Consider the following 144,179-nt stretch of genomic DNA (forward strand, 5'->3'; position numbering starts at 1 on the left):
ATAAATTTCTTGAAGTTTCCTTCATTTTTTATCCCTTCTTTTCTTTTTTTCTACACCTTTCTCTATATTAATGATTCTCTACCTTTTTGTCGTCTGTGAAATAAATAGCAACGTTTAATACTAACACAATATAATTAATTATTCACAACACCAAAGCAAAATACTTTATCTCAATAGATAGATAGACATACAGGGTGTGCAAGTTATCTGTGCTCCAAAAATGATATTTTTTTGAACGCAATTTTCTCTCCAACCAGTCATCAGATTAAAAAAAAGATATAACCCCATTCTGAAAGCTGAATAAATTCTAATTTATTTTATTTGAATAAAATCAACTCCTGCTAAAATGACTAGGGGCGTCCTTAGAATTATATTTTTGGGGAGGGCTTAATTTTGGAATAATTTTGAAAAAAAAATTAATCCAAAAATTAAAATTTTTTGCAAAAAAAAAATCAAAAATCCATAGTTATTCACAAAAAATTATAAACATGAAGTTTTTTGAAAAAGTAATTTAAAAATATATATTTCAAATATTAAATTATGTTATATTTAATAGAAAAAAATTTCAAAAATCTATAGCTATTAAGAGAAAATTAAATTTTTTCGAAAAAGTTTTTCAAGGATCCATAACTATTCACAAAAAAAAAAATCTACAATTAAATTTTTTTGGAAAAAAAATTCAAAAATTCAATTCCAAATATTTACTTTCTTGGAAAAAAAATATCAAAAATCCTTTCCAATCTCTACTGCATCATATGTCCGAATGAAGAGTTTTTGTAAGAAACTACATCTTTAAAAAAAAAAAATTCTCAATTTTTGTGTAAGAATTTTTTATCCACAGAAAAAAATAATCTAGTAAAACGCAAAAATTCTTAATTTGGAAAGAATACAGCTTCTACATCCCCCCGCCCCTGGATACTCCCCTGATAACAGTCTCTATGCGAGTCCAAAAGCACAGGTAGGCCTTCGCCCCATGGTCCCTAGACAAATCCTGGAAATTCCTGATCCAACTAATAAGTTCGGCTTTGATGTTTCTAGGGGTTTGATTGGCTGATCGCTCCAATCAGCTCCAAAATAAAATAAAATCGATCAAATTCAGATCTGGCGAGTTTGAAGACCAAAAGTTTGTTCGGATGAAGCCGTCAGAATTGTCTTGGAGCGATATGTTCGTATTTATAGCTTGTACACCCTGTACCTATAAAGAGAGTCACGCCCTCTCATCTCTTTCTTCTTCTTCTTGAAATAAGGGGGTTAAAGGGAGGGGGGAATGTGTAGCAATAAATAAATTTAAACCCACTACATTACTAGTAAGAAATAGTAATCATTAATCAATTCCCCCAATGGCTTGTGCGTCTACGTTCATCTTTGTCATTTGTCAACATTGCATCATTAGGTATATTATTATTATTGATTCTTTATTATTAACCATGTTGGTATGTACTCCCATTAGTTGTTGCTGTTGATAAAAGCATCATTATCATATTGATATGAGGGGGGGGGGATTGATTAACAATCAATTCCGTTGTTAAGAAAGAGACAAGCTGCATTGTTTGTTCCTTCACTAGCGAACAAAATATATAATATTATGTCGTGAGATGGTTGTACACCACAAAAATACTATAGTCCTGCACAAAAATCAAGAAAAAATTAAAAAATGTGGCAAGTCAACATAAAAACAATCTCGAACAAAAATTAAAAAAAAGAGAAAACCCCATATTATAATTTTTTTTTTTACTTCTTACAAGCTACAAGGAATTACTTTAGAGGCAATATTTTAAAATACAAGGTTGCGTTATTTAAAGAAAGGACTATTCCGATTAATCAACAATAAAATAACTTTGAAAAAATCAACTGTTGTAAGCATGGAGGCGAAAAAGGAAAATGTATCCCACCATCTCCAGGCCACAATAAGTGTCAAGGATATCATGAACGTTGCTCCTGGAGTGAATCTTATTTACAAAATTAAAAGACCGGGAGCTTTTTTTGAGTACCTTGAGAGGTCCCTTGAAAGTGGTCAATGCCTGAAAATTGGGATAATGAAGGACGTGGACACCTACGTCACTACAAGTCCGGCTAATTCGATGATGCTTTGCATGTAAAGTATGACATCAGTAACTGCTATCAACAATAACACAGTACAAACAGGTGAAGAGAGGCTTGAAATTGTTGACTTGGTTAAACCATCATGTGTCTGCCCCATCACTATGCCATTTGGAGTGTAGTCGAGAAGAGAGCTTGTGCTACCTCTAACCGAAATTTGGATGTTCACAAGGCATTTATTGAGAAGCAGTGGATGGTCAAGTATGAGGCCTTCATGGAGAAGTGCTGCGGCGCCTTTAGTCCATGGTAAAGGGTTTTTTCAATAGGAACACTCATATTTTGCGTTGATAGGTTTCGAAAACGACGTCATATTTGTTATTGTTTCTTTGACAGCTGTGCTCAGAAATAGTTGTAGTTTCATCATGGAGCAGTACACACTCGACAACGCTTGCAAATTATTAAAATTTATTACAAAAGTGGTGAGTCTTTGATCCAAACTTTAAGAGCGTTAACGCCAATTTATGGTCAACGTAATCGACCTGCAAAATCAACAATTCAACGTTTGGTGAAAAAATTTGAGTCCACATACACGCTACATAATGTTCCTGTGCCAGTGACACAAAGAAATGCACAAAATGTAAAAAAATATTGCTGCCGCAAGCGCATCAATTCAAGATTACCCAAATTTGTCTCTTACGCGCCATTCTCAATCGTTGGGCATCTCTGTGACATCGTTGTGGGGAATTTTGCAAAAAGATCTTGCCCTACACCCGTATCAATTTTACACAAGAACTGAAGCCACTTGACCACTTCAAACGTCAGGAATTTGTAAAATGGGCTGAAGGAAAATTCGAAGATGATCCTGATTTGAACGTCAAATTATCTTCAGCGATGAGGCACATTTTTGGCTCAATGGCTTTGTTAGCAAGCAAAATATGTGCTATTGGGGCGGGGAAAAAACCACGCGGCATTACATATCCAAAAAATTACTGGAAATCGTTAGTGCGCCATGATAACCGATTTTTTTTTTTTTTTGCCTGAATTGGAAGATATGGACTTGGACGATATGTGATTTCAACAAGATGGTGCCACTTCACACACAGCAAATGTTACAATCGATTTATGGAAGAGTAAGTTTGGTGAGCGTCTTATGTCCAGAAATGGACCAGTCAATTGGCCGCCTCGCTTGTGCGATTTAACACCTCTAGACTATTTTCTTTGGGGTCATGTGAAAGCCCTGGTCTACACCAATAGTCTGTTGATGTTAGAAGAGCTCAGAACAAAGATTCAACGCAAAATAGCTGCAGTTTCAGCCAATTTATGCGGAAAAGTAGTCGAAAATTGGGTTCAAAGATTGGACTTCGTAAAACGTGCACGTGGTAATCATTCAAACAACATCGAATTTGAAACATAAATTAACTTGAATGTATTTTAATGGCAAATAAAGAAATCGTCGATTTATCAAACCGTTTTCGTTTTATTTTAAAAAAATGTGAGGGCTGTTAATGAAAAATCCTTCACATGTGTGTGCATCTAAAACTGAACACTCTGATATTTTTTTTAAATAGTTAAATCCACTACCAACTCCAGCCTGGACCAGAACTTGCTGCATAACTTGGCGATGAAGCTCTGTTCAAGGTTGGATAAGGCATTGTTGAGGGCAGACTTTAGCTGGTCCTTGGACTTGTATTGGACTCCCGACAGCATCCCCTTTAAAACGCTCAAACACCGCGAAGTCAAGCGGCGAACAATCAAGCAAGTGAGGCCTTATTTCTTAAGCTTGTTGAGAAGAATCTTCGAACTTGCGAGGCGTTTTTCCTTGTCTACAGGCTTGAGAGCTTGACGAGGGATTCTCTTGTAGACCTTAAGGCCAAGATATTTCTTAGCTAGTCGGTCCATGGTCCTTCTGCTGACGTTGAACTCCCTGGAGAGGCCGCGGACGGTGACTTCTCTTGTCCTCGACAGACTTTTTCACGGCAGCAACCATTTCGTCCGACCTTTGAGGCCTTGACTAAGATCTTGTAGTCGCCTCAGGAGTCCCTTTGGCTACTACGCTGTAACTGACGGTGTGGCTGCAGTTCGGAACCTTGGCAATTTCAGTGGTAGTTTTTCCCCGCGCGGAAAGTTCCAAAATTGCAACTCGACGTATTTCCATATTATCGGCTGCTGTTTCACTGTCGCTGCTTAGATTTTGCTGGAATTTTGTTTATAACTAGTCAAGAAGTATAAACCTGTTTCAACTCAATAAAATTACAATATGTGCATGGCGTAAAATTTAAAGGAGTGTTCAGTTCTAGAGGCGCATACCTGTAGTGCCCAAAGTAAATCATTTGGGAAAATAGACAAATATATCAATAAAGAAGTCTGTGATAAAGCCTCCACACTTATTTTATTATTTACTTTTTTGGAGAAAAACACAATATATGTATTTATGTAATATTTTACAAAGTCGATTAGGTTTTGCCATTTGATGTTTAAACATGATAAATACACTTGCCCCTACATGAAATTGAGTGACTAAGCCTACTTCCATTTCAGATAATATTAATAGAACTCATTGACAGTGGTGTTCAAGTGTAGCTACAAAATTATAATGTTGTCGCTATTATTTTATATAATATGCAGAAACTTATCAAAACTGATGGGTACTCATTCGATTCCCAAAATTCACATACAATAATACAAACTTCATTTTTCTATAAAATCAAAAAATATATCTTGTTGAAACTACAAACTCAAGTTTTTAAGAATTTTTTGTCGATACATTATTAATGCAAATTTAAATGACGTATTTTTTAAAACCATTTAACTGTTTATTATGTAATTAAATCCATTTTATTTTTGGGCCTTCTTTTTAAGCAGTTCAGGAGCTGTGTTATAAAAAGGATTTTCAATAACAAAGGGCTAAGTGCGATTTGAAACGGCACCTTCAAATGATTAATGAAAATACTTGTTTGAAGAATACGAATGTACATAGATCATACAAATTCAATCTAGCTTGCTTTTGCACGCTACCCCTAATCCCCAAAGTTGACAGTACCATGTAGCAAACCATTCTCTCTTTTGGCTCAAAGAAGAAGGTATCATGACAATGCCGTTGCTCCAAATTACCCCAAGGGGCATGATGTTGACCAAAACTTGGTTTTAAAGATATGGAGGGCATGAGCTTTTTCTTGGGCTAACTATCTGTCGTTCTGGATGTTGTAGGATCAGTCGACAGTCCATTTTTTCTCATCCAAATAAAAGATTATTTGGTTACCATGGGACTTTAAATTGTTTCACAATTATCTTTCGTGAGCTGCCCGAGTGACCTTCATTTTGTATGTATCTTGCAGAGTATTATTACTTCATCCTCAGGTCAGCTTTTATGCCCCTGGAGATTCTTGCAAGGGCTTACTTTGTGCCTTTTGGCAAGAGCGTTAATAATGGTAGCAGAAGAGAACTTCTAGGATGGTTTTAGCTCTACGATGAATATGGAAGTATTACTCCGGGTCCTATGTACTTTTCTGTTATTTGCACCCTCCTCCTTCCAGAGGTTGTAGACGTCATAGACTGTGCTCTTAGGATATCTGAGCATCTTTTTGATGTACACTAGGCCGTGCCCCTTACAAACAAATTCGATGAGGGTGTTCCTCCGGGTCTCCAATATCGTAAATACTTGCTTTGAATTAAAAGTTGTGCAACAAACTTATAGATAAGTCTCAATCTCTCCCTTCACAATTAAAATACAGGAGTTAAATGCTTTTCTTTTTGCTCAGTATGTAGTCAAAGATGATACGGATTTATCGGAACGACCCTCTAAATAACAAATAAACTATGTGAAGAATTGTTCTAATTGTATGATTTCAATTCCTTTCCAAAACTGTGCATTCTTAATCCCTACATAAAAGAGGGCAATCTCTTACATGAGGGAGGGGGGAAAGCCTCTCTTTAAATAATTAATAGGTATAATTAAAGTTAATGAGAGGAGATACAAAGCTTCATCGATGCTCATTTTTGAAGGAATAAATAGAAGATCTCATGATTTCCCTTGAGAAATAACCCGAAATGGTTAAATGATAACAAAGAAGGACCAGAATGAGTCCTTTAATATTAACAAAAAATGTTAGTTGTTTAGTAGGATTTTTCATTTCCCAGGCTCGAACAAAAGGTCCTAGCATTTGTGAATATGAGACAACAAGATATCATCAAGATAATATCAGGACGCACACATCTTCGATGACGAACCAGAAGCTCTGGGTACTCGGATGGGAAATTTTTATGCATCCATCCAACAGTCCGGACCTGGCACCGTGTGACTACCATCTGTTCCTGTCTACTACGTGCTTGGGAGTAAAAATTTGGGCTCAATAGAGACCTGTGAAAATCGGTTGTCCTAATTTTTTTACCAATAGGGACAAGGGCTTCTACGAGAAGGGCATTATGAAGTTGGGTTCTCTTTGGTAACAAGTTATCAAACAGTTAACGGCATACTTGGCTTAAACCTGGTGGTTAGAACACTTTTTATAAAGCATTGAAATAAAGCGAAAAATACGAAATGACTTTTTCCCCAGCCTAATTTTTTTTTTTTATATATATTTTGTGTAAGTTTTATCCATTTTTATGTGTGATGTGGATCACAAACAGAATTTTGTAGCTTGAGTATTTTTGAGTTTCGAATAATAAAAAACCTAGAGAATTAACGAACTATACTCTTTCCTTTTCAAAACACCTTTTCCTCATTCACTAACTCGTCAGTTATAAAATTATATTTTTAAATTTCCCCTTAAATTTATGTTAAATAGATCTACTTCAAAATTTGCACAACTTATTTGACTCGTCAGTTATAAAATTATATTTTTAAATTTCCCCTTAAATTTATGTTAAATAGATCGATCTACTTCAAAATTTGCACAACTTATTTGACTCGTCAGTTATAAAATTATATTTTTAAATTCCCCCTTAAATTTATGTTAAATAGATCAACTTCAAAATTTGCACAACTTATTTGAATCGTGGTTATAAGCCTAATTCAACAGTGTATATGATCAACCCATTAATATTTAACTATAGTCGGGCTATAACCCATATATTTTATGAATGCGTGTTAATGAAGGAGACTGTTGAAAAATAATCGTTTTTAAATGGCAAACATTTAAAATTGTCGCTGATCCTATATAAGAAAAATCGAAAAGACGGTTGAAAACAACTGTAAACTGTAGAGTGGTTATAGCACAGCATTTTAAATATATCTTCTTTCGATTTTTACGCCATCAGGAGTCCGGAGTATAAGTGATTTTGCCCCATTAGAAGCACCGGTGCCCAAACCATGATTGACTCTTATTATTATACTTTGAAGGCAAATTTTTGTAATGAAACGGTATAACTGCTAAGCTGCTCTCCTCAAAATTTTTTTTGTAAGGATTACCATGTTGATTTTTGGTTTCTTTTAATTTCAATATGCCCAAAATACTACCCATTAACATCAATGGTTATAAGTAAAGGACACAAGGGAAAGGACTCACATCTAACTAAGGGGAATAAATCAACTAAGCATGTCCGCATTTAGAGAGCCTTTATATTCATAATATACATATACAGAGAGAGTAGACGATTTTCAGGAATATACAGTATGAAAGAACAATCAATTTTTTTTGACATAATAAATTATATTCATAATTATTATATAAAGTTTGTCATCATTTCAATTTTCATTTTCACTCTTAGGCTCAAAAATGGTACTATCCATTTCTAATCAAAAATTTGAAGAGCTGTTGGAATCCTCATTCTTACTTTCCTGATGCATTTACTCCTCCTAAATTATGAAATAGTATGATGCATCGTGTGAAAATTAAAAGCAACGTTGATATCATTCTCCCTAACCCTTCCTAATATTATAATACTCGAACAAGTGATTAAATAAATTTAAATCAACTAATTTGGAATTAGTCACAACTCAACGATTCTAAAATAAATAATTACAGAGTTCAAACTTAATCAAAAATATAGATAAATAGGTTTAAATCATTCAGACTAAACGGATTTTAATAAATAAAGGTAAATTTAAACCTTTATACCTGTATTTCATCATATATTTATTAAATATTCACATTCTAATATATAGTATTCAAATTGATTGGGTGATGATTCAAGAGTATCCAATTTAAAAGTAGTTTGGACTTTACAATAAATTACTAAAACATTGACATTTTACAAAGAGTCAAAGGTACCTGATAAACATAGTATTTAGATTTCTATCAACTCTATGAAGAGAAAGTATTAATAGATGTTTGTTTCTTATGGTTGCCTTTATTAAGGAGCTAGAATGTAGTCATTCCTAAATAAAAATTATCTCGACTTTCATGAGAAGAAATGTTGATTACTTTTTTCAAAGCAAGTTTTTTTCACAAACTCTAGATAAGTTAATCATACGTTACTACGTGTCAAGGAGTCATTATTCATTAACTATATTCAGTGATATTCACATGAGAGACTGATTCCGAGGACTCAACTTCTTTGGTATTACCATCTACATGAGGTTGTAGCCAATTAAAACTCATCTAGGATTAGTATACTTCTGAAGAAACAGGAATATTTAGGCAAGGAGACGAATAAGTGAATTCATCTTGGGAATTGCACGTTTAAATACATGAGATATATTCTAAATAAAAAATATTCAGTTCAACGAGAGCTTGGGTTTGTTTATACTTAATTATGCATTAATACTTAGATATAAGTGTATTAAGTACCAAACTCCACATTTCCATCTGGAGACTTCCTCAAAAGTACTAATTTAAGTACGGAAAATTAGATTATACGGCCGAGTGACATCCCTTAAAAACAACTCATTAATTTATTTTTTAATATCCCTGACATAGTAAAAAAATAGTAGATTATATTTCTTGACAAACTCTTGGGCCTTTAATTGAATTACAGTTAAAACTTTTAATCCAAAGGTTGCTTCTATAATCATTTTCAAGGACGAGAAACCAAGAGACTTTTGATTCATAGCTGATTTATTTTTATAATACAATGTTCTACACATTTGACATACCATTATGAAAAATATATCGCAATTATTGGCTGATTCATGTTGGGGTTCGGTCTGAAAATCCTAGACCAGTCTGAGAACGTTATAATTTTGATCGGAATGAATTAGTTCGGTCCAACAAAAAATCTCGGTCTGGCCGGTCTCATATAAAATTCGGTCAAGATCGGTCAAAAAGAAAAATTCAGTCTCCTTCGGTCCCAAAAAAAATCGTTATAGACCCATTTTACAGATAAATTGTTTATAACATGACATCATATGTTTTTTTGGTTTTTTTTTCAAAGAACAATGACGTTATACGAAGTTTCAACAAAGATAACTCGGATAAATTTGAATCCCGCCGTCTATTATATGTATTCAGTATTTGTTCTAGAACTTATTGTATACTTTTGAGATTTTTTGAAAAAAATGAATGACAGAAGATTTAGAAAAAAAAATAAAGGTTTCTCATAATATATAAGTATATGAAGTGAGATCGAAAAATAGGTTCAAGGTCGGAGACCGCGGTCTGGACCGAAAAATCGGTCTATAAAAAATCACCTAAGACCGAACCGGAAAAAAAAATTGGGTGCTGGACCGAGTCTCAACACTATTAATTATATTCTAAACTTGATTGAACATTTGTGTTTGCAGGTAAAAGACGTAGAGTCCCCTCGAGGATTTATTGCGGCGTTATGGGTATAAGTCTTTGTTGGAATCAGACAAGAATTACTTTGACGTCGATCCAAAATTCTACTTTATTTCCTTCTCTCCTTTTCCCTGATTCAGCTGATTTTAGATGATCTAACGAAACCTCATGATACCTAACCTAATATCCTACAAAACATTCTTCAAATTATTTGGTTTATCATGTTAATTTTCGGTTTATTTTTGTATTATCATGACCAAAATACTCTCAATTTGCATCACTGGTCATAAGCTTAATTCAACAATCACCAATTCCCATCAATTTTTTACTATAGTTGGATTATGACCCATGTATTTTTAGTGCCACAGTTACTTATCAATATGAATATTGATAGTAGAAAAATTAGTTTTTAAAAGGGCAACTTTTATTTATTAAATATTCATTCTCAAGGAGTAGACATGGATATGAAAACACTTTTATTCTATTAAATAATTTTAAAGATTCTCATTAGATACACCAACAATGATAACGGGCTTGGATGAAGTAGATTTCTTCCTCATGTGGACACGAAACTTTTTGAATCCGAATGAAAGAAATAAAAATCGTTTTGTAAACGTTGTTGCGTGGACGGGCCTTAGAGTTCACATTGATCAACAATCACCAAACTAGTGTTGCATTTGGAAAAATATAACTTATATTTTAGAGAGAAAGGAAGTCAGTTTTTGGAAATTTGTGCTATAATGTCCTCCAAAAGGATAAAAGGTAAGGTAATAGAAATATAAGGTTATACAATAAGGCTTGTACAACTGATGTTTGACGTCCAACACGCTTTTTTAATATTTACGTCATAAACTATGAGTGGTTGCATTTGTTGTCAAAATCTGTTTTTCTTGCCCAACAGTCGGTATGACACATTAAATTAAAAATTCTGGCAAAAGTGACGTCATAGACTATGAGTGGTTGCGTGTTTTGTCAAAATATCCCTCTCTTGTCTAGCAGTTGGTGCGACACATCAAATGAAAATTCTAGCAAGTTTGATCATCATTTCATCTAACCTTGTATTTCTATTAACCTTGATAAAAGGGAAATCCTAGGTTTGGACAAGTTACGAGTAAATACTCCCCTTTAAGTTGAAAGATCTCATAAAACACAAAAAGTAATTGCCTCGCAGTACATCATAAATTGATATTATTAAATTTATTGGGAACGGTTTTTTTATTGTTTTTTTTTAAACAAATTATGTTGCCCGATTGGAATGAACAACAAAATAGCTTCAATTATAAATGATTAACGTGTGAATTTTTGAGAGAGCTGGGGATCTTATAGTTGTGGAAGTACAAAAACCAACCCGTGGGCCAATAAAGGACAGAGAGTATTACTAAAGATCTTTTGTGTTCAGGTTTAAAAAAATTATATAAATGTTTATCATAAAGTTAGATACATTTTATTATTGATATTTACTAACGAAGAATTAAATACTACGTTTAGCTTGATTCTGTGCTCAATATGTCCTCCCTCGCATGCAATAACAGCCTCAAAATGTCGACTAACCGATTGGCAACTCTTGACGATGTATCCATAGCGTATCCCTCTGTCATTATGGCAGCATGGAGCGAATCTAAATTTGGATAAGACGTGCAGCAGATTCTCTTCTTCAAGTCACTCCAAACTGAAAAGTCCGGTAGGTTGATATTAGTGATGGAGGAAGGTCACATGGAGAAAGGTCAGAAGTCAGCCATATTGTTGGTAGTTTCGTTTCTTCTTGGATGTTTAGGCAGGGGCGTCTGCAGGATTATATATATTTCAGCAATCCCGATCATAAGAGAATTATTATAACCTTGTATTGCTATTAACCTTAATAACAGGAAATCCTAAGTTTGGAAAAGTTACGAGTAAATACTTCCCTTGCAAGAGCTCATAAAACTCTGGAACCAATTGACGAGCTTTGCTCGCAGTACATGATTAGAAATTAGTTTTTTGGATTTTAAAAAAAAAATCCAAAAATTACAATTAAATTATTTGAAAAATTTCAAAAATCCATTTTTTTAAATCTCAAATGTTAAAATTGATGCAAAAAATTTCAGAAATCCATCACTATACACAAAAAATTTCAAATGTTATAAAAAAAATTTCAAAAATTCAAAATTATTCACAATAAAAAAAAAAAAAAAAATTTAAATCCCAAAAATCCAAATCCTTTCTCCATCAATTTCAAATATTAATTATTTTTTTTAAATATTCCCAAAAATGTATATCTATTTCCAAAAAGTTTAAATATTTAAAAAAAAAATACAATTATTAAATTTTTTGGGGGAAAAAATCCAAAAATTAAATTTAAAAAAAAAAATTCAAAAATCTTCAGATTTCATAAAAATTTCATTTCTTGAAAAAAAAAATCAAATATTAAATTTTTTGATCGGCTGCATAATTTGCCAGAATGACGAAAAAAAATCTAATAATCAGCAAAAATTCCTTAATTTGGGGGAAAGGCTACAGCTCCTCCAGCCCACCCCCTTCTGACGCCCCTGATAGGGGCTTTACTGGACTTCTTTGTGTCGTAGGTAGTCCGGATGGAGATGCCAAAGATCTCTTGAACCTTCTTGGTACTGTTCCCATTTTTGAGGTTGCTCCGATATTTAGTAACTTAGAGACATGGAAAGAACTGGTACAAAATTGCTTCAGCTGTCGTTTGACTGCATAATAAAATCTCCTAATTAAAAACAACGGGGATTAAGACATAATTAAACGCTAATACAAGAATTTAGATACAAATTCAACACTCAAAATTCAAACAACTCAAACCTGTTTTTATGTTGAGACATCCCATATGTATTTAAATTCAAATAAGAGTTATGAAACTCTATAGCCCAATCTAAAGGAATTAACATAAATATTGCAGTAAGTTATTTTCTCTCATTAAATATATTTATGTTGTAAACATTTGATTATAGTATGTAGTGTGCTCTTGAAGCATTTACATACTTAATATGTAACATAAAACTCTTCTCATGAATTTTAATCAAATAAACATTAAAATATATCAAATTTTCTTTTCATTGCTTTTATTTTAATCATATTTTGAGTGCGTTGTTTCAATTTAAATATACTCCTTGTTAGATATATAAATCAACCCAAGAGAAGCTGGAGTGATTTTTCTCCAAATTGAGAGTGATTTACATTTGTAATTTTATACGAATAATATTCGTCAATTTCTATGCACAAATAATGTTTACTAATCATTTGGGCTATTGCCAATTCCTAATGATCTCCAAATAATGCATAAAAACGAAGAAAAAAGCCAAAAATGCAAATTAATCGAGTAAAAACGGATTGTTTTAAATATTTCTATCAAGTTATATTTTTTATTCCAGCAGCCTTTATTCATCTGAATAATCAACTGTTCTCTCAAATGGTTGATTAACTGACAAATTTAAGAGTGAAACAAAAATTAAACAATATTCAAAAATGTTACAAAAACAAGGCTTAATCAATATTCAAAAATGCTACAGAAAAAAAAAAACTTAAACCAATGAATCAACATGAAAGAAAATAAAGCAATCACAGGAAATTAATTGATAAAATATATATGTATAACAAATAATATTAAAATTTATAGAAAACAGCAGATTAAATAATATATAACACAGTCCAAACTTCCAATTTGTTTAATTTCCTATCCTTAGAAAAGATTTTTTTTTATCCAAAGTTAACGAACAAGTCCAATTTGGGAATGATATTGGGGATATACTTATTTTTCTTGGATGAAAGGAATGGGTATCATTATGGGGAACATATAATGATCCCCTCAGACCTCAGTCAACGGATAGAATCCGCGAGAACTCATCACAACTTCTTCCACACAATGAGATCTTCCATCTACTTTCGTGACCCTTTCAAGTGCTAATTAATCGAACAACTCAAAAAAGTCGAGATCCTTATCATCTTCCTCCTCAATTTATTCTTCACCTCACTTACCTTCCCTACGCTTGACGTAGCAAAGGTATTTCTTGAATATTGAAAGGTTAGTATAATTGAATACGAAGGATCCGTTTCGAGATCGAAAGAGAAAGTGTGAAGATCCTTGGAAATATTTTGGGCTCTTTCACAGCCAACGGATGTTATGGTGTCGAAATTGAAGCACGCTATGATGTTGGGATTTTCCTTTACGCCACATATATTCTCACCAGAGAGTACTAAACCAATATTACTCATATTCTCATCTACTGTTTTTTTCTTGATAATCTCATCTAGCTTAGAGGCAAACTTGGGGAGGGTCAGGTTTTCGCGCACCTTCTTAATGTGGGCAAGAAGCAATCTTTAGTCGAGCTGAGTGATGCTCTCCTTTAGGACCTTGAATTTTGACTTTATTAAGGCGAGGTATTTGACAAGAGAGGCCAAAGGATTATAAAAACCTCAATGGAATTGCATCCGCTGCGGACGTAGTACCCTCTCATGGTATCCCAGTAGTGGCTGCCAGTGTCTTTGTGGGTCATGTTGTTTGGATAGCGGACAGTGCAGGTGGTCCCCTCTACATACATCCAAAAGTGTAAGTCAACGGGGTCGAAATCAGGGCTGTAGGGCCGCATAAACTCTCAAAATTGAGTTCAAAATACTCATCAAAAAGAGTCTTGCAACGGAGATGATGGATTCATTTCATTGCTGATGTCAAAAGTGGCATCTCTACCCTCACAAGGCTCTTTCCACACACATTTTCTTAATAGCTCGCCTGACAATCTGGTGTCAGCCACCGAGATCTCTTGCATGGGCCCACATGGACTTGAGGAATTGTCCTGGACAGTTTTTTTTTAACTCAATTCCATTCCAGTGTGGCCTTTATGACAAAGAATTTCTTCTTCTCCGTTTGTTTTGTAACTAATTGGGTGTGCTTTAATATAGTGAAATATTAATTAATGGCAAACTACAACCTTCATTAATTATTGAATCAATAAGTCTTCAGATGTGAAATAACCACCCATTATATGCAGTAAAAAAAGCCTAAATTGTTATTTTCTCCCCTTCTTATTTTCTGTTCAAGATGTTTCTTTTTACGCTGACAAACCACACTTGCCATTTTAAATCCACTTCCTTACCATCTATTGTCACGGATTAACATTCAATTTCCATACGTCTCTTCAGTAGAAAAGTAAAAAAATAATGAGTAATAACATTTCACACGGCCAAAAAAGTCCCGGGCTTAACAAAAAAAACAAGGCTTTTTAGTTAAAATAGGTTGGATTTATTAGTATAATGACCATCAAGAGCAACAAAGCATTCCAAGGTCAATTTACCATTTCTATGGCACTTTTATCTTCATTGGAGCTAAATTTCTTAGCGGTAAGCATGTATTTTTTTAGATTTGCGAACAGCTTGTATTTGCTATAGGACAAATCTGGAAAGTAAGGTGGAATGGAAGCAATTGGAATGTAGATTCATGTAGCCTTGTGGCACGGTGCGTTATCTTGGTGAAACAACACTGTTTCATTCTTCAAATGGGCCCGTTTTTCCGTGATTTCACCATTCAAACACTCTAATAACGCGATAAAATATTCACTGTTGATGGTATTTTCCTTTTCAAGGTAGTCTTTGAATATTAAGCAGAGCATATCCCAAAATGCCAAGGTCATAAACCTTCTTAAATCCTGTCAGATTTGTGTTCCTCTTTACAATCCCAATAAATAATATAATTTACTTTTTTTTTTTTGTAAAATTAGTGCAAAATAGTGTTTCTTTAATTTTCTTCGCAAGTTTCCATTTGTCATTATTTTGACAAAATTATAGGATGGACTAATCATTTTAAAAATTTGGTCATGCATATGTGTGAGTATGCTATTGGAATTTTATAACACTTGATCATAATTCATAATAATACAAATCTTATATTATACAGGCATTATATTACAATACTTGTAAGAACATACTCAACTCGGCTGCAACGAACGGGTCTAAACATTGACTCATGTCAATTTTTGATTTCCTACTCCCTTCCTGGCCCAAGCAACGCCATTTAACCCCTTCTGAGGAGATATACAGGGTTGATCTTATCTAGTAGTACACTTTTGATATTTGTCAATCCGTAATGACATTGGTACAAAATGATAAACGAGGAAAGCAAGGCATCCTATCTATGAACAGAGCCAGGCAATTTGTCAACTTGAGTAAGATATGTCTTCAGAACAAAAATTTTGACCAGAACTATGATCTTGGGCCCATTTTTGTGGCGAGGAATGAGTGGCTCAATGCAGATGCATAAACTCCCAGATAAGGAAGTGCTACACTGGACCAGAGTAAAGTTTGGGTACATCATTGTTTTCACTCAATACGAAGCTCAGTTTCACACTAAGAACCAACTTTCCGTACTTTGGGACCTCAACATCTGGCCACTCTCCTATCCAGAAGTAAACCCCTTGGACTACTCCATCTAGGTGCATCTGGAGAAGAGGTTGTGTTCTACTCCTCACAGGAGTGTCCAGTCTTTAGATGCTTTCTTCAAGAAGGAGTGGATCAATCACGAGTTTGACTACGTGGTCAGGGTATGCAAGGGAATTAGGCTTGATATTGAGGTGATTATTAGAGATGAGAGCTCAAGCATTGAATAAAAGTTGTGCCAAGAAGTATTTTCTTATGGTTTTGTAAATAAATGTCCTCACAAAACCTCTCCTTTCAATTTAACTCTTGAACAATTGAAAATGATAAAATGTGTAGCACTATATAAAATCAATAAAGTTGCTATTTGTTGTAAAACTTCTGTTATGCTGACGCACTATATTAGCCATTTTAAAAGCACTTAACCACCATGTATTAAGGTGTAAAAACATTTTACTTTTCCGCATTTGATTAAGAAGAAACAGAGGAAGCAATGAAGTAAAACCATTATGAAAATATTATTATTACTAAAGGATTACCCATTTATAATCATATGCGATGTGAAGACGAAAAAGAAAGGAGGTGGATACCTAGATAATGTATCCTTACCTATGAATGATATCAATAATAAAACAAAAAAAAAAAGTGTATAAAAGAACGAGAGAGATCGAAAAAGGAAACGATGTAAATATTATTAATAACAAAGGTCCCTTGTGAATATCATTTCTGAATATATGGATCTATTTATGAAATATATAGATCCATGAACGTTGTAAAATACATATCTCTTAAAAAAATAAACCATATAAGAAATAGGAATAAGCAGAAAGAATGATAAAATCATATACATAGGGCTGGGAAGCCTAAGCATTTATTAGCGTGCGAGTACATTTTGTTTTTCTTTTCAAGACTGATAATTAATTTTAAGTTTTTAGTGTCCTTGTAGAACTTAGAGTATAACTAAGGATCCACAACGGAGATATTCTTGCAAATATTCTTGTTAATTTCCCTCTCATACTCCTTCTTCGTATCAGCTGACTTATGGCCTACCTCAATGTAGCCTCCCCCATCCCTGACCTCAAACGCTCGACTATGCAATTTGAGGTGTCTTGGTGAAGAATGTCTGCCTGAACTTTGAGCCAAATTTAAATTCGCTCGTGGCTGCCATCATGGCAGAGATGTACCTCATTATCAAACGCTGGCAATCTGTTCAGAGAGCATATTGAATAAAATTGGTATAGCTGAATATAATTTTATAAGTATTATTTTTATTTAAATATGATTTTGCAACGTAAAAGTAGGATGAAATTGTTTTTGGAAAATCAATCAGTGAGCTAAAATAAGTCTGTGGAAGTCACTGCAGATAATCACTGCTTTATAACGCGTGTTCATAATTTTAAGTATATCTAGAGGAGACCTGAAAAGTACAGTAGTATTTGATTGCGGTTTGATACTAGTTATTTTTAATTAAAAAGTTTCAATAGGCAACCAAACAATAGCTAAAAACCCTTATGAGCAAGTTTTGTTTATAGCCCATGTTGGAGCAAGGAAAAATATGCAACACGTGTGCAATCTTCTCCACGCCGATATCATTGCCAAAATCCATATACTGCACAATCTATGGTGAAGATGTCAAGAAAATTGTATACGAATTTAATCATAATGATGCCCTCGCTATTGAGAATTGAAGATCCAGGTCTTAGAAGCATTTTGTCTTTCATGAAAAATAGAGTTAATGCCAATTTATAATTCACTGAATATATTTTTTAAAGCGAAAAAAAAAGCCTGAGTTTTGAACTTGTTGACAGCGTAGACGGTTGTCTAGGAGACGTCCAACTGCTTACAGTGCGCGAAGATCTTTGTTGTCCTTAAAGTTAATTTCTAATTCCGTTCAATATCATTTCAGAAGAAAAAAACAGGAGCCGTAGATTTCTTACAATATATAGGAAAATCATTATAAACTATCCTTTTAACTTTTGAGGGTTTTTGTGCTTCGTTTAATTCCATTCTTCTAATCCTTTGACTGGCGTCATTTTCTGTTGTAATTTACCTTTGAGCTTCCTCCTTCAGTATATTAGAATTTCTAAATCAATTAACGTTGTTGGATGTGGAAGTTCGCCAAAATAAAGTTCAATTTTAATCAAATTCCCTCGTTCTTTTCTTGTAAGTCATCAGCAGTTTTTTTGTTGTTGTTTTTTAAATGTAACAAAGCCCTCGGAAGAATCAATGATTTTGAGTATCAGCTGCTCTCCGTGTAGTAAAGATAGAAGAGCCTAATAAATCCAGGAAAAGTGTTTTCTTCTTCTCCATCATATATAATCCCTTTGATTCAAAGTACCAATCGTGTCTTGTAAATCAAGTTCCAAAATCAATGTACGAAGAATAAACTAATTAGTATATTTTCCTTATGATTCAAGCTCCACATTCATATCTCCGATTAATAAAGGTGGAGTTAGCTCTTTTCTTTGAATATTGCCTGAAAGAACGGAAATGATTTTTCGTTAGGATCATGCGCATTTATTAAAGAAAAGTTTATGTCAGAAGTAGAAATTAAAGTCCTCACATTTTTTCTTAATTACGTCATTCTACTTCAAGTTTAAGGTCCCACCTTTATACCCCTTAGATGCATAAATATGTTTTGTATATAAGAAGATAACATTTCATGTTACGTATACTAATAATATCATGTAATATCTTACATATCATAAATATGTACCATATATGATATTGAATATTAGTATTGAAAAAATACAAATAAAATTATGTAAATTTGTATTTATTTATAAAATATATGGAGGTAAAATCCCTCAGGTCATATCGTTCTACAGCATTAGTACAGAAAAAGAAAAACATCCTAATATACAATGTTCATATATGGATGTATAAGGGTTTCTCATTACCGGGAATTTTTGTTATTGATCGGTATACCGGGAATACTTTTTTGTATATTTAGGACTACTAGGAAATATCCGGATCCCTATAGTTAATGGTAAATACTGTGAAATGGAAGTATATTTCAGGGGAAAAAATTTACTGCATTAATACCGGTGTTTCATTGAAATCTGAATAATTACTATGTGATTCAAATGTATTCATATTTCGATATATTAAAGCATAAGCAATTATTTATAAAACAAAACAACCGTGAGCTCTCTAACTTACGTACACGTCCAGAAAATGACACTTGAATGTGATTCACGAATTTCCTTTTCTGCACTCTTTGACAAAGAACAGGCATAATGACAGGTACTTGGAGTCATTGATGACTCAATGAGGACACTTAGAGGTACAAAGCACACTGTTTTCACCATGTCCTTGGACTTTGTTATCTCAGAAGGCAAGGCAGCCCCTCTTGTGTGGTTCCAGGTCAGGTACATGCTCACTAGGTCCGATTTTGTAACTGCCTTGTAGGACAACCTTTTGTTGTGGGTGCACCCTTTGGGTGCTAGTCGAGGGGAAGGCCTGCAGTATCCTTCATCCAAACACCAAGGCCCTTAAAGCCAGCACTTGGATGCCATGACAGAGGAATACATTCGCAGAGGGTGCCAGGCCCTCCACCGCCGGCCGAAAGCCATCATTGTTCTAAAGGTCAGCTTCATTAATCATTAAAGAAGCTAAGACTCATGTCTATTTATATTCATAGTTTTAAAAAGAGTATTCCATCAAACATACCCTTTTATGATTTTTAGTCCCTAAACCCTAATTCCCTGAGTTTTCCCAGTGTTTTTATAAAAACATTTTGAATAAAAGATACTCGATAAAAATAGCAAAAACTTGAGACAGAGTTAAAGGAAGATGAAGTGCTTACACCTTGTTATCAAAAAATCGAATTAAGTGGAGGAGTTTTGTTCGGAAATTTTGGTCATTTTAAGCAATTTTTGACTTGAATTTCATGAAAAAACTTCAAATTGCGATATTTCTTTGCTCAAACGCCTTTATACGTCCTGAAAGTGCTATATTTGATGATTAAAAGATGAATTTCTAATTAAATACACAAAATTTGGAGTTTATTCGGAAAATTTGGTCATTTTAAGCCAGTTTTGACTTGAATTTCATCAAAAAAGCTTTAAATTGCGATATTTCTTTGCTCAAACGCCTTTATACTTCCTCAAAATGCTATATTTGATGATTAAAAGATGAATTTCTGATTAAATACACGAAATTTGGATTTTTTTCGAAAAATTTGGTCATTTCTAAATGATTTATGAAAGTTATATTGTCCCTGATATAGGCTTTTTCAAATTAAATCCATCAATTTATCATTCTAGTATTGTGCCAATCAATTTTACCTACCGAGTAGACCACTAAAATCTGAACACTTTGAATCTTAAACTTCAACAAGATATAATTTATTAATTAACAATAGAATTTCAACAAAATTAATAGCATATATAGATGTGTGTCTGAGCTCTCTTAATCATTAATGTAGGCGCCCTTAGCGGTAATGATAGCTTCCAGCGGCCAGCAGAGGGTTGGCACCAGCTGCAGATGTTGTCTTATTTCATGGTGTTCTAGTGCTGGCGGAAAGTGGCCTATGGGCCTTAGTGTTTGGATGACAAACACTTCAGGCCTTAACATGCACTCAAAAGGGGTAGTCGAGAGGATCGGGATTAGAGCTTTTGAGTCTTCCAAAGGAGGAAATGGGGTTTGTTTAATGTTTGTGTCGAAAGTAGACTCTCCAAGCACACAGGGCTCTTTCCTAGTTCTGTGGACAGTCTGGTGGTGTCAAACCCCAATATCTCTTGATTAGCCCTCATTGAGTTGAGATAATTTGCATGGACTGTTTTATTCCATTCCTTCAGGTCCAGTCTAGCCCTTTTTTTAAATACCTTCTTCCAGTCCAATGTTTCGATCTTGCAGACGGCGTAAAAAATGGCCATTGAGACGCCCAATTGCTCGGAGTGCGCGAATGGAAATTCGTCACATTCAAGTGTCATTTTCTGGACGTGTACGTAAGTTAGAGAGCTCAAACTTGTTTTGTTTTGTAACTAATTGGTTATGCTTTAATAGTTCGAAATATGAATTAATTTAAATCAATCAACCTTTATTAGTTATTGAATTAGTAAGTGTTAAAATTTCAATGAACCACCCGAAATGGTTCGGATAATATATATGACCCTTATCGGTTTATAAGGAGAACAAGATGAAGAATCATTGAGAATACCTCTACGGCAGTTCCTGTCCACCCTTAAGAAGAAGATCAAGGAGGATCCAAACAAATCGAAGAATCCCCTACGAACCACTTCTCCGTGTCTGCTAGGACCATCAAGAGGGCTGTGAAGGCCGACTCATTCACTAGGACTCCACTCCACCTTCAGACAGAGGCTTGAGAGTCAACGTTCTGCTGCACAACCCTGCTTTATAAGAAGGGTTTTTAAGTCGTAAAACTTATTTGACATCTTTCACACGTTCCAGTGTATGAAGTAAAATCTTTACGAAAGATGACGAACCCCGGCAAATCCCGGGATCCTGAGGGAGAAATTATGTATGAATAGATAAAATTTCATCTCTCTTTAAGGAAGGAAAGAAAGATCTTAAATATGAACAAAAAGAAAATGGAGGAGAGTGAAAAAGAATAATAATGATTGATATCTTCTTCATATGTAAACCAATGGTTTGTTATGTTACATCCTCTAAGCCTAAATAATAAATATGTAATACTAATAATATTATTATCATAGGAGATATGTTTACTTCCAACATCTGTGATACAATGGACTTACGAGGGGGTATGTACATAAACACTTTATGAACGAAATAAACGGGGGAAATAATTAATATGATTACTATGATGTAATATAGAATGATAATTGTGCTTAGGGTGGAAGGGGGATTCACAAGCCACGTGACTCTTTTGAGGGAGGTGGAATCCATTCTAACGCCACGTAACCCATAAGTCTTAGTAGAGCAACTTTAAATTAATATATCTTATAGACGGGTATTTAATTATGTTCCTTGCATATTACTTTTGCAACTTCCATCTTTGTGAGTTGTACAACGTGTTCTTGAGCCTCTAACGACGACATCATGAGCCTGAAGCACGCCATCATTTTGCTTCATTTAGAAAGGAAGAGTGTTCATATTTGAATGGAACACTCGGTATCTTTAGGGAAGGTTGGATGTCAGAGTTTGATTTACTCGACATAACAATATTGCCTCTTTAAAGCAATCATCTCAGCAGGCAAGAATATTGATCCAGTGGAGGTGCTGTGTGGAAAAGTCATTGCGTAAAATGGAGGATATATCTAATAAAAGTACTTTGTCTACATATAGTAAATTTTATAAGTAACTCTTTTTTTTTAAATCATAAATTGATAAGTGTTATTCCCTGAGTAGAATTGATCTTAAATAAGTCTATAGCGGGCCGTGCAGAATTATTTACCGATTTTTGTTCAGAAAATATCGCGGACAATAATGACATTTGAATGACTTGAGAAACAATTTATTCATACATTTTTAGAATAATAAAATAGTTTGTGATCAAATTTAATCAATGTAGACACCATTTGACTCAATGACACTGGTCAGGCGACGTCTGAAGCTGCCAAAGACTTGCTGGATGTAATCGGCGTCCATGGAGGCCCAGGCCTTGTTGACAGCAGCCTTTAAAGCATTTATGTTCTTGTGTCATTTTTGCAGACCTTTGTCTCCACGTGCGCCTAGATAGATAAGTCTAGTGGGTTCAGATCTGGGCTCTGAGAGGGCCAGTAGTCCTTGGCCAAAAGTTCATGTTGTCCTTGAGCCACTCCTGAGCTTTCTTGGAAGCGTGGGCGGGTGCTCCATCTTGTTGAAAACCCCAAGGAGAGTTGCCGACTATGGATTTGATCCACGGAAGGACCTTGGACGCCAAAATCTTCACATAATCCTCCGCTGTTAATCTGAGCCAATGGGGAACCATACCGGCTTCATGGCCTTCCCGTTGGATCTCCAAACATCTCCAAAGCTCAAAACATGGTCATTTTACCTGTTGAAAACAGGATCGACCGTAAAAGTTTTCTCATCTGAACAAATGATGATGCGTCCAGATGAGCTCTTGATATCATTCAAGATTTTGTTGGCACGTTCAAGTCTACTTCTCGCTGACGTTCAGTTAGCAGAGGGCGTTCAGTACGCCTCAGGGACTTTCCTCCAGCCCTTTTCAATGCCCTTGAAACAGTTGATCTCGACGTTCCCATCTTTCTGGCCATGTCGGCAATGGACCTGTTGGGAGTCCTCTTGAACACTACCTTTACTTGCCTTGTTGAGACAGTGGGCTTCCTGCCGGCCCCAGGGGAATGCTTGAGATCACCCCCAGCCACCAAGCTCTTAGAAACGTTGTAAATTGTCTTCAACGAGGCCCCAAACTGTTCTTTAATGTTGTTATGAGGCACTCTTGCTCGGAGGAGGGCTGCAATTTCGATCCTCTTTGCTTCCTCATTGGACATTGTCTCACGTGTGGAAGTTGTTACGCTCTCATAGGAAGGATTTTTGTTTATTTTAACAGTAAAAATACGAAACAATCAGATTGGTTGCCACAAAACTACTTAAAAAGTATATTTACATCATCGGTAAATAATTTTGAACGGCCCAGTATATATCCCCTTTAGAAACCAGATAATTACTAGATTTTTTCAAAATATGACCTACTGGAAAGTAAAATAAAATAAACTGATAAAAAGATGGTCAGTCTCACTATATGAAGAATGTTTTGTAACGAGAGCAGCATCTCTGTTATGATTTTGAATGAAATTATCAGACAATAGTTGTGAGAAGAACGAAATAAGCACTCCATATCTATCAAGGACATACGCAGGAATTACTTCGATGTCAATCTCAATTTCTTTGTGATGTGTCCTGGCATTAGTTACTACTTTTTACATGGATTTTATTTTCACAACAGTTAAATAGTTGTAATAACAGCTTAGAAAAATAAATCATCTTGTTCAGGCTGAAACTACAAAGAGTAATTTGACTTTTTGGGACTCTTTTCCTTAAAAAATGAAGGCCTTATTTTTCAATAAGGCCTTCATACTTTTTTTTTTTTTTTTTTTTGAAAATTGCTACCTATATAATCAAACAATTCAAAGTGGCTTACTATCTTATTCGCCTCAGATACAGAATGCAACGAGGCTGTGATACTCAAGTCACAACAGCTCTCCAAGGTAGAGCTTCCACATAAATTGCGACATTAAAATATGAACAAATAAAATGGTTGATCTTATTTTATTGAATACTTTATTTAAATTTGAATGAATTGACAATTTCCTCGTTGATTGTCTTCAAACTCGCTGTAAGATACCTTTTGTGACTCAATTAAAAAAAAAAAAAAAAAACGAGAACGAGTAAAATGGATCAACAAAGGATTGAAACTTTGAGACGGGTCAGCTTCAGCAAGACATTTCTTCTGAACAAAAAAATCCAGCCATGAAGGAGCGGTTCAATGTAGATGTTTACATCGAACTTTGGTATAAGAAAGTGCTACTTTGGGGCCGAGAAAAGTTTAGGAACAACTTTGTTTTCAATCCAGACGGAGCTCCGCATTTCTAACTAATACCGAGGTCTTCCAGAAAGTCATCATTCCTGACTGGAGGGACCTCAACATATGGCCACACTCCTCTCCAGACGCTAACCCTTTAGACTATTCTATCTATTTAGACGCGTCAGGAGGAAAGGGTGTGTGCTACTCCTAACAGGAGTCTCTAGAGGCTTCCATCAAGAAGAAGTGGACTAAACTCGACGCAAACTAAATAGTCAAGGCCTTGCAATGTATTTAGGTCTCGTTTCGAGGCAATTATTAGAGCTCACATATATAATAAAGGTTGTGTGGAGCACAGATAATTTTCCCAAATAAATGTCCTCGCAATACCTGTCGTTGAAATTTTACTCTTGAAAAATTGAAAATAATCAATTGTTCACCAATAGATGAGATCAACCTGGATGTTACGAGTAATATGGTAAATCGGCATTTTGCAAATGGCACGGGCATTATCTAAAATACCCGAAAGAGCGGACATTTTGCAAATTTTCTGAACATTGTGCCAAATGACTGCTCTATTGGGCAATTTGAAAAATGCGGGGTAGCATAGTATGATATAAGAAACCACCGCCAAATGTATATATGCTGGGTCCTAACTATGCTAAATGAATATGTTGTAAAAAGAATCAGCAGGGCGCCTAAACATGATCAGATATTTGCTGCCATAAGCAGACCCGTTGAAGGACTATTATAAAAAATCATAAATGAACTACAGGCAAACGGGTTGTAATGGGCAGCGGTGGGGCACCTTAGCATGACATAAGAAACCGCCACTGAGTTTTAATATATTTACAGAACATTATAAATATCCTGTATAAAACCCAAGTCCGCAAGGTTGTAAAATATTTTTTTAAACATTTTACATAATCCCTGACCAATTTACAAAACCCCAATTTCCCACATTGCCCGTAATACATACGAGTATATCCTCAACTTTGTACAATCTGAATGTAAAAGTTAAGATGAAGAGGTAATGTATTTACGTGGAATATACTCATTTTCGCATCTTTACGCATGACATATAACGTTATTTCTTTCCTTAATGAATTCACCTAGTATTTTCAGTTAAAGAGTGAATTCGCAGAGATTGTTTAGTTAGTTATAAAGTAATACTCAAGTGTAGGATGGAGGCCCATAGGGGTGAAAAAATAGCCAACTATACTAGGATAAATATTGATCACTTAGTCTTCGTTTCGACATTTGGTTTTATAGCTTTCAGTGTCTCTACATAGGTATATTTTTCTTTAATCCTTGCGCGGTCTTTACTTTTTCAACACCCCATTGTCTGACGGGGCAAGACGTTTACTATATAACAACGTATTTGCTAATATTTACTCAAAATTGCCTTACTACTCTCTGCGTCTCCAAAAATAAGATTTGCTTCACCACAAGACCGATCTACACCTACTAAAATCAATACCCAATTTCAGTCTTATCAAGGGTTGTCCAATTCACACCACATATTGTAAAAACCTTCCAAATTAGTCATTCTCAATATGATTGATTCAATATTTGGAGTAATGTATTAGAAAAATGTTGAAAGGATGTTCTCCAAGTGTGCTCCAGTATATCTTGTTAGCCCAAGAATACTTTCTATCATGCTATGAGTATCATTCCTACGCAATTTTTTATTCTTATACTATTAACATATTATTTCATTTTTGATGAAAAATTATATCAATTATTTATTAAATATTATTTGATAATCAAAATAGTATTCATCAGTTTAATGAGGTCGTCTGTATAATATATACCGAGTGGCCATTCAAATCCAGTGCTGTCTGACAGTAGTTTTGAGGGCCTCTGTGTTTGAATGAAGAATACTGAAGGCCTTCCCCTCGACAAGCACCCAAAAGATGTAGTCAAGGGGATTGGAACCAGGGCTGTTGAGGGACCAAAAGTGTCAAAAAAAGAGTTCAAAAGAGTCTTGCAATGGAGGAGATGGGTTTTCTTTCATTGCTGGCGTGTCAAAAGGGGTCTCTCCACCCTCACAATGTTTTTTTCATCCACTTTTTGTTAAGTCTCTAGTTGTAAAGCCCTCAGATTTATTCCATGAACTTGAGGGGAATGACCTAGGCTGTTTTATTTCATTCCTCTGAGTCCAGTTTGACCTTTTTAACAGAGCCCTTCTTCCTCGCCAAAGTTTCTACTAACTGATTGCGCAGACAGTGATCCTAGAGACCCCCAACTTCTTGGAGAGTGCGAATGGAAATTTGTGGATCACGTTCAAGTATCATTTTCTCGACTTGTATGTACGCTAGAGAGCTTGGGTTTGTTTTATTTTGTAACTAATTGTTTTTGCGCTAATATATCAAAATATGAATTAATTGCAATTACTCAACCTTCATTAATTATTGAATTAGTAAGTGTTCCGATTTGAATGGTGCACCCGGTATATACAGATTAAAAGTATTGCTTTATTCTCAAACCTAAAGAATCCGTATTATCATTATTTTCCTCAATATCGTTTTATTTTATATATATCAGAACATGTAGTATTGTATGTAGAGACTAGCAAGAAAACTCTCTTTTCCCTCATTCCTTTTTTCTTTGATGCGGTCTCATTTATTATTTATTGATGTAATGCTGTTGTACAGGAGTAGATGATGAAAAAAAAGATGAAGTAATCTCCACAATTTACCACTTTACCTTCTTCTTCTTCTAATACATATTCTTCTCCTTCTCCGCCTCTTCAATCATAGGGTTGACGTTTTATGTTTAAGAAATAAGAAAAAAGAAGAGAAATCCAAAATGGCTGGAGACCAATGACCAATCATTTTATAAATTTAAAAAACAAATGAATTGGATGTCGCTAGTGTTCAATGAAGTAATCAAAGAGCGTCTTCATGTGACGTCAGTAAGGAGTAAATAACCGAGTTTAAAAAATAAACAACAGATAGTATGATTGAATTATTTGGCTAACTACCAGATGATTTTGGGTCTTTTTTCTGATTCTTTTGGGAGAAAAGGTTCCGTGATACAATAAAGGTAACAACGTGTTATATCAATGAAAACTAGGGGTGTACGAATGCATCGGAATTGTCTCAATAATACCGATTCCATCATACATTATTAAGGAAAAAAATAAAATTCTAATTTTATTATTTCAAATGGTCAACCAATAAAATAAAGCGAGGATCATACCATAAACTTACTTAGGTGTAAGACTAGAGGCCCCTACCTGTAGAGGGCCCGGATAAAATTATTTTTTCATTAATTTTAACATATAATAAGTACAATAATAATAAAAAATTATGTCCAATAAATGAAAATGACAGTCTATTCAGCAGTGCAGGCAATACATATAATTGAGCCAACCAGGAATGAAATAACTCTTGAGCTCAAAGAGAAACTAACTTTTTAAACAAATTTAATTTCAAATTATTTACAATTAATTATATTCATAATTATGATTGATATATTTAAATGTTTTCTCTTCAAGCCCTAGTTAATATTAAGTTGAATATTAAAAAAGTAAATCATTTTTAATCTCTTTATGAAGTTCCTTTGTACATAATATTAATAAGGAATATGGATTGATATCGAAATTGCTCATAAAGATGGTATAGGAATCTGAATTATCTGAAATTTTGATATGGGTAAATCTCTAATGAAAAATAATCAACTACTCGTTGTCAAAATGGGACCAACAAGTTCAAAGTAGTTAAAACTTACTTTCTATCGAAAGTATATCTCTCTAAAGCCTAGTTTTATTATGTATCTGATCTTAAAATGCATTAGAAAATATGTTATTACATCGTTATACAATCTTATATCCATACATATATCTAGAAAATAAATTAACTATTAGAATGGAAGAACATTTTTTTCTAATTATCCCATTTTTATCGTCTCTAATCGATCAATAGTAATAATTGCACAAATTTTAAACAAATCATATGGATTACCAGGTGATCATTTGAAATCTGAGCACTTATTAATTCAATAATTGAACAAAGGTTGAGCACAATATACGGTGCACCCAGGACCTCATTTTCCATACAGACAAACTTTACTTTATTCATATAGATGTAATAAAATCGATTGTAAATTTCTCATTTTTTTAATGTATTAAAGATTGCTTTTGTGTTGAGGTGCCACATACGTAATACATAAATGTTTTTGGAGCCCTTTATGGTCTATGAAGCAGGGGACTGTCCATCAAATACTACAAATAAAATAAAAACTCTTGTATACGTCATGTTTCTACCTTCTAAACGTTTTAATTTCCCCTTCTTGCTATGGTTAATTAATCTTTTTTCTTCTTCAGAAGTTAACTAACTCAATGATTTAAAGGTTTGTTACGTCTTATATAAAATGTATAAGGGCTATTCTTGTATCAAAATCCTTCTTGTTCAATGGACCAAACTTATCTTCTGGGTCATTTATTCCTTGTTAATAGATCTGAGTACTTCTTTATTACTAGTTATTAGTACATATGTAGACTCCTATATATATTTCTAGCCTAATAATCAAAGTGCGAATATTTATCATCAAAAATGCTTTTATTTCATTTCAAAGTATTCTCCACGGGATAGTAAGTCCTTTATTCGGATATTCACCTTAATAATTATTAAAGGAAATTAAAGATTTGTCTCGAGAAGGATCTTCTTGATTATGAAATAATGCTCTTTTGCTAAATACACATTTAATATTTTTAAAATACATATACATAATAGCCTGAATTGTATGACATTGATCCACTAGATATTCTCAAGTCTGAAGTATTATACCCTCTTATGTAAAATGTTTTCAGATTTACTTTGTCATTGCCGTAGTTTAATTCAAAACGTGTCTCTGTAGAGTCGTTTATTGCAACGATCTGACGTTGATCATTAGTTAATAAGATAGTTTCATCTTGTGGAATACAGTTCCCGTTAACATTTTGAATTATTTCTCTACAAGTATGACAGATAATTTTTCTAAAAATTAAATATTTAACATTAAAAACCTAACAATAAACCAAAATTGAACCACTAAAAATGTCAAATATTATCTAAGGGCAAATCTAAATGGTTTCGGCCTTGGATTGAAACACCATCCATTCCTTTGTCTGATTGCAGCAAGAGATGTTTCAATGGTCTTGCAAAAAATTTGAGAACAAATATATTGCATATTTATTTCACCAGACTTTATTAGTTCCACAAGATGCCTTATGGAATATATGCAGACAATATGACTATGGCCCAGTGTGTCGCCTGGAAGCAATCATTTTTATCCTTGCACTTCTTGTTAAAACTTCATTACGTATGAATGATTTTTTTTGAATATTTCCTCCACTTGAACAATATTAGTTAGAGACAATACTGCTTTTAATTTGTAGCCGTACTTGGATCGACTATTCATAATATCAAAAATCTTATCGTGCAATTCAAGAAACTCTGCCGTAACAAGAACATCTTCACTGTCAAACCCAAAATTTTGTTTTCATGAGACCACTTAAATGATATAGTGACCGAGTCTGACATTAGCTGAAAAGCTAAGTTAACTCTCATTTTGCTATTTTAAAATGTAATATGGCGCCCTCTTAGCTTAGTACTAAGCCTAAAATCCTGCTTGGACTAAATTTCATGGAGTTCTTAAGATAAGACCATCTGATCATACCTTTATTGGTCCATATAACGGTTTTGTAATCTGCAAACAGATTCCTCACGTTTTCGAACATATGAGGAGGATCACTGATTGCAACTACAGTTGTATTTTTGTATGGATGAGGGAATTTTGAACATATATATTCAATATTCCGAATGGAAAAGAAAGAGACATGCTTATAATAGTAATTTCATACTCATTAACAGTTATTCAAGGCATTCATTGGCTTGTTGTGATGTACCAATGTTGCTTTGAGCACCAAAGTTAACGTAACCAAAACACATTCCTAACTTATTACCAAATTTAATCATCTGTTTAATGGGCATGCCATCTATACAGAGGCTAGCCTCTTTAAAATAAGGATAATTGCTCCGGCATTTCAGCTCCTCAAATGCTGGTATTTGAAATCCATGATAGCAATCATTGCTGTCTACATATCTTTGGACTGTGATCTAGCTCGGTAAAGTCAGGAGTTGAGAAACGAAATCAAATGCCTTTGGACTATAATAAAAAAAAAGTAATAGCAAAATCTCTCACTTTTTCAGCAATGCTTTAACACTTTCAAATTGAGCATTATTCAAACGTCCTTCAAGAATGGAAATGTTCTGGGGTTGTAAAATCTCTTTTTCTTTCATTCTAATTCAGCATTAAACTATAACTTTTTCAGAATTCTATATTCCTGTCCATCCAAGAATTCTTCAGGTAAAAAGTGTTCCGAACATACGAAGGAAATACGATAAGGTGGGAAATCATTTCCTCGAACAGTATATATCGATTTCTGCTGCATATCTATTTTTGAAGGAAATGATAGACATTAAATTAAATTTAAGATTAAATCTTAAGTTTGATGGATCTCTATGAAATTTATGGAAGCAAAGACCAGGTTTAGTGCTCTTATTTTAGCAGCCGTAGGCATAAGAAAAAGAACCATGATGATTATGTCAATGATAATTCAAGCTAATGAATACGAAAACAAGAAGCAGTTTAGATATTATTGTTGAAACTAATAGCAAAAAAATAAAGCAAATGCCTTAATTATAATTTGTGAGTGCTGTATCAATCGCAGTAAATAGTTTGAATCTTCCTTTGTTTTTAATCTACCGGTTATTTTTTAATTCATTAATAACGCAGAAATAGCCATAAATTGAATAACCTAAATCAATGAATTCTTAGATATTCACTCCTTAAATAGATTTTGCTGCAAACATAATTACATAATAATATAATCTCATTTCCTTTAATGGAGGAATAGTTATTTGTACTGACAATACCATCACTACGTGCGAAAGCGACTTCTTCCACTGGGATCATCGTTTAAAGGCTCAAACTGTCATATATACAAGTAAAGCCCTGATTTTAATATAAGCAAAGTAGTTTGTTTCTATGTAGAGTGCCTCCTGCTCTTGATAATTGATGGCTTATACTGCGTACATATCAGAATATTTATTTAATGCAATCCCTTTCTTCCTGTTTGGTTGCAAGTCGACAGAAGGCCTGTAGTGTCTGTCATCCCAAAACCAAGGCCCTCATGCACAGTGGATGCCAGTCCTTCCTCCTTCCATACCTACTACAAAATCATTTTAACTCTAATCTGTTAAGATGGAATTAAGTACTTTTAGAACATCAACTCAAATACATGACTTAAAAAAATCCCGTCTCTTTAACAAAAACTTAAAGCAATAACAGGTTTTAGTATGTAATTTGAGCCTTGATACACATTTAAGAACTTTTTTATGATTATGAGGAGTACGTTGGTATTATTTGTTTTGTTATTGATCAATAAATTGATGCATATTGATCATCAGAAAGAAAGGGTTCAAGGATAATAATCTTATGAAGCATATACATAAATTATTGTGGAGGAGGGATTTAATGGGACTTGAGAAAAATATTATTTTTCTTTCATGTTTGTCATTTTTCTTTTTGTTAAAGTGTTTATTTAAGGAAAACGGAACTATATTGTAGATTATACAATGTACATCACGCAACCTATTTAGCATTCCCGGTAGGTTTAAATCTGAACACTTTGAATTAAAAAAAAAAAAACTTATACACGACTACACATTTTGGGTGCATTTCCAGAGTTTGGCATCAAGACTGGAGGGGTGACTGTAAAATGTTGGAAAAATGCCATATTAATCGATATTATTTTTATATATTACAGAAAATTAAGTTTAATTATATTTAACAAATTTAAATGTCGTAATTTCATAAATAAACTTGCTATTAACATTTTAATTTATGTACAACCTCTGGCTATATAATTATCTTCTACTAGTTTGCCATTGTTCCAATGTGTATATACTATTATTTGTTCGAAATAAGTTGTTAGGAAAATTTACTAATTTGCATTGCTTAAAATGAAGTGGGATCAATTTTTAATAACAGGAGTCCGCAAAGGGAAGTGCTAGTCCATACACATTTTATTGTTAGACTCAATTTATTCCAGTTGTACAACAAAAAGTATAATTAAATCAATTGAAAACAATGGAAGGGATATTATTAATTAATCCCTTCTACGTAAGAAATTTGATCTCTTTACTTGTTCACCTTTAATCCCATATCCTCCATCTCTTTTTCAGCATCTTGTTTTTTTACAAAATGTGTATTCCTTTCTTTGCATCTCCAGAATTTTGAAGTGGAATGTTTTTTATGTCCTCGGCATCGGGCCTTCCAAGCAACCCTGAAATAAAATTAAAATACTACATAGTTACTTAGTATTAACAACCTTAGACTCATTGTAAAATGTACTATTGGGATTTCATAATTAACGAATCATAATGAAGTTAATTCATAATTAAATTAATTTTATGGTAGCACGCAATCTTTCCTAGGGAAAGACACAGAAAGAAGGCCCAAAATTAGTTAGTAGGAAGGCAGTTCATCTCCAAACTATGGAATAATTATTGAATAGTTAAGTTAAAGAATTTATTTCTGTTTACGATAGAACATACGAGTGTAGAAAAAGTAATGAGACCTTCTAAAAATACAGTTTTGAATAGGTGTTGTTGATTAAGTCTTAAAGAGTCGATTATTTTAGGATAGCTTAGATTCTAAGCTTTTGATTGATGTTCATGTTGTAAACAAAAATTATGCAAATGTCACGATGGAAGCAAGAAAAACTGTCATAGACCATTTAATACGCACCGGGAGACTTACCTCGGACATGATGAAGGCCTGAAACGTCAGAAAGGCTACTTCCTGTCGGGTCAGAAATCTTTTGACTGATGGAACAAGAAGCTTAAGGACAAAGCCAAGAGAGGAAGGCCAACAAAGAGAAGCCTTAATACATCATATAGGCCTTTAAGGTCAACCCAACGATGAAAATATCAGAGTACACCAAGAAGAAGAAGTTTTGATCGGTTTACTATGGACAAGGTCATTCGAAAAGCTGGAGGAAGGTTGCTTCGAAGAATTGAGAGGTATCTCTTGTCTGAAAGTCAATAAAAATATGTTTTCAAACATGTCAACAACTCTTGAAGCACCAAAGTAACCTGGTATTTTTTTTTCTCTGATGAAAAGACCTTTAACGTTGACCCCGTCTACAACAAGCAAAATTATCAGGTAGTATGATTTGGCAAGGCTGACAACAGCATCAGGACAGTTACCAAGACCAAACATCCGGCCTCTGTGATGATGTTGGGGGTTGTGACATCAACTGTAGAAAAAATGCCTACAATTTGTTTCCTGTTGGATGCCGGATATCCGAGGCCGACTACTTGATGGTGTTAAAGGAAAATGCGATCCATTAGATCACCAAGACAATGAAGAAGTCCAACAAAGCCACCGACGTATTTCAGCAAGACGGGGCTCCCTTCCATACTGCTAATATTGTACAAGAGTGGAATATAAACTTCTGGTCCGAGAAACTCTGGCTCCCTCAGAGCCCAGATCTGAATTCACTGGATTACTCTATATGTTGGCAAGTTTAGAAGAAGGTCTGCAAAGTCTACCACTCGAATATTGATGCCCTGAAGACATCCATTAACCAGCAGTGGAGGATTATGAAAAAGACCTACGTTGCCAATGTGTACAAGGGAATCCGGAGGTGGTTGGAGGATGTCATTGAGGATAATGGTGGCCATACTCATAATTCATGTGCATTATTATAGTAAAGAATATTATAAAATGAAATTTTCTATGTAGAACATCATCTGATCAATTATGAGTATTTTAATGATTATTTAAAAGTATATCTTTGTACTTTTTCTACACCGGATACATACATCATAAAATAGCACAGCTATGCTATATTACAAAACTATGCATACATACGACAAAGAACACGGCCACACAAAGGGGTACATGTGCTTCTACAGCAGAAGTTGATCTCCAGTCCTACTTGATTATATAGTTATTCTCAATAATTTGTTTCATTTTTGTACATTTCATGAATTTAAGAATACGAAGATCTTCGTCCTCTTTTGCATGACTTAGTTTCTATTATATGATTGCGCGATGGATATCTGTAAATAAGGTGGTCTGGGCTTTGAGGTTCTTGCATGCCAATTTTGAACATTGTACTTGTATTTTTTCATTTGCTCAGATGGACCAAAAATGAAGAAGATACCACTCACTGATTGTGTGATAGCGATGATTTTTGCTTGGAAGACCAATACTTTGTTATTTAATGATGCTGATGATTGATGACTTGACATGTCACCTCGAGTGAAGGCCCCATCCTGCACCTGTGTTGTCTTTCTCTTCTCTGGAATGGTTGGTATATATAATTGTATCAGGGTGTTCAACATGACGGTTGTCGACCCATATATTATTGTCAGGGATATAGTCACTTACATTATTCAATTCCACTTGATCAAGTATTTTATCGCGAAGGAAACAATGCACACGACACCTTGGAAGACCACCATACCATCCCAGGTGCTCCAGAGAAAATGGTTTGTTCTTTGCTTGCACTTGTATGTAGAGGTCGAGGGGAGTGATGCCCAACACTGTCTCTATTCCTGCTGTTGGTGTTGATCAGAGGGTATGAGTCATGCCCATGTGTGATTTGCTCTTAATGGTAGTTAATTTTCCTATTCCTCCTTTCTTTGCAATAACGGTGTGCCCCCATACCAGAGACACATGGGTGATGATGGGTCTGATCATGCCTTCGTATCCAAAAATATATTCCACACCATTGGAGATAAAACTCCCCATTGAGGACTACCACACGTTGGATTGACGTTGATTTCTTCAACTTTTTCCTGTTACTGTTCTCGCAATGGTCTATGACAGATGGTACTGATTTGCTGTCAGGGAAATGAGTTTCTTTTAGTATTTGCAAGGATAGAGCACACTTTCAGTTTTACTGCAGAAATGTCTCTATGAATCTTTCTTCTCCTTTCTGAGTGCTGTGCGATATTCTTTTTTTCAAGCTGCAAAGATGTTTTGTCCACCATGTTACTAATTCGGCCTTTGTTCTATTTCTTAATGGGTAAGCAATGTCAAGGGCCTTGACTATAACCTCATAAATTGATTCCACACATTAGTATATCACACCCGCATTGGAAGTATTTCAGGCAGTGAAACATTTTCTATGTGACTTTTGAATATATCCAAGTTAACTTTTTTTAAGTTTCTTAACTTTTCAGTAATGGGCTTGTACTTTTTAGAGTTAATAACTATTTATTGATGGTCGAAGATCTACATGTCACCTTTTAATATCAAACTTTTTAAAAGCATGTTGATTCATTATTGTACTATCAATTGTTGAACAAAATGTGTGACAAAAGTAGGTTCACTTTCTTCATTTTATACTATAGGATAATGTTCATCTATTAGGTTTTCAATCATTTCTCCTCGAGGGTTAATGTATTTACTGCCCCAAAGATGATTATGAACATTAGAATCCATTGCCATAAGAAGAGGTTTTTTGTAGATGTTAACAATGTTCAATGAGACGTAAAAGTGTTTCGTTCTCAACTAATAACAATTGATCAAAATAGACTGCACAAATATATATTATAGACTCCTCTATTTTTAAGCATTATGTACAAACATCTTTGTAAGATAATTCTGGAACAAACCATACATGTAAATGATTAGTTGTTCGAATGCATGCTGTTGATTTTGTTTCATGTTTACAATAGATTTATATCGACTTAGAACTAGGCTATTTGTTGAGCCATTACTGAGGTATGACTCTGTTATTAAGGCTATTTGAGATTTCTGAGTTTTAAATCAGAGTTAACTGAGTATTGATATAAGAGCAGCTAATCATTTGAGTTTCTTTTGTTTGGGTTTATCCAGTAAAAGTAAGAGCTGTTTGCCATCACGACTTTTTGAATAAATATTTGAGGTTTTTCCAGAGTCTTTCACACTGGATACTTGACTTAGAAGGTCTTCTCCTGGTTCATCTGGCATTCTGTGGTCCTCAGTGGTAGCTTCTCTAATACTGCCAGTTTCCTGGGCATTTGGAATATCTTTACAATTATTTTTATTAGGGCCAGCATCAATACAAACATTTACAATTTCCTTCGTTCAAATACTTACACCATCATAAACAATGGTATTTGTTTTGTGTTGATTAGACTTATTAACAAAACCTTTTCTGCGGAAGCCACTTTGCAGGGAAGGCCAAATGCTTACATATCTACAAATGCAAATTGATCCACATCATGGTATTAGACTTTTCCTAACTCTGTAATTTCAGATTCAGTTCGACCTTACCTCTAACAAGAGGTTTCTTACATTGTTATGCCATGATCTGAGCATGCATATAATCGCCAATGTTTTCTGTGACTCCTCTGAAGAAGCCAGTAAGCCTTTTCTAGGCATTTTTGTCCTTTCTCATCTAATCCTTCTCTCCACACGAGGCTGGTATAAGAAGTGTATCCTTCAGGATAACCTTTCGGGCATACTATTCCGAAGCGTCATCACTGACTCTTTTGTTGGTGTAGCGGCGACCTTCATACTTAGGTAACAGTTTTGTGAAGGATTCTGTGGTGGATAAGAGACGCATATAGTCTGTATTCAGTATTTTTATTATTTATTTGTTCCACCCAACAAGGGAGATGTAATTACCATTTTTTCTTAATATGGTGATTTCTGCGGTCTCCTGGGCAATTTATTCATATAGAAATTTACGCAAGGGCTTCAATTTTAGAACCTGTTGTCGCTCAGCAGACTCTTGCTATGAATTTTGAGGTCTTTTGGAGGAAGGAGTTTCGTCAGAACTACCATCCTCTCTCGTTTATTACTTCGAGGACCTTGATTTTCAGTTTTTTCATGTGCAAAGAGTTTCAATTTTTGACGACCATTATTTTCCATGGAGTTAGGCTTTTTTGTCTCCATGTTTGTTATTTATGTTTGAAGGTTCTTTGGAACCTTTTTCCCATCGTGGGATGGGCTCTTACCCCACTTTTTGTATGTGAAGGTCTCCCATTTTAGGTTGACATCATTTCCATTTTAATTTCACTCTGCAACGATTTTTTTTTTTTGTATATTATATCATTTTTACCTAACTTATTATTGAATAATTGTAGGGAATTTTTGGCAGCTTAATAACAATTAAATCTAATTAGTGTTGGATTGATCCTTTGCCTCCATTCTTAATCAGTCTTTTTTTCTTCACCTTTCAGTCTTCCTTCAAATCAGTCTTGTGTTTTTTACAATTCATAAGTACTAAGGACCGATTAGTCGGTCCTACAGTCATAGTTACCTTCTATTTTTCTACTTCTTTTTGTAGTTACTAACTACGTCATTTCAGCAGTTGTAATCCACACAAAAAACCATTAAGGACCAGTCATAGAATGACGAAATAAATCAGTAACAAACTGATTGATTTGCAGTTTTTTAAGTGTTTTTAGACCGATCTGACACTAATTTTAATTCAACCAATCAACAATCGGTATACTAATTAGGAGAAAAGAAGCAGAAAAATCGACAGGTAATAACAAAATACAATGTGTATTTTTATGTTAGTGACGTAAAGCATTGTCATAAAAAGAAAAAAATTTATCTCCTACAAGTTACCTTCCGAACACAAAAGTACATGTGTCGACTCTTTTTTTCTCCTAATCACTATTATGGGCATTGATTAGTTGAATTAGAACTACCTCTTGTCAAGCTGCCAATAATTCCCAAATATCATTCAACAATAATCCCATAGTTGGGAAGAACTAGCCAACTGAATTTGTGGGGTTTTTCTTGTTGTTTTTTTTGTGAGGAAAGGTTGCGAGATACCATTTTTGTAGCAAGGTGCTGAATGAACAAAAGCAATCTTTATAAAAAAAAATACAAGAAAAAATTTCTAATTCAGATAGTATTTGGCATGTCAATATAAAAGTAAGCTGGGATTAAGAATAGATTGAGAAAAATGATTTTTTTGTTTTTCTAGCTATTTTACTGCATAAGAAAGAATCCTAATGGTTTTTTAAAGACACACTTATTGCAATAAATTGTTAAATATTGTTTGTTATTATAAATAAGATTTTGAGCTCCTTCATGATCCTCCTCATTTAAAATTTGAGCCATAAAAGCCGCAGTTTTTTTCCCCACAAATCTAATCTATTCCTCTGTTTAAAATTGTGCATTGAATATCCGATAAATCAGTTAGCAAAAATACCAAAACTGAATCGATAATTATTTTAGTTTCCTGAACGATTTTCACAAAAATAATTTCAACCTACTTTTATGTTGATACGTCACATATATACTTACAGTCCAATGTTTTGTTGAGATACACAAAAATGTTCACTATACCTCGTTTAAAACCTTCATTTCTTTTACGACGCTTAATATGGCCTTTCAAATTAAATCAATCAATTTCTCATTCTGAGGATGATTTTTTACTTTAATTTCATTGTAGTTTAAGGATTATCCAAATAATTAGTTAGATTATTTCATTAAAAGAGATCGTAGATAATGAGTTTAAAGAATATGTAATAGGTTTTTGGGAAAGAAGCCCGCAGGAATATTGCCCTCCGGAAAATTGGCTGTAGGAAAGTTAACAGTAAAGCAAAAATGTCCTTTGCAGAAAAATCTACAGATGTGTCTTCCTCGTATTAGGATTCGTAGATAATTATTTAAATCTAAAGAAAAACTGTTTAATATATATAGCAGCGGTCATGGTTTTGATTTGATCAGAATCGGCCAAAAAATGAGTGAACAAGAATCAAAAATGCAAAGGGTTTCGGATCTTCTCGATGCAGATGTTGATCCAAAAAGAATTTGAGGCATTCTCGGAGTGACCATGAGGACTGTCCGGAAGATCCGGGTGGCCAATGAGAATGGGAAAGGAGTCTTAAGGATAGTAGGAATTGGAGAAAATGGTTTGAAGATAGATGGAACATTTATCAAGTTCCTGGAGGCAAAGATCAAGAAAGATCCAAAGCATCAATGCGCTGCTTGGCTGACGAGCTCAACACGGACGAGTCACCATCAAGAGAGAAGTTCATGATTAACTCTGCCTAAAGAGCTTTGTGAGGCCTCCTAGACATCTCCACACACTCAGGATGTAGGCTTGGCAGATGCAAGAAAGTCCTCAATTACATGAAGAGTCATCCATCGACTTTGAAAATCGTCTCAGACAAGATGATCTTCAAAGTCGACCAGGTTTTGAACCGCAGAAACTACATATTTATAACAGCATCACGAAAATTTATCTGATATGTACTGTACATAGTATAATTGCAGGTCATTTTACGCTAATGACAATTTTTTCCTTCCTCTGCGTAGGATGTGATCTAGACTCAGTTTTGAAAAAAAATCATTCTAACTTGATTTAGTGTTGATGGACCATATTATATATATATATTGAATCTAGTATCCTAAATGTATTTACCAGGCATTGAATCCGTTTCCTGAGAGTCTACTATGTTCTCCGTATATCCTTTCTACGCATTTCATATCATCCTCAAGATCTCCATCTGTGAAATCCTCTGAAAAGAAAATGTAGTCCAATGTTAGAATCGTCATTTCCAATTAATTTTCATGTAAAGTATTTTTTTATTTTAACTGTTATTAACGTATATTCATTTTTTCCTTTACCGAGAAGGAAAAAAAATATCAAAAAGTTTTTGAAACATGAGTCAAATACTTTCTTCACGCATTCATCTTTCAAGCTTTTTTTTAGAGCATTCTGATCAGAGTGATGATGGATAATTGGATTTTCTAGAAAGGGGTAAAGGGTAATAAATACATATTTATCAGCAGTATGATTACTCTCAAACTTTTATAAAGAATTACCTTTCTAATATTATGGATAATATATCAGGATTATACAAAAAATTAAATGTAATCTTCGGTTCTTATCTCTTTAGCTTCAAAAATTATAAATAACATCAATTTAAGCTTTTTGCGTACTTGGGAGTGTACCCGATACAGAGGTACACTATAATGGCCGGACGATGTTCGTATTTAGAGGATATCTCAAGGATTTTGTAATTTTTCAATATTAATGTGCTCAGCGAAATCTGATATGTACACTTTCATAACGATAGATTTCAGGGTTACCACGATAACAAAGTATAAACTTGATTCCCATCTTGCGCATATATCACTTCATTGAATCTGTCATTACGGGGTGATCCATTGTAATCTGAACACTAACTAATTAATGAAGTTAAAGTGATTGAAATTAATTCATATTTTGAAATATTAAAACATATGTATTTAGTTCCAAAACAAAACAACTCTTTTTATTGAGATTTTTGAGTTTTTATTAAATCTTTTTCCACACTTTTGGCCCTCCTAATACCATGATGCTAATCCCCTTGCCTACACATTTTGGATGCATGTCGTGGAAGGGAAGGCCTGCAGTGTCCCTCATCCAAACACCGAGACCCACTGTCAGCAGCACCAACACGACATGACAAAGGACTACATCCTCATCGGATGCCAGGCCTCCACTGCCATCTGGAAGCCATCATTGCCGCCAAGGAGCGCTTCATTAATCATTAAGTTATCTCAGACATGAATACATTTATAGACTTAATTTGGTTGACATTCTATTGTTAATTAATAAATTATATCTTGTTGAAGTTTAGAATTCAAAGTGTTCAGATTTGAATGGACCACTCAGTACTTAATTGATTGATTTAATGTCTTAATCCGATCAGAAAACTAAGTATTTTAATACTGTCACAATTTCAATTTTAGAGGCTATAAGTTGATGGTTAGTAGACTGTGAGAGTCCTGAGTTATTCTTTAAAATGAAAAAAAGTTAAAGTTAAATAATTACAGAGACTATTGATTTAATTTTATTATTTGCATAAATACTAGATTATAAAATATCTGTGAAAGACGCGAATTAATAGTTTTAAAAACTAAATTCGTGAAGAATATGTTAAGATGGTAAATATAACGATATCACGTTAGAAATTGCTATTTTATTATTTTTAATGTGTACAAAACCGTGTCCAGGGTAAGATTACGAAAAATGTTGACTTTAAGGTAGGACTTACTATTACACTGTACATTGCAGGCCTTTCCTCTCCTTTTCTCATGACACCAGTATTTGTTCGAGAGTTGAAATAATCCATAGTCCAAGCTTCCATCTTTGTTTAGTCGTCCAATTGCACTACTATTGAATTGGGACTCCCAATAGGTGAGACAAAGCCCTTTAAATAAATTATTTATAGCTAATTAGTGGATATACTAGATATACTAGATTTGATTTGTATGTATTAAAAAATGGAATTTCGGGAGGTGAAGGATTGCCCATATGAAAATTGCCCTCCGGAATATTGCCATCAATATAATATAAAATTGTCCGCAAATTATACACCATGTATAGTGATTCATCAACCGATCTTTTATCTCAGACCCAACTAAGGACCTGGTGATAGTTTTCCCGTCTGCAGATGGGCAACAATAAAATAATTCTGCTAATTTCCCAAATTACACTCAGATACACTGGATTAGTGTAGAATAATCGTAAGACCACGATACAGGTTCAAAATCACGGATGTTATTTCAAAGAATCTCCCTACAGCGTGTAAGGAAAAATCGTGAGCTTGCCTTTAAATCAATTACTTTGAACGTGAATATTTAAAAATACTAAATTGCGCTCTTATAAGTAGGATGTGCTCTGATTAATAAAAAAACTTACAAAAATCAACAGTTATCAGCAAAGAGGCGAAAAAACTCCACGTCCATGTGTATGTCAACAAAATTATGCCGGTTTTAGGGCCGGAGTCATGTTTACAAGATTAAAAGGATGGTGGCTAAATGGCATAGCCTTGAGAAGGCCCATAGTAGCTATAGATGCAGGAAAATCGGGAACAATGGAGGACGTAGACACCACGATCACCAGAAGTGGAGCCAAGTCGATGAAACAGCATGCCAAAACTCTGAATCTCAGAGATTAGACTGTGAGGAAGTATGTGGAGGATTAGAGGAAGGCTTCTTATGTACCACGACATCGGCAACTGCCTTCAACACAGCTTAGGCCAACTGGGTCAAGAAAAGCTAGAAGTGTACCGCATTTGTTCAGTATAAAAAAGTCCACGGTTTTACTTAGTACAATGTACAATAACGTCATATGAAGTTAAATGACTTGCATAAATCTTATTTGTACAACTCATAAATCAGGAGAGGGGAAAAAATGAGTACATAGATTGAGATTCCACAAAATATGTTTATCTATTAATAACTAAAAAAAGCGTTCCACGATTTGAAAAGGATTAAATTTGTATCTATGGTCTGAAATTGCGGTCTAGAGCAACGAAACATTGGTCAAAATGGGTATGGAACAACTCATTTTTTTTTTAAAAAGTGAAAAAGAGATCCAAAAATAACAATTTTTTGGAGAAAAATTTCAAAAATTCAGAGCTGTTTAGAGAAAACTGAATTTTTTTGGAAAATTTTTTTAAATAAAAACTCTTTGAAAAAAAAATGTAAAAAAGTTTATAGATATTCTCAAAAAATTCAAAGCTGTCCACAAAAAATTATAAAAATAAATTTCAAATATTATATTTTTTGGAATAATAAATTTCAAAAATCTTTACCCATTAACAAAAAATTAATTTTTTTGTAAAAATTCAAAAATCTATAACTGTTCAATATTTTATTTTTATTTTATTGTAAAAGAAAAAAATTGAATTAAAATCCATAGCTATTTACAGACAATGAAATTAAAAAAAAATTGAAATATAACATTTTCTAGTAAGAATACAAAAATTCTTAATTTGGGGGAGGGGGGAGTACAGCACCTCCAGTCACCCTCCAGCGGACGGCCCTGTCGACTCTCAACACTAATATCTAAATATAAAATCAACTTACAATCATTCACACTACTTCTGTACTTGGAGGTTTGGTTGACCAATGATTTGGTGAATAGAGTCTTGAGTTCGCAGGCATTAAACACTTTTCCGTATCCATTAGACCTCCAAAGAAGAGTTAAACTAATTATTACTATATGAGGGTAGTTCTTCATTCTTTAACAACGAACTTCAAAATGATTCTTGATTGCATGAAGCAGAGAGTCAACAAAGAAAAAAAAACATAAAAGCATACACTTGCAAGGAACACTTTAATTAAGCAAAGGTTACGTATATTTTGACAACGGCATTAATGATCTAAATTGTCATTATAACAACACGACTATCCAACCAAATCACACTTTTTTTTCTTCTTTTTTAAAGCGCATTGACAAAATATAACTTTATTCGAGTTTCAATTAAAGTTTTTTTATTTCAATGTTGATTTTTTTGTTTCAAAAAAATTAATTTGTTTGTAAATAACTGGGCATTTTTGAAATCTATTTATTTAAAAATTAATTTATTGTGAATAAAAGGTGGATTTTATAATTGAAAAAATTAATTATTGTTTCGTTTCTTTTCAAAAATTTAATTATTTGTGAACAGCTATGGATTTTTGAAATTTTGGGAAAAAAAATTGTGAATTGTTGTGGATTTTTCAATTTTTTGTAAACAGCAAAGGATTATTGAAATTTTTGGAAAAAAAAACTTAAATATAAAATTTTTTTGAAAAAAAATAATTTTTTCTGAACAATTGTGGATTATTGAAATTTTTGGAAAAAAATTAATTGTTTGTGAACTGCAGTAGATTTTCCAATTTAAAATAAAATATAATTCTGTAAATAGCTAAAGATTTTGGAAATTTTTTTCCAAAAAAATTAATATTTGAAATTTTTTCCAAAAAAAAATTAATTTATGATTTTTTTTTTCAAAAATTTAATTTTTGGTTAACAACTTTGGATTTTCGAAATGTTTGGTAAAAAATTAATTTTTTGGGAATTGCTGTGGATTTTTTCACTTTTTGTAAATAGCTAAGGATTTTTGTGATTTTTTTCTTTAAAAATCAAACATTTTAAATTTACCTATTCTTATTAATTTCCAAATATAGTTTTATTTTTTTAAATTAAAGTTCAGTCTTTTACCTAAAGCATGATATATTTTTACAGTTTCTGGATCAATACTTCTTGAAGCTATAAGCTTCTGAATAAAAAGTCCCCATTTTTAATTTTAAACAAGGATAACTTGAAGTTTTAAAGGACGTTTTAAAATCTTTCAACATTAGGCTTTGAAATATTTTAATCAAAACATTTATCTCCATCTTCAACACCAAGACCTTAAAAAAGCTTTGACTCATAAATCACCAAAACTTGATGTCAATTATCTCATTAATTTCTACTTAAATTGGCATTTTTGCAGTTGAACATTGTAATTAGTTATATCGTCAGATTTACAATATTATTTTATTACGTCATGGATTTTACACTCCTAAAAAGGATTGCATAATATTCGAATCATCATCATAATAGTATCTTGGGTAGATATCTTTGTCAATAAAACTATGAAAAATAGTAAAAAGGACATTGTTCTCAGTGTGTACTTGAACGAAAGAATTTTTTTTTTTTTAATAAAGAGTTTTCATGTCACTTCGGCATTGTTTCCGCCGGCCATTTTGAAGGACAAAACAATCAAGTCTTGGAACAACGAAAACCCTTTTTTCCACTATTTGATGTCAAAATGGGACCAACAAATAAAAGGATTTAAACACTTATCCTCAACACAACACTACCGTCTTTTACCTAAGATTAATTCTACTGGGGCAGCAAAATAACTTCCTTCTTTGTAATGGGTAGCAATCAGGCTGTGAAAGTACAGAATGTTCTATTAAAATCTAAACACTTTGAATTGTAACCTTCAACAAAATATAATGTATTAATTAACAATAGTATTTCAACAAAATCCATATTATAAATAGATGTTTGAGCATCTGAACTATCTTAATGATTAACGTAGCGACCCTTGGTGGCAATGATGAATTCCAGGTGTCGGAGAAAGACATGGCTACGGATATAGTCATCTGTCAAGGCGTCCCAGTGATGGTTGTCAGTGACCTTCGGGGTATTCGTGTTTGATTGTGGGAAACCTCAAGGACTTTCTCTTGACATGCAGCCAAAAGGTGTAGTCGAGGGAGTTGGCATCAGGACTGTAGGGAGGCCAAAATAGGCCAAAAATTAGTTCAAAAGACTCAGAGTTTTGCATCGGAGGAGAAGAGTTTCTTTCATTGCTGTCAAAAGTGAACTCTACATCCTCAGAAGACTATTTCCACCTACTCTTTTTTTATAGCTCTCTTGATAGTCTGGTGTGAACCCCAGGGATCTCTTGCATGGGCCCTCATGGACTTGAAGGGATTAGCCTAGGTTGTTTTTTTAACTCCTCTTGGTCTTAATAGAGCATTCGGTACTTTGATTATATTCAAATACCAGTGATAATCATTGGTTTCAAGTATGGTATTCAATGCAAGTGTTATAGGTATATATTTTTTTTTTATTTTGAAAGCAATTTGAGAGACTTAAATCAAGATTCATCTGAAATGTGTGTATTTTATCTAGTAAAAATATTAACTTTGAACACTTCAATTATGATGTAATTACTTACGTCAGTGAAAACGCTCCATAAAAACATATTAGCATGGCTCAAAAGGCATTGCTCTCTTGTTGAGATGAGTTCTGTGAGGTCGTTGAATGTGTGTGTCTCAACATAAGAATACCAATAAATATACTTTATCTAGACTTCATAACCCTTGTTAAATTATGATCTATTTTTGATGCACAATCTATTATTATTATTGCTTTCATGGAAGATGCTATTAAGAAATACTATAACTAAAAACATAATAAGAGAGATCAATCAACTCTTGGTTGAATAACTACATGTAGTTTGTTTGGGTTTGCATTTTTCATTCTATTTTTATTCACAAAGGGAGCCTATCCCATTAAAACATAGATCACTGTATTTCGCAAAAGTACAGCCTATTTAATTCATTTGCTCTTTCAAGCGTCCTGATTTTCAATGACTAAGATCCATGACAGAAACTAGGACGATAACTAGGGATGAAAAAATGATTAAAAAAAGAAACCCAAAATCAAAATGGTAACCCTGACAAGTCCCACTCCGTATGAAGAAAGGCCAAATCTTCAATTCTACACTGAGTCCAATTGGGACCACCAATGAATCCTCAGTGTGACTCTCAGTCATTCATGAGAATAGATGAATTGTTACAATTTACACATATTGGGTGATCCATAGAAATCTGAACACTTACTAATGAATAAAGGTTGATTGATTGACATTGATTCATATTTTGATATATTAAAGCATAGACAATTAGTTACAATACAAAACAAATATGAGATCTCTACCTTACGTACAAGTCGAGAAAATGAAACTTGAACGTGATCGACTAATTTCCATTCGTGACCTCCAAGTAGTTTGGGATCGCCAGGACCACCGTCTAAGCCTTCAGTAAGTCCAAAACATTGGAGACAAAGAAGGGCTCTGTCAAAAAGACCAAACTGGATCCCAAGAATTGGAAAAAAACAAAAAAACAGCCCGGATCAATCCCCTCAAGTCCATGAGGACTCATGAAAAAGATTTAGGTGTTTCACAAAAGACTGTCCAGAAAGCTATCAAAAAAGTGGGGGGAAAGAGCTAGCCTTGTGCTACTTTTGACACCAGCAATGAAAGAAACCCATCTTCTTGGTCGTAAGACACTTTTGAATGAGTCTCCCCCCCCCCTTACAGCCTGATGTATACCCCTCGACAAGCACCCAAAAGGTACATGTCGAGAGGAAGGCCTCCAGTGTCCATCATTCAAACACCAATTCCCTCAAAACCACAGTCAGCCATCACTAGGACTGTATGACAGATCTGCAGCAGGTGCCAGGCCTTTTGCCACCACCTGCAAGCCATCATTGCCACTATGGACGGCTACATTACTGATTCAAGGAGCGCAGTATATATATTAATTTTGTTGAAATTATATTGGCGATTAATAAATAATATCTTGTTGAAGTTTAAAATTCAAAGTGTTCAGATTTTAATGTGCCTCTCGCTACACAACGAGGGATCAACAAGAAATTGTATTTATGACCTTTTGGAAGCGGAGCATAAGTCCTGTATAGCTTATTACTTTGTTTATTTATCAAAAAGAATAAATTATGAAATAGCCATGATGTTTCAAATAAGAGGAGGGAATTCAGGGCAGTCAAAAAAATTCTTGGGGTATTTTTGTTTTAACGAGCTAACGCCAAGATGTAGATTCATTCCCAGTAAAACGTTCCCTCTAAAAAAAAATTAACAATGAATTGATGAACAAAATAAAGCCAATAAATAGCTAAAAAATTCTTAAAAAAGTAGTTTTATAACATTTAAATATAAGGAATAAATAAACGACAATAATTATTCTGCAGATCAGGTATAGTTTATAAATTTCTTATAATTGTGAATTAATAAGCGCAAGAGGTTTAAAGTTTTTATCAGAAAATGAGGGGTATTAGTAGTGGATTATGTTCCCAGCATAGTTTCACGAAGACAGATACGTCCTTAAAGCTGGAGTGCCTGACAAATGCATAAATAACTGTGTTCAACATTTTCTCAGAGTCTTTACAGAGAGTATTAAAATTTCAGCCAAAACTTTTATATTTTAAATTTTTTGTGAAAAGCTATGGATTTTAGAATTATTTTTTTCCAAAAAAGATTTCAATATTTGTGAATAGCTATACATTTTTGAAATTTTTTTTCCAAAAGATTAAATATTTTGTCAATAGCTACGGATTTTGATTTTTGATTAAAAAATATATTTGAAACTAAATTTTTGAAATTTTTTTCTAAATTTTTTTTTTTTTTTTTTTGTGAATAGCAATACATTTTTGAAATTTTTTTTCCAAACGATTAAATATTTTGTCAATAGCTACGGATTTTGATTTTTGTTTCAAAAATATATTTGAACTAAATTTTTGAAATTTTTTCTAAAATTTATTTTTCTTTTTTTTTGAATAGCTATGGATTTTTTAAATGTGTTTACAAGGAATTAAATTTTCTGTGAATTAACAAGCCCCCTCCTCTTAACGAAATATAATCCTGTAGATGCTCATGATGCTTGAGGTAAATCAAAACCAATTTAAATATCCATCTGTTTAGTGAAAATCTAAATATTTATGCTTCAAATAAGTTTATCTGGCGCAAAAACAATAAAAACCCCGAGTCGCTTATGGTGATTTTTTAACCGTTAAATTAAAATTTCTCAGAATTGGAATAAAACCTCTCTTTTTATTCAAACAGTTCTTATATATGTAGTTCCTCAACGAATCTTAACTGAAGTGAATTATTGATGGTTTTATTAGACCAATTTTTTGGAATGTGAAGACCTGCAACTTAAAAAATGTATATGGTTTGAATTAAATACCGAAGAGAGGCACATTTTTAAAGTCTTAAACTTTGATTCTGCGTCCCAAATTTTGAACTATTTTTCCTTTATTTCTGCTTCAAAGACTTCAAGTTAGATTTGTATGTTGCTATTCATTTCCTTTAGATGTTTTACATCAGGAGGAGTTTCCAAATAGGGAGTAAAGCATGTATGATCCCGAAATTGTTGAGATCTTTTTTTACCTGAAATTCGAAATAAAAAAGTTAATTGAGATTTCCTTAATTATTAATTTTTTTTAGCATCATCATTGTTCTCACGAGTGAAAATGGGTTTATTGGAGTTTTTCGTGAGCCTTGGAACTTTAAGTTTTAGATGTTTAAACAATGTTGGAATGACTTGAGCCTTGGAACTTTAAGTTTTAGATGTTTAAACAATGTTGGAATGACTTGAGAATTGGAATTCCTTATTTAGAGCACAATCAAGAATTATATTATGGTTTCTAAAGATTTCATTTCATTTTTAGGACCCATTGCCTTCCAAGGAATTTGTTCCTTGGAAATTGAAAAAAGTGTCATCCCCTCAGCTCAAGAAAGATTCTTGTAATCCACGGCACGACAAAAGGGCATACTTGAGATATTTTAACAAAATATATCGCCTTTGTAGAGTTCTTCACTTAAAATAAAGTATTCAATTTTAACGGAACATTTCTTATATTTATCACTCAACATCGTGATTTATTTCTATGGATTAACGATATTAACTCACATAGTTAATAATAAATATATAACTTGAAATATTATACGGATACAAATGGTGCACACATAAGCAATCCCTATGATAGGACTTATTAGTCGCTGGAATGATTTAAATCCATGATGTAATTATACTATAGATTACACTTCTAAAAGTATTCTATTTCCTAACACATTCTATATCAACGAGTTGATATAGGATAAAAATCTATGAAGAGTTGGGATCTTCATCTCATTGTGGACTCAGTCAGCCAAGAGGGGTGATTAATTGTAATTTGGATCTGTGATATAATTATTTTTCGTTATTAAATTTATAATCATCCGTCATCAACAATAATATGGCACAGAGTGATTCTGATAATGCTCCATTGAAACAAGTATTGGAAAAAGTAATGAAGAGTTATGTGAATGGAGTTTATCGATGGAATGCAGGCAACAATGAGCGAAGAGATGGCTTGAAGAACTTTTTAAAAATCTTCATTCAAAATGCCTCTAGAAAGGACTTTCGAAAGCTTGGGCACGAGGCACTACAAAAGTCATGGGTAATATACAATTTTGAGTGGTTCTTCCTTCATTCCTAATGTTGTGTTCTCATAATTTATAATTATTTACAGAAAGAGTATGAAAAAAGTGCTTATTTTAGCCAAACAGCCCCTCATTTCATATACCGCATCATTTCCAAGGACCGATTCCCGCACATATATCGCATTGATTCCAGATCCACTTTTTATAAATTTAATCACCCTCTAGTCCCGTCTCCAGTGCCATGTGGTTATAAAAAATGTTCAATGACACCAGGGGAAGACTCTGTTCAGAACGTGATATCCGTCGTCTGTACAAATGCATGCCACATGTTCTTCCATTCCTCATGTTTTTATGAGCATATCAAGACTTATGGAGTCCTTTGCACACTCACATCCGAATGCTATGCTCTATGGACTTCCTGTCAAGTCTTTGGTTCAACTCCAGAGGATTTTCTTAAATTTTGTAAGGTTGATGCTGCAATCGACAAATTAGAGTGTGTGGAGGGGCCTTGTCTTATTCAGGAGAGATTTGAGGATCATGAAGATCCCAATAAACAGACTGAACTTCGAATATGTAAAAGGCTTCAGGAAATGTGGCCCTCTGAAGAATTTGAAATGGAAGCAGAAAACGTGAGGGACATAATCGCCACCAAAGTCAATAATGCAAATTTCACGGAAATTATGAACTCGGAAATTTGTATACGTGTACAAAAATCACCCCGGAAAGTGGTCCAGAGCCCTTCACCAGTCAAATCTCAAGGATCGAGAAAAAGACCTGCGATGGACTCGAGTGTTTGGTAATTAGAGCCTGTATTGACTTTTCTTAATTATAATTGTTTTTCCCAGGACTACTTCTTGTGTTATTGAGGATCCTCCGTTTTTAACCATAAATCTGAGTAACTCCTCCCATATTGATAAATCAGATGCTTCGACGGAGCCTATAGTCAAAAACTCTGATAAAGGCACTGATGCTATGGAAATCAGGAAAAAAACAAGGAGTACAACTACTACGCGAAAAATAAAAGGCATCTCAAGCCGCTACACTCAATACAATTCGCAGAAAACGAGCGATAAGTCAATAGGAACAAATAAACCCACAAGTGACCGTGGAACCGAGGCAACCCATGTGGATAAGGTTGACGCCCAAACTGAGACATTTATACGATCCTCAATTGCCGTTGGTGTTCAAACTGGCCGTGGTATTGCGTTGAATTAACTAGTTACTTATTTCTGATTAATATATTTATTTATTTTTTGAAAGTTGAAGTACGAGAATTTCTCATCTCCAACCATCAGCTATTCAAAATGGAGCAGGAGTTTATTAATTATAGATACGAGGAGTTTAATGCCCGATGTAGACTCTTGAAATCTGCTGCCAATACGAGTCTTGAGAACGGACGAATCCAGGTCGTACGCGCTAATGCTCTCATCAACGCATTTCGAGGGATGATTAATGAGGTTCGAAGAAAAAAACTCGCATCTCAATTTGTCACCGAGTCTCTGCGAACCTATCTTCGACGTATCATCATGCATAAAGACGATACTGAGAGATGGATTGGAGAGGTAGAGGAGCATTGCTGCGCGTTACAAACAAATGAGGATTTTATCAAGCCACTACTGGACTATTCATTAGAGTTTCTACTGGGGCTTTTCCCTTTGCCTCCCCCTCCAGAAATGAATAAATTATTATCTGACTGTATTTTTAACGAACTCATCGTGACAGGATTCCATAATTTCAACGATCCCAACAATCTCCTCCTACTTGACCTCGTGAAAGAGGCAGTTATAGAGTTTCCCATTGCGGGGAAGGATGCAGTCATTTGGAGCTTGTTTCATATCCGAAGGAGGGTTGAGTTCTTGGACGGAATTGATTTGTGCAAGGTTCTCTTTCGTGTTTTGACACAATTTACGGACAATGTTATCATCGAGTCCAGAAAATTGGTCGTGTATATTGCATAAAAAATCTATTTTTTCTGTACATATATAACTATGTAGTTTTAATTATAGATATTATTTTTTAGATTAATGATTTTTCATAATATTTTATATGGAGATATAATTGTAATTTTTTATGAGGAAATGTTCAGTTAAATATATATATATATATATATATTTATATCTAATTGCAAGTGGTCTTATTTTGCTAATTAATGAACAATATACATACAGATGATAGAAATAGGATGAAACAACCAGTTGCCTATTAGTTATTACATGTTTAGTGCGTTTTCATGGTGCCAAGTAATTTTGCCTTGAAAGCATTTTGTCCCAAGGATATTTCGGCTTAATTTATATAAATAAATTAGGTTTAAACGTCGTTTTTCATTATTTTTACGAAAATAAAAACCTTTTTTTCCCCCGTTAATATTAAAGAAAATAGTCAAGTATTGGTTGTAAAATTGAAACAATAAATAAAAGGACCTTACTATCAAAAATATAACTAGTGCTTATTATATAGTCAAATCCAGATAAAGGAATCTACTATTTCTCTGATAAACCATCTGAAGTATGTAAAAAAGCACAATCTTTGTATACTTATGTATGAGTAATTTTGAAACTCCTCATTTCGAGGCAACCTTTTGTTTGATTAGATCCTGTTTGTGAGAGATCATCCAGGTTTTTTTAGCTTGTCCCTCAGCAAAAGTGTATTATAGGGAGGTACTCGTGATTAGTGATCTAGAAGTCATTATTTGTTTCCTTCGGACTATCAGTACTAGAACTGATTAAAAAGTCGATAAAATAATGGAAATCGTCTAGTTGGACCGGCATGTGAGCAATTATTCTATTGCTCACGGACTGAAGATTAGCCAAAAAACTGTTTGGAATCATCTAAATAGGATAATCCTGACTATGTTAATTTCTATGTTAATTTCTATGTTAATTATAGCGAAAAAACGCTCAGAAATTTTACATCACCTAGCATGTCTCCGTACTGATTGAAAAGCATTATGAAATGAATTTAAAAAGAAACATCAATAATTGCCAGCTTACAATTCGTACCTATAAAAAAATCAACCCAGGGGAGTTCTTCATTCTTATGAAGAACTCCTAGAAAGTTGAGACCTTCAATTATGATACAATTTATGACGTCAGTGTCGTGAATTGTGTGTTTAGATACTTCCTTTAATAGCCTAGTTGTATTATGATTAAGATCACAGAAAGACAATAACAATTATGTGGGTTTTTTTTTGTTTTTTTTTGAGAAATGACATTTCAAACAAATATACTTGTATAAATGTGAACATGTACTTAAATATATAGGAATAATAAAGATATATTAAAAAGAAATAATATAATTTTGTTTTTTTTTAAATAATAATGCGAAAAGTTGCTGTTATTTTGTTGAAAATAAAGGAGAGACGACAGAGAGGATTATCCTGGAGAACGAGTAAGTTGTTACTCCTTCAAAACATGACAACGGGCTCAAAGTCTTTTTTGCGTGAAGAACTTTTGTCGAATGTAAATGTACCGTCCTTTCCAACAAAGAGTTGTAGACCTGAAGCTATATGAATGAGGGAGAGAGATATTAAAATTGTATAACAAAGGATTTCAAAGTGACAAAAACAAACTGGAATGATTTTTCTCAAAATGGAGTGTGTTCTCCCTCTATTTCTATTAACAAATTACGCTTATTAATCCTTGGAGGTGTGGCAAATTACAATAAAATAATTTAAATAAAATAATGGCTTTAATATATAGCTAAAAATCATATGGATCTTAATTCATCCCACTAATTTGAATAATAAGCCTATAATTGACTCAAATATGTCTATGGAATATTGGGTTGTATGTACGTATGTCTGAAATTAATTATGCAAACTGCCTTTTTGTAATAAAGTCCTTTTTGATATAAAAAATAGCAATGTAGTCGTTTTGCATGTAGCATCGAGCGTGTATACAGGGCGCACTGTATAAAGTGCTATAGTCATATATATTTTTTTATATAAGAAATACCCAATGATAAAAATCCAGTGTACGATGGGTATGTTAAAAAAAACCATAAGTCAACATGGTAAGCCAGACAATTTGAAAAATGTTGATTTTTTTCCAAAAAAAAAAAAGCCGAAAACCAAGCACCCCCTCCCCCGAAAAAAAAATATATATAAATACATAATCCTGCGGACACCCCTGCCTTTATACTAAATTGTAGATATAATAGTTTAAGACATTCATTTTCATTTATGAGTCTATATTTTGCCCAAATACGGTCCCTTTTAAATACGTAAAATCGGTCAGTTTCTAATTTTTTCATTGTGAGAATGAATTTTTGGTACATAAAGTAGAATGAATCAGAATGATTTGTTAATGAAAATAAATGCTAATTATTCGTTGAAGAATAATCCAGACTCAATATTGAGAAAAATAATTCTAGCTTTCATCAATGTTGACGGGGCCACCACATATATATGATTTATGGATAGATGTACGTACTTTCAGCATCATCTTGCCCAACTTTGTCAAGATCGACTCCCTCCATAAGTTCCTTAATAACAAGTTCTGGATCTACTCGACCCTCATCCAACTTCTTCCTTCGATTCTTCTCTTTTTCCATCGACCCGTAGAATCCAGTATCAGAACTTCCTTGACTTAGATTTCTAGATAAAGAAAAAGATACAAGAGTATTAATTAAAGATATTTTAAAATAATATCCATAAATTAATATCAGGAAGACAATAAGTACACGTGACAATAAATTAAGGGTTGAAAATAAACTCAATTCTCGTGTGCATATATATAAATATATCTTTTTAAATAGTTTATTTTGGTAACCTGTAGGATATTAGTGTTTTATTGATTAGTTCTGCCTGTTTTGAAAATTCAAACAATGAACACCCTTTTTCATTAATATAAAGGAAAATAGGGAACTATTGGACGTCCAAAGAGGATCAACAAATAAAAAGTCTTACACCTTAACTTCTATATAAAATATATCCCTCTTTTGTCGAGTTTTATTACACATTCGACCCTAAAATGTATTAAAAATATTAAAGACATTTCGTAAGGATTTTCAGCACATATTACTTTGAATATATTCAAATAGAAGTGTTTATCATTTGCATCAAGTGGGTTAATCAATGCAGATGTTAAGTCCTAATTTATTCTTAAAGCCATTTGATGAAATTTAATTAAGATTTATTGTAAATTTGTCCATTTTATCTAGTAAACCTTAGGCTGGCGTATCCTTCAGTTATGATGCAATTTATAACGTCAATGAAATGTTTTTATATTTTTTAAAGTGATTTATGCACACGAGGATTTAGTCAATTTTCCCATCCCTTTGCATCCTTTGCAAAAACAGTATGCTCGGACAGAATAGTTTACGGTTAACAACAATATGAACATGACATTCTCCAAAACGTTTCCCTTGAGGAATGGACAGGAAATATGAAAGACTATGCAAAAAAAATAAAAAAATAAGGACCACTATAAACTTGTATTATATACTTTAAGACGTGAGACGAAGATGATATCATCATGGAAAAATACTTAAGCAGCAACAAAAAATAAAATAAAAAGACCTTGGAATGCAATCCCTATTATTAAAAGCTTTATTGGATTCAATATTAGACATGGTTCTCCGATGGAAATACCGTGGATGAAATCTAAGAGAGGAGGATCTGTTATTATCATTGATTTGTTGAAATTTATCCTCCATTGCAGATACTGCATTTGAGGAAATGTCTCCAGGAAATGAGTAGGTTTTATTAGTACCAGAGAAAGTATGTCCTATGACTTCGAAAAAGGAATGAACTCGTAATATACCAGGATTCTTTTTAATACTAAAGGAATTAAAGAAAAATGAAAGATGACTGTTCATAGGATAGCTGGAATAGATTGAGGATTTGAAGAGGTCAATGTATGAAGATAAAAAAAATTAGTTATGTATAAAATATGTACAAAAAATGGATTCAGTGGCGGCTCTAGATATTTTCTTCCAATGTGGCAGAAAGTTCAGTACATAGAGTGGCAGAAAAAAATATAACTATTTCAATTATAATACTCTTGTTGCTATCATAATATAGTCAACTAAAAATATAATGTTACTAGAACATTCTTGGTTTTAGTCTAAACCAGAGGTCGACAACATTTTACACTCAAAGGCCCATATGAAGATAGCACGCTATATATTGTAAAAACTATTTACTCTTAAAAAACGTCAAGTGACAAATCTATTTCAAATTAATTTAAAATCTGCACTTAAATTCTAACTATGCATGTAGCAAACCAAGAATACTATTGGCTGTCATCAACTTGAATTCAAAAAACAATAATTCACTGAGCTGAAATTTGACTGTTTACTGAACAGCAGGTTCAGGATGAAAAAGACAGGGGTTGCCGATCCCTGGTCAAAATAGATCTGTGGTCGTTATAAGAATACCTGATCATTGCTTAAGACCCAAGCGTATCTTACTTCCACAGAAGTTTATTTTTTTCATAAACATTAAGTATTATATTTTTAGCTGATGACATTAAGATATTTAACGAAGATTGAGTAGATACACTATGATAATTTACGTTTTTAAATTATCTTTGGAGTTTCATTACCTTAATAAGGAATGGCATCAATCCATTTAAATTTCCTCATCACACTTTTAATCAAATTTAGTAGTGTCTCTTATAGAAAAGACACGTGATTTAAAAAAAAAAAAAAAAAAAACATCCCAAATAAAATGCATGATATGAGGCATTTTCACAAAGAAACGAATTTGATTAAATAGAGTTGATGACAGTAGATCAGCTCAGCTATGAACATCTAAATCTATAACTCAATCCAACTCGGATTTTTGAGGCATTAAAGATGAAGAAATGAGCATTTTGATGAATATTTGATTAGCTATATATGGGAGACCAAAGCAACGGTAGGCAATTATAATACACTATTAAAAAACTATTCGTTAGCTTAAGAACACATATGTTATATTTTTTTATTTTTGTAATGAAAAACAAAAACAAATCAAGATATTATTTCTGATTTTTTTTTCTTTTTTTTATTTAATTTTAACCACATAAAGGAAAATTCAGGGTACTGGTGTAATTTATTAAAAGTATAACTTCATTTATTTAGTATTTTTTCGTACATTTATCATATTTTCATATATAAGGGTACTTCCAATTAAACCTTTTTTTATAAACTATATGAAGTTATGGTTTTTATAAATGACATATTATTTCTAATTCCATAAATTTTACACCCTACAATTGTTGTTTTTAAACTATAAGGAACCTTTATATGGTTCAAGTTTTAAAAAAAAATCAAAAAGATTTTAACGTAATTTTTGTTATAAGCTAACTGAACAATTTTTAATAATGTAATATATTTGCTAATCATCGCTTTGGTTTACGATATATAGCAACTCAAATATTAATTCAAATGCTAATTTATTTATCATTAAGGCCTCAAAGCTCAGAGTTGGATTGAGTTATAGATCTAAAATTATACTTCTATGCAGGTCTATTCTCAATAATACCACTTTGAACATTTTCGTCAAATCCGTTCCTTCGTAAATATTGATCATGGAATTACCCATGCCTAAAAGGTCAACAGACATGTCTTATAAAAGTTTGAGAACCACTGACTTATGAATATTGCATTTGTCATGGATTTTTCCATGTCACTATACTCCACAATAATTCATAAGGCTGATATTTGTACAATTAAATCTATTCTTGTCAATGCGACATTGGGGAATGTAGGGTGCTGCCACTCAGTTAAACTGCCACTGAATGATTGACACACGAACGCTCTTTTTACCTTCCATGACTGGAATCTCCAGAACTAGATTGTCGACTATGCCCCAGCTGCTGAGGTTGTTGTTGACCATTAGAGCAGGATATGTATCCCGCGGAGGTTTGAGAAGTTGCTGAAGAATTCCTCGAGTGATTATTATCCTCAAGCGTAAGCTCACCACCACCAATATACGCAACGGAAGACGACATTATTGTCCCACATGTAACGGAGGAAGGGACAGTTGAAAGTAAGGGCGAATTAGTGAATTTGACTAGATCTAAAAGAGAGAAAGGATACACTCCTTTTAAAAAAAGACAGTGAGGAATAGACTAATGAATCCCCTACCTGATGCTGAAGTAGGCACCGTTAAGGTTTTTGTGGAGGAAGGAGTGTTATCCTCTTCCCCGGGTGGAATATAGTGTGCGCTCCGATTGAGTGGTGGTCTCTGAAAAATGGTGTCCCCTTCTTTAAGGGTTAAATTGAGAGTGATTTGTAACATGGAGTTGTCCAATCGATGACTTGTGTCATATGCTTGCAGAATGTATTTCTGTGTTGAAGTTCCAGCTCCTGCATATTCGGCCATATTAATGTCCGCAAAGCCGATTTTTCGAAAGTGTTTCCCACCTTTTTCCTCCTATAAAAATTCAATAAAATGTCACATTTAGATATAATTATATAACAATGAAGGGCTCAAACCATTCGAATGGAAATTCGGCATTTGCACGTCTCCAAAATAACAGAGGAGGATCCGGCGTACATTTTGCATGGGAAAAGAAACCGATCGTTGTATTTGACAGCATGGTTTTGTACTTCGACTCTGAAAAAAAAAAAAAAGATTTTATGGGGATGTGTAAATAAATGAATGGAAGAAATAAGTAGTTGAAAAATCGCGAAATCTTTCATCAATTTTGTACCATATTACATGGATATTTCTAGAATTCTATTAGAATGAATATCATATGTATATTATTAGAAAATCAATGATTTTCTTAAACAGAACACTATTTCATATAGTGTGTTATTCACATTATATATCTATTGTTCAATTTTTTCATAAAGTTCCTCCCCCCCTTATATAAATTCAATTATTGCTTGCTTCTTTTATTCAAAATTCATAGTACACCAACATGCTTAAATTCTGTCAAGACGACTTCTTTCATTTAATAAGAAAGAAAGAAATAGTTGGACGAAGACCAGAGATGTATATAATATGTCCTAGAGAGCGGGAGTGGTTTTTTTCTAGTTGGCATTTTGAACAGGGCTTTTATTTACCAAAGCTGATATAATTAAATTCTCGATAAGAGAACATCTGACTATGAAGTATTAACCAGTGCTCGAGTTCTAGGGAGTGTAGACCCAGGGGTCGTAACTCCATGAGGACACCCAGGTTGATCGAGGTCGAAGATAACATAGAATCGCTCCATGAGAAACATGACTCATAACTGAATTAAATAATAATGACAACAGTTTAGGAAAAGAAAATTCACTCTTTAGTTGTCAGTTGATGATGCACCAGAAGCTCTGGGAACTCGGATGGGAACTTTTTATGCATCCACCTTACATTGACTATTTCCCTGTTCCTATATATGACCAATGCACTTGGGGGTACATATTTTTCCACAATAGAGGCCTTTGAAAATTGGTTGGCCGGGTTTTTTGCCAATAGGGACAAGGGCTTTTACGAGAAGGACATTATGAAGTAAGATTTTCTTTGGCAACAAGTTATTGAACAGAACGGGGCTAACTTGGGTTGAATCGAATGGTTGAAACACTTTTTATAAAGCATTGAAATAAAGGGAAAAATACGAAATGGTTCCCCCTCCCCCAACTTATTATGACTAAGGAATGTAGGGATAGATTTTTGATAGAAGGTTAAGATTCAAGTATTTTGTCGGTCTCATTTGTACATCCAACATGGTAATACCTCTAACACAAGAATATACAGTGTATTTCGTTGTCCATGTTTCCGCTTCCTTAAGCCTAATATATGTTCTCAACTTTAATGGGGTGAATTAGAATGACCTTTTGTTCAGCTATTTACAATTATCAACAACTACAGAATAATAATTCCATAGTTGGTAAGAAGTGTCCAAGAATTAACCAACTACCAACTGATTTTGGGCCTTATTGATATTTCTTCTTCAAATAAAAGGTTGCGTGATCCAATAAAGGTAAGGACATGCCATTAGTTTACCATTTGACTTGATATTAATGAAAAAAGTGTCTTTGTAGCAAAATGGCGGACATCAACAATGTTGACGTCACATGAAAACGCACTATAAATAATGTACAAATATGAAAAATATTGATTCAATACTGACGGTAACTGTAGATAAGAAGTGCATTACTATGTACATAGAATTTCAAACTTCCTTCTTATACCTCATATCAAAATTATATGTATACTGTGTGTGAAACAGAAAGAGAGCTAGCTACTTTAGTGGTTACGTATACGTATTCTTCTAAAGGTATTCTTCATTTGTGCGTCAACATAAAAACAATCTTTGAATAAAAAGGACATAATCCATATTTTTTACTTCATATAAGTATATTAACATAGAGTCCAATATTTATTTGACATGTTTGAAGTAAATTATAGCTTTTACATACAAATTCCTGGCATGAATTCAGATAAATACTTTTAGCTTTAGTTTGGAACCTTTATTTGATTTAAGAGACGGATATTGGGACCGAACCGGCCCCTTCAAATAGAATTTACCATTGCAATGATCAATTGCGCATACTTTAATTGAAATTTGCACACACAAAGGGTTAATGAATGTAACTTGTTGATAGAAAGGAACGATTAGAATTCAAATGTAATCCACACACAAAATACCCATTATCTTCATCGTATTGGTGTATTGGAGATCATTCTTATTTCATAATATTGTAATCAAAGTTGCCACAGTCACTTGGAAATAGTAATCTTACTACTGATTACTGGCTACTCCTTCAAAAAGTAACTTAGTTACTTTAATGACTACTTGATTTCGAAAAATAACTAAGTTAGACTACAAGTTACTTTATTAGTTACATTCAGCAGCTGAATACAAATCTATGCAGCGCATTAAATAAAATTTGATATTTTATTATGTGTGGTAGCAATGCCCTCAAATCAATTAGAACATTGTAGCGTGCCGCCGCAGTTACGCAGCCATCATCACCAACATGATAGATAATGTTGAGTGCCGTAGTGCGTATGCAGTGTGTCAAAGGTGCAGCCCTCTGATGCTTAATGGTCTAAGTGTCATTTGACTATCGTAACACGAGAGGATATTTTCGAAGAAAATGACAGAAATAGTAACGCACTGCGAACTGGTAAGTTACTTTAATCTGACTACTGCTTTGAAAATAGTAGTGTGTTAGATTACTCGCTACTGCAAAAAAAAGTAGTCTGATTAGAGTAACGCGTTACTAAGTACTAAGTAACGTGGTAGTTGCATCACTGATTATAATAACAGGTTTTAGCCACACACCTCCTATTTTAAACATATTTTTGACAGAGGTTATGCTAAAACTTAAACAGCAGTAAACTACGACATTTAAGCTATTGACGTTACAATAAAAAACAGATCCTTGCACTAACAAATTTGTTTTTATTAGAACATGACTGGCAGAACAGCAGTCTTTTTAGACCGATCCAACACTATAGCCAGCAGGAACACCTGCACCACGTTACTGTTGTTGTTGACGACAAACAAGTGGATTCGTTCAACTTGTTGTGCATTGATAGATAAATTGAGAGATCTTTATCTCGCTCTCCTCTTTTATGCATTTATCAACATCTAATAGTCAATACTAGGTAGAGTTAGTTATCCATATCATCATCGTCATCTAGCAGGAGAGGCATGAAGAAGAAATAGGGTCACATGACGGAATACGTTCATCAAAATAGTTAAGAACATATGTACAATCTTGCGACAGAAATATTCATATCCTATGAAAATAGGTCAAAGGGATAGCCTGATCCATTAGCATCTGTTCAGATTGTATGTAAGCATTACCATAGCTAGGGATTTATTTAACCATGACACCCAGTACCGAGTGGCGCATTAAAATCTGAATTATTTGAATTTTAAACTTCAACAATATATAATTAATTAATGAACAAGAGAATTTGAACAAAATCATTTACTATAAGTAGATGAGTATTTGAGCTCTCTTTATCATTAATTTAGCCGCCATTAGTGGTAATGATGGCATCAGTGATGGAGGGGTTTGGCATCAGGGATGGAGGGGGGACAAAAGGCTAAAAAAAAAGTTCCAAATTACTCATTCAAAAGAGTGTCTTGCAACGGAGGAGATGGGTAACTTTTCATTGCTGTCAAAAGTTACCTCTACATCCTCACAAGACTATTTCCACCTACTTTTTTTAATAGCTCTCTTGATAGTCGGGTGTGAAACCTCGAGATATATTGCAAGGGCACTCATGGACTTGAGGGGATTGTCCTGAGCTGTTTTCTTAACTCCTCCGTGATCAGTTTGGCCTTCTTGACAGAGTCCTTGTCCTTCTCCCACGTTTAGGACTTGCTGACGGCGGCCATGAAGACCTCGACTTGTACGTAAGCTAGAGAGCTCAGGTTCGGCAATAAATACCTTAATGCAGTCAGATGAGACCAAAATCAAACTCTTTCGCATCAACTGGACTCCCTGTGTTTCAAGGATGAAAAATGTAGAGTATACCCGCAATAACACCATCCCCACTGTCGTCAAGTATAGGAGGGCAAACATATTGTTTTGGGGGTGTTTCTCTACTAAGGGGAACATATGACTTCACCGCATGTTTTTTTTGGTTTTTTTTGTTATTATCTTCTATCTCTCACTATTCAAATAAATTTACTATTAAAATTATAGACCGTTCTCTCGGTGGAGAACCTTACATAATCCGCAAGAAATCAAATACTTTTTTTTTTTTCTCCTGAATTTCGTAGAGTTACAATTTCTATTTTTAACTATTTGTAATTACTTACTCATGTTATGCTTCTCACTAAATAATATGTAGACAGAAAGTGGAGTAGAAGAAAACGAAAAGAGAGTCCTTGAGACTACTTATAAATTCATATACTACAACAATAATTACTACTAATACTAAAGCATTAATATTTATGTGATGTGATATAAGTACAGGGTGCGCAAGTTATCTATGTCGACCATTTAGTGGGCTCTGTTTGTTTTTTTTTGTTATAGAGATTGTTTTTGTATTTACTTTGTAAATATATCAACAATATAAATAAAGACCTTTAAATAAAAACAAGGGGGAAAAAAAAACAATAACCTGGACGTGTTAGAGAATAAGGTATAGCCCTGGTTGTCAATGGAAGGCCTTACATGTGGCAACAAGACTCGGCTCCCTGTCACACTTCGAATAAAAGTCTCAAATGACCCCAAGACCATTTGAAGACTTCATCTCACCGGACTTTTGGCCTCCTAACTCGTCAGATCTTAATCCGATGAATTTATTTTGTGTCGGGTGTGATCAAACGACAAAAAATCCGAACCCCCCCACAACTATAAAGACGAATTCCGGGTTTTGTGAAATAACCAGATGACTGCTTAAAATTTCGTACTCGTATAGAGACTGCAATTGAGGCTGGAGGAGATTTTATTGAATAAAATAAATTAGAATTAATTAAGCTTTCAGAATTTGGTTTTATTTTTTTAATTTGATAACTGATTGGAGAAAAAATTGCGTTTGAAAAAAAAATCATTTTCGCAGCACGGATAACTTAGGCACCCTGTATGTTTAATGAATATAAAAAGTAATCATATATTTGTTCATTAATAATATATGAGTCATCACTACTCACCATTCATAAGTTCAAACTTACTGTGTAAGGGACTGGTTTGAAAACTTCTATTAATTATTTGTATTAAATTTACAAAAATGGCCATTGGAGAAAATTGCAATTAGGAAAATTACCAATCATTAACTAACAAAATCACAATATATCGGCCAAAAATGTGTTTTATGCAATGGCAGGACCACCAAAAAGATTAAGAACCACCGCTTCACAAAGCTCCCACAAATACTTCAAAACAAACCCCTGGTCTATGGATTAATTGAGCATATGGCAAAGACACAAAATAGGTTAAAAACCGCTTCACAAAGCATATAGGCCCCTTCCAAATACTTCAAATTAAACCCCAAGTTCATGGGTTGATTGAAGCTATGACAGCGACACCAAGAAGGTTAAAAAACACCGCCGCCACTTGACAAAGTCCCTACAAATACTACTAAATAAATTCCAAGCTCATGTATATTGTGCATGAGCTAATTTGTATATAGTTTATAGTAGGTCGACCAGTTATCCTGGTTTTACCGTGACTGCCCTGTTTGAAAACAACATTGTTTTTCTTTGTTAACACACGGCGGTGGTTTTTAATCTGCTTACTGGCTTTTCAAGAAACAATGATATTGGGCCGATATATTCTGTTTTTGTTGGTAAATGACAGGAAATTTTACGAGTGGGAATTTTCTCCAGGGTAATTTTCCGTACACGAATCTACACACATTTGTATTGCTATTGTAAATGGATGACTATGAGAAAAAGGGTCATTCCTACTGAGCATAAAAACCACGTCAAGAAAGGATGTCATAAATAGAGGTGTGACAAATGTTGAAATCCCTCCTAGAGTAAAAACTACGTACGCGTAGGAAAATGTCAACTTCTACATTAATAAAGCAAAGTTTATCTACACGGTTGTACTGGGAGTTCGAAAATTCTTTGACCACCTATATGACGAGGATTTATGAGGTTCTGTCAAGTTCCAATAATTTCATTGCATTTATATCGGCTGAAGCTGGATTTCTTAGCCAACGGAAAAGTGGTGTTACATTATTTATGCTCATTTTTAATAAAAATGAAAGCAAAGTAGTTAGAGATTTGCACATTGGTCCGCACCGACCATAGCAATCCTGACATTGTTGAGAGGCTGAATGTTAGCAGTCATACAGTTGACAAAGTCAGAAAGCTTGTGGAGAATGAACAAAGCCTCCGGGATTGTCCTGGAAGTGGTAGATCAATAAAAAAAACACACACGGAAACAAGAATTTCAAGCCCAAAGACTTTTAGCCTCCCAGTGCTCTGATCTGAATCCTTCGGACTTTCAATATAGTGGCATATTGAGGCCAACACCTGAAGCAACATCACCAACCTCAAAGCCTCTGTGGAGTCACATTGGAGGAGCATGTCCAGGTCTTAGATTGCTAAATGCCTCGTCTGGAGGTAGTAATTGAAGCTTCTGGAAATCAAAGTAAAAAATAATTAATAAATGAATACAGGGTGTCCACGATAAATTGGAACTACTTTAAACTTCATCCAGATCCATAATGTGGATATTCGAGGTTAAATCATACTACTAAGGTTGCGTTAACAATACACTATAACTTCCACCACAATTGTTTTGACTACAAACAATAGTCATCATGGAACAAGCAAGGAGAGAAGCCATCCCCGAATTGGCTCGCGCAGGACACAAGCCCTCTGCTATCTACAAGCTTCTTAACTACCCCAAGACCACGATGTACCGGGTCTTCAATGCCTTTGAGGTTGAGGGGAAGGTCCGCTGCAAGGCCCACAACATGAGAAGTGACGGAATCCGCACTCCCCGCTTCCTTGAAGGCCTCCGGAAGTCCAGCAAGGCTTCGCCGGGGACTTCCTTGTCCAGGTTGGCCAAGAACCGTGGAGTGAGCAAGCAGCTGGTCTCCAAGGCAGTGAATGAGGACTTCGGGTACAGGTCATACCGAATGGCCAAACACATCCTCACGGCATCCATGAATGCCACCAGGCTCACCAACGGTAAGCGTCTCCTCAATGACCTGAAGAGCCATGGAGGAAGAATCGTCTTCTTCTCCGATGAGAAGAACTGGACTGTCGACAGAAGCTACAACGTCCAGAATGGCTTGCCAAAGAGAGAGAAGAGGTCCCTGCAGACTTCACCACAAAGTTCCCGGCCTCTGTGATGCCCCTGGGTGTCATCTGCAGCACCGGTGAGGTGATGCCTCCTTTCTTCTTCAACCCCAAGGAAAGGGTTAACGCGATAAGGTACTGCGAAGTCATGGAGGAGTTCGTCATCCCCTGGATGAAGGATAAGGCTGCTGGGAGGGAGTTCATATTCCAACAAGACTCAGCGCCCGCACACATCGCCATGAGGACCTCTTCAACTCCCACGACATCACTTTTTGAGATCGCAACACCTGGCCCTCCAACTCACCCGACCTCAATCCGTGTGATTACTACTGGTAGGGGAAGTTGGAGAGGGAGGTGTGCAAGGTCAGCCACAAGAGCATCGCGGCCCTGAAGGGCTCCATTACGAGGAAGTGGAATGCTGTCGATTCTGCGGAAGTCATCAGGGCATGCAAATCCTTTAGGGGCAGGATGGAGAATATGGTGGCTGCGAAGGGAGGACATGTTGAATAAATTTATTGTTTAATATCATGTCTAACTTTTTCATATGTACAAATACACTCCAAATTCCATTTTTATCAAGCAGGTTGAATTTTAAGATAGTTCCAATTTATCGTGGACACCCTGTACATTGAGACTTTCTAGTTTTCTTGATATTTATTCAAGATTGTTTTTATGTTGACACATCATATGAATGTTGTATGAAAGAACATCAAAATGATGATTTAACGGTAATACTGGCGGAAAATACATCAACAAACATAGCCTCTATTCATATAAGGAAAGGAATGTGTTTTCTGATTTTCCTTTCTATAACAATAACAACACCACCATCAGAGCTATGGATGTTAAATGTTTCTATGAACACACACTAAGGAGTAACTAACATCTGTTATAATTACGGCACAGAAGCCTAACTATGTATACTAATTGTATTTATATATACATGCATACACAGAAGGAAGAAACAACATCTGGGTATCCGGCCGGTAAACCACTTTCTTATTAGTCAAGAAAATATTTGTATTGTGCATACATATACTATATATATATATGTACCAAAGCATTTGATCAAATTTCCTCTTTGGGAAAGAATTCAACTAACTTAACGGTGCCTAATTGCCATAGTTAGGATTGTAAATCATAAGGATTTTCGGTACGTAGAAAAATCAACAAATAATAACATAGTAACAACCCTGCCAATTTGAAGAATGTGTGGGAGTCAAGCAGTTTGGTTGTCATGACGTTTGATTAGATCAGCTACAAAGGGAACAAACAAAAAACTAACTCCTTTTCCCTTATCGTCGAAAAAAAAATAATCCCCGTTTGGCACATACCGGTAGCTGTATAAATACGTGGACTATTTGTGGCAAATAATTAAATGTATAATAAAGTTCGTATGACGTATTTTTTTGGAGAATTATTTTATAGAGAATTTATTCTGGTATAAAATTTAATATAATTACTGAATATAACCGCCATCAGCTGCTATGACACCCTCCAAGCGCCCGCGGAAGGTCTTGCACACATTGATGATGTAATGGTCTTCCATGGCTGCCCATTGCTCATTGACGCTGGCCTTCAATGAGTCCAAATTCGGGTGGCGGGTAGCACTGGCCTTCTTCTCAATTAACCACCAGACACTGTAGTCAAGGGGATTCAAATCAAGTGATTGAGGTGACTCAATGTTTTTGTGAAGGCCTCCTTCACCTAATCCACATTGATTTTCCGTGGTTTTCCGGTCCGAACACCCTCCTTCAGATCTTTTCCCTCCTAGACAAGCTTCTGGACCTTGAACACAGTAGTCCTGGATAGTCCAGTGTCCTTGATTATTTCTATGACAGATCACAGTAGTGTCATTGATTATCTCCTTGACAGATCTACCAGCGCGGAGGAGAGTGGCAACCATATGATGTTTGGCCTCGTCATTCATCGTAAACGACTTTGTTTGATGCGAGTAAGAAAAACAGATACAAAGCCAAAAGATTTACCGAGTTACTGTGCTGGATTTTTTTATTTCCGGTCACGGAACCTCGAGATATAAGCGTTTAAAAATTAGTCAGCGTATTTATGCAACTACCGGTATATGTTCATTCACTTAAATATACATCATATATATAAATATATTATATTGAATAGATTTGAATTCTTATGACTAACATTTTAACTCAATAGAGCCGCCCTCAGCGGAGATGTAGCGCTCAAGGTGAGGTCTGAAGGGGGCGCAGGTTTTCCAAAGGTACTTGGCGAACATTGAGGCCCAGGCCTTGTCCATCACGGCCATGAGAGGAGTTCACGTTGTGGTGGCGAACTTTACAGGCATTGGCCTCTATATGCACCTAGATGCTGTAGTCCAGTGTATTTAAGTTAGGACACAAGTCCTTGCCCAGTAAGCAACGTTCTAGGCAAATTTTTGGAAATAAGATTTATTTCCATTTTGGGCTCTTATTTTCATTTTTCCCGCCATTTGAGGTAAAAAAATATTCGGTTATTAGGGTAAAGAGAGGATTGTGTGGTGCGAGTGTTGGAGGAGGAAGAGAAGAAGAGGAAAGGATGAATCCATTGGCGACATGAATTATAAAGAGTAAAGTACTCGACTATTCAAAAATATATTATATCCATCTAGCCACAAATAAATATTAGAAGGTATCAAGTAGAATTTATTTTCGAAATATTTATATTCATTCGAAGTGAAAGGCTATCTTTTTAAATTCACCATGCCTAAGACAGTAGACCCCTTAGTGGCACCAAAATGTGTACTTGTGTGCCTGAAATAAAGTATTTGCTATGGTAGCTTTGCAACTTTAGAGTAAAAGCCAACAAGAAAGTGTGTCCTAGAAGAGCATGGACAAAAAAGGTTACAAAAAGAATGTTGATTTAAGCAACAAGGTTGACAACGCAACACAAAAGATCTTCAGCGTCTAACGATAACAGCTATTATCCTCCTTACCAAGATCAACAACAGGGATTCCAAAGACTTCTTGGAGAAGTACTCTAAGAAAACAATGCTTAGCGCCACTAGATGATAATTCAATAGAACAAGGCCCTGCTTGATTGATAAATTTTAGTTTTATATTTGTGTTGTACCAGAGTGCATCCTTTTACGGTACTTATTTGCATTTTTGGTCTTTTCCTACATTGTTACATATTTGTATTTAGAAGGTTTTTTTAATTTTATCTGCGTGTTTAGCTCATTTTGTATGGAGTATTTGAATATCCTTATTGATCAGGATGCAGTTAAAGGTGGCCCGGATTTACTTGAACGACCCAATATAAGTTAATTTGGTTACACTCTATGAAAATAAGATTACTTAAAGAAGTGATACACTTTAGGGTCAGATATATAACAAAACTAGACCATAGAGGGATATATTTTTGATATAATCTATACCGAGTTGTCCATTATATTTTTACCTTCAACAAAATATATTTTTTTAATTAAAAATAGTTCCAATAGTTGACAAATAGTCCTTCATATTAATGTAAAAAGAGTTTGTATTGTTGTAAAACTTGGTTGAGTAGGCTCATAAAATGGCCGACACTAACGATGCTGACGTCACGTGAAAAAGGTCTATAGAATCGGTCTAGAGTGAATATTAAATGAGACTGACGAGGATCAATATTTTCTATGGGACGGATCTAGACTAAACTTCTTTAAATGACCGAAACAATTAACACTAAAATAGATTTGGGATTATGTTTCTTATTGATGAGAAGAGTCTATTATAATATTTGTAGATAAAAGGCTTCAAGGATTGCAATAAGGGTTTAACCACTATAATAATATACCAACTGTACATAGATTTATAAACATAACTCTGGCGCATTTTTATGGATTAATGAAACATTTTTGTACTTATCTCATAGACATCCATTACTAGTAAATAATCAAAATTTGATTAATTGAATTAAAGCAAAAATTAAATCCCTACAATGATTCGAATTAGATCTTGCTAAGGTGCTCTGAACAATTCCCAACAACTTTTGAGTAATAGTTATACTATAACTGGGGAGATGAGTTGTCACACAAACGAATGATTTAGAACTTTTTTTCCTCGTTTGTAGGTGGAAGAAAAGTTGGGAGATATTTTAAGTTTACAAGGTGCAAAAAAACTACTACTAGTCACATTATAATTAGACAGGGTCCAGTAGTAATATAACTGATATGTATGTTAAACTGATTTTTTTGCTTGTTTGTATTTATTAGTGAGGGATCCAAAGACTCAAATCTTCATGAATCATCCTAAAATATTACTTTTATTTCCCCTTCAAACCCTCATAATTGGTCTTTCATTCTTGAGGAGAGAACACTTGATACTTAGTGAGGATTTATTCGATATGATTAAGGTGGTAAAATTTGTATTTTTGCTCAAGCCACGTCCTGGCAATTCTGAGTATACCTGATAGTATCAAAATAATCATTTTTCATTCACTGAATAAACCGAATTTATCAGTCTTTTATACCCAGTTATTTTTCAATATTTTTATCTCTTCCAATAACTTTTCGTTGAGTGGTTTTAGAGGATTTTAATTTTATTATAAGTGGATCAGACTAGAAAATATCCGGCTACGAGTTGTCGGATTTGTGGCTCAAATATGAGAATCTATTCAATATACCCATGAGAGCTAAATATATTTAAACAATTAATTTAATCAAATTAACATGCTTTTGTGTTGAATTTCCACACATTTTCTGTTGTTTCTCTATTATTGTAACCGTCTTGTCTTTCAGTCTCTTTAATCCAAACCAGCGCATAATAATTGCAACAATCTCTTCTATTTAAAATCCATCTAAATATTTTCCATTTCCCTACGACATAAATATGAAGGGAAGAGTGAAAAAATTATATTTTGAAAATATGTTAATGAACATTCCTTTTTTTTTTTTTATAATAACAAAAAAAAACTAATTCGTTGTTTAAAACAAAAAATATGTTGTTTTTTTTCCTCCCTTCATAATCATCATAAATATATTAGTGTTGAGTCTCGGTCTGAGACCGAACTTTATTTTATATTCGGTTTTAGTGATTTTTGACCGAAAGTTTGGTAGAGACTAGTGTTCTGTCGATCATTATTTATGACTGAGGACCAATTCGTTCCCACTTGTAGGTCCTTAAAGAGCGTAAAATGAAAAGCAGCGAACGTTATCCGCAGTTCATCTATAGAATGAGCCTAGACCGAATTTTAAATGGGACGGATTTCTTTGGTAAATCGATTCAGACCCTTAGTAGTTCGTTTTGCTACTTTGAGACCGAACCCCAGGACTAATAAGTGTATTTAGAGCTAATGAATAATGAAAGACCCAAGAAAAAAAAATTCATAAATTATAATTTGACTATTTCTTTGCAAAATAAGTTTCTAGTCCCCCTTATTTATCATGAATACAAATTAAATTTCTAAAAAAAAATGCATAGTAGAAATTCATTGGATCATGTCAAAGCATTTAATATGTATAGAGGACTTATATTATAAATATTAATAAGGAGAGAGGGGAAATAAACATTGTCAATGTGAGACTATTTTGTACAAAGGAGTTGCATAGATTTTTGTATCCTTATCAATTGATAAAAGGGAATCATATAGATTAATTTCAGTTATTAAAAGATTAGATGGCTTTATAAAGGAGCAAAGGCTCAATTTATAATAAGCTTATATATATAGCTTATTTGCAGCCCGCCAACAATAAAGTCAGCTAGAATGATTCGACAATGGAATAGCATTTTCGACTGCCGGCTAAATTCAAAGAACATGTATTAAACTGATAATGAAAATCGTGTGTATTTTGGGGCTGTTAAAAAAACAAACATACAAACAGAAAATCAATAAACTAACCCTAACAATTTGAAAAACGCTTTAGAGCCTATGTGTCATGACGATTTATCAGATCAGCTACAATCAGCTGTGAGTAGGGAGGAGGAGGATAAGGGCATAAACAATGACATTGGTAAGAATGACTCAGATGTCGATCCTCAATTCTAATTTGAGTTAAATGAAGAAAAAAAAATCATTCCAACAATTATCAAATCCAGAATATTGCTTTAAAATTGTCTACATCAGCATAATAACCCCATATTTGGGTATCACAACTTTTCCTCAAAAAAACGGGGGGAAATATTGCCCAAAATCAGTTGTTAGATAGCCCAAATTCTTCTCAACAACTATAAAATTATATATTTCAATCATTGTTTGGGAATGGTTCACAGTATACATTCAACCCCCAATCAAAGGTTCAGAACAATGATATCCTGAAAATAAGTAAAACATTAGGACAATAATGTCATACCCTTGTAACTTGTGACCCTTGCTTCGAAAATAAACTTTATCGAAAAAATGGCACAAAATATGTTGATATTTGGAAAATTATTTTCAACCATTATTCAATAATTAGAGTACTTGAGCAATAGCTAATTCAAAATCAACCAATCAAAGGGTTCAGAACAGTGATTAAGTGAAAAGAAATTGAAAAATCGAGCGTAATGAACAAAATACACTATATAGAAATAAAAAACAAACAAAAAAACAACAACGTTTCCTTACCTCTTGGACACATCTGTAAAAGATCCACCATCAAGTTGCCGTATTTTGGCAAACATGATTCCTTTGGAATACGAGACTTCTGTAAGCTCATCAAGCACTAACTCCACTACGAATTTATATCGCTTCTTTTTTATCATGAAAGTCATTGTTTTAGTATAGTAGTTTTCTTTTGTTGGAGTTAATTACAATCTGTACGAAATAGACTCTTTCAAGTATAACAGTCAATAAATATATTAAATTAGAGATTATTTATATAACTATCGTCGGGAGAAGGAGGATTCTAGTAGAGATGATGGAGTGTATCAAACACTGGAGAAGAATGTATGGATATGTAGGTACTTATAGAATAATATGTATTAATAATAAATGCGTCCAGACACACGTTAGCCAAAAGGACTTTGTAGTATTGCAGAAATAATGGTTGTACTAATCATCAGCTTGACAAAGTCACAACAAATTCTTCTTCCTGGGTGGCTATTGCTCTAAACGTAGTAGGAGTTGTAGAACTTCCCAAAAACTCTAGGAAGTTATTAACAATCGTTTGTTTTCGTCGTATCATTACAGAACATATTCTCTGAGCATTTCTTGCGTTCATCATATTTTGAAGGGAGTGAGGGAAAATAGAGGAGAGCAAAGCGTTTTCAAATAAATGAAGAGGATTATTGCTACTCCTGAAGGAAATCAAGTTATTTCTCTATGATCACTTTGAATCCACAATGCCGATATGTCTTTTACCTCCTCTTCCATTCATTAAGGAGTGAGTGAGTGAGGTATTGGCGTCACGTTACAGCCCTGTAATAGAAATGAAATTGATAAGTACACACATATAGTTGTTGAGTGACACACCTGAAGAAATAGTAACACACTTGTAGCATGCTTAGTGTGGGGATGTGAAAATACACGCTGTTACATATATTGTAGCCTGCAAACTTTTATTTAAAAAGAATGAGGGAAGAGGCCCCAAATCAATGGATAGTTAGCAAAATAAGTCAATAATAACTAATATCATATCTAAAAAATATAAGGTTTTTTTGTAATTTAAGGAAAAAAATTACTCAAGTTAAATTTTTTACTCTGGTGCATAATTTGATAGAATTACCTTTTTCTTCTATAAATTTTTAGAAAATAAATCATAATTTTCCACCCCCCCCCCATATTTTCTGTTTAAAAAAATTATTTTTTGATAAAGGATTTATTGTACTTCCTATACAAATAATGCAACCAATCAGTGGTTCTCAAAATGGGGGTATGCGTACCCCTTGTGGTACTTGAGATTTTGAAAGAATATTTTACAAGTGGTACATACTTGAAGGGCGTCTGTAGGGTGGGTACTAAAGGGGATGTAGCCTCCCCACCCCCAAATTAAATAATTTATAAATAATATATAAACATTTTTGTGAATAGCAGTGGATTTGTGTAATTTTTTGTGTATAGATGTAGATTTTTAAATTTTTTTTTGAAAAAAATTTAATATTTGAATTTTTTTTTGGATTTTCTAAAACAAATTCCTCCTTTAAAAAATAATAATAAATTCTGTGAAGTCCCTGTCACTAAAGTTAAAAATGGTTCGTGCAGGTAAGGGGGTACTTGGTTTAAATAAATAATATTTTACGAGTGGTATATTACTAAAAAAGGTTGAGAATCCCTGCCGTAAATGATTGATTGATTGATGGTGTAATTTTTGGCTATTTTAACAAATATACAAGGACATAGGTAAGGATAACTCTGACGTAGATGCTTAATTCTACTCTCGAGTCCAACAAGAGCTTACAACTATAACGATGCAAAAAATATACTGATAGTTACTTTCTGTCTTTTATGAGTACAAGCAAATGTTTAATTACGGTTTCGCATACATTTATGATGGGTTGTATCAGGAAGTTCAACTCCACAGAAATTAAATAATAATGACAGGAGGTAAGAAAAAGAAAATTCACATTTCACAACTTCAAAAAAAAAAAAAAAAAAAAAAAAAAAATCGGCCTAGCTAAAAAAGGCATAAGTTTTCTTCACTGCTCTTTAGCATTCAACATATAGCTAGATTTACAGACGCAAAAATGTCAGTCTTCCACTGACGGACAAAAATACTTTGCTTTATTAAAATAGATTGTAAATTTAATGGGTAAAACTTTTTTTAAGCTGGCGAAAAAGGGGCACTTGTCTCCGATCTCTCCATATTAGAATTCATTACTCAAATAGTACTCCAAGGACAAATGAATTATAAAAGAAAAGAACATTTTCAACAACATGATCACATGCAATAAATATTAAGTATTAGCTTTTAGTCTGATTAAAACAAATATATGTATATGTACAAGCATATTCTAATTAAATTTCTTGGAAGGAAATCTCTCGCTTAAAAAGAGAGTTATTAATAATAAGTCATCGTACATAAAAGCCCTTCATCATAATCACTCAGCCAGTAGTTCCCAATCTTTCTGGTGACGAGACCCTTTGATTACATTTGCCAAGTAGCAGTAACCCCAATGTTAAAATGGGCAAACTTCCCATAGGGAAATTTTGCAAAGGCGAGCCCTCCTAAATCCCTTTACAAAAGGGATTCCTTTAAAATAACAATATCTGCACCGACTGCCTGTGTTTAGAACACTTTTTTTCAAGTGTTGAGTTGGTGTTCAATTTGTTTCTTTTCACTTTTTCAACATTTTTTATTATAAATTTGTTTTTTTTTGGGGTTCGGTCTTAATAATTTTTTCTAAACCGATTTGGACCGATTTTTTGGTCCAACCCCGCGGTCTACGACCATGGACCAATTTTTATTGGTCTCACTTTGTAGACCGATTTGGATCAGGTCTCACTTTATGGAGCGATTTTTTTCGGTTGCATATATATTTATTTTTTTCTATATCACCTGTCATTCACTTTTGTATTCTTTTTGAAGAAAAAAAATACAAAATGACACGATAAGTTCTAGAACAAGTACTGTATATATATAAGAGACGGCAGGATCAAAATTAATCCGAATTATCTCTGTTTAAACCTCCTATAATCTCATTATACTTGAAAAACAAATGATGTTATGTTATCAACAATTTATCTGTAAAATTGGTCTAGACCGAATTTTTCCTTTGGACCGATCTATACTGAATTTTTATAAGAGACCGGTCCAGACAGAGCTTTTTTCTTGGACCGAACTGATTCCGTCCCACAAAAAAATGTAAGTGTCTTAGACCCGTCTAGGATTTCAAGACCGAAACCCAACACTAATTACTAGGTAGACTACTACGATTATAAAAAGGTAAAGAATGAAATATATGAATATAGAATATTTGAAAAACAAAAAAACAAACATAATCATTGCATGACAAAGTCTATGTCTATATATACGTGCATAGATACAAATAAAAACAGCTAATGATGTTGTTGGTTTCTACACACTTGAAAGAGTTTTAAAAAGGTTTCAAGGTCGAGAGTATTAAAGTGAATTGTTTTAAATTTATATATTTTATTTATTGTATGTCATGTCGTTCCTTTATCGTATCACTCAACCTTTTATCAAAAAAAAAAAAAAAAAAATGGCTTGAAATCAATTGGCAGTTGGCCAAATAAGTCAATCATACCAACTGTCACTTATCTCTTACACCCTCTAGGACTCTCACTGGGAAATTATATCTTCACCATTTTTAAAATGAATAAAATATTATTAAAATCTACATAGTATTTAATCTAATACTGTATTTTAATATTGCTAAGTAATATTTTATTAATGGAGTAGTTAGTATACATTTTATTTCTATAAATAAATAGCCAAAATATATCACTGATCAGTCATTTTAAATATCAACTAAGAACTGATGATAATTTTTTATTTTGATCTATTACAAATTTATAATGGGTCTTTACGAGTAATGTGTGCATTTCAACTGAAATGTGTGCCACATCATACTTGTAGGATCAATTAGTAATTCTCGTCAAAATAGTTCAAATATATTACGCTTTTGATATAATATAAGTATTATTAAAAGTATATTCAATCTGATTATATCAGTAAGCTCTTGTACATAATGACAACATGTACATAAAATATGTATATCTTTGTCTCTTGACAAAGTAAGTAAAAATCTTTAAAATTTACAACATATCTTTTCTAAAATGTTTTGTATAGCTCATGGATACACAATAATCGTTGAAAAGAAAGCAAACGAAATGAAAAATTAAATGTTATGTAATGTGAACATAAATGTAAACATGTAAATAGAACATCCGTGTTCTAAATTCTAAGGACTGCCGGAGCCAGGTGATCCATTGAAATCTGAACAATTATTAATATAATTACTTTTGACATCAGCAAACAATGAAACCCATCTCTTTTTTAGCAAGACTCTTTTGTATCAGCCTTTTGAATTCTTATTGATACGTTTGGTCCCCCGTACAGCCCTAATGCCAACCACCTTGACTACACCTTTTGCATTCATGTTGAGAGGAAGACCTGTAGTGTCCATCATTCACACGCCGAGGCCCTCAAAGGCACTCTCAGCCAGTACTGGGACGCCTTAAAACATGACTATATCTGCAGAGTGTGCCAAGCCTTTCACCGCCACCTGGAAGCGGCTACATTAGTGATTAAAGAGAGCTCTAAATTAATTATTAAAGAGTGCTCAGACAGACACACATCTATTTATAGTATTGATTTTGTTGAAGTTTATAATTCAAAGTGTTCAGATTTGAATGGACCACTCGGTACTTGTACATAATTGTGTTGAGACAAAATCCAAGATCGACTTGTTCCCCGGTTTGGTAGTGAGTGATTTTTAGACCCAACAGGGCCGATGTTTCGGTCTGTACCAATTTTTAAATACTACACTATTTTATTTTTTTTGTAAAATCGATCTAGATTAAATTTTTCTATGTGCTCCATATACACCAAATGCGTTCGGTCCTACAAGTTATATAAATTTCAGACGGAAGCCCCCGCTTGTACTTAGTACAACCGCACATGACACCTCAGGGAAGAATAATGAATTACCATATAGAACTTCCCAAGAATGTAAACTAGACCAAAAGGTTAAAAACATTACGTTGTTTTTTTTGTCGTTCTTTCAAGGACGATCCTCCTCCTTTGTTTGTCGGAGAGCAACAGGGAGACAGAAAGAGAAAAATGATGTCGCAAGTATACTTAATATCAAAGTAACTATACATTTATTTCGAAGAAAAAAGATATTCAATGCAAAATATGAAGAATCAAGGGCAGTATGTAAAATAAACAGCTTGTTTCTTCTAGAAGGAAGATATACGACAGGGAAATATGCACAGTCCATAGAGAAAGAAATGTATAGCTGATTAAGCAAAGATATCAGCTCACAAAAAGGGGTATACCATGACGTCACATTGGTTTGTTTTTCTCAGATTAATATAATTGGTAATTCCAACATCAGGCATAATATTAAACTCAAATTGACTGATGGTCAGTGGCCCTGGAATCATAGGGTCAATGGTCCATTACAATGACAAATTTTGATTCGGCGGTAAAGGGCTATCAATGATATTAACGTAACGAGATGTACTTCACTGAGGGGTCAATTTTAGATTGTTTTATGGTTCATAAGAAAGACTCTTACTCAAACTCGATTATAGGATAATCATGTGGCTTTAACTTTAACTATTAAACGAATACGTTAATAGACGTGTTAGATACTTGGGTTGTTCCCATGTTAGGCCTGAATATAGATGCGGTACCACGTTGGATTAATACCTTTTCAATAAATAGATTCCGGCTATGGGTCTACTTTGAGCAATGTATGGAAATTCGTGGATCCCCATCATGGATTAACGCAATAATTTTATAGTTACCACAGTAAAAAAAAATCCTTTTAAATATTCTAAATGTTATCTGTTTAAATTTAGTCTCTTCTCAAAAGTTTTCACTCTAAAATTAAAAAAAAAAAAAAGCTTAATAAAATATTTGACAAATTTGGCATTTTTATATATTTAAAAAAAGTTTTAGTAAAAATTGTCATAAAGGACAATTACCCAGCCAACGACGAAATATCCTTGAGGCAAAATGGCTTGAATGTACCTAGCACCATTTTTAACCTGATACTAAAAAGATATATAAAGTTATAATCTTATTCGTCGTATCATGTTTGAAACGGTCTAAGAGGCTTTAAATGCCCTCTTTGACCCACAAACTTCCAAACATAAAGGCCTGTACCACGAGTAAAAGGCCTTAGATGCTTCAAACTTTGTTTAAGTCAGTTTTTTTATTGCCTCTAATTAGAAAAGGTCTTTGTACTTGGGAAGAAAAATAAAATCCCAAAAACGGGACTGTCTTATATATGTACATTCACAGGAATAAACCAGCAAAAAAGAAAAATGCAATTATACTACGACCACAACAAATATGTGTGAATGTATGCAAGTAATCTTTTAAGTAGAGTCACAGACTAAAAGGTGAATAGAATAAATGAACTGTGTACCCCTATATGAGGAATTTTGGGATTTCTATATAATATGTAAGGAAATATGGGTAGAGTTCCAAACCCACTTAGTATTCATCTCAATTACTCCGAACTCTGAATGTCAGCCATCGCTTGTATTTATTTCATTGGTAGCTTTTCGAATAGTTACATTTAAATGCGACTATTCAAATGTTGCAAAGGTTCCCATAGCCTGGTATGGTTGTAACAAGTGGTGTATGAACCCTTATAGGGACTGCAGTAGAGCCCCTTCCTTCAATAAGGTAAAATCAATCCCTCGTGACGTCATTGAAAGGGTTTACCTTTTTATAATTATTCCGTTGTGTAATTGAATAAGTTATATAATCTAGTAACAATATACTACGATCGTATTTATTAGACTATTATTAAAACATAAATATTAATCGCAAGATATTTGCAATACTCTTAATAGATACGCAATTAACCATCGATATGTTTAAGGAAAAATTCAAAAGACCGGGCCCGAGGAGCCACCGCTCTAAGGACAGATATGACTGGACCACTATTATTTCATGTTTGGGAGGAGACGGGCATAGATGTGATGACGTTTTATTAGATCAGCTACAAGCAGCTGTGGTGAGGGGGATAAGGATATAACAAGGGCATTTCCTAGAATTACTTCGATCCCCAATTCTACTCTGAGTCCAACAATGACTCACAATTATAACTCCGCAACAGATCCTTAGGGTTACTCTTCGTCTTTTATGAACACACACAAATTTTCCATCAGGTTTTGAATATAATTGTATATGTATAAGGAAAGGAAATTCAATACTTAGGAGTTAAATAACTCTCGGTCCTTAGTACCTGTCCTATCAGTACTTGGGAACTGTCATTTATACCGTTTGTAGTGTCTACATCCATATATATATATAGTTGAGATATATCATAAAGTTTTCAGACTGATATGCAGGACGAAACTAGACCAGACTTGTAGTCTTCAGTTCTAAATATGTGGCAACACAACACAACACTATTTTTACCCCTCGAAAATAGTTTTTATGTCATATTTCCTACAAAATTAGACAAAAAGTATTGATACTTTTTCCACAATAATCCGCACTATATATTATGCAATTGTGATGTAAATTCTATGACTGCACCTTTTTTATATTTACCTACGACAAATTACATAATTACCGAGTGCATAGTCAAAATCTGGACACTTCAATCCAAAAATGGCCTCATAGAGAGATATTGAATCAATATTGCTGCTCTAATTCGCAGAACAAGCGCCAATTGAGACCCAAAATCAGGTAGACTATTTATAGACTCAAGAAGGCCATTCATGGCGGTATTGGCAATCGAACGAGCTTCAACAAGATGCTGAACCGGAACAGCAAGCAAATGTCTTTTTGGAGACGCACATTCCAGTCTGGCTAAAAACTATGTGGCCACCATACTCACCAAATGCCAACATGCTCCCCTATTTCTTCTGTCCACATGCGAAGGCCTCCCATACAAAAGACCATATCTTGAAACCCTCAAGATTGATGAGCAGTGATCCAGGGTATAATGGGCATGTTTAAAAAAAATCCTTTTATGAATGGATGTTCACTACTCAGGAACTAAATAATAATGCCAACTCCTAAGGAAAAGAAAATTCATTCTTCAGATTACCGATTCCAAAATCATCTACAAAATAATATGAATTTTCATTCGTGAAGATGAGCATTGGAACTTCATGGCCCCAAATATATTATTGCCACCTGCCCAAACTATCGGCAGGGCATCAAGGTAATTATCAAAGTCAATGGAGGCCTCATTGAAGATTAGAAATGGGTTGAAGGGATGTGTCAACATCCCTACAAAATTTAGTAATTGCATCTCCGAAAATAACTTGTTGCAATTCCAAATTAAAGATCTCTTTTTTTCAATTACGCACCCGGTAGATTTAACGTTAAAAAAAGAAGAGAAGATAAAAAATGTTAGCGCAAAAAAATAAAATGCAAGTACGAATACAAATTATGACCCAAGAATGAGCATTTTTGACCATTTGCTTGGAGAGTAGGATATATCCTTTTTATATATATATATATTACCTCAAATTGTCTGTTGTGGCCGTAGTTAAATAACAAATAGCATGTAGATTATGAGATCATAACTACTTTTGGATTTAAATCAAAATTGACAAGTTTGGTGGAGTTCAGGTTTTTGAGTTCTGTGTTGAGTCGACGTGCTTGTGTTAGGATACAATATATATATATATATTGTATTTAATTTAAGAGACTTATATTGTCCCTGATATGGTCCGTTTCAAATACATAAAATCTATCATTTTCTCATTATTTTATTATGAGGATCAATTTTTGTTACTGTAATTACAATTTGAGTCACACTCAAACGGTTTAAAAGAATCATTTGTTAATAAAAATGAATGATAATTTGTCGAGGAATACAAGTGTAATAATCCCTACTTAATTTTGAGAAAAAGCATGTTAGTTTTCTTTTGTGTTATCTATCGCTCACAAATTGCTCACTTCGATCTTTTTTTGGAAAAATTGCTCATTACGTTTTTTGTTTTTTGTATGAAGATGTCTCATTTTTCCAAACTGCTATGAAATAAATATCAATAGTTTGGGTCCTAATTAGATTACACAACAGCCTTTGATGTTTTTTTAATGATATTTTTCAAGGGAAAATCTAGTTGCCAAAACCTTCCTTCATTAGGCTCTTATTAGGAAGTTAAAAGATGTACATATATAATAAAATCAGGGTCATGATTATATGATAAGATATATAAAGGAGCCAGATTTCGACAGCAACCAACTAGAGGAAGGATAAATTTGATGCAAAATTGACTGTTGAATAATTCCTAATGAATCTTGCAACAAACGCGAAATACATTTGGGTTGGGTTATCAGTGGTGGTGATCATAATATTCCTCCGTCTAACAAGACTCTTGAAGATCTCGCCAACTTCAAATTTCCATCAACTACTAATGTGGACATAAAAATTCATTTTCAGATCTCCGTTCTGCTGTCAGAAAGTTGTCTTCCAAGATTTCCCAGAAGACGGAAGTATAACAGCTTTGGAAAATAAAAGGCCTCTACAAATTGACAACTAGAAAAAAGCAACTACAGCTTTCTGGGGCATACATATTTGATACAACTTTGTATATTATACATAGGAGATATAAATAAAAAAGAGAGGATACATTACTTCATTGGGCATTGTCTTTCATTTTCTACAACTATGTAATTGTTATACATGTTACAAACGCTTACGTAATGTAACATCATCACACATACACTTCATTTTTTTTATACATCCTTATACTCTGCTTCAAGTTCGTAAGGTGAACGAACTTCCCCATGTCTATTGAAGTTATTGTTCCTTCTACAGAGCATAGGGCATACACCGCATGTACAAATAGTTGTATCCATTTGTAGTTTGTCTCGTTGTGTATGTAATCATCTCCTTCTCCTCATCCTCTTTTTCTCAGTGAGTCGTTAAACTCATTATTCGATACTATTCTGCCTAGTATAATACATAGTATTATATATGTACATATATGCATGAATTTAAAATCAGTCCGTCACACACACGAAGGCACACCTTTAAAAGAATGTGTCCATCTATTTTGCTTTTTAATTCATTATTGTTAGACAAACTATAATTGGGAGGGATGTGACTTTTGTAGAGAAAAATAGAGTTTCACTATTATAAAAGAAAACCCTGTTGGTCTTCCTGAAATTGTGTTGTTGACTATATGTAGAGATGGGCTTTGTGTAAGTGCAGGAGGAGAAGGCAGGAGCGAGACATTTTATTACTGAATTAAGACCCTTGTTAATATCAACTGCTGCTATAACCTTCAACATATGAAATAGCATAGTATAACTATATTTAAAATCGTATATATTCATTTTTAAAACAATTTACATCAAAGATAAGCGTTCTAAATAATGAACACAGAAGAAGAAAGAACATACACATCAACCGGGGTTTTTTTTCTTTAAATCAGTATACTTAGCTTTTTCTTTACACAGATCCCTTCTTTAATCATATGTAAGAACTAGACAGAGACAAATATATTGAGCAGAAATATACAATAACTGCATCGTAACGATATCAGAGGAAACATAAGAATATTTAATATCATACAATTAGAAAAGAGGAGGACGGAGGGATGTAGTAGCTCAATGGATATCGAACAGGGTATAAATTGGATTCATTTTCGCTCCTAGAGAAACAAATATGTATATAGACATTAAAGACCTTCGCCAGATGGAGTAATTGTAATTCCACAATGTTTACTTATACAATGGATGATATGTTTGTAATGTAAAAAAAAAACAAAGTTAGAGATATATGGTACTACTGACAAAGAACATTGTTAATATCAGCTGCCTGTTATATGATTTGAGGAGAAAATGAGTAGCTGCTTTAAAGTGGAGTACAATACTGCAAGAAAATTACTCTGAATTATATCTTAAAATCATTTACACCATAAATAAGCGATAGTTCTTCTTTCAGAGGGAGATGCTAACACCACAACAACGACTTATTCAATAATAAAAAAGAAAGAGTACACAAAATAACCGGTTTTTGTTTTCTTCTCATTTTTAAATGTAGTTTTTTCATTATAAACAGAATAAAAAATTAGTGCAACTCCATTACAAAAAAAAGAAGGAATGGGGAAACAATTGTTTTTCAATTTTTTAGGAAGTGAACGATTAATACACTCTCACTTAAATGCATGAATGAATGCATTTATTATAATTATTTAACATATGAAAAAGAGTAGGACACAATCTATTCCTCCCTGGTCATCATTACATGATTTACAAAATCCAAGAATAGATTTATTTTTAAGGAAGGCTTGTCAAAAATATATTCAAGTCATTACAAATGAAGTATGAATTAACCTTGTAGATCTTAAGGTTTTCAAGAAATGAGCAATTTTCGTGGGCATATACAGGGTGGTGTTGAGATGGAATAGGCGTATTTCTCAAAAATCTTTAAATTGTCACTGAGAGTACATTTTTCGGTGGATTATCTTGTAAAATGGTTTGAATTGTACATATGAGCGTTAAAAAGAGCTCATTTGATGTGCTTGACTCCACCATAAATCAAGGCCTGTATGCAGGCCCGGAAGGAGGAGTAAGCGTTGACAAAGTAGTTGTTTGCCATGTAGGTCATTGCCTCCTTGGTAGAGGTGAGTAATTGATAGCAATAGATTTGTTTTGGATTAACCGTAGCTCAGACAAAATAATCTATCAGATAAAGATCCAAACTGCTGCAGGGGGGGGGGCTATATTTCCTTCCCAATGAAGTCATAGCAGTGAGCGTTCAAAAGCCACGTCAGTGACCTGTCTAGGACATGACAAGCTGCGAAGTATACTATATAAGAGCAACAATCCACATTTGAAATCTCCATGTTGTTATGGACAAAAATCATCGTCACGGGCCAACACCGTTTCTCCTCTATAAATTAAATCTTCTTTATATCTGGGACAGCTGTTTCCATGATGCCCAAAACTTCAATAAAGTTTTGGGCATCCAAGAACATTTTTGCCGTAAAAAAGGAGACGCCATCAGGCATATGCATAATGACAAAATCCCCGGCACGCAACCACCAATTTATTCTTATGGCCCTGTATAAATTTTCTGCGTTTTTTTAACCACTTTACTGATATTTCTAAAGTGACATCTTACGAAAAGTACGAACTCTAATACAAAAATACCTTATGTATTTTATTGTCAACTTGATGCGTCATGGGTGGTATATCATAATCTATAAAATGAGCAATAAACGATGTATCAAGTTATATCAATACTTATACTCCGTTTAAAAAAAAAAGAAGAGGAATACAATTTTTTATTGATCTCTCTCATTGTCTAATCTTTTTATTTCTATGAAGAAATTTTGTTTATCACATACAAATACAAAATACTACATTTTTAATAAAAATATTACTAAGCAATATTATTATACAGTATCGAATAAAATGCAATTTAGTATTTTAATATTATAAAGTATATATATAGATTCATTTTAAAAGTTGGGGACAAATAATCCAAAAGTGTATAAATAGCATTTTTGTATGTTTCACTTATTTGATGATACTCCCAGATGATTTTGAGCCGTTGGAGGAAAAGTTGCGATAAACAATCAAGTGAACGACGTACGAGGAGAGGAGTAGTTTTCTTGTAGCCTAACAGGTGTGTTGTGTCATACCCTTGGACAACTAACTAATAACCAATATCCGAATTCATTCAAGTCAGCAAGATTAAGTAAGTACACGTACGTACTCCAGTGAACGGAAGTGTATGCATTGCTTTTGGAAGTGATTAATTATGATGTAATCAGTAGCAATACAAACAATTTTCCTCGGTTCAATTAAGTAGGAATAGATAGCCGAACAAACAAATATGCTGCATAAACAATAAAACTATGTTCAACAAAAATCAAAAAAGGGAGACAATACTTCATATACAGGGTGTGCAAGCTATTTATGCTTTTTATTTGAACAATAGGTTGTTACACCCTGTACTTGGTGCCTAAAAATGAAATCCATGTACAAAAGTCCCGAGCCCTCCTTGGAATCCGCACCGGGAGCGAAATCATAACAACTGAGAGTAACCAAGGTTACAAGGAAACCAAGTGTAGGCCTTAGATGTCTCAGCAGGACTTGGCTTCCTGTCATACCTTGAAAGAAAGTGTCATATATCTCGAAGACTATTTAGACGACTTTATCTCGCCGGATTTTTGGCCTCCAAATTCCCCGGGTCTAAATCCGATGGTTTTTTTTTTTTTGTGTGGGGGCTTGATGGAATGGCAAACCAAGGGAACCCCTGCAACACTAAAGACGAGTTTATCTAAAATTTGCAAAAGTAACCAAGTGGCAAAGGCCTGCTTGCATTTTTGACCTCATATAGAGACTCTAATTGAGACTGGAGGTGATTTTATTAAATTAAATTAATTAAAATCCATCAAGCTTTCATAATCTAGTTTTATTTTTAAAGTCTGATAAGTGGTTGGAAAGAAAATTGTGTTTGAAAAAACACTTTAAAAAAATCAATTTCGCGGATCATATAGCTTGTGCGCCCAGGACATCATATATAAAGGGCTTAACTGTCATTAAAATTAGGCACTAGCCTCCAAGAAATCTATCAATTATGAAGATCCATTTTGGGTACTTAAGGGAAACTTGCGACACAACAAATGGGTCGACAAGAATAATTTGCTAATAGAAATTGATTATTATAACTCATTGAACAATACAAATGTATTAAGAAGAAAAAATCATTCTAGGTTGCTTTTGTGTTGACTAGTCACAAAAATATAATAACGAGACACAAAAATAAATGATTGTTGCTGACAAAGACTATAAGGAAAATATACAAAAATAGTGTATCAAAGACATTCCGTCGCTTCTAGGCAAGAAGATAATGGAAAAAATATATATGTATATAAATATTAGTAGTATAATAATTCATGACTTTAAAAGAAACAAATCATCACTTACAAGAAAAAGTAATAAATAAAACAAACATGGGTGGTTTGTTTTTCAATTTCTTCCGATTTCCCTTAGGAGAGGTGCAGAAAGTTGTGATATAGTCAGGAATAGCCCTTGTAAAATTGCATTGTACTATGATGTCATCTTTAGGTAGCAGATCTCATTCAAAGTTTGAAAGGAGACAACATCTCTTTATCTAAAGATAAATATTAAAATGATGCTGTAATCTCATAATTTGCATCGTTTAATTATGATAAGACATAAAACATATATATATCAAGTTAGTTTTTTTTTCTAAACCTACCCTTTGGAACAAAAATAAAAAGAATAACTATAAAAAATACCGGCCTAATGTCCATTTCTTTAAAACAAACTCAGAAAACAACCATGACTGAATGAACCCCCAAAATTATGATAATGATAGATGACCTCTCAAAGATGAGGAGGAAAAAATAGAAGAATGGGTGGTCAACTAACATCAACCGATAGCTATTCGTTAAAAATCAATAAATATGTACATGTGGAGGTGTGATTATATCAATATTTTTGCAATCGGTTTTCGGCACCAAATCCTTTAATACTTTTACGAATAAAAATAAAGATGTGTCCAGTCAACACCAAGGCAAGCTAGAATGCTTTCTCCACAAATTGAGCGTGGATGACATGAGTGGTGCGTCAAAATGAATACAATCTTGAAGAAAATAAAGGAAATGAGACAAGCCTGACTTGGACTAGGTTGTATGTATTGTTAGTCCTTACACATTCGGTCTAAACAAGTCCAGTCATAGGGAACTGTTCTTTAGACTTTCGGTCCTTCCGACTGTCATTACTATACCTTATTTAAAAAATATATATTCGTGACGTCATCAAGGACATAACTTTATAAGTTTTAGAACTCATATGCAGGACTGGACTAGAGGGACTGCAGTCCTTGGTCCTAAATCAGGACGGAGACGGAGGACGGTTTCTTTTATTTTTACTTACTCGCAAGTCATATTTTCGACAACTCTACACAGCACCATTTGCAAAGAATAAATTGTTGAATAATTGATTAGGTCAATTAATTATATATAATCATGTAACTTGATAGGCTACAATAATTATCTGATAAGTACTGTATGTAGAAAAGGCGAATCCCTTCAACAATCATTAAAAAGTTTAAAAGATAATTGAAAGTGAATACTTATTAATTAATTTACTTTTTTTTTGGCAAGAAATGTTCTAAAAGTCTACATATTTTGTTCTAGGAAAAATATCATCTATATTTAGATTATTTTACCATTTGATTGATAGGTCTAAATATATAAACATATATATATTTTTAAGTTGGGTTTTTTCTAAGAAGTGATTAGCATTTACCTTCCGTCTAACATCTATTTGTACAAAATATGTTTTTCTACCTGTAGATTAAATTAATGAGGAGATGGATATGTTAGAAAGGAATTGGGTCATGTGCGCGGAGTTAACACCTTTCTTTCTTTTTTTACTAATGTGAGGGTACGGCTTTGAGTTCAAATTGTTGAAGGGTACAAGCTCGATCCGAGATTGAATTTTAACTTATAAAAGGATATTTCCTTAACAACACCGCTATTTTAGACTGTAGACCAAAAGTGAATCGTTTAGAAATCATGAATTGATTTTTTGGTTCTCAATATAATACAAGATTATTTAATAACCGATACATTTATTTATTTTTTTAAATGGATTTTCTACTAAACGTATCATCCAATTCTATAAAACCCCAATTTCAAATGAAAGGTGAATAATTGAAAAATATTTTTTAAAGTCAATAATGGCTTCAAATCGACCTCGGAGATGGGACAGTCTCTTTTGACGGATTCTGGAATTCCTCCCAGAAATTGTACTTCAGCTCGGATTTTGTACTGTCGGAGAAACTGTAGCTGGTTTGCTCAACTACAGCCCATACAAAAAAGTCCTTTGGGGTGGAGGTCCCGTGAGCTAGGAGGCCAAACACTGTGTCCAACGACAACAATAAAAAAATCAAACAAACAGGTCAACGGTTGTACTTTCTGTCAGAAATTGAGGCCTTGTATGACTTTTATAGCAAATAATCTACCTCAAACTTCCTAATCAGCAGTTGAGATCGCTGGCAATGACTCACATCGGCTTGGATTGCAAAGCATCCATGATTTTTTTTTTACAAATTTGCAATGGAATACTTTTGCATCAAAGTAACTTTAGACAAAATAATCCATCTGGTTCAAGTTGGAGAAATATCTAAATATATTAGGACACCCAGTCTTAAAGTGCATCTGGAGGCCATCCTGAGTCGCTTTTGTAGGTGTGGCAGAAAGCAGAGTCCTGTATAAAAATTGGTGTAAATTCGTCGGCATAATTGCCGGAAAAATCCAGTAATCTGTTGCCCCGGATTTCGTTGTTACACACTGTCCAAACATTTTATAAATATATGAATGTACTACACACATACATATATTGCAGAAAAATCTCTTCCACTCCATATTATATAGAGACAGTCTGTCATTTCCGGTCTATTTCATCTACGAATCTGAAGAAAATCCTTGGATATATTAATAACAGTTTTTATGACATATACATATTTTAGTCCACCAGCTGTTTTTTCTTCCTCTTTAGCTCTCTTTCTCTCTCAATGTCTTAGTAAAAAAACATGAATAGATCGTTTTCTTGGTACGTCAGCATTGTTGACGTCCAAGTTTTAGAAGAATAAAAACCCTTTTTTCATTAATATTAAAGTAAATAGGGAACTATTGGATATCAAAATGGACACACAAATAAACGTACTATAATCTTACTGTCTATCAGAAATCTATGCAATAAAGTATAATAGGTATACTTGAAATAAAACTACCAACAATCCTTATAATATTTTATATCTTATCCTAGCGAGTCTAACGGATGGGCTGATGAAGTACAATTTAGAAACGTTTGGCGTAGTTCATGATATAAGTAGAGATGAGATTTCTGTAAGAGCGTGAGGATAAGACGGGAGAGAGACCCAAAAATACCGCCATAGAAAGGAGAACCTTCTACATTGAAAATACCATCAATGGGGGAGAAATGTTATAATTGTATTCATTTATATACATATATATTTATTTGATTATTAATTTTTAAATCAATTTACAACAAAGATGGGCGATAATTCTTCTTTTAGAGGGAGATATTAACACGCACACACAATTCATTACATAATGAACTAAAAATCAGAAAGCGCACACGCTCCAACTTTTTTTCTTTTTCTAATCGCTATACTTAGTTTTTTCTTAACACACATCCCTCCCTCCCCCCTCTATAAGTATAAGTTATACTCTATAACATAATGCTTTGTGTATGTATCAAATGTAATGCATTATTAAATAGCCATGACATATCAAGTAAAACGACTAAATCAACAGCTGAATACGTAGGATATTTTTAGGTTAATGAGGTAACGCCGTGTCATACATGCTATAAAACATTCGCTACAGAGGCAACATCCATTAAATGAACAAAACCTATTGCATTAAAATAAAAATTACTGCACCGACCACATGTGTTTAGAAAACGTTTGTATACGTTCCCGTTGTACTCAATTGGCTTCTTCTCAGTATTCGAGCCTATTTTGATCATAAACTATTTGATTAGAGTTTCTAAATTCACAACGTCGTCTCCTGCATCTTGACGTAGATTGTTAATAATTTTTTCCCTTATAAATTAATAAAGTAAGACATAAAATACTTAAGAATCGGACTAGGGGAATCGGAAATTAAGCCTAATTTCCCCGATGCTGATTCCAGAAAAGCACCTAATATTCCAGTTCCAATCAATCATACCATCACTAGAAGTGGATAGGAGGAACATGTGGCCGTCAACACAACATGATGCTAGAATGTTTTTTCTCAATAATTAACTGTGGACTATAACATCTGTATTCTAATGAACTCTTTGGAGATGCCGTAAATTGCTCTGTATACTCCAAAAATCCATTGCCACAATAAAAGAATGAGAAATTGATAAGATTCTAAAAAAGTCAGTTTTCTGATTGTCTCTAGCAGATAAAATATTTATGAGTAGACTATATAGCGTATATTTAAAGCCAATTTATGAGTTTTTGTAGGACAGAAGTTATAAGGTTCGGAATTTCAGCTTTGATCAAATCAGAGAGCATCAAGCGTTTGAAATGGAAGCAAAATGACAACGAGGGAAAATGCTGAAATGCTCCGCTCCGGAAAACAAATGCCCTTCTTTTGCCATATTGTCTCTTCGGTAAGACACTTGTTTATTAGGCGAAGAATAAGTTGATCAAGAAATGGGAGAGTCTAGAGAGGAAGCCGGGAAGTGAAGGGTGGGAAAAGTGAGGACTGAAGAGTTTTTGGAGCACTAGGAGGACACCCTCGAAGACAATCCAACAAATTAAATGCATAACTTTCAGGAGAGTTGTGACAGGCCACAGAGCGATGGGGTTCCTTTTTATAACCTCATATGTCAGAAGGAAAGGCGTCAGCTACTTACTGAATCGGTCAAACAGAGCAGACTGAATAAAAGAATGTTGCCCCCCCCCCCTCATTCCTTAACTATGTTCCCCTAGATTATAAAATCTGGGGATATGTGGAAAGTAGAGCATGTGCCAACGCCCATTCGTCTCTGAATGCCCTTAAATCAGCTATTGAGGTGCGATGAGCTGTCATGTCAGACGACTATGTTGTGAGGGTATGAAATGCCTTCATGAGCAGAATTGAGGCCCAAAGTGGCCGTTTTGAGAAATGTTGGATATATAAATAATGGATTGCACTAATCCATTAAAAAAAAAATTTACCACCAACCCAGAAGCCTCCATGATTTTTCCCCTTTAATTCCCAGACGGGTACTGTATAAGTAAACAAATATTAACCCAAAAACGGGAGAGTCATTAACATTGTACTTGTATTTCATTATAATTGTATACTGTATATATATTCACTCCAGAAGTGTGAAGAAATTAGAAAAGAGTACAAAAATAAAGAGGGGATTTACATATATTCAACATCTGTGTTATTTATTCATTCACATTAAATGTCAGACATTAATGTTACAACACATTGATAACTTATTCCAAGGGGAAATAAGTTTACATACGTCTACACGTCGTTACCTTTATTATATCACGTAACCTTCTATACGAAAAGAAAAGAGGGGAAAAAGTCTTAGCAACTATGAAATCAATTGCCAACTAGCTCTAGTATACGAAGTTATTAGGCGTCGAAGAATATAAAAACTTTGCTTTAATAAATTATGAGATATGTCCCGAAGATATCATCTTTTGTTACTCTCCGTTGAACATGAGTACTCTCACAAATAACTACTCAATACTAACATGTTATCTTTTCAATAACGTAAATAAAAATAATAAAAAAATGTCTGTGAAGACAAAAAAGATACTAAGGCGGTATTTGGCAGTCTGAACCGCCAAATACCAGTCTCATTCACTCTTGTGTTTTCTTTAAATACTGAGTAATTATGTACGTTGATCATAATAGTACGTTTCACTAGTCTATTATTAACTAGTCCTGGATTTTGGTCTCAAAATCCAACCCCTAGGATTGTTGGTGAACGTAACTAATTAGGCCCTTAAAAAGAAATTTGGTTTGGAACGGTCTAAAAAATAGATCTATCCTACAAATCCTAAATCGGTCTCATTTAAACTTCAATCTAAAAGGGTTATGTAGATGAAAAAAAGATGACGTCATGGGTGGTTTGAATTGTGAAAATGGAGCAAGAACACGCTAGATGAATTTAAATGTGTTGCAGAACCGGACTTTACTACTCTTTCTACAAATTAAGCCCAGTTTGAATGACAGGACCGTTCATTTTCATACTTATTATAGAAAAAATATTACGTTTTACCTTGGAGGCAAATTTTTTTCTGAGGAGCAACTCTTTTTACAGTACTAAGGATTTGTGAGAGTTCACTCAATCGCTCAAAAAATGGCTCATTTTGCTCTTTTTTGTATTTAAATGTAACATATTTCTAAACTGGTATCATATAAATAAAGAAAAATTTGGATTCTAGTAAGATTACAGAACAACTTTTCATGATTCTTTGATGGCATCTTTCAAGCGAAATTCCACTTGTAAAAACCCTCCTTCATTAGGCTATCTTTTTGGAGGAAAAACTATCTATATAATACAATCAGTGTTATGATTATATGATTGGATATATATGGGACCCATATTCTGACAACATCCAATTAGAGGAAGGGGAAATTTGGATCAAAATTGACTGTTGAATAGTCCACCTTCAATTTTGGAACAAATAATAAACACTTTTGCGCCAAATTATAAAGTTGAGCAATTTTCAATGGTGGTGATGATTTGATGCCTCTATTTAATATATTAGCTATGAATGTGGACGTTGAACAGTCTTTATGAATAATATAAAGTAGCATTTATTCCTTTAAATCATCAATGTAAAACCGTACTTTTCTTTAAATACAAATCACACTTCATATTTTAAGTGATCCTTTTTCAAAATTAAAAAAAAAATCGCTCAAACACTTTGAGTCTAGTAATTACCAACTTATTTTTGGTTATCCCTGGCATTCAGGATAAAATCTTTGGAAAATGATGGATCAGGAGTGGGGAAAAAATATATCCACGATTTAAAAACGACGAAATATCATAAAAAACCCAGGGTAAAATTCGGTTTCAGACCGTATCTCAAACCTATAGCATACCTATTTATTCGATATTCACGCTGCTACAATCAAATCTATATATATATGTCTGTATTTCAGTAAATACTCCCCTTCGAAAATATATCTGGGCAAAAGGGAAGGCCTTTATTTAGCATTCTCCCCCCACCCCAACCTCCTCGTTATATATTTATAATTGGTGGAGGATGGTGACACACACAGGGCATAAAGTCAAATAAATGCTTTGTTGTATTTAGAGTTACCAAATCAATAATAATATTGTTATGGAATTTTTGATTGACGGAGAGGAACAAAAAAAAATTGTGCTCTTGTTATTGCGTTGTACATAATTGTGGGGCCGTAACATAAAAACATTCTAGAAGAAAAAACAAGAAACGGAAAAAAATCCCAATGTATACTTTGTACTTCATAGGTACCACGAGCGGTATTGGACGGCATACCCTGGAGTAATTAAGTGAGGACAGTAAGAAAACTCTTGCTTAACTAATATAGAAGATAACTCCCTAAAAAATCCTCAGTTTGTGGCTCAGCTTTTTTCACGAGCAGACTCACACGTAATTCAGTCCTGAATATCCCTCCTAAAAACTTGATGTCGTGACACGCCTTAATCTATTCTTTTTTAATCCATTTTAGTACGCACCAGGACTGCAAAACTCGGTAAAAATAAATTCACCGACACCGACTTCTACACAACATTTTTTAGTAATATATTTTATACCCTATATAAGTACTATTGAGTCTAGAGACTATAGATGTAATTTATAGCTATAGGCAGTTATTTGTTACATCTACTAAATAATTGCACCAGGTATAAAGAAATGTTTAGAAAATAAGATATTTAACAAGATTTAACAACAAATGAAATGGATCAAAATCTATGTATTGCTAATAGATTCATACGCTCTGAACATAATTGATGGACTCGTAACCAAGGAACGACAATACACACAGCCTCTCAATACAACACTACACTTTACTCTGACGACATTGACTATTCACAAGACTATGTAATCAACTAGCATGACTAGTGACTATGCTCTATCCAACATAATAATTTAGCCTTTAAGAGATGTTTGGGAATTGTGATTGTATGGACTAGAGAGTAGTTTTGAAATATGTGAAGTAAACTTATTCTTAACTTTCAAGTTTAATAAATTCATAGGTCTTAATACCTGTAATTTATAACCAGTTTGGGAAAAAAACATTACAAACACTCAATGTAAGCCTTAGATTATAAATTAGTTTTCTTTACATAGATTTAGTAATTTTTGTTGACGGAGTGCGTACAAATTTTCGGACTCTGAAGCTCCGGTACAGTCAGTTCTAAAGACCGAGGGTCTTAAGGGCCGGCCCAAGGAATTACAAGACTAAAACGCATAAATGCAGACCAACATACCACTACACGTAACTACTCAATACTTATATCAATTCATATGACGTGTTCAGCTGTCCTCAAGAATGAAAGAATACTCATAAGAGTTTGAGAAAAAAAAATTAATAGGTTGAGATGATGTGTGTTTTAACATTAATATTTTTTGCTTTGATTAATATATAATGGTGATCCACACTTTTTTCGAATAAAAAATCTACAATACCAACTTTCTCTGTATAAACATAAATATTTACATTTGGATAACATTTCAAGACTTTTCAAACACTCGGTAATTACAAACTGTTTATAATATTCAAAGGAGTAACCTTCATTCCCCTTTTCAAACGTCCTTTGTATTTTCTTGTCTATGTAATGTTACAGCCTACATTTCCAACACCAAAATCTCTTTGTCATTCACATAGATTTTTGTGAAAATTAAAAACACAACACGATCCTTACATAAAATACTATTTCTCCCTCGTGTATAATTTATTAATTAATTTGCTATCTCAGAGTCATCACCAATCTGTTTCCAACTCAGTTCAAAATGATCATGTCTTATCTGTCAATAATACTTACTTTGTTTAATCAATATTTGCCAACGGATTTTACAACTGGTATAAATTTATATCAAAAGTATGTATTGTGTAATCATGTTAGTAGACACATCATTTTTTATAAGACTTTGTAATCTAATCAAATGTTATATCTTATTTACTCTAGATTAAGTATTATTAGGTAGACAAGGGACTCTTGATTCATTTATATCTTGCTGATTCCCCCGCTCACATGGAGTATGTAGCTAAGTCGTTACAATGGCCTTGATCCATAGTACAGGGGGCCCCCACATAAAGTGATTTCAAACACCGCAGATTTCGCATAACGCGGTAATAAATTATAAAAAACTATATGGGTGTTGAAGTTAAACAATGTAGGAGTTTAAGAGTTCGATCGTGATTATTTACTCCTATAATATACAGGGAGCGGGGATCAAATTGTCGCCAAAATATTTTTCTACAAAAAACAACACAAAATATACATTTTTTAACTTTTTTATTGAAAATTAAAACTATGACGAGCATATATGTAGGTATAAAGTAGCCATTCATTCGATATAATCACCGTTGGCATCAATAACGGCCTCAATACGGCCTCTTCTAACCATCTAATTGTCCATGGCCGCAGGCTCTTCTAACCATCTAATTGTCCATGTTGCCGAATACCTCCTTGATGGAGTCCATCAGGCTGGCCTTGGTGCTATGGGGATGTCTGTTACTATGTCTCTCGACATAGCCTCACACAAAATAGTCCAAAGGATTAAGGTCGGGAGAGTTAGGAGGCCATAAATCCTTGGTTACGACGTCATAACAGTTCTCGGTTAAACACCTTCACTGCTGACCACCCCGAACACCATGACCATTGCAGGGAACTTGGTCTTCATTACCTTCCTCACATGGCTGGTGCAGGTGGCTATCCACCTGTTGTTCTGCTAGTTGACCTTCTGATCTTGACAGAAATTATTTTCATCAGAGAAAAACCACAGCATCCCGGGCTGCTTTGGGTGCTTGAGCTTGTTGAGCAATTTTGTTGACTTCATCAGCCTGTTGTTCTTTGCCTTCTGGGTCAAGATCTGGCCCACCTGCGTCTTGTAGCTCCTGCACCTTAAATCCTCAGATACACAGTCCCTTATTGTTTTCTCATGTCAGCCCAGATCCCTCGCCATGGCCTTCATGGACCTGGTAGGGTCATCCTCAACCATCTTCTTCACCTTGTCGACAAAGTCGGTGTCCCTGACCTTCCTGTCGGCGCCCTCCTCCTTGGGTGCCCTCTTTATGGTGACATCAACATCCCAGGTGTCCTCTAGCTTCTTACGGATACGCTGAACAGTCCGTAAATTCACTCTTAAGGTTGAACCAATCGTTGAATTGGAGATTTCACCTCCATTATCAACCAATGCCATGACTACGGCGGACCTCGAAAGCTCCTCGTTCCACTTATAGCTCTTTATCTCCTCATATGATGACGGCATGATGCTAACTGAACTACGTATCGTCATCTGACGAGACTAGCTTTCCTATTTGGTAACCGGTTTTTTATTTGATAATGCCGTCTTCAAGCTATCAAGGTTTAAAGTAGGCGACAATTTGATCCCCGCTCCCTGTAAGTGTATAATTTCCATGGGGGAAGAGTACTGCAAGTATTGGAATTGATACAACTAGTCTTAAAACTTTTGCCTATTATATAAACTTGAGATTAAAAATTTTGCTGAATTGTATTGATTAGTTTCCCATGATTTAAATCATATAGTATTGAAATGAATTCAAAATGAACTTATTCGACCCAGATTAAATTTTACAACTATCTTGTTTCGCATACATTATTTTAAATAATGTATGATGAATAAAATGTTTTTATTTTCTCCACTATACTAAAGGAAAAATAGTCAACAGTGGACTTGAAAAATAATATCTCCTATTTTACAAGTTTGAGTATTAATAAAGTCCCCGTACAGAGGGAATTTCATTTAACGCGGATTTTCCTTGTTCCAAAAAGCAGCGATAAGTTGGGAACACTTGGTTTGTGTCTGAAAATCCTAAGCCTGTCGGAGACCGTTATGATTTTTAGTCAACCGAACTAATTGGGTCCTAACCCATTATTGACCAAACCGCCCTAAACTGGTTTTTTCAGTATGTGCTAATATATACCATAGACCGCCCGAGTATTATTTTTTTAAATTTCCGATTCATTAAGAGATCGTTCATTTGTAAATTTGACAGTATTCCATTGTGTAGAGTCGGATGTATCACGACCGAAATATATCATAGAATAATAATATTATATATAAATTTTCTTTTGTAATTATTTATTATCTACAATTTAATTTAATGAAATATAATTAAAAAGTGTATATACACACAGCTCAGGACAAATTAACAAAAACCGAAAAAATCGGTCTCAATATTTGAAAACAATTAAATTTCGTTCTACGGTCTAAGATCGCGGTCTGGTCCGAAATATCTAATGTCTAGTTATAACTTAAATCCAATGTATCAAAAATATCTTAATACATTACTATTTAGTGTGAGATAATAAATGAACCATTATATTTGCAAGGATAAGATATCTTTCTCTGATAATTATCCTATTTTATCTCACAACTAATAAGTTTTTTTTTTTGTTTTTGTTCTTTTTAGACAATTGTGTTGCATTAGATTGATCATTAAATATATTTTATCTACGTTGAACAACAGTATACTTTTGAAAGTTTGTTCCTTCAATTTAACAAATATATCAACTCTTGACCCTCAAATGATGTCACTTCTGTTAATGGTGCAATCTGAGAAGTCAGCAAAGACGTTTTATAGTGTCTCTATAATGTTCAAATCGAATATTTTTATTGGAATCTGCATATTGAGAATAGATTTTTATTTTTGGCGCATTGTACCATCACTTATCTCTTCAACTAGAGCTTATTTCCGCAATTTTACTTCTCCTCATCTTTGATAGAACAGGGGCACTGCAAATACATTGAGCACATCCATAGAGAAATAAATATTAGGCCGGGGAAAAAGTAATTATATCTTATTCATTATTGCCTACGATGAAAGCCTTGTTAAGGTGTGAGTGTATACTACAAACGCTTTTCAGACAGTATTGCGCTTCGCTGATTCAGTCGTGAATTATCCTGCGTCGAGTAAGGAATAAGTTTACCATAATTTACATTTTTACTACCTGAAAGGAAAAACCCGCCAGAAAAATCAAAGAAGATTAGCAACTTATACGGGGTCGATACTCTTTCGGTTGGTGTTGGAGGACATTGGTTTTGAGCGATTTTGTGTACCACTCAATTCTACCCTCTACTGTGAACAACTCGACCGATGCAGAATAGGAGACAACAAGACATAACCTAGACAACGCCAAGCCGCACACATCTTTGATGACTCCCCAGAAGTTCTTATGTCTCCACCCTACAGTCCGAAGACGGCACAAGTGACTACTACCTGTTCATATCTATAGACAATACGCTTGGTGCTATTAATGAGGCCTCAACAGAGGCATCTAAATGGGGTTTCCGATTTTTTCCCAATAGAGGAAAGGGCTCATATGAGAAGGGCATTATGAAGCTGGATCCTTGTTGGCAACAAGTTATCAAACAGAACAGGGCATACCTGGCTAAATTGGGTGATTTATAACACTTGTTATAAAGTATTGAAATAAAGCGAAAAATACGAAATTACTTTTTTCCGAACCTATTATATGGAGGCAACAAGGTATTTTTGATGGCAGTTTGGCCTTGTGTGGTAGAAGTATTTTTAAATATACATCTCGAGTAGAGTTCAGCTGCTATAAAAATAGAATGGGTAGGGATATCCTTGGTTTAAAGAACAATTATAGACTAATCAATGTCCACCATACCCAGCTGAGTTAATCGAATTAATTATACGATTGGCCAAAACAATATCCCAAAACAAAATTAACTCCCTGTAACTGTCCTTCCTTTTCTAACTATTATCTTTCTCCGGTTCGACTATCTCCGACTACTTGCTTCCAACTAATTTTCATGTTCTAATTACATTTTATATATGAACTAAATGACTTCGATCTGAATTGTATTTATCATGTATTAGTCATTCTTAAATAGTAGATATTCATATCATCAATTTCGTGCTCTTGATTGTGCTTGGATAAAACATGAAATAGTATAAGAATTTTAAAAAGCTGAGCCTCTCCTTGCAGGTGATGCTACAATTCTTTTTGTGAGCAGCTGAAATTCATTTCAAGATATTTCCAAACTTGTTACATCCATACATTTATTTATATATGAGCACATCTTGCAAACTCCTTAAATTATTAAAAGTAGCAATGCTTTAAATTAAAATGGCGTGTACCACACCAAAAATGACGTAAAAGGCCTCAAACTTTGTCAAAGTCAGTTTTAATATATCATGCAAATATCAATTTAATGTAGTGTCATCAATTTTGACGCTCACAACAATGTTCTTTTTCATAAATAACATAAAGAAATGGGGGGGGGGATTCTTATTCAATATACATATTATATAGATATTAATCATAGAATTATTAGATATGATTAATACAAAAAATAATCAAATGCATTGGATGTGAGGAACAAAGTCCACTGTTTGGCAACAAAGAACAAATCTATCTAATGTACAATCAAATGCAACCCAATTGCTTAAAAAAAGAGAAGATATTTAATAAAACCACTATATCAAATGGACCGCAGAAGAAAAGGAGTGGCATTCACCATATGTTTAAGGTCCAACCTACTAATAGAGCGTTTGCAGTTAGCATTATCATTCGTTGCCTTAACTCCAAATGGGAGCTCAAAGTTAATATTTTTACTACATAAAATGAAGAAATATCATTTAAATCCTGATAAAACTTTATATAATGACTTTATGAATAAAAACATTGTATTTCATATAGCTTGATCTCAAAGACAAAGACTGATATTATAATTACATAGGTATGCCAAATGAATAGATAATAAAAATCCTTACGAAATGTGTATTCGTTCAATTAATGTTGTTTTGTTGTTCCGAGCCTAGCAAATGCCTATTTATTGTCTATAATATGTAAACACTAATGTATTTTCAATATCTATTAGTGTCTGACATACATAATTGTAGTGTGTAACTTAAAAAAACAACACATACAATCCATAATTATGAAGAACATACAGTCCAATATTTCATAACACATATTGGAGTCAATGATGATAGGCTTACGATATAAATTTGTGAGATGATCTAAGATACCTAAGAATTTCATGATGAATTTTAGTTGCTTTAAGTAGTGCAATTTGCGGACCACTCAAAGGGTCCATTAAACATATTTGTAGATAGAAATAGACAAATATTAGATAATCCAGGCTCAATTTTGAGACTTAATCATTCTAGCATGATTTTGTGTTGAGGAGCCACATATTATAAACCTAAACGTAAGAGAGAGAGATATGTTTTTGATTGAGTGTAAGGGGTTTTCACTCCAAATATAGGAAGGTAGTAATTCACACTTATCCTTAATCTTACGAAAAAAGTCTTACAAAAGTTGGTAAAATTCACTTTTGCATTGATATATGTAAATAAATACTTTTAATTTATGTTCATAAATTCAATTATTTACCTCGAAGTGACAAAATAATGCCCAAAATTTATACAAAGAAATCTTATAAGATTCATAGGAAAATTGGTTCTTTTCTGTCCAAGATGATCATCATCAAAAAAGATACTGACGTCACTACACGAAGACGTTCTATATTACTAGTGTTGTGCCGGTTCTTACTTATTAGGTCCAGTCCAGTCTTAAGGATGGGTCCAATCTATCATTGGAACCAGTCCTTATAATTTTTCATAAAAATATCGATGTTTTATTGAGCCAATTTAATATTTGATTTTTTTTTTTTTCAAAAAATTTTATGCTTTGTGAATGGATTTTGAAAAATTTCCGGGGAAAATTTAATTTTTTGAGAAAAGCTATGGATTTATGACATTTTTCTCGAAAAAACTTAATTTATTGAGAATAGCTATAGATTTATGATTTTTTTTTCCCAAAAAATTTCATTTTTTCTGAATAACTATAGATTTCGTAATTTTCCTCGGAAAAATTTAATATTTGAAATTTAATATAGCTTTTTGGAAAACAGCTTTGGATATTTAAAATTTTTCTCGGAAAATTTAATTTATTGAGCATAACAATGGATTTATGGAGAGAAAAAAATTCATGTTTTGTGAATAATATGGATTTTTGTAATTTTTCCGGAAAAAATTTCATTTTTTGAGAATAGCTATGGATTTATTAAACTTTTCTCGGAAAAACTTAATTTATTGAGAAAAGCTATGGATTTATAAATTTTTTCCAAAAAATTTCATTTTTTGTGAATAACTATAGATTTTGTAATTTTTCTCGGAAAAATTGGAAAACAGCTTTGGATTTTTCAAATTTTTCTCGGAAAATTTAATTTATTGAGAAAAACTATGGATTTTTGTAATTTTTCTCCAAAAAATTTAATATTTGAAAATTAGTGCAGCTTTTTGGTAAACAGCATAGATTTTTGTAAGTTTTTGTGAATAGCTGTGGATTTTTCCAAAAATTCCAAAAACCAACACCCCCCCAAAAAAAAAAAAAAATAATAATAATAATATATAATCCTCCGGACATCTCTGCTATTGGATGTCAAAAATGGGACCAACAGATAAAAAGGAACTTTTATGGTTTATCCTCTATTAAAAATATCTCACAGCCTAAGTTTTATTTTATATCTGACCCTAAAATGTATTCAAATATGTTCTTACATCGTTATAAAATCTTATTTCCATATTGTATATACAACTGAAATATTACAAGATATTTTTCTCCAATTCTCCTACTTTTCCCCCGTCTCTAATTGATCAAATCTAACAATTTTGAAGGACTTTACCCACATATTACTTTGATTTAATTATAGTATAAGTATTTATCATGTGCATCAAGTAAGGTTTTTTAATGCAAATATAAGTCTTTCTGCATTCTTCAAGCCATTTGATAAAGTTTCAAGAGTAATATAAAACTTGTTCATTTTATTAGTACAAACATCACCTTTGAGCTCTTAAAATGGCGTCCAAGTTTGATGCAATTATTGACGTCGGTGAAAAGGCTCCTTTCCACATAAAGAGAACGACATCTCCTCCCTTTTGAAACAATGTTAATGCTTCATTCTGAAGAATAAGAGGACAGTTCTTCTATTAATTATGTTTACATTTTGTATATACATATATTTAACTAATGCATTTCTCGTTAAATGAGGCTGCAGTAGCATTTAAGAAAAATAACATTAATTTCACTTAACGAAAAATTGTTATGATCCTCCTCATGAGATAATCATATAATGAGGAACATATTAGATGTTTAATGCACCAATAAGAACAACAGAGAGAGATAATTTTAAATAATAGTCATGTTGGGATCACGCCCTTTGCTCTCTTGTGCAACAACGATTTAATATTTTTCTATAATATAAGCTATGATTTCTTCATCACTACATATATATTATGAATAAGTTATAAGGCTCTAAAGAAGAAAGTCATTTTTCAGAATCAAAATGGATTTATATCGAGTTCAGAACATGACAAAAGAACCAATAAAAATACTTTTTAATCATAAAAAACACTTATACATAAGCTTTATTAATCCTATTTTTAATTTGGGGATTGTTTTAAGGGTAAAAAATGACTTTGAAGGAGAATAGTCTATAATTACTATTATCCAAGATATTTCAAAATTCAGATGACTGAGAGAAAAACTGAGATGAGTTTTGGAGTTTGCACTCAAAGATAAATTCCTTTCTTGGCTTGTATTCATTTGTACAAAATGAGGGTTCCCCTATTGTATTGTTTATTTGTATCAACTAATTTCTCTTTTTAACTATTTGAGGGTGTCGCAACCTGCACTTAAAGTTACCAATAGTAATAGATTTTATAGATGAAAGGGGTCATATTGGAGGCAATATTCGTCTTTTAAATCAAATTAAGGTCTTATAATTGATCTTAAATTATTGGGTATGTTAACTCGTCCCAAAAATTTGAATAAAAAGCCTAATATTGACTCAAATATGTCTATGAACTATTGGATACGTCATTATATATGAAGCAAATTAATAGATTGGGATTGTCTCTTTTACTTGATGTTTCTTCAATATTATTTTTATTTTGACGCACTAAATTGCTAATATATTGCAAATTAGAAAAAATGGATCGTCACTACGATGAACAAATGTATTCAAAAGAGCCAATACCGGGGCTTCTATAAGTCCCTTAAATCAAATATAGGTTCTAAACTATAGCTAACATCCTTGGGTATTTTAATTCATCCCAGTAATTTGAATAGTAAGCCTATAATTGACTCAAATATGTCTATGATACATTGTTGACCTGTGTGTACACAGTGTGCGACAGCGAATCGATCAGTAATTGATTCCCATGTACAATTTCGCCGCAATTTTCGAAAATAAAAGAGGGAGAGAATTGAAATTTTTACTGGTTTATTGGGATGTCACTAACTATATAATTTCTCAAAATGGACTCCCTTGACCTCTAGCATGGCATCGATCCTGGGGCGGAAGACCAAGCATCTCTTTCTCACAAATTCCTTTCTCATGTCCTACAACTCCTTGACCACTGCATCCTTCAGGGACTCCATATTGGGGTGAGAGGTAGCACACACCTTCCTCTCAATGGTGCCCCATGCCCCATAGTCCAGGGGGTTCAGGTCTGGGCTTGACGGTGGTCAAAAGTCCTTTGACAAGAATCCCTTGAAAGGATAATAATTGGTAGTGGGGTTGGTTTTTTGATTTTTTTTCGAAACACTACCACACTGTGCGAGGCTCAAGCCATCTTTTTTCAGCTCATTCACTTAAAAAGGAGCCTCTCCGAGCAACCGACGATCTTGACAAATTATGCCACCTTAAAATGGGTGTCGAAGAAGTCGGATATCCTTTTTCTTTGAACCTCCATCGTCGCTTTCAATTGTTATATGAATGGTTTTTTTTAAATTGTATATATTGGATTATAGAATTAGCTCATGTAACTTAAAATAGTTCAAAATAAGGAGTATAAGCTTTAAACATGTTTAAATCCTACTGCATTATTCCTTGTCGCGCACTGCGCATATGAATTTAAAAAAATACACAAACTCCTTTTCTTGGTTTTTGGAGCATTAAAATTGAGATCAGTACCTTTCTTAACCCGCCAGACAGTTGTCTTTAACGTAACAACGGCTATGACCATCCTAGAGCAAAGTGATTTATTTACCATGGTCACTAACTGAAGGTCAAAATAATACTAAATCAACTTTGTTCTGATCCCAACTAATATGACATCATTTGAAAGATCGATTTAATTTAATTGAAATTAAGTATGAATTGACCTTCTAGGTCTTGGGGATTTGAAGAAATGGGAAATTTTTTGTAGGCGGATATTTATTCACCGCTCTTTTTTGTTAAACGCAATGTACATATTTATGAATAAAAAGTCTAAGGAAATTTTGTTCGTTTTTAAAATATTATTAGTAATACTAATAAAAGAACAAAGCTTGTCTCTTCTGATTTGGATTTTTTTTAAATCCTTCCTCCCTCTCTTTCCGCCCACCTTTTGAAAAAAACCAACAATAACTCTGTTAATCATTTACACGCTTCCTCGTCATCTAAGTATTTGTTTTTGCAAATCTTGATTTCAAGGTTACACTAGTTTTATATACGTGCATAAATTGATAGAAAATCAACGCTAAAAAAAGAAAAATAATTCCAAGAGTTGATTTTTTGGTAATGCATACATGAATAGAGGTACATGCTTTTCTTGTGACTCGGTTCAAAAAAAAATTTATATTCGTTCTAGACGGATTTGGACCCATATTTTGACTGTCCATACCACGATCTCAGACAGTAATCACTTTCCAAAAAAATATTTTTTTTTAATCTTCCTTTAATTGGGTAGATGGAGTTGCACTGATTAGGAATAAGTAAATATTATAGTAATACATTTTCTTCATCTTAATCAGGAATCTTCTTTGAAGTCCATTTTCAGAAAGTACATTTCTTCCTCTAGGAATGACCGGGGCGCAATCCTACACATATTGAGTTTAAGCGAATAATTTCTCCTGATAGTGTTGTCCATTGAGCTACATCGATTCCACAACAAATTTTTTGTTGTGGCCTCATATCCTGATTTACAAATGTTGCAAATCACGCCGTTACTTCGTGTACACAAAAATCTTAAGTATATCTTGTTGTCAGCCATCGATATTTCTTCTTCATTTTCCCCTATAAGTGTTCTGAATGTTGATAGGTTGAATTAGCTCCTTTTAAGTTGATCTTAATAATTCAGAGCTTTTTCAGTTGTTGTTTTTTTAAGACAGAGGTTGTATGACACAATAAAGGTAACGACATGGTGACCAATAATTCTCAATATATAGACCAATTTTGAGCTCTCTATTTCTTTTGTACCAAATTTCTACTCTATCCTGATTTATGAGTGATACAAATATTATTTAAGCAACGCGTTAAGCTTCATATGACGTCATTGTAGGACGCTGATCATCATGTATGTACTTACCTTTAATGTAATACGTAACATTTCAAACGACAAGAAACAGGAAAAAAGTCCAAAATCAGTTCGTAGTAATTAGGCAATACTTCTAAAATATGGAATTATTATTCAATAATTCTTAAGAATTGTTCACAACATTTTAACAAGAGCTAATTCAACCAATCAACGTTCAGAAAACTGATTAGGGCAAATGATGTAGAAACATGTATAGCTGACAATCGATTATAATTTTTTTTTTTTTTTTTGTGAGACAGATACAGTGGGATTTTGGTTTTGAACCCGATTCAGACAGAGAAACGTTCCAGAGTTTACTTCATTAGAGGACCAAATTAATTATAATTCCAAATTCAATTATTATTCGATTTTTAAATTTATATTATATTAGGTTGATACGCATGTCCACAACGTTGGGATTGTTAGTTTTTTCTTGACAGATAAAAAGCTTAAGACGATTTTAAACTATTTAATAAAATGGGGTAAAAAAATCAATTTAGGGGAAAATTCATTCAAAACCCTTTTGAAAAATTGTTTATTCTTCAAAAAAAAAAAAAAAAAAAAAAATCGTCAAACCTTTTCCTCTTTAAAAAAAATGCTAACAATGCAAAATGGTTCATATTCTTAATAACAAGGATGAAACATCGCTTCGATCTTTACATTTGAGTGAGTGGATTTAACCGGAAATAAAGGGGGAACCCATTGGAAGGACCAAAGGGGTAGAGAAGGGTACAAAGACAACTTTACATACTTTATTAAGAAGGAAGTGCGGATGATGCGCAACTATATACATATAAACACATAATATCAAGTATGCAGTTTGAAAAAGCCAAACACGTAACATCCATTGAATACGTTTAAAAAAACTGGATTTGAGGATCTTTGTAGTTATAGATATTATAAATAGAGATATTTTTGTAAGAGCCCCAAGAAAAGTCGGTGGTAGTGAGATAAATGTACAACCTGAATTAAGAACATGGTAAATATCAGCAGCCTGTTTCTACTGTTATAAAGAGAAGAACCTCCTTCTACATTGATAACAGCATTAGTGCAGAAACAAAAGTTATTGTTATATTTAAAGTCATTTAGATTTGCTTTGTTATGCATTTTTCAATCAAGTTAATCCAAGGATATGAAAGAATTTTTCTTTCTGAGAGATAGCCACGATTATTAAATAATGAAGAAAATAGAAGAAAGATCACACAGATCGACCGTTTTTTCTTTTTGTCTATATGTTATCGCTACAGAGTGGAAGTTGTAGTTATTTCTTTACTCTTACGACTGCTTGCAGCTGATCTAATGAAACCCTATGACAACTAAGCTGCTCTCCACTCAAAGATGCTTTAAGTTGTCCAAAGTGATCATGTTAATTTTCTGTTTCTTTTCATTTTACATATCACTGTTGAAAGCATATAAATTTTAAACAAAATAAAATATAATACTCAATAACAACCAACTCAAGCTGGTGGGCTCATAACTGAAAGTTGGTAATACTCTGAAGAGATGTGGCATTTTCTAGAGGGACAGTCTTTAGTAGCCTCAGTAAATTGACTTATTGAAATATGAGGTGAAATTTTATTCTTATACCGGCACAACCATTATGTTTTAACCTTACGAGTCATTTTTTACACTATTCTGATGAGCAATGTTGTAAACCCATAATTAACTGTCGATTGCTAAGACAAACATTGTCATAGTTGCCGCCACCATTAGCACACAGTTCAAGAATAGGGTTGAGATCAGAGAGCTCCTCTGTGCGGGATTGTTCTAGATGGTCATCTGGAAGATGATTTGCAAAGTATCCATTCAGTTGAAAGGTCAGGGAGGACCTCAGACACTCTTCAGGGGCAGGAAAGGAAACCCTTTGAGTCTCACAACCCCCAGAATTCGACCTTCAAGAAAATAAACAAGTCCCTATCAGTGGTGTCTGGAGCTCTAAAAAAGGTCATGGATTTCAATACTTTGTACGTTAAAATGGGTGCATAATCACAGTTGGGCCGGTATGCTCTATCTTCATGAATAAAGGAAATAATTATGAGCCTTAAAAAACTAAAAAACACTGTTGGGTTTACAAATACATATACAAGAATTACCTCCCTCTTCCATTATCCTATTATTTTTTTTTATCCATGAATGTATGTATCTATATATTTCTTTTAATAATACAACGTATAAAAGGGAACTGCAGTTACTGCAATAACTGCCTCGCAAATTTATTTTATTTTTATTGTAATGTCCATACATGTTGTTGTTGTTTTTTTAGGCCCCTCACTCCCAAATGCAGACAAAATTGCATTATATCGTCATCCTATTCTTTGGGATGATTGAAATTTGTTACCAAGGCCTCACACGCACACATCCTATGCTCCCACAGATACATAAATTACATCCAATAAAAACGTGATTAACAAACACGTATTTACTTATTCATATAAATATTAATTGTGAGTCCTATTATTAGTGGATTACATAACAAATTGAGTAGGGAGATTTTTTTTTCCTAGGCATCCTATGATGTGAGTATATACTTGATCTGTTTGCTCCGTGTGGGCATACTCCCATTTTTCTTACAAATGAAATGGTTTGAGAGGTCTAAATATTTGCAAAGTCCGTTTTTTTATATTGTCCCCAGCATAATATCGTTTAATATATGTATAGATGGAAGTCGTGTGTATATGGGGCATGTGAAAAAAACAACAACCATAGATCAACATTGTCACCTTGACAATTTTAAGAATGCTTTGGAGGAGAGCAGATTAGCTGCCATGACATTTCATTAGATCAGCTACAATCAAGGAAATAAACGGGGGGGTCATTTACTAATATTACTTTGATGTTGATCCTCGATTCTACTCTGAGTGAGTCCAATAAGGATCCCAATTATAACTCCGCTACAAATACTCAAAGTTACTTTCCGTCTTTTATGAGCACATACGGATGTTCAACCAGGTTTTGATTATAATTGAATGTAGTAGGAAAATAAGTTATCTTGCTGAAGAAAGGAAAATTCATTCTCCGAATTACCAATTTCTGAAAAACTGGCTAAGTAAATAAAAATACACACGATTTACATCACTAGTCTAATATACAGAGATGTTAATCGGTTGCATTGCTCGCCCGGTTTTTTTTCTTTTTCTGAGCAGCTATCATTATCATAATTCATCAGGAGTGAACTTCATTATCCCCTACATACAAGCTATCATTGATATATATATAAACTAGGGAATATAGTGATATATTTTTGATAGGACTCAATTTATTATTTGGTCCCACTTTGACATTCAATAGTGCACTATTTCCTTTAATATTAATGGGGGAAAAAAAGTGTTTTAATTGTGCTAAAACTATGTTGTTTAGGCCTCAAAAATGCCTGACATCAAGAATGTTGGCTTCAAATGGCCAACGGAGAGTTGTTTACCCCCAAAAAAGCGAATACTAATGATCCAGATTTGACTGTTATTTATTGTCTGTGATGCTAATGGATAGTTGTTGTTTTTTATCTCGTCCGTTTTTTGGAGTTAGCAAACAGAAGAGTGGATTTTCCATTTGTTAAGCTGCCATCATGATTAATTAAATTCATGAGGAGTGAACGTCCTTTTTTACTGCATGCAAGCTATCCTTTATGCATCATAAACCGGATGGAACATTTACGTGAGCTCATAAAAGATGGAGAGCAACCCTCCGTAATATTTTTTTCGGAGTTATAGTTGTAATTACTCGTTGGACTTAGAGCAAAACTAAGGATGAAAGTCAGAGTAATTCTTGTTTATGCCCTTCTTTATATTATTCTCCTTCTCGTTACATCAGCTCGTAGCACATCAAATTAAACATCATGATGATGCTCTTCTCCAAAACGTTCTTGGAACTCTCAAGGTCACCGTGTTCATTTCAGTTTTATTCTTGTTTAATGTGTATCAGGGGCGTCCACAGGGGTGGGCTAGAGGGGTTGTAGCCCCCACCCCATCCCAAATTTACAAGAATTTGCTGTCGTCACTGAGGCAAATTATGCAGCAGAGGAAAAAATTTAAATTTTGATTTTTTTTTTGTCAAAAAAATGAATTTTGAAAAAAAAAAAATTTTAAATGAATTTTAAAAAAAATCAAAACATTTTATTTTCTGTAGTAGCTATGAATTTTTAAAATTTTCTTCGAAAAAAATTAAATTGGGAAATGTAGGTTATGAATTTTTTTCTAGAAAAATTTAATTTTTCAAAAAATATTCCAACAAAATATCCCATCATTTTATTATTCAATGAATTTTATTTGCTGAAGGTAGCTATAGATTTTAAAAATAAATCAAAAATGTTATATTTGATAAGTAATTTTTCAAATTTCTACAAATAACAAAAATAAACAGTCCTGTGGACATTCATACTTTTTGATAGGAACAATCCCCTAGCAATTTTTAATATCAAATATACATTTTTAAAGAGCAAACTGCTAATAATTAATTAGATATACATGTCTGACCTTTCCCTACAACGTACAATATATAATATATCAAATATATTAAAAATCGTACTAAAAACGGAAATAGATTTCTTATAGAACGAATAAAACAAAAGGTACAATCATATAATATAACTATTTCATTTAGAGTGAGAGAGATAGAAAGAAAAAAAATATGAAAAAATATAGTCGGATCATATTACATTAAATATGGTACGACAACATAAAATCAATATTGAACAAAAGTCAAAATTACAGCTCAATATTCTATTAACATACTTCAGTCAATAGTGGGCGTATTAATCAAATTTATGAGATGAATTAAGATCACCAATAATTTTAACTATAGTTTAGTCCTTGTATTTGATTTAAGAGACGAATATTGGTCCAATACAGGGAGAATTTTTTTCCCCCCCCGTCATTATAGCAAATTATGCAGCAGAGCAAAAATGCGATGCTTTGTGAATAGCTGGGGATTTTTGAAATTTCTATTCAAAAAAATTATTTCTATGGACTTTTGAAAATAATTTCAAAATTTTTATTTTTTGAGAGTAGCTATAGATTTTGAAATTTTCCTACCAAATAATGTAATATTTGATACATCATTTTTGATTTTTTTGCAAGAAATTTATTCGCTCTGAATAACTATGGATTTTTTTTTTTTTTCAAAAGTTAATATTCGAAAAAAGAGTTCCAAAAAGATTTGGTTTTCTGTGAATAGCTATAGATTTTTGAAAAAAAAATTAAAAAAAATTTAAATAAATAAAAAAAATTAATAGCTATGGATTTTTGAAAGAAAATTAAAAAAGTTAAATTGTTGTATTTTTTTTTTTAATAAAATTCCAAAACCCAGAGCCTCCCCCCTCCCCAAAAAAAATAACCCTGCCAACTACAATATGGCCTTTTTCAACAATAAAAAAAAATCTGTATGTTTCGGCTACTTACTGTGCAATTTACAACGTCTCCAAGGGATGAAAAAAATTATTTGTTCATAGAAATTGACGAATATTCGTTTAAGGATACAAATCTAACCCACACTCAATTTGAGGGAAAATTCACTCCAACATACTTTTGTGTTTGAGCCAAATATTTGGTCTCTCAACATGGAAAAATCTTGTACAAAAATTAAGAAGACAAGGACAAAATCCCAATCAATGTATATTTACTTTTATGTTTTCATAGGCATATTTGAATTAATTATAGGCCATATATTCAAACTTATGGTATAAGTTCAGATACCCTTTAATTTAAGTTATAGTTTTTCAGAACTTTATTTGATTTAAGAAACTTATATATTCCCCATAAAAAAATCCATGAATTTATAATTATTTAATTGTGAAGAACAAGTTGACTACTTTCAATAGAATTTGCGACACACCCAAAGGGTTAATAAGAATAATTTCTTGATCACTCCAGTTTATTTTTGTGCTGACGGTACATATATATATATATAAAAAGAAGGAAAGATAACAAAATAAATAGAAGTTAACTAAACCTTTAAAACGGAAAAATACAAAATATATATGTTGCCAAAAATAAAATAAATCTGTGGCCATTATTTCTAGTTATAGGTTTCTTAACGAGTATAAACTATTTATGTATTGTACAAGTGAAATGAAATACGCAGATGGGATAGAGTAAGACAACGCAATACATTTTGTACGCACTAAGATTTTGTATCGCATTTCCATCTTGATGAAGGTTAATAAGCCTGTATGAATACAGCCCGAATATATTGCTGATTATAAAAAATGGAGTAGGCGTTATTCACGATACCAAACGTGAATATACAGAGTGCAGACTTCAAATATTTGCGATATTTTTGGTTTTTTTAAATAAATAGGGATAACTTCATCAGTTTTTAACTGATTTTAATGAAATAAAAACAAGAAAATTAATATATTTTCATATTAAAAATGAATTTATTCAATGTAAGAGCCCTCTTCTTCCTCAATGACTTGCTCCACCCTGCTCTTGAGCCTGCTGCAGGCCCTCTTCGCCAGGTCCATAATAGCCGCCTGCTCTTTGATGGAGGCGATCAAAAGGCCTTTGCAGTATGAGTACGTCTGTTGGTCCTAACCTCCAACCCACCCCAAGAAGAAATAGTCAAGGGAATTTAGGTCTGGGGAGTTAAGAGGCCAGGTGTCCGTATCAATAAAGTTGTGGGCATGCTCCTTCAGCCATTCCATGGACATGGCGCAATATGCCACGCCCACGGACGGTTCCCAGCATCCTGCTGGATTCAGGGGAACACCTCAGTGCCCAGGTCATCCAGATAAACGTCCTTGTTAACACTCAGGCCAGTATCAAACATGTGGGGCGGTATGACGTCGCCCTCGTTGAAGATGCCCTCAAAGACCATGGGTGTTGCTAGAATTGCTTGCTTTGCTACTGTTGTGCACCAATGTCATGATGACGGGGGACCTCTTTTCCTGTTCATTGAATTCAATAGGACACAGATGCTCCCATGATAACTTCCTTGATACTAACGAACAGCTGATTTCCATATATATCTGTTAGTATATTGGCAAGACTGATATCTTATGTCAGTCTTTGAGTTATGAGTGTATGGCGACTATTTGAAGTCCACACCCTGTATGTACGAGCATAACGACGTCATAATGATCATGAATAACACCCTTAAATTTGCATTAATAATTGCTAATAATACATTCCTCATTCATAAGGATCATATTAGGGAATTATATAGTTTTATGTTTTTTTAGAAGTAGGTGTATTACTCCGATAAATGTGTAATCATCTTGGTATCTTATCAATCACTTTGAATTACAATTGTACAAGTAGTAACAATATACATACAACAATTACAGGCCTTATCAAACATTGATAAGAGAACCAACATGTACATTAAAAAGAAGAAAATGTGATCAAGTTTCATGACATTCTATTATATGCAGATTTTGTAATGTGATGAAAGAGCTCCCTCCCTCCTATCAAGCACGTCGTTAATTTATTTGTATCCTAAAACCTTTCCTTCAAACAGAAACATGGAGGGAGGAGGCCCATAATCATTTTATTTGTAGATAGTTCATTCTTACAACTATGGAATTATTATTCGATAATTCTTGACAATTGTTCATAGCTTTAAAAAAAGGTAATTCTAATCCACCAATCAATCAATTTTCAGAACATCGATTAGGAGAAAAAAAAGGGGGAAATCGACAGCTGACAACAACAAAAAGACACTTATTATTGTTGTGTACACGAAGTAATGCCATGCAAGAAATAGCCTTCATACTTAGTGATTAAAATCCTGTATACAATGGGCATCTTAAAGAAAATAAATACGGCAACCTGACAATTTGAAGAATTTTTTGGCAGGAGAGAAAGAATAACGCTCATGACGTTTCATTAGATCAGCTACACTAAAGGATTCTAGGCAAAGAGTGGACACTCAAGGCAAGGAAAGTAAGATTTAGTAGTTGTAAATTCTGATTAGCTTAAAATTAGAAACTGCTATATGTTCCTCCTGACGCGCAGCCAATTTGAATAATACGATATTATAGGTCAGTGTTAGGAAAATACATCTTCCTTGTCTTATGATTGAATTGTTTATTTTTCCCTTAACTGCTTTTTCCCTTGAGTCCTTTAGCTACAATCAAGTGTGACAAGGGTGGAAGGAATAAAGGACATAACCAAGGACATTTGCTATTACTCCCATGTCTATCCTCAATTCTTCTCTGAGCCCAACAAGGAATTACAATTATAACTCTGCAACTAATCCTCAGGGTTACGGTTTTGAATATAATATAATCTACTTAGGAAAGGATATTCACTACTCAAGAATTAAATAAGTATGGGTAAAGCTAAGGAACAGGAAATTCATTCTTCAAATTACCAATCAATCCCATATAAAAAACGGACTAGCTAAAAAAAATCCTCGTATTTACATCACTGTAGTCAAACTACAGTCATACTCAAAAAGTATAGAAGCATTTTTAGCGCGTGATCTTTTTTGTTGTAGAGTATTTTTGTTTTTATTTCGTAAAACTGTTATCCTTATTATTTCATTCTTGAAGAATCCATAAAAAAGTCTATGTAATCATGAAAAAACAAAGAGTAGCACTCATAATTTATTGGAAAGTGATAATATCAAGTCCCTGTTGGCCTCAAAGTAGATTTGAGGATCGAAACGGATTGTCCTTGCTTAAAGAGAAGTGGTACTTCTGTTTATTTCCATCATATCACAGCTAATTCAATAAAACTGCAACAGCTGAGCTACTCTCCTCGCAAACCTTCATCAAAATACCATGATGGCTGTGCTGTTGGTTTTCGATTTATTATATTTTTACACCCACTAAATGCTTACGATTTACAAACCTTGTTGTAGAAAAATAATAACGCATAGAGATGAAAACTATATTAGCCTGTCTAGCGTAAGGGATTTATACAAAAGATTCTTATCCATATAGTTATAACTGAGCCATGATGGTAGTTTGATTTAACGACATTATTTTTGACCATGAATCTTTATCCAATTATCCCCAAAAGGAGCAGCAATGGATTAAATAAGGAATTACAGGTCCTTGGATGATTTTTTTGCCTTTTACATACCAATAATTATTGGATAATATATTATATTCCAAAAAACTTTTACTCTTAATTAAAATGAATGTCCTTTTTGTACGGCTTTTCTGTGTTTTCTTGTTTGTTTTTTATGTTTTTCTGCTTTCAAGTTCTGATTACATAATTGATAATCATGTTATTCTACTCCATATATATTAATAATGAATGACCCTTTTACCTATCCAACAATCTAATCCCAATGAATCATCTTCAAAAATGTATTCGTTAGGCTCTTCTAAAGACTAAAGTCAATATATATTCACCTTATATGATATGGAACTCTTCGTTATATGAAAGAAGGAGTCCTTTATCTTTTTGACAAAGAAGTAAGGGATGGACAATGTTGTTAAATAGTGAAAACTGTCAAACATTCTATACACTATGAATCGGATTCACTTTGGGAGCATGAAACAAGCTTATTCGATGAGAATATACTGATAGATCATTCCTTCTTTTTCTTACCTGTCTTCTTCTGGGACTCCTCAAAGGTTGCTGTTGTCTTCCTAGTATTGGCGTTTTTAAGAGATGAACAAATTGAATAATTATATTATATCTTTGAAGACAAAAAATATTTCACAAATTTTTAAAGTAGTTTTTTTTATATATATATATAATACAAGGCAAAGAGAGAGAAAAAAAGAGTGATTTGCGTGGACAACAACTCACTCAGAATTCTGCATAGAACTGATGATCTTATTTATTGTTATTCGTTGTTAGGGCGGGCACTCCTCTCTTTGACGATGTAGCTACATTGAATTTTATGTTCTAAGAAGAAGAAGTGAGGGTGAGTGAGTGAGTGTGTGATCTGAATCTACACACACGCTTCCTCCTTCCACCTCGAATTCCTCTTCTTTTTTTTACATTAGTATAATTCCAGGCTGAATTGGCTGCGTTCTTCTTTCCTTCTCCTCTCTCTTTCTTTCCCTCTTTTTTTCTTCCTCTTTATTACTCATCATTTCGTATACATACATGCACACATTTTTTAATAATTATTTCACAACATTTTGATCAAAGCTACGTTTTTTTTGAAGGACTGTGGACTTGCGGCAATAACGGCATGTTTAACCAATGTTGTTGATTTTCGTAAATAGGTCGATGTGTGATCATTTTCACTAACGTCATCCATTTCATCATATTCGAAGGAGGGGCCGTCCTGGGGCTCAAAATTGATATTTTTACTATATAAAATGAACGAATTTCGAAAAGACTTTGGTTGAACTCCCAACAATTGAATTTACGAATATAAAAAGTCTTAAGACCTACATTGAATACTACTTGAGGCAAATGATAATCACTGATATGCTAATTAAATCAAAGTAATATGTACAAAAATCCCTAAATTTATACAATTAATTTTTTGTTTGATCGAAAAGTAGTATAATTAGAGAAAGATATGATATTCATTCCATTGTAATGGTTATTTACTTATCTCCAGAATGGAAATAAGATTGTATAACGATGTATTAACATATATTGAATATATTTTAAGGTCGGATATTTAATAGTATCGGGCAATCGAGAGATTATTGATAGTTACTAAAGTCCTTTTATCGGTTGGTCTCATTTTAACATCCAATAGTCGACTATCTTCCTTAATATTAATGAAAAAGGACTTTTATTCTTATAAAACTTGGTTGTTTAGGCCAAAATCCCCAAACTTTTTTTTTAATTCAACCTTTAAAATATGTGGCTAGACAATATCATTGAGAGATTAACATATAATTTGTAGTATATTTTATGAAAATATATGACTCGTAAGGCCATAAAAACCCGATGAAGTTCAATCCAGTAGCAAATAATATGATCTATTTTACCACATTGATCAAGAATAAATTTACACTTATTGGAAAATATATATATGTAAAGAAAATAGTCGAATATGTTGTAAATATAAAATTAGCAATATATGTACTATTTACAATCATTTCTAAAGTATCAATACTATTTTTGAGATAAATAAAGTCAAAATTAAGACACAAACAAATGATATTACAGACTGTGGATGTGCAAATAGGTTTATAAACGAATTAAATTCGGAATATGACGGATGTGCAAAAACATTGAGCGAAGCAGGTCTAATCTATGTTTAATTCTAGACAGAACCACTTGGAGATCATCCTCTACGCTACGCGGCGATATGGATTTATTTTGTATATAAGCTAACACGGAAAAGGTCTTTTCACATAAATAAGATGGGCCAAGTGGTATAGGTAAATATAGCTAGTAGGAGGTTCATCAAAGAAATCCAGAATTCTCCAAGTGTTTTGGAATCAAAATCTGTTTTTAGTGTTAGCTCACATGAAAGTTTGATAAGTACATCTTCTATGTTAGACGACAGATGATTAGTTTTGGAGGCAAAGGGTTATTTTTGTGGATTTGTGGATGTTCTGGTAAATACTTTTTCAATTTATCCAGAAAAACTTATAGGAATATGTATATTTAGCATAATTTAAGTTTTGATACCACTCAAAGTAATATAGATTTAAATAATATTCTTTTTTTTTTTTGGGGGGGAATCATCTAACGACCCATCCGTTGTTTCCCACGACTAGAGGCGTCCACAGAGTTTGGCTAGTGGGGCTGTACCCCCCCCAAAAAAAAAATTAAGTTTTATTGCTATTTATTAGATTTTTTTTTTTTTTAAATTGTATTTTTTCAAAACTGTGGATTTTTGAATTTTATTGCCAAAAAATATAATATTTGAAATATTTTGTGAGCAGTTGTGTATTTTTGGAATTTTTTGTGAACAATTGTGGATTTTGGAATTTTTTTTGTAAAAAGCTATTGTTTTTTGACTTTTATTTTTCAAAAAGTTAATATGAGAAATATAATTTTAGAGTTTTTTTTTTTTTTTTGTGAATAGTTATGGATTTTTGGAATTTACTTTTAAATATTTCAGTTTTTGGATATTTTTTCAAAATAAAAACCACAGCACCCACTTTGTGAACCACTGGCTTAGGCCCCCAAAATAATCGACATCAACGGACCGGGTACGGCGAAAAAATATTTACACTTTCAATCTAGAACTAAATCAATATGTATTTCAGAAACAAGTTGTAGTAGGGTATATCAATAAAATAAAAATAATTAATATGATGCCTTGGCTACCCTAATTATCAATGTGATCCCCTTGGCAGCAATGATGGCTTCCAGGTGGCCACAAAAGGCCTTGCACCCATTGCAGATGCAGTCCTCAGACATGGCATCCCAGTGCTGGCTGACGGTGTCCTTGAGGTTGTTGATATTTGGGTAACGGCCGGTGCTGGTCTTAGACTCAACATGCACACTTAGGAAGATTTAATTTTTTATTTTATTTTTAATATTATTATTTGACTGAAACAATTTTACCGCATTCACAAAAAACCTTAATTTATGCAGCAAAAACGAATTGTAAAATTTTTTCGCCGCACCTGGTATAATGAAAATTTTCTTTAAGGGCTGTTTGATTTACAAAAATAGTAGTTAGGGTACTCCCAAGTGTCGACATATTTTGGGGCACTTCTTTGGTATTGTATAATCAATGGATTTTCCTCTTATGATCGTAAGGGGATTACCCGTATGAAACAAACGTATCAATTATGTTGTTCAATTAGGAATATAGCAGCAGATAAGGATTCCCTTACTTTATCCGTGATTTATGGATATGAAGGGAGTGTTTTATCATAATATTATCTAGTTGTTAACATAAATGGACTGAATATTTTTGGGATTCTTCATAGGTATTCCCTCATAGGGATGTTTCCACATCATTATTAGATGTTTTTTATGACGATAATTATAGTTAATAGTGATATAAAGTAGCCACACCCTGTGGTTGGAAGAGGGATATGATCACTCAATTATAAATAATATATAATACTTTGGTAGGAAAGAACTCAAACAATTCATTTTAAAATTTATAATATGGAAATACCTTTGATTTAAATATATATGTGCAAAACAAGTTCTTATAACTGGGGATTTTGAACATTATTTGACGACGACGTTGTGGGCCATTAAATTCAATCATGTTCAGCTTGTCGTTCAATTATTATTCCTTCATTTACAACATGTTATTGTGTCCAAATGATTTATTATTTCCCATTTCTTACATACATAAAATTAATGTTGTGTTCCACAATTACTGAACCAGAATAATTTGGTTCGTCATGACATTATTTGAAATAATAAATAAACCCAGGTTGTTACGTTTAATAATATATATATATATATTTTTAAACACACTAATTACCAAATAAAATAATAATTATCAATTATATTTAATGTCTATGAGGTTTGTTTATTGTTCGAGTATGGATTAAAATTAGAGGGAATCTTTCAATTCAAAGCATGGTAACATACTTATCGTTTACTAACTGTAGCCAATTAATGAATTTTAGCTTTTTACAAGAAAATTTAATATTTTATTTTTTATTTTTTTATATTTTAAATATAATTGAATGAATTAGTAAAGGAGGTTGACTTCTCAGGAGTTAAATAAAAGTCACAATAGCTGAGGAGAACAAGATTTATTTTTTAGATTACTAATTCCCCAAGAACGAGTAAGCTAAAAAATACAACGGATTTTCATCTCCAATAGTTAACTTCGTATAAGGACAATTTCGTATAAATTTATGCGGAAACAGGGTACCGACTTTAGGAATTGTCCTTTTGTACCCCGTATATTTGAGGCGTTTTCGGGTACTGCCGATACTTGAAGAAGCTACTCTGAGCCTTCACAACTCCCCAATTGTATCCTGAACATATAGCAGATTATAATTTTAAGCCAAAAAGAATGGAAAGCAACTAAAACACCCCAACATTCGGGGTACAGCTGATCGACTAGTGTGTGGAGGAGATCATACAACCTCTAATATCTAGTTTCTTGTTTGGACATCTTTGATTGCACAAAAACATGACAAACATCAAATTGTAGCTTTTGTTAGTTCCTTTGAATAACACTTAGTACAAATATGATTTAGGGAACACATTTAACTTCATATGACGTTATTGTAGGTCCATTTTCATAATTTTGAAATACAGCTGGGGTCATAAATAATCTTAAGAGATAGGGAGTAAAAAAAGAGGGGTTTATTTATTTTTTAAACTTGTGTGCAAACTACTTATCTGGTTAAGAATTTGTTTCGTAAAATTGATCTCCGTTCAAAGAGCTTTTACTTCGTGTATTATACATAAAGTTGATAATATTGTAGAGAAAAACGCGTGCAAGGAGAAGGGGGGAAAATACATATGGTATCATTGTTTAGAATACTGATGTGATTATCATTTGCTATCTTTATTATGATTTTTGAGGGTATAACGAAAGTATTTATTAGCAAAATGTTAAATGAAGATATACTACGTATAATTGACTTAGACGTTTTTTATCCGTTACAGTAGATTTTATAACGTCATACACAATGAAATTGTAATTCATTATGAACCATATTCTCAGAATAATAGCTAATGAAACGACAAAGTAGAGTATTTCGAAATATATTTGAAGTTCCCAGTTTAAAAAAGAAGGCTTTAATTAAATATAATCTACATAATAAAAAATATACCATCATACATTCATGTTAAATATACAAAATTAAACAATTGGAATCATATAACTAATAACAAAAAATTATATATACAGAATATTGAAATAATAGATTGATCCAAATAATATTTTCTTGTTCTGACACCGGAATCCAGTTAAATATGTCATAACTTTAAGTTGCAAAACACAAGCGAGACGTGGAGTTTAATCAAAAAGATAATCCCCCCTCTTGTTTATGTGGAAGTTGCTATATACAATTGTGCACAGGATAGATATATCTCTACCGATGAGATCTAACTAATTATTAATAATAAAATAAATGTCAAAATCATAAAATTAGACAATAAATATACTAATAAAAAAAATGTTTCGAAATAAATCCATCTTAAAGATTTAGAGCAAAAGCTAATTAAGTAGTAATGTCCGGCGACATTACTCCTTATTAAGAGCATCAAAAAAGATATTTGCCCCGTTATTTATGCGTATATAACAACATACTATCATCATGAAGGATATACACAATTGCTAATTATAATGCTACACCCAATGTAACTACTCCCGTTGTTGTGACCATTTAAGCAGTTGTTTTTGCCTTTTATGAGTTATGTGAATACCATTTCTTGGAGCCTATCAACCATAGCTAAGCCTTAAGGGATAAAAAAAGTAATATTTATTGACTATGTAATATTGGAAAACCTAATTATCATACCCAACTCTTTAAGTGAAGAAACTAGTCTCAGACAAACTAGTTGCGAACCATCCAAAGCTACTACCCCCGTTGTTGTGACCATTTAAGCAGTTGTTTTTGCCATTTAATGTGTTGTGTATCATAATTATTGATATATTTAGCTAAAATAGAATCATATTTTATGGTTAGATTTACAAAAAATTGAATACTTACTGTTAGATAGTACAAAATTCAGAGTTCCATTTCGAAATTAGTAAATATTTTATACTTTTTACTGATAACTTGATCGTCATTTGGTGTGGATGACTCAAAACATTTTATATGTATTTCTATAAATGACATCAGTACCAACATCCTCCATTAATTAAATGATGGTTCCTCAGGAAGGGATAGGTTTACCAGTGTATTTCTCCATAAAATTTTTGAACGTAGATGCTTAGCAATGGATAAGGTTATATTACATGCAATAAGCATCTTTGTGAGATCAGAGTTAAAGTTTGACTTGATGTATTCATCATTAACTTGATTTTTTAGATTAATATCCATGCTCTTGATATTTGAGATGAGGATAATGAGTGGCGTGTAATTCTACACAGGGGACTAAAGGAACATTTATATCTACAAATCTGACAAACCATCTGTTTCTCATCCGGTAAGTATTTTCCAAATTCCTGTGCCTCCATTTTCAGAAATCCAGACAGAAGGCGACGTTATTATAGGCTTTTATTCAGTTTTTTATGGACTTTCACCATCTAATATTATATTAATATTGAATAATAAAGGCGGGAATAATAAAGTTCTTGATTGATAGAAGAAGATGTATATTATTTAATCAATGATGCCATAAGTATTTCTTCTCTTCTCCTCACACGCTTTTCTATTCTTACCAAAATTATCACCCTTGATTATACATATAACTGCTACCAAAAATGAACGAGCAATAGGCCAAACGCCAAAGGGTACAAGATCTCCTTGATGCCTAAGTAAGCCTAAAGGACATCCCTAAGATTGTCGGTGTCAATATCAACACACTCCACCGTATCCAACAGGCTAGAAACACCGGTTTGGGCACCGAGATGTCTATAATATGTGGTGGCTACAACAGGAAGAGAGAAGATGCCTTCATCAACATATTAAAGGCCAAAGCTTATACTGACCCAACGATCAGCACAAGGAGACTAACCAAAGACCTCAGCATTGACCCCAAGATCATCAAGGTGTCTATCCATGAAGATTTGTGCCTCAATCCCTATGTCCAACGATAAAGGCACTTCCTTAGCGAAAAGTTAAAGCAGAAGCGACTCGAGATGTGCAAAAAAATCATCTTCCAGCTGAAGCACCATGGTTCCACCTCAAAGATTTTCCGTGATGAGAAGATCTTTAAAGTAGGCCAGCATATAACCATAAAAACGTCTGCTGGCTGGCTGGATTAGATGAAGAGGTTCAGAGGGAGTTCCGAACGATACACCCGCGCTTCAGGAAAATATGGCACCCTACTTTTTTGGTTCTTATAAAACGATCAATGTCAGGTTCCTGAGATACATCATCCTTCTCTGGATCAAACCCACATACTCGGACGTTTGGATGTAAGATGACGCACCGGTTCACACCTCGGTCAAAAAACAAAAGTTCTGCGAGGATCACATGGGCAACATCAGGCCAAAGGACATCTGCCTGCCCAGTTCCCCATACATCCACCCCCTAGAATTTCTCTGATTGGGCGCCATTGGGAGACCAGTTTTATATTAGACCGATCCTGACCGAACTCCCCCTTAAAGGAGCGAATTAGTTCGGTCCACTGAAAGTCATATCCGTCTCAGATACGTCTAGGATTTTCAGACCGAGATCCAACACTAGTAAGTGAGTATCGTGGGCAGCATAGAATAAAACTATAAAACTTTTATTTCACAAATGAGATTTTTGGCTCACATTGATATGATATGCTACAATAATTCACCATAGTATTTAACAAACACGTCATAAATTAAAGGAAATATTAATTCTATCTCCATCTATATTCAAATCTACGCTACAAGACAATTGTAATATAATATTACGTAAGTAGTTGGTAATATCTTGATTTTGAAAACTCGTATCATCAATATCTTAAAACAATAATATTACAATTGCTACACTGTTTCTCCAGACACATTTATCTATGGTAGATCATATTGCAATTTAATGATATATCCTCAGCAAATTCATAATAGCTCTTCTGTTCCTAACTTCAGCATAGTTAGAGGGCTAAACTACCTTATTTGGAGTTGCATCCATTTAAGATGACTAGAGGTGTATAAAATATCTTCTAGAAAGCGAGAGCGCATTTTTGTGTTTTATTTTCTAAAACTCTTATTATTAATATCTAATTTTTAAAGAGAAAACATATAAATATAAAGTAATAAATGAAGGGTTCTCACGAAAAAGGGAGAGTAACAATAAGGGTTGGCTAATTGGAAGCATTTTGAGGATGTGAAAAGAAGAAGAAGAAAATCAACATGGCGACCCTGACAAGTTGAAGAATGTTTTGGAGGGGAGAAAGAATAATGGTCATGACGTTACATTAGATCAGCTACAAGCAGCTTTGACGAGGGAGGAGGAGTAAAAGAAAGTAAACCCGAGCATAGGTAAAATTACTATGATCTCGATCCTCAATTTTACCCCGAGTCCAACATGAAGTTACAATTATAACTAGTAATGAATATTATGTATATTTTGGTCATGTTATCAACCAAAAGAAAAAATAGCTCATACTAATGTTAAATCCGGTTTTGTATATATCAATGAATAATGATAAGTAATAGGAAAGGGAGTTGACTCATTGAGAATTAAGTAATAATGACAAAAGCTTAAGAAACGAAAATCCATCTTTCAGTTGCTAACTCCAAATAAACGTGCGAGCTAAAAAGTACAGCCGATTTTCATCCCTATTGTCAAGGCAAGTTTGACAAAGAGAAAAGGGGAAATTAACTTTTTTTAAGCTTTAGAGTAAACATGTTTGGGAAGAGACTAAATTTGAACGAATAACCAGACTTTTTGGAAATAATTTTATCCCTTCATTAAAATTTGAATGAATAATATTTTTTTTTATAGACAAATGGAATTTTTATTTCCCCTAAAATTAGGATATTTATAATTCTTTATACAAGACGAATATTTTTTATTGCGAAAGCTATAACTATCGATCGGGCCTGCCAATGCTTCCGGCATTGGTAGAGAGGGATCTAATTATTAATAATTGAATGTCATTAAATGTAGCTTTCAAATAATAAAAAATAATGTATGGTTCTACTCCTGTCTAATTCGTTCGTTATAAGCCTTTAAAGATTTTCCTAATTTATCTTGATCACCCTGTATATAAAATGTAAGTGTTTTTTCAGTTCATTCTCTACATGATCTGATCCGAACTATCTAAGATCCGACCTTGGTCATCTTTGAGACTTAGTTTTCAAAGAAAAAACATGGTTTGAATCGATTTAATCGGTGTAGACTTATTCTATAAATGAATTGTTGATGACGACAGTTGTGTTTTAAAACTGTGTACAAATATGACTTAAGCAAGTCATATTTGTACAACGAATACATTAGGAGTTGGAGAAAATAGGTTCATAGATCGAGACTGGAGAAAATAGGTCCATAGATCGAGACTGGAAAATATCGATCGTAAAAAAAATCATATAAGATCAAACCGCTTAAATAGTTTGATCTTGAACCGAGTTACAACATTAATGTTTTTTCTTTTTTTTTAAATTATGATTTCAACCGTCTTGACTCTTAGTCTTATTGTAGAGCAGCGTTTCTCAAAGTGGGTACTCCTCCACTGGTTGACACTCCATTCGGACTGGACGTCCTACATTTTAGCACGTCCCCATGTTAAAAATTGATATCACACTAATTAAATCCAGATTATGCTGAATAGCTCAAATGACATAGTCAGTAACTATGTCATTTCAGCTGTTGTAGTGTACTCTTATCTTTTCCCCACGTCTTATCCTTCTCATTTGTTATTTAATATGATCTATATGTGAAGTACTGTTTTATTCTTATAGTATAAATAGCCTGACATAACTTATGTATATAGAGGAGTAGATAATATTATGTACAAAGATAGTATACGTCATGTGTTCCTATTAAATGTAACTCAGTAGTATTTCTCCACGCCTTCTCCCGGTTTCTCTCGGTCTTTCCTGGAGTCCCTGTTACTAACAGTTTTGTGTCTTATCAACCTCGTCAAGACACAAGAGTAGTTACCATAAAAGACCAATGCGGACCGATTCTTGGTCCATCCTAGTCTATTAAGAAACATAAAGTCAATCTATAAATAGTATAGTAGGGATCACATTTCGAATAACTGGGGGAATTTTGTAGTATATTAATATATCATTCTCGTGTACCAAGGTTAATAGAAATACAAGGTTAGATCATCATGTAATCGGGCTTGTTAGAATTTTCAATTTAATGTATCGTACCGACTCTTGGGCAAGACTCACAGATTTTCACAAAAAACGCAATCATATTCTATGACGTCACTATTGCTAGAATTTTCAATTTCATGTACCGTACCCACTGCTGTGTAAGACGGATATTTTTTTAGAAAACACGTAACCAATCATATTCTATGACGTCATTATTCAAAAGAGGGGAGGAAGTCAAACATCCGTCGTAAAGCCGTTATAGTATACCCTGGTATTTCTACTAACCTTATCGTGTACAGATTGCAAACATAGAGGAAGAAAAAATATAGAGGTTTAGTACTGTATTTTGTATATTTTTCTCCTAATCAGTTTTGCCGAAACAACCATAAATTTAATAGGTTGATTTTCCCCCTCCGGATTTTCACATAATAATATTTATATGCAATAAAGGGTTTTCAAGTGACGTCATAGTTATTGATGTTGACCATTTTGGAGGCCTAAACATCCAAGTTTGATAGCGAAGAAAACCCTTTTCCATTAGTTTTAAGGAAATATTGAGTCTAAAATAATTAATTATACGTTCTTGTTTACACCTTAAAACTTAAACTTTAGTTACTTTGTCTCTTTGAAAAAGGTTATGCCAGTACTTCAACAGCTGAAATGACAAAGTTAGTAATTACATCATTCTAGATATTGTAGTTAAGATTATTTTTGGATCAGTCTCAGGACTGATCAGTCTTTTTTCCCCCTTACAGTCTTTTATTTTATCGGTCCAATCGTTTTTACCATTCAACAGTCGTAAGGACTGATAACTTGGTCCTTCATTTCTACGGTCCTAGCTATCTTTATATATTAGAAATAAAATATATATTATACAATTTGTTATAACATTAACCCTCATGTCTCAAACTGTATAAATAAATTATTTCAAGCTTTCTGGACACAAGATGACACATAGCATACCCGTAGTGAGTAAGGGATTCCAAAAAACGGATATTCAAGGGAGTCCTCCGAGCAAAGGCTTTTTCTTTTCTCTCCCTTTGTTTCTATCTCTTTTCTTCTTCTCTGTCTTTGTTTCTATCTCTTTTCTTCTTCTCTGTCTCTGTTTCTATCTCTTCTCGCTGGGGCATACGAATACTTATGCACTTTTATTATGAGATTATATAATGATGGCTTTAATAACAATATATTGCACTCTCGGCTCCGGTCTCGCTTCAAACTTTATCAGTTCCGGTTTCCTTGGTTCAAGAACCGGACGGTTACGTGATACAATGAAAGTAACAATGTGAAAAACGAAGGAAATAATCAATTATAGCTAGAACGTACATATAATAATAAGTTCTTGCCAAACATCTCTTACTTTAAACTTACGGGTTCTCGTCTCTTGAAAGAGATTATGTTGAACAGCTGAAAGGACATAGTTAATAACTACGTCATTTCAGTTGTTGTAGTTACCATAAAAAAACCGATAAGGCCAGTTTTAGAAAAGACAAATTTTATAAGGACCGGACTGATGGGATTACAGTCTTTTCAGTTATTTTTAGACCGATAAGGATCGGTCCTAGGACTGACAAATTTTATTAAGCATGATGAGTATGCAGTCTTTTTAGATGGGCCAATTACAATGGAAAAAGTAAGATATTTTTATTTAGTTATTTTACTTTTCGTCTCCCCAATATATATAAAAAAATTCTAGCCATCTTGCCATAGTCTTTATGAAGTTCGTCCGTTTTATGCAGTAAAAATATTAACTTTGAGCCGACAAACTAACATCTCCTTCTATTATGATACAATTTATAACGTCAGTGAAAAGAGGAAAACAGAACAGTTGTTTTAAACTTCTCAAGATCAGAATATTTATTCTCAGTCTACCTAACTAAGCAAAGTGGCCACGTAATACTCCTTGTTACGTCTATAAATTATCTTTATATATGATTACAACCCCAAACTAAGATTCAGAGTGATACTTGTGATGAAGACAACGCAATGATTGAATATTATTTGAATAGTTGATAAAAAAAGTTGGAAAAAAAGTTATTATGTAATTTCTGCTCTATTTCATTGCATTATAAGAAGTGTTACAATCATGGGATTTAAGCCAAGTATGCCCAGTTTTGTTTGATAAGAAGTTGCCAACAAGAATTACACTTCATAATGCCCTTTTCGTGGAATCCCTTGTTACTATTGCTAAAAAACTTGGGCAACCAATTTTCAGAGGTCTCTATTGAAGCCAAATTTATACCCCTAGACGTTAGCCATAGACAGGGATATTTGGTAGTTACTTTGTACTAGGTCCAGACTGTAAGATGGATGCATATAACTTTCCATCCTAGCTCCCGGGGCGTCTAGCACGTCATCAAAGATGTGTACGCCCAGGCGTTGTCTTGATGAAGCACGATTCATAATCTTTTCACCAATGCTGGACGCTTCTTTTCGATCGCAAGTATCACACGACAAGTAGTTCACAGTAGACGGCAGAATTGAGTGGGGGGGGGGAGGGAGATTTGCTCGAACAACTGTTGTGCAACACGAACTGAAAGACTATTGCAAATTTTCTTGGTCGCTTTCAAATTGTTTTTCACTTTCAAATAGTAAAAATATAAATTATAGCGAATTTCTTTCTTCGATACATCCGGCTGAACTGGCCAAGCGCAATATTGTTTAACCTTTACAAAACCGTATTATATGATCCGATGTGATCAATAATTAACAAGATATCCTTACTTTAAACAAAAGAGGCGGGAAATACTTTTTCCTCAACCTAATATTAATGGTACAGCTTTTGACTTTATTTATGAAAATGAATAATTCATTATGAGTATTCTTTGGCACACCATGGACTTGAAAGGATCATAGTTATATTAATCGTAAATAAATAAGTAGTTTTAGTGTATCAAAATGAAATGATTGCATTAATTTATAGTTGCTAATTAAAATGACTGATGTTGTAATTAAATGAAGCCTAATGAGACGTGTACAAGTCGTAACTTCTACAATCTGCTTATATAAGTTAAAATTTGTACCTAAGATGATATTCATCCTTGAAATTGATACCTATTGTTTATTAATTTACCTCAATATATATAAGTAGTCATTAAAATACTCATAATTGATCAGGATGATTTTGTAAATAGAAAATTTTATTTTATGATATTTTTTTACTATAACAATGCACATTTTTTATGAGTCTGTCCACCATTAGACTCAATCACAGCCTCCAAACACCTCCGGATCCCCTTGTACACATTGGTAGCGTAGGCCTTTTTCATAATCCTCCACTGCTGGTCAATGGATGTCTTCATCAATATAAGAGTGTGGTGGACTTTCGACCAAATAGAGTAATCCAGTGGATTTAGATCTGGTCTCAGAGGGGCCAAAGGCTCTTGGACCAGAAGTTCATGTAGCTACTCATCCACTTTTGGGCATTCCACGCCAAATCGATCAAAAAAAAGGACATTTTTACGGCACCATCTCCATTTTTTTTTAAATTTCGTATATAGTTTAATATTGAATATATACTCAAAAATCAAAAATGTTAGTCTTTCCGACCTCCATATAAGGAGTTAAAGGCTCCTAAGGTTTAAGCCTCGAGGCAAAAACTCATGTTTTTAAGCAGCTATATCTCTCGTGTTTTGAATGATATCGATCTACTTTAAACGTGATTGGACAGATATTTACACTTTGATTAGACTATATTTTATACTTTTACCCAATAAAATGTAAAATTCTTGATTATATTCACTACATTTGGAATATGCAAAATTTCTATTCTTTATATTTTCTTGCCAAAATTTATAAGAGTTAAAATTGGTTCCGAGTTTTTTCCTTCTGAACAACAATGTAGACTTGCTTTACTCACTAACCGTTTTATTGTACCTCCTAAACCGTCATATGCTCCTTTTTCATGAGTTGTTGCAAAAAAATTCCATTTTGCTGAGATTCCAAAATCATTTTTGTGGTAGGAAAAGTTTAAGAAGTTCTTACAATTCTTATATAGTCTGACACATCCGTCCGAAAAGTATGTTATGTTATTAGAGTATGGTAAGGTTTTGTTAACAAATTGGATACATTTTTTTGATATATAAATAGACGCTCACAGTATCGTAAGTGTTACACTCAGATATCATTAGAAAGATAACATGTTGTAAGCTGGTGTTTTGCTTGAAATATCAAACGAAGGGGTAAAGTGTTTCCAATGAAAACTTTGCACCTCCTCCTGAACAAAGTAACTAACGTCTATCATCTCTCCATCTTCTAACTCTTTCTTCACTCTTTTAAAGCTTGAGGAATGCATTTTGGTTATAAAAGCATGCGGTTGATATTTTTGTAGACCTTTCGTAAAATCTTCGACGAAATCATGACTAGATTTAACTAATGTTTCCAGTTGTGACCTATCTGTATGTGTCCATCTTCTCTAAGCTATTTCATCAATCACATTTTCCTCCAAAATCTGAGACATTATATTTTTAATTTCGTCATTCCAAATTCCACATTGACAGAGACGGCATTCTAAAGAAGGAGGATTTCTTTGGAGAATAATGAGGAAATCATCGAGGGATTGAGGTCTAACATTATTATATTCTGAATTTTCCATCCAACACAGTCTATTAAAATTAGCTCCATGGAGCATGAGCCTCATATTTTCGTGAATTACGCAAACTCATGCAGAATGTGTCCCAGAACTTCCGTCTAATACACATTCCTTAGGTCTAAACGCTGCAAACTTCGAAAAACCAATTTTGTATTGGGGATATTTGGGTTTGAAGAGGTGATGGATGAGCTTCTCGTAAGTTACATAATATGAGGTGTTGTTGCTCTTTGATCTTGGTTCCATCCTTATACCTATACACACACGGTATCTTTTTGCCCTGGCATTATCCTGCTCACATCTTCAGATTTATAAAAGTTGAACACGTCTTGAGCAACATGTTTGTCAATTCTGGAGCCCCTTTTTGGATTTGGATTTGGATCCCCCAAAATTCCTTTGTCCATGGTCAACTTTTTGGTAAATTGGGCAAAATTATATGTTGTTTTGTAAGTATTTTGGATTAGCCCAAATATGCGAAAGGATAGTAGTCAAGACCTTAACTTTTTCGCTTTTTTTTTTTTTTTTGTAGAGTTATTAAACTTATCCTGTAAATCATTGATGAGTTGATCAAACTCTTGGGCTTTAAATGCGTTTGTAGTTTCCTTTATCGACATTTATATCCGAAACTAAATCCATCCTCCATAAATATTTATTAATTTGTTTTGAATGGCTTTCGATATTTTTTGGAGCCTTTACCTCCTAGGGATAAGGAGGTCAGAGACAACTAAAATTTTAGATTTTGTGTTTCTATACAATATTAAGCTATATGCAAAATTTCAAACAAAAATCGGAGATGGTGCAGTCTGACAAGTGATTGATTTGACGCGGAATGATCCTATTATCCTCACAGAGCCCGGATTTTTGATATTAGTGACTGTCCTGATGCGGGTTATCACCCTTGTCAAAGTTTACAACCCAATCATTTTGCGAGATAAACGTCTTTAATCAGAGAAAAAAATTACTCGTTTGCTCTTGTGCTTCAGGTCTCGAGAGTTGTTGATATCCCTGAAGACAGAGTTCTTTTTGACGTTGGGATTGGAGTGGCCTCTCAATTCTTCTAAGCGACCTTCCTCCAACCTTTTGGATTGCCTTGCTCACAGTAGACCGATGCACCTTCTTCTTGGCATACTCTGAGATCTTTGACCTTGAATGCCTCCATGATATCTTCAGGCTTCACTTTGGTGGGTCTTCCACCCTTGGATTTTTCCTTAAGCTTGTCCCCATCAGCTAAACGATTTCTGACCCGACTAACTGTGGCCTTGCTGACGTTTAAGACCTTCATAATGTCCGAGGTATACTCCGACACGTATTGAATTGCCTATCACAGCTCTTCGTTCCTCCATCGCAACATAAACAAAACTTTTGTTTACAACATGTACATCAATCAAAGGATTATAATCTAAGATATTCAAAAATAATCGGAAACTTAAGATTTAATCAACAACACTTATTCAAAACTGTTTTTAGAATGTATCAACACTTTATTTAGACCTATTACGGATGACGAAATAAATAATTAGTAAAAAGAACAATTACTTAATTTTGGTGGTTTAACACAAAACAAAGTTAAACTCATTTTTCTCAAAATTGACAAAAGAGGGATAGATTTTTAATTAAAAGTAAGGTTTAAATCCTTTTATTTGCTGATCAAGTTTTTACATCCAATGATTCACTATTAATGATTTAATATTAAGGAAAAAGGGTTTCCATATTTATAAAACTTAATTGTTTAATGCTCCCAAAATGGACGACATCCTAATTGTGACGTCATGTGGGAAAAAAATGATATGTTCTCCTTTTCTTGAATTTCATTTAAGATTGATTTAATATTTTATGTACTGTATAAGAAATTAATATTGGCCATCTAATCACTCGTTGTTTTAATAAATATCCAGGAGTGTCCCCAGGGATGGGTTGGGGGGGGGGCGGGGTAGAGGCTTTTTCCTTTTAGAAAGTGGAATATTTGAAAAAAAGATTTCAAAAAATGTAATATTTGATATTGAATTTAATTTTTCAAATTTTTTTCCAAAAAATTTAGCTTTCTCTGAATAGCTATAGATTTTTGAAATTTTTCCCCAAATAATGTAATATTTGAAATTATTTTCCAAAAAATTAAATTTTTTTTTGAACAGCGGATGAATTTTGAATTTTTTTTACTAAAAGTTTATCTTGTTGTGAACAATTGTGGAATTTCGAAATTATTTTCAAAAAAATTTACTTTTTTGTGAGCAGTTGTAGATTTTTGAAATTATTTTTTAAAAAATTTGATATTTAAAATTAAATTTTGAAATTTTTAGTAAACAGATATGGATTTTTAAAATTTTTCCCAAAACGTTTATTTTGTGTGAACTGTTGTGGAATTTCGAAAAAAATTCCGAAAATTTTAATTTTGTATGAATAGCTATGGATTTTTAATTTTTTTTCCAAATTATGTAATATTTGAAAAAAAATTCCGAAAAATTTCACCCCCCCCCCAAAAAAAATATATATATATAATCTGTGGACTCACTGATACTATTTATTAATGAATTATTTATGATCCCTAATAACTAATTAAATAAAAATGTAGAGGGTTCAAACTGCTCATATTCAAGTCATAGAGAATGTAATTCAAGGCACCATGCTGCTCACTACACCATATTATCCCATCAAAAATTTATATAAATAGTAAAACTATGACTATGTGTACATGACATATTAATATTATAGCTAGTGAATGACTAGAAAAGAAAGCACAACTTAGAGAGTACATGGAAATGTGTTTAAGATGAAATATTAATTATTATTGTAGGGTAGTTTTTGTTTATACAGAGCGATAATTATTACTGAGGAGTAATTTTTTTTAAATTATATAAAGAGCTTTTTCACTAAAATTTCATCATAATTGAAGGAGACGACATCTTGACGGCTCAAAGTTAATATTTTTGCCATATAAAATGGACAAATTTCCAATAAATCTGGATGAAGCTTCATTAAATGGGCTTAAGAATACAAAAAAAAGACTTAAAATACGCATTAATAAACAGTTTTGAATGAAATACAAGTAATATATACTACGTCATTACCCCCACATACATCACTCAACCTCGTTTAAAAAAATAAACAAAACAAAAAAAGACCCGAAAACACTTAGTAGCTAGATACATATTCACATTAAAAGTTTGAATGTAATAGGTTAGGCTATTAGTAGCAAGAGTAAAGGAGCCAAACAGCTATCGCTACATAGTCGTATTGGAAAACCATGTTATTGAATATTTAGTTGATTATCTGGGTGTTTAGAGAAAACAGGGATTCCATATAATTTTATTTAAACAATACCCTTATTTTTAAAAATTACTTTTTATTTAATAAGATACTTGTTTCTGCTTATCTTGTGATATTTTTATATATCAGCTGAAATGTTTATCGATGACAGGAGCAAAGCTTTTATATTGGTTATGTCGAGTTTCATAGTACCGTTTAATGTTAAAAACTTTTATTTTTGATTAGTAGCCCTATATTTAGATGATTGTCCATGATAAGTTATCATGGACAATCATCTAAATAGGTATATTACATGCAATAAGCATCTTTGTGAGATCAGAGTTAAAGTCTGACTTGATGTATTCATCATTAACTTGATTTTTTAGATGAATATCCATGCTCTTGATATGAGATAAGGATAATGAGTCGCGTGGAATTCTTGACAAGGGACTAAAGGCACATTTATATCGACAAATCCGACAAACCATCTGTTTCTCGTCCGGTAAATATTTTCCAAATTCCTAGGCCTCCATTTTCAGAAATCCAGATAGAAGGCAACGTTATTTTAGGCATTTTATTCAGTTCTCTATCGACTATCACCATCTCATATTATATTAATATTGAATAATAAAGGCGGGAATGATAACGTTCCTGATTGATAGAAGAAGATGTATATTATTTAATCAATGATGCCATAAGTAATTCTTCTTTTCTCCTCGCACGCTTTTCTATTCTTACCAAAATTATCACCCTTACTGATGGGCCAATATAGCCGGGGGTGGCCGACCTCTGCTCTAGGCTATACAAGAAAAACGCACTCTTTTTTAAATCCCTTTTTTTTTAGCAACTAAGGCTATTTTTTTTAGAGTAAAATAGTTATGACAAATGAAATGGAAGAGGGAATTAAAATTGTGTCATTTTTGGAAAGATTTTGGTATTTATTATTTAGTTTGTGCTGCCTTTCATTGTGAGGTAGCCTCAAAACGCTTGACTATCACTAATAAATGTCAGTTATACGACATAAAATTTATAAAAAAAATATTTAGCCAATTTTTTAGCTGTTTTTTGTTGAAACTAGCTAATTTTTAGCCGATTTTACAATTACATCTAGCTGATTTTGATTTTTGATCTTGATTGATTAATTTTCCACCCCTCTAGAAGATTGTTGTTTTATATTCGTCCATCTCAAACTTTATCTCGGTCTTGTTTTTCTCAAACTCTGGAGTTGAAGATTTATTTATTTTTTCATTTTATTGCAAGTCTGATTTTCTTTTTCATCTTTTTGAGAAAATACTTTTCTTTAATTTCTGAAAAGTATGAAGAGAAGGTAATATTTAAATTACCTTCTCGTCATTGCTGTCATCATCGGCAGAGTAGTTTAAAGTTACTGAGCTTACAGAAATATCAATTTGTCTAGTATCAAGATCTTTTTTCCTTAACGATATATAATTTTGGACCATACCCTTCCGAATAATTTATTTCATCAAGAAATGTACATTTATATCGTGGATCAAAATATATAGCAATAATTAGATTTTAATAATTGGAATAGTAATCAAATCTTCTTTTAATTCAAATAATGTAGATTCAAGCCCAGCAAAGATACTATTTTCTTTACCTTTTTCAAAGAAATGACACATTGCTTTAATATTTGGAATGATTATTGAAGCGGCACACAAAATATTTGTACAGTCCATGAAAGGCTTCAACACAAAAATCCCTTTTTCAAGTATTTTCCATTCGTTGTTTTCCAAACAAGATGGCAAAGCATTGTGAGTGCAATAAGCTATGCTTGCAGTTTTCTGTTCTTGAATCCTCTCCAGAAGATAATAATGGCTATTCCACCGAGCAAATACATCTTGAATGAGTTTGATTAGTGTCAAGTTGAACTTTTTTTTATATTTTCCGAAAGCGGATAGTGAATAGTTAGAGTGACCCACAATCATTTTACATGTTGATACTTTGTGTTTACCTCACTTCTCTTCAAAAATAGCATCATTAATAACCAAATGTAATGTACGGATAAAACAAGGCAAACAACTCAAACCTGCTTGAGCAACCCCTGCGTGCGACCATATATGCTGTATTTTCTCAGCTATTTAAAGAAACAGAAAAAAGGACCGTAATAATATTATAGCTAGGCAAATAAGTTAATTTACACCAACAGCTATTTATATTTTATATGCTCGTAGACTATCATATTACTTCTTTACCATTTTTAAAATGAATTAAATATTATTAAAATCTACATAGTATTTTATTCGATACTGTATTAAGATTTTGCTTAGTAATAGTTGATTAAAAGGAAACAGAGCCTACATATAACATATACAATAACTTATTCGTTATTACTTATTAGTAATATAATAACTTATTACTTTTTGTATTAATGAAAAATAATAAATTATGAAATAGCCATTGCGTATCAAGGGAGAAGAGGGAATCGATAGCTGATAACGCCGTCGAATGTCAAAAACATAGATGACGCGCTTTAAATATATATATATTTTAAATGTTTATTGTAATAGGAATAATTAATTACCGTTATAATTATATGAATTCAAAGAATATGTCAAAAGGTTAATTAAGTATTTTTGAATCGATTATTTTATGAAGTATATTCATATATTATTCCAATTTTTCTAATATTAAATAATATATTATTTAGCCTTTAAAAGTAGTAAGATTGGAAGATGGATTCTGAATATCAATTCAAGAAACAATGCTTGTTTCAATCGTATTCCATCTCTAGCTATGTTTTTAAGCATCAAAAATACATTTTTCCCTAAATGAGGTTGAGTGACTCCACCTTGTTTGACTGCATATATGAGTAGATCTCTTTGTGTTTACTTTTTGCTGCTGATATATAATAACAACATCAATAAGATTGATAATATTAAAATAACTAAATAGTAGATGATGTAGACGTTGTTGGATCACGCCCCAGAGGTATGATTTTGAGGAACTTTTCGGCCGTGAATGAGTCTTCCAGGAACGGAGATTCCCTTGGTAAAGGAGATGGCTCAAAAGAACCTGAGCCACAGTTTCATCAGGAATTGGAAGAAGATAAATATGTGAGCCTCTACAGCCGTGCCTTAGGCCTCTACGGCTCGGGTCGATATGCGGAATGTCTCCAGGACTTTCTTGTCATATTCGAATCCGAGTATTTCAAACTCTTTGGGAGAGAGAGTCCGCGTCCCTCACCCGTTGCAGTAAAGCTGCAGAAATGCGTGGCCAAATATTTGGGCTTTTGCTATGAAAAAGAAAATAATCATAGGGAGTGCATCAAGTATCTAAAAGAGTCTCTCAGCATCGATGACTCGGATGTGACTCTCTACTTTAAAGTGGCTCTTTCTGCCATTAAAATGCATAACCTTTCGATAGCTCGCTCCGCATTGGAAGCAGGACTACGCGTCTCTCCTGAGCACTGGCCCTCATTGGAGCTTGCAATCATGGTCTCCTTCAAAACAAAGGATCATTTTGGCTGCTTACAGCATATCCATAGAGCCCTCACTCTAGATCCCTCATATTCAAAAGCCCTAATGATTAAAGATCAAATAGCATTAGAAAATAAACACTTTGGTATTGATCTGGGACTCAATCTTCATGATCCAAAAGCAAAGTATACTCCGTCAGTACTTCCATCTCTGGAATTTAAAACTTCAAAACTCCTCCCAAAAAGAAAAATAATTATTGACAAATCCTTTTTTCACCTCATACTTACTGAATTCCATCGGGATTATAACTCCATTATGAGTCAAGAGAATGCTGCTTCTAAGGCCATAGAGCCCGTCTTATTAGTAGAAAAAGCAGCCCCACCCAAAATATTTGTATCTGTACAGAATACAACGAACGAAATAGTTGACTTTGTGATCCAGGAGAAGATAAGTAAGGAGACAGAGAGTGAAAGGATTGTGAAGAATATTTTAATGAACGAAGTACTTGCAAATCTATCACTTTTCAGCACTCATGACTTTGTTGATGAAATCATTAATGATATGATTGATTTAGTTGTAGCTTCAGGATCCGACTTTTTAGTTAATCTTCAAGCTACAGAGATTAGAAGAAGCTCTCGTGCAAGAGTGACCGTGATTGATAAAACGGATTCTGACTCTGCAGGCAATTCAAGAAGCGTACCGGTTGAGGATCCTATTCATTCCTATTTGGCCTCTTTTATTCCTGATGCTTTATTGAATCCTCCTCTCAATGATGTAGTCGAGAATGATGTAAATGAGGAGGACAAAGAAAATGGAACTCAGATCGGGAAAAGTTCTTCCTTTGAAAAAACAATCACTGGGGATCTAGAAATAGAACTTATCATGGACTTTGTATCCTCGTTTATTTCATCGCTTTCTGAGCAAGGTGTTTTAAGCATAATTGAAAAGACATGTATCTATCTATTCAACGAGTACTCCTCCAAGTACAACTGGAACTACAAGATGATGGAGAGTTTTTATGCACTCTATCTTGATTGGAGGCATCATTTCGTTTTCCCTGACTTCTATGAACCAGAGGTACAAATCTATTTTACATTAATGATATTTGCAAATGAGGTGGCACTTGATATTGAGAAACGAGCCATAGAAGCCGAGACTCTTGGCTCTCCTGAGAAGGACATTGCAAGACCTCCTGGTTTCTATAAATATTTGAAGAGTGACTTGAAATACATGGCACTCAACTCCTATGAATTGGACTTGGATTGGCAAATTCGAATTGCTTCTATCGAGTTCGAGCATATGATCATAAATGAGGATGGAAAGAGTGCTCACAAATCCGGTGAAAAATTAAAAGAACTTTATAATATAGAAAGAAAAGCGAAAATAATTTTACTTCCTTTTTCACACTATCAAGTGTACTCCTCCCTCATGGTTGACGAAACTCTTGAATCTCTCAAAAGAAATGGTTTGGTTGATAAAATTTCGAGTCTCTTCAAGAAGAAGGACTACTCGACTGTGATATCCGTTCTTCAGGGCTCATTATCGCAAAAAGTTGATGAGAGGGCCTATCAAATTTCCCTTCTCATTGACTCCCATTGGAATCTAGATAACTATTCGAATTGCCTTAAGTGGTCCTGTATAGCTCTTTGTGATTTTATTGAAGAAAAAACGAAGCTAAATAACAAGGAAGGAACGAATTCACGTAGAGGGGCAGTGGAGGACTTTACTTGGACCGTTGATTGCTTTGATCTTCTCAAAACGATTGAATGTTGTCTTTTGTATACAAGTATGAAAAAGGCTCTTTCCCTAGATTTGAAATCTCGTTTACTCAAGCAATTGCTCAAAATTATAGTAATTCAAATTGATTTTTATGCAAAGCAATTCGTCATTAAATCCACTCTCCCTTGGATATTTGTTTATAGACTAATTGAGAGTGAAAATGATAGCTCTCATCCAGAGATTGCTTTTTTGATTTCATCGCATGACTACTTGGGTCAATTGAGTCTTTGTACAGAGGATCATGGAAAGCTCTTACTCCTTCTCCTTGATGATGGATTTAGTAAGAAGGCCTTACCCAAAAAGGCTATTGAGCAAGCATTGTTTTGTCTTTTCTCTCATCCTAGTAAAAAATCAAGGGTCAAACATCTCACGGATCATGGAGTTTCTCAAATTGCTTTGACTTTTGATAAGAGTCTTTTAGTCTTTTCAAACTACTTGCGACCCTCCACAATACCAGAGTTTGATGATTTTAAGTCAAATTCAATTTCTAATGACACTGAACACTTTTTTAAACGTATGGTTGCCCTTATGCCCAGCGATGAATCCGGGTTGAATCGAGAAGAAACAATGATGCAAAGTATTACCTCTGGAAAAAAAGTATCCCTCAGTAAAAAAGGCATTCCTTTCAACACGGAACTCAAGGACTTCTATTATCTTTTAGCGGATTTTTACTTCAAAAATAGTGAATTTAAGCCTGCCATCTCCTACTATCTTCTCGACCTTAGCTATAATGAGAAGCGAATAGACTCTTGGATTGCTTTGTCATTAGCTCTTGCCAATCGAGTGGAAGAGGGAATTAACGACGTTTTCAAGCCGACAAATCATAAAGATATTCTAAAACATTTTAACGATGCCTCCAATTGTTTTCAGTTCTGTATTTCACATAAACCCAGAGGAGCAACCGTGTACATAGAGTACGCAAACTTCTGCTATGTCATGCACTCTTTCTGCACTAGGACATTGGAATCCGTTCCTGAAACTTTAAGTATTGATACGTTCCAAACCATGGAAAAAATCAAAGAAACTAGCTTGGATTCTGCCGAAACGCATTACTGGGATGCCTTCAAAATAGTTACCGACCATTTGGAAGATATGAATGATGATGAACGATGGTTGTTATACTTGATGCTTGGAAAAATAAAGGAAAAGAAGGGCAAGTCATTTGTTGAAGCATTGAAAATCTATATGAAGTCACTTGACAACCTTCTATACCAAGGAGCGAATATAACTAAGAAAATTTCTTATAATGCTCCGCAGGATTTATCTCTGGAACTTCTTGAAGTATATTATCGTATTCACACCAGTACACTTAAAAGGCGTGCTCAGAATTTTACTCTAGAGGAATCTCAGCAAATCCTGAAGATATTAAATGAAGCTCATGAGAAAGTAGGAAATTTTAACAAGAATATATCTGAGCCTCCCTTAGAAAAAATTCCAAAGTTGAGTGAGGAAGAGGATCCCCAGAAGCTTCGATCCATCATTATTGATACTTGCTTGCAAGGCTTGGAGTTTACGGTTAAATATTTCTCGCAGCACTTCAGAGCATTCTTCGTTTTAAGCAATTATTATGCTAAAAATCAAAACTTTAAGAAAGCTCGTATCTATCTCCTTGGAGCGGATACGTCAAACAAAAACGCCTCTGGATTATTTGTAGATCGAAAGTCCAACAATCTGTACAATGGAATTTGGCGCTCTCCTTTAACTGAACTAGATCGTGCTGGAGGTTTTACGGTTCATATCAGTAAGGCAACTTCTCTTCTTTTGGATGTTCTTTTGGCAACAGATGAATATCAAACTTTAGCAGAAGTTACAGCAATGCTCAAAAGACCTCCACCAGATGGTGAAAGAACATATTTGAATGACTCTGATCGAATTACATTTGCTCGACAGGCTCAAACTTTTTATAGTCGCTCCGTTTCCTCAGCTGTTAAAAAAGCCAAAAGTTCCGCACAAACTCGTCCTGTTGAGACTGTTAAAAAGCTTTTAGAACTACAGCAAGTCTATGCTAAGACAAGGAAGACATTCCGAGAGGACTCAGTTCGCGCCATGTTAATTGATTTATTAAATACAATTGGCATTAAGTGCTCTGGATACGATGAAGTTGCATCTTTCTGCCAAAGACTAAACGCCGAAAAAGGAATTCTGGATGAGTATTCTAAAAACTTTGAAAAGATTCAGACTGCGTGTTTCGACAATAAATCTCTATCCTCGTCTTCAGATCCAATTCCATTTTTATCTTCATCTTTGCCAACTTTGAACACCGTGAATAGTGGTATCGTTAGTACTCCAGCAATAGGAGTCAATCCTTCTCCTAAACCTCCCAAATCTACTGTAATCCCATCAACTTCTGCGCCCACTACTGCTTTAGATTTGTCCAAAACGTCTTTTACTATTGGGGAAACAACGATTAATTGTATTCCCTCTCCGTCATCGCCGAGCATTCTATCTCAGACTTCCTCATCACCTCTTTTCTCAAACACAAATAAGAAATTCTCTTCAGCCACAGCTTACAAGGCGAGTTCAGCTCTTTCATCTTCGATTTTAAAGCCCTCATCTACCAAATCATCCACTCTTCCCCTTTCATCCCTAAACAAGAAAATACTGGGTTCGAAGGTGCCCACTTCCTCTCCCAAAGGGATCAAGACATCATCACCCAAAGTAATGAATACATCCTCTCCCAAAGTGATGAATACATCCTCACCCAAAGTGATGAATACATCCTCTCCCAACGTGATGAATATATCATCAACCAAAGTAATGGATATATCGTCATCCAAAGTGACGAGGACCCCCTCACCAAAAGTAGTGTCTTCTCTAACAAAAGGAAGTTTATTGATCCCCAAGACTTTATCCGATAAAAACCCTTTCGTTGTACCCACAGCTGCCATACTGAGTCCTCCTCGACAGTTTGGAAAGGGAATCACGATTCAAAGAAAGACGTTTCTTCCTCCAAATAGTAAAAAATTAAGTAAATCAAAAAGTTTTGATGGAACTGTTTCTCCTAAATTAAAGAGCATTGTTAAACCGAATGAGATACGAAATCAACTCAAAAACTTTAGAGTCAATTTACATTCAGTACTGAAAAAGAGTAAAAGTGCAAAGGACTTGGCCAATAACCCTTCCTTATCTCCCAACCATAATAATAGTAACATAACTACACCGAGCAATCTATCATCGAAACGAACCCTGCCGACTTCTCCACTACCTCTAAGCACATCTACCCCATATCCTAAAATGATCTCAAAGGAAGCCCCTTGTCCTGTACCAGTGACTCTTAATAATAAGGACAAGAAAACAGATATTGATGTAATTTGCATTGACTAAACATATTTGTACATGTGTAATTTAAGCATTATAACTCACCATTGATATTTAAAGAGTTTTTATTTTATTTTGTACATTGAATTCATTTAGGAAAAACGAAATGGAACACAAATTCCGATCACATTGCGTGTTGTTAATCCATATAGATATTAATTATAGTGGTATGTTTTTTAATCGGATCCATTTTTACACGTTTCCAGCTATTTCTTTTTTTTTAGTATGATCTATTCGTAAATGTACTTTCTAAATAACATAATTATACCTATAAAAAGTGGTTAATGAGGGATTCCTTCCATATTTAGTAGTATTATTTTTTGTCGATAATTGTCTGTATATTTGTTTGAGTAAATGTGGTGTGTCAGCTATTGAACATAAATTAAGAAAATCCCAATTCATCTTTTTTACTTCATATATATAAAACTAATTATAGGCTTATTATTGAAATTTGTGGGATGAGATAAAACTCCAAGAGTGTTAACTAGTGTCCAGAACCTTAAGTTTACTATTTATATTGACTCTAAAATGGGCCCTTTCAAATAAATATATCAATTTCTCTGTCAGTTATTCCAGAGATTCATTTTGGCTTCTGTAAGTAGTATAATTTGCGGTACACCCAAAGGGTTACTAAGAATAGTTATTGTATATAAATTGACGATAATTCCCCGAAGATCACAAATGTTGTACATCAACATAAAATTTTATTGAACAAAAATCATGCAAATTTATGTTTTTTACTCTATAGTATATAATTATTTTGTATACTTTAAGTATTGCAATTTTTGCCACACTCGAAGGGTTATTCAGAATAATTTATGGATATAAATAGGGGATAATTTGCAGAAAATTACATCTGTGTTGCTTTTTACTCAGAAACAAACTAGAACACGAATTTAAAAAAAAGAAAATCTGAATTTTTTTTTACTTAATATTTCCTTACATATTACTATTTTATAGACGTACTTCGATCAATCATAAGCTTTTTATTCAAATATGTAGAATACTTTAAGATATTCAAAAGTGTTAACTATAGTTTAGAACCTCTATTTGATTTAAAAGACTTATATTGGCCCTGATATGCCTTCTTTTACACATAAAACCTGGCAATGTATAATTCTTTTATTGTGACGATCCATTTTGGCTACTTTAAGTTATACAATTTGCGGCACCTCCAAATAATTAATCAGAATTATTTGTAGATAGAAATGATAACTTGTCAGAGAATTCAAATATAACCCATGCTCAATTTTGAGAAAAATCATTTTAATTTGTTTTTGCGTTGACGTGTCAAATATGTTTAATCGTTGGCTATTTTAAAAACTGAATTGATCAATCAGAGAGCAAATTTGTTGTTCATCTTCCTTCGCTTTTTTTTTTCTTCAAATTGAACATTGATAAAGGATGGTACTAGAAAAATGCTCTTTTTAAACAACAATTTCTATTTGTAAAAGGATTCAAAGAAGTTTGATGCATAAGAACTTTAATGAAGCTTTTGAAATCAAACAACATAACTAAAATTAAGGGGGGGTTGCCCTGATTTTTTTTTTTTTCTGAAGTGCTTACAAAATCATTTTACATCCAAAAAGATGGGCTAAAATGAATTTGCTCATTATCATGAAATAACACCAACCCCTAATTATAAATTCCCTTAATATTATTTGTGACAAATATCTAAACATATTTGTTTGTTCCATCCCTCAAGTGTGAGTAATATTATTACAATACAATTTCGTTGCAATTTTTCAATTTCAATCCAATCTTCTAAGAAATGGATCAATACGATTGATAAGGAGGGAATAGGATTAAGGCCTCTAAAAATATAGTTGAATACCCTTCACTCTCAGCTTGGCCAGTTGGTAATGTGGGATTGCTAAAAACCAACATCAATTCATCCAAGGAGCCCCCTCTAATACTAAACAATAGTTCCAATCCCTGGAGTTGGGCGGGGGCACCCTTGGATCCTTAAAATCACCTCCAATACATCAAGGACTCCCTTCTAATACCAAAAAATACATTAATCCCTCGGTTTGCAAATTTTTAACTCTTTTTTCTTATGGATGAACATTATTTCTTTCAATAGTCATATCAATAATTAATTGTTTTTTCTTTAATTTTTTAATAGGTAAACTCAATTTTAAATTTCTATGCTTTTGTTTACAAATTGTACTGGCTATTTTGATGACGTCACAGATGAGGATATAAGGACGACATTCATATTTATAGAACTAATTGTATTAAATAGTTATAATACTATTTTATTTTCTTATCAGACAATTTTATTGGTGTAAATTTTTACACTCCGACGATTACGGTACTAAAATTAAGATTAAAATTTGTTTTTTACAAAAAAAAAAAAAATAGTTGAGAACATACATTTTCAAATAAATATAGAAAGAAGGCAAAGAAATCAATAAAATATTCAGAATACGTATATATTATACACTAAATATGAAATGCTTATTTGAAATACATACACTAGCAATAACGTCTTAATTTGTCATTTAGCTTGAATACAAGTGTGCTTGTCTAAAACTGAAGACTCTGAAATTTTTAAAAATAGTTAAATAATTTTGTAATATTTAAAGTGGTCGACGAATTCATTTATTTAGCATAAAAGATGTTAGTCTTAAACACATGTCTATTCAATATGGGCGCCAATGTTCTCCACTACCAACTCCAGCCTAGGCCAGAACTGCATATAACTTGGCGATAAAGCTCTGGCGAGGATGGCTAAGGCATTCTTGAGGGCAGACTTCAGCTGGTCCTTGGACTTGTATGGGACTCCCTTTAAACGCTCAAACACTGCGAAGTCAAGCAGCGAACAATCAGGCGAGTAAGCCAGTCAAGA

General features: G+C 33.4%; 4 protein-coding genes and 2 long non-coding RNA genes across 21 annotated transcripts; 3 read left to right on the forward strand and 3 right to left on the reverse strand.

The window, feature by feature from the left end:
- Positions 1 to 32,570: 32,570 nt before the first annotated feature.
- Positions 32,571 to 43,595, reverse strand: LOC121124641 (lysozyme C, milk isozyme). Its single transcript, XM_040719817.2, has 4 exons — positions 43,393 to 43,595; positions 41,574 to 41,729; positions 39,953 to 40,049; positions 32,571 to 32,848 (listed from the first exon to the last, which is right to left on the reverse strand). Exons 1-4 carry the CDS (start codon positions 43,544 to 43,546, stop codon positions 32,704 to 32,706), a joined length of 552 nt encoding a protein of 183 aa, XP_040575751.1. The 5' UTR covers positions 43,547 to 43,595; the 3' UTR covers positions 32,571 to 32,703.
- Positions 43,596 to 49,641: 6,046 nt separating this feature from the next.
- On the forward strand, positions 49,642 to 52,191 carry LOC121124640 (uncharacterized). The gene is made up of 4 exons (XM_040719816.2): positions 49,642 to 50,086; positions 50,159 to 50,865; positions 50,915 to 51,267; positions 51,330 to 52,191. Exons 1-4 carry the CDS (start codon positions 49,883 to 49,885, stop codon positions 52,025 to 52,027), a joined length of 1,962 nt encoding a protein of 653 aa, XP_040575750.1. The 5' UTR covers positions 49,642 to 49,882; the 3' UTR covers positions 52,028 to 52,191.
- A 1,054-nt stretch (positions 52,192 to 53,245) lies between these two features.
- On the reverse strand, positions 53,246 to 115,133 carry LOC121124642 (EEIG family member 2). Of its 16 annotated transcripts, none has more exons than XM_071891100.1 (9): positions 114,802 to 115,025; positions 86,172 to 86,358; positions 72,245 to 73,036; positions 58,494 to 58,614; positions 58,143 to 58,431; positions 57,822 to 58,074; positions 55,588 to 55,893; positions 54,500 to 54,663; positions 53,246 to 53,570 (listed from the first exon to the last, which is right to left on the reverse strand). In XM_071891100.1, the coding sequence occupies exons 3-9, from the start codon at positions 72,388 to 72,390 to the stop codon at positions 53,473 to 53,475; spliced, it is 1,377 nt and encodes a 458-aa protein (XP_071747201.1). In that variant the 5' UTR covers positions 72,391 to 73,036; positions 86,172 to 86,358; positions 114,802 to 115,025; the 3' UTR covers positions 53,246 to 53,472. The 16 variants fall into 16 exon arrangements, with proteins under 16 accessions (XP_071747201.1, XP_071747200.1, XP_071747206.1 ...); XM_071891099.1 differs by having other exon boundaries at positions 57,822 to 58,098; XM_071891105.1 differs by lacking the exon at positions 86,172 to 86,358 and having other exon boundaries at positions 55,660 to 55,848; positions 114,802 to 115,133.
- A 4,664-nt stretch (positions 115,134 to 119,797) lies between these two features.
- LOC139906436 (uncharacterized) lies at positions 119,798 to 124,066 on the reverse strand. The gene is made up of 3 exons (XR_011781953.1): positions 120,765 to 124,066; positions 120,573 to 120,712; positions 119,798 to 120,509 (listed from the first exon to the last, which is right to left on the reverse strand). It is a non-coding gene; the product is annotated as an uncharacterized lncRNA (long non-coding RNA).
- A 9,842-nt stretch (positions 124,067 to 133,908) lies between these two features.
- LOC121123882 (calcineurin-binding protein cabin-1-like) lies at positions 133,909 to 141,629 on the forward strand. The gene has a single exon (XM_040718942.2). The coding sequence runs from the start codon at positions 135,746 to 135,748 to the stop codon at positions 141,332 to 141,334; it is 5,589 nt and encodes a 1,862-aa protein (XP_040574876.1). The 5' UTR covers positions 133,909 to 135,745; the 3' UTR covers positions 141,335 to 141,629.
- Positions 141,630 to 143,132: 1,503 nt separating this feature from the next.
- Positions 143,133 to 143,816, forward strand: LOC139906437 (uncharacterized). Its single transcript, XR_011781954.1, has 2 exons — positions 143,133 to 143,356; positions 143,454 to 143,816. It is a non-coding gene; the product is annotated as an uncharacterized lncRNA (long non-coding RNA).
- Positions 143,817 to 144,179: the final 363 nt, after the last annotated feature.

The sequence above is a fragment of the Lepeophtheirus salmonis genome, chromosome 9 (genome assembly GCF_016086655.4).
Source record: "Lepeophtheirus salmonis chromosome 9, UVic_Lsal_1.4, whole genome shotgun sequence".
In the NCBI taxonomy this organism is placed as follows: Eukaryota; Metazoa; Arthropoda; class Copepoda; order Siphonostomatoida; family Caligidae; genus Lepeophtheirus; species Lepeophtheirus salmonis.

Coding starts and splice junctions, on each gene's coding strand:
- LOC121124641 (XM_040719817.2), bottom strand. CDS start 43,546: ATGAAGAACTACCCTCATATAGTAATAATTAGTTTAACTCTTCTTTGG. Junction 41,730..43,392: donor CAGAAGTAGTGTGAATGATT/GTAAGTTGATTT, acceptor ATTTATTTAAAG/GGCTTTGTCTCACCTATTGG. Junction 32,849..39,952: donor GGAAACGGATTCAATGCCTG/GTAAATACATTT, acceptor ATTTTATTTCAG/GGTTGCTTGGAAGGCCCGAT.
- LOC121124640 (XM_040719816.2), top strand. CDS start 49,883: ATGGCACAGAGTGATTCTGATAATGCTCCATTGAAACAAGTATTGGAA. Junction 50,866..50,914: donor GCGATGGACTCGAGTGTTTG/GTAATTAGAGCC, acceptor TGTTTTTCCCAG/GACTACTTCTTGTGTTATTG. Junction 51,268..51,329: donor TGGTGTTCAAACTGGCCGTG/GTATTGCGTTGA, acceptor ATTTTTTGAAAG/TTGAAGTACGAGAATTTCTC.
- LOC121124642 (XM_040719818.2), bottom strand. CDS start 72,390: ATGACTTTCATGATAAAAAAGAAGCGATATAAATTCGTAGTGGAGTTA. Junction 54,664..55,587: donor AATAGGGATTGCATTCCAAG/GTCTTTTTATTT, acceptor TTCTTTATCTAG/AAATCTAAGTCAAGGAAGTT. Junction 53,571..54,499: donor TGGGCAAGATGATGCTGAAA/GTACGTACATCT, acceptor TCATTCATATAG/CTTCAGGTCTACAACTCTTT.
- LOC121123882 (XM_040718942.2), top strand. CDS start 135,746: ATGATTTTGAGGAACTTTTCGGCCGTGAATGAGTCTTCCAGGAACGGA.